A 117,478-nucleotide genomic window follows, 5' to 3' on the forward strand; every position below is an offset into this window, starting at 1 on the left:
TCTCATTTGGAAGTACTCCATTGTTCCGTAATTTCTGTCCTGCTGTTACCCTCGAGTGTCCCTGTGCTTAGCAGGCAGTGATAGTCACGACTGAGTCATGCACTCCATTGAGGTTCTGCTTTCTTGAAATTTGAGCAGGGTGCAAGGATGTCCCATGAGCGTCTACATACATCTGTTCGCCAAAGAACTGTTTCATTTCACATGTCCTCATGACATGTTGGACCAACATGGAGGGTTATACTGTAACCTGCTCCTTCTAGTACTAGCGTAGCTTTTCTGGTCCATTCAACACGATGATCTTCCTGTGCCGCGTAAGTAACAAAGTGTCTTTTGTTCGGAGATGTAAAAATTTCACCAAAGTCACTCATTTCATCGGATGTGGGTTTCATCACGTAGCATTTACAGCTACTGTTACTGCCTGCTGCAGGTAGCTGTACATGCAGTGACGCTAACCTCTGCTGTTGTGACATCTTAGTAAAGCGGAAGTGTGTCTTCTCTGGAGACCGTAATAGTTTCAGTGTGGTTGACAACTCGGCCTGTGTCTGGCGTAGCTTTGCCAAACACTGTCATGGCGATGGTTGGAGTTAATGGACTTCGCACTGCGTGGTGCATGTTTCCCTGTAATACCAACGCTTCAATTGGAGGTTCGTCCTCGTTGCTAGATAGAGTGCACGATGTCTTCCCACAGGCTGTCTCATGTGTAACAGGTCTAGTTGTGCTTATATATTACCAAAATCACAATTCACTGTACCAGGCGCCCACGTAACGTAGCTAGTCAGTTCCGCAGTTAGCTCTCGCAATAATCTAGTGTTATTTAACACTCCTAGTTACAGATAATTCACCTGGGTGCACGCCTTTTAGCCAGAATTCTGTGGCTCTCTACTGCTTGCACATGCACTATCGTGTCATTCGTCTGTCTCATATCATCAACGTCGGCCAAGGCCATTATTACCATCCTCTCTTCTGCATCTATCCACTCCCTACTGATGACCCTGTAGTTTATTCCCTTTACTCTCCAAACCAACCAACCAACCAACCAACCAACCTATCCACCCCCGTTTTTGCCATCGATGGCCAGCTGTAACTGCCCCCACAGCAATTGTAAATGGTTTCTGATTTTCGGTATGCACCACGTACTTCTCACAGCAGCCCATTCTCCTTGGTTTGTTGATGAATCTTAATGTAGGCTTGTTCAGCCTCCTAATACTATTTGCTACTACGAAGTGTTATACGACAGTTTTAGTGTCCACAAGTGATCTGTTATATCGATGTCTTCTTGCTTGGTGCATAGGATTCCATCCCCTAGTGACCACACATGCAGGGTATCCACTCATCTGAGACTTCAAGGTTGCAGCAGCACACACAGCACCACGGTATGTCTGTTGGTGATATTGCCTATGCAGGAAAACACCAGCCACACTCCTGTCTTCTCTATATCGACCTACCTCTTCGTCTGAGTGCGTATGGCAAGGCACACGCAGAGTGTGTGGGAGCGGCTCGTTCACTTTGTCGTGCCTCTATTGCTTTCCTAATCTCCTCGACCTTTTTTCGGTGCCGTCACCGATAATAGTGAGAAAGCGTCCGGCGCGCCCTGACGAGATCGATTACGCACAAGGTACACGCCTTTTCTATGTGCAGGAAACTATAACTAAACATTTACCATCGATGACAATGGTATAGACCGTGATAACAAACATAAAACTGTTTACTTTGGTGTGTATGGGCTCATCGTCACCTGTTGAGCTATATAGTATTTAGGTAACGTGGGATCACGTTGTCCGACATGTTCCTGCCACTCGAGATGCTAGATCTTTTACTTGTCGCCGTACTGCCCGTAAGATACTTCCAAAATTCTGCAATGATGTGCTGGGTTTTACTGTGGGGATGGCATCTTCTCTATACATTACCCTGTATGGTGAAAGTCCCATCTTTGTGTGGTCCTTCGAATTGAAGGCTGCTGGAACAATAGTTGTAGCGTATCGCAGTCATTATGATTACTCTTGACATAATGACTCAGTATCTACCATATCATTCAGTGAACAGATTCTGCTACGCCATTTGCTTGCAGATGTAAAGAACTTGTAATGAAATACAAAGTTGCTTTTTCAGTTGCTGCATGAAGGTAGTACTTCGATCCGTATTTAAAGTCTACGGTGTACCAGACGTTAATAACGAATTATTGACTGAGGCTTCAACTCTCTGTCTGCTTGTTGATTTGGAATAGCTATCTTTTCTATAAAATGGAAAAAATGAACTACTACCATAAACAGATAAAGATCTCCTGCTGGTATCTGCTTAGAAGTACGTAAGAAATACTATCTGATCATCTCAAACGGTTTGCTGTCAACTGGCAATCTCTTCAGTGGATAGAGTAATTTTTTAATTGAGCTCATTGTGTGCACAGTTCACAGTTCTTTACATATTGCTCCACATCCTGCTTATGTGTCTTTCAGCAATATTGATCGGCTGCATGCCACTCTCCACTACAATTTCCATTACTTGCCAATGTACGATCATGTACCTGTTTTAACACTTCATTTTGGAATTTTGCACATGCTACAAGGCGAGGTCTTCGTTTTATTTGTTTACTTAACAGTTCACTGTGCCCAATGAACTGTGGTTGGATTGCAGATAGATTATAATTCTTATCAATTTCTTGTGCCTTCTGCTAATCTGCAGACTTTCTGACGCATGATACTGGCATTTTATCCTGAGTTGTAAGGTCGATGAATCTCATTAAAAACAAATTAATTAAGTTTTACTTCCTAGCTTGTTAACCAGTTGGGCAGGACTTTGAATGTTAACAGTCGTCTCAGCACTGCATGATCTGTATGACCGTTAATTGTATTCTAACCAAATAACATCGAAAATAAGTTGAGCTATACATGAGACACAGATCACACTTCTTCATCATGGAGCAGCTCTTCTACATTGTATTTAGTTGTCGTGAGGCATTGGTGACTGGACGTTCTGTCTCGCTCACTGACTTACTGCCTGATTTCTTGTATTGCATGACAGCATAAATTATGTCTTACAATTTGAGAAAACTAGTACTAGTCCAGTTATTAATAATTTCTTCAACTGATTGAAGACATCCTTATAGTCTATTGATAAGAGGAGTTCACTCCTTTCTTCTACAAATGAGTAAGTGGCCACGCTATCTCCACAAAATTTTGCTACAAACTGGTGGTAACAATTTGCCAGAACAAAGAAAGACTGCTACTCACATTCTGTATGCGGCTTAGAAAACGCTGCATGGCTTTTGTTACCCAGAAATCCATCCAGACTCCCGTGTGACTAATTATGTGCTCCAAATACCGCACTTCCTCCTTTGTGAAGTAACATTTTTCTAACCTGAGTGTTAAGTGCAGTGCACACAACTTCTTAAACACCTCAATTAGACGTCTCCCATGTTCTTCAAAAAGTCCCTGCAGTATCCCATTTAAGTGCCACTGAAATATGACTGATGCATATTTCAGTCCAAACAGCCAACATCGGGACTGTTAATGTCCTGACGGGACTGTAATCGCGCTCTTTGGCTGATTTTTAAGTACTGCCTCAAACTGGTGTCAACCACGTCGCAGATCCATGGTTGGAAAAACAGGCGCATTGCCCCAGATTATCTTATGTTATCGTTATAACCATCTGTAGCTATATGCTTGTTAAAGTATCAGTAGCCGCGACGAAAGCAATATCCCCTAATATCTGCATTTTTCTTTGGTGCAATTACCAGTGGTACTTCCCGGGGACTGGTACGTACCTCTATTACACCATCCCACAGCCGCTGGTTAATAAGTTGCTCCACCTTTGGTTTCAGTTGATGGGGAAAGTGATACGGGTTATGATACATAGGCAGGTCATTTCCAGTTGGGATTCTGAGCTATGTCACTGGGTTCGCTAGCAAAGACCCATGAGCATTAAACAGATCCGCATATTCCGGCAGTAAATGCCCTATCGCTGTCTTCTCTCACAACAAAGCTAAACTGGAGTCTTGCTTAAGCTTAGGGTGCAAATTTACTATATCAAAAAAATCATCCAACAAGATTACTGAATTAGCGACAGTCAACCCACTTGGACAACTCCACGTCTGTGACACCGAAACTGTCTACCCCCATGAGTACTACCTACCCATTGTATGCATACAACACTCCTGCATACAAAACGTCATGCTTTAAACAATTCCTATTTTTTCTTTAATAGCTCTACACTGTCGTGACAGAAATCATGGGATACCTCGTAATATCGTGTCGGACCTTCTTTTGTCCTGCATTGTGCCACAAGCCGTTGGAAGTCTCCTGCAGAAATACCGACCCTGCTGCCTCTATAGCCATCCATAATTGTAAAGATGTCACCGATGCAGGATTTTGTGTGTGAGCTGACCTCTTGATTATACCCAATAAATGTTCCATGAGATTCATGTCAGTCGATCTCGGTGGCAAATGGTGTCAAAGTAGCAGAACATTAGCAGGACTCATTCATTCCTTGTACACGCAGCTCACACTGTCATGGAGCCATGACCAGTTTGCACAGTGCCTTGTTGACAACTTGGATCCATGGCTTTGTGGGGTCTGCGCCACACTCGAACACAACCATCAATTGTTACAAACTGAAATGGGGATTCATCTGACAGGGCCAAGGTTTTCAAGTTGTCTAGGGTCCAAGTGATATTGCTAAAAATACAGGAGAGGCAAGGCAAAGCAGGAGATATCGTGCTGTTAGCAAAGGCACACGAGTGGGTCGCGTGCTGCCACAGTCCATTAATGCCAAATTACTTAGCACTGTGTCAACGGATACGTTCGTTGTACGTCCCACATTCATTTCTGCAGTTACACTCCTGGAAATGGAAAAAAGAACACATTGACACCGGTGTGTCAGACCCACCATACTTGCTCCGGACACTGCGAGAGGGCTGTACAAGCAATGATCACACGCACGGCACAGCGGACACACCAGGAACCGCGGTGTTGGCCGTCGAATGGCGCTCGCTGCGCAGCATTTGTGCACCGCCGCCGTCAGTGTCAGCCAGTTTGCCGTGGCATACGGAGCTCCATCGCAGTCTTTAACACTGGTAGCATGCCGCGACAGCGTGGACGTGAACCGTATGTGCAGTTGACGGACTTTGAGCGAGGGCGTATAGTGGGCATGCGGGAGGCCAGGTGGACGTACCGCCGAATTGCTCAACACGTGGGGCGTGAGGTCTCCACAGTACATCGATGTTGTCGCCAGTGGTCGGCAGAAGGTGCACGTGCCCGTCGACCTGGGACCGGACCGCAGCGACGCACGGATGCACGCCAAGACCGTAGGATCCTACGCAGTGCCGTAGGGGACCGCACCGCCACTTCCCAGCAAATTAGGGACACTGTTGCTCCTGGGGTATCAGCGAGGACCATTCGCAACCGTCTCCATGAAGCTGGGGTACGGTCCCGCACACCGTTAGGCCGTCTTCCGCTCACGCCCCAACATCGTGCAGCCCGCCTCCAGTGGTGTCGCGACAGGCGTGAATGGAGGGACGAATGGAGACGTGTCGTCTTCAGCGATGAGAGTTGCTTCTGCCTTGGTGCCAATGATGGTCGTATGCGTATTTGGCGCCGTGAAGGTGAGCGCCACAATAAGGACTGCATACGACCGAGGCACACAGGGCCAACACCCGGCATCATGGTGTGGGGAGCGATCTCCTACACTGGCCGTACACCTCTGGTGATCGTCGAGGGGACACTGAATAGTGCACGGTACATCCAATCCGTCATCGAACCATCGTTCTACCATTCCTAGACCGGCAAGGGAACTTGCTGTTCCAACAGGACAATGCACGTCCGCATGTATCCCGTGCCACCCAACGTGCTCTAGAAGGTGTAAGTCAACTACCCTGGCCAGCAAGATCTCCGGATCTGTCCCCCATTGAGCATGTTTGGGACTGGATGAAGCGTCGTCTCACGCGGTCTGCACGTCCAGCACGAACGCTGGTCCAACTGAGGCGCCAGGTGGAAATGGCATGGCAAGCCGTTCCACAGGACTACATCCAGCATCTCTACGATCGTCTCCATGGGAGAATAGCAGCCTGCATTGCTGCGAAAGGTGGATATACACTGTACTAGTGCCGACATTGTGCACGCTCTGTTGCCTGTGTCTATGTGCCTGTGGTTCTGTCAGTGTGATCATGTGATGTATCTGACCCCAGGAATGTGTCAATAAAGTTTCCCCTTCCTGGGACAATGAATTCACGATGTTCTTATTTCAATTTCCAGGAGTGTATTTCACCCTGTGTTGCTTGTCTGTTAGCACTGACAAATTCATATAAACGCCAGTGTTCTTGGTCGTTAAGTGAAGATCGTCGGCCACTGTGTTGTCCGTGATGAGAGGTAATGCCTGAAATTTAGTATTCTCGGCACATTCTCGACATTAGGACATTGAATTCTCTATTTCCCAAGTGGAATATCCTATGTGTCTAGCTCCAACTACCAATCCGCATTCAAAGTCTATTAGCTCCCGTCGTGATGCCGTAATCAAGTATGAAATCTTTTTACATGAATCACCTGAGTACAAATAACAGCTCAGCTAGAGTACTGCTCTTTTATACTTCGTGTACACGATACGTCTGCCATCTGTATATGTGAATATCGTTATCCCATGACTTTTGTCATGTCAGTGTGCAGTATGCTATACATTTATGGCATATTTGTTCCCACGCTTACCAGCAGTAATTTTTCCACACCGTGATAACCATCATCATGCAGTTTGATTCTTAGCGTGCATGTACACAGTTTAAGTGCTTCCTCTTGCATCATGGATGAAAGTTATCGCTGTGTGGCACTGTTGGCCGTTTCCCCCAAGATAGAAAAAAGGTCCATTGAGTTCTATCGTGCGTTGATTAAAATCAGTTCTAAAGTAATGCTCTGGCGAAAATATTAAGTCAAAGATTGCTCAGAAACTATTGCCCGTTTGAGCCAAACTGTTCTTACAAGCCGAGAAATCCTTACACCAACCCAAAAACTCAACACCGGTTATCCGAGCGAACGCAAGAAATTTCTGCCCGCTTCACTAAAAATACATCATGTTGGGCTAAACTTCCTATTCCCCATGCGTCCAAACTTCCCAAGGACATCGGTGAAGCCACATCAATAAAAACTTGTACCTCCTCCCATCAACTAATCTCTTCAGAGCTCCCACTCTCATTTAAGAGTGGATTACTATTCCCAGACACTATTAGACACGAAGCCCACGCCTACAACAGTAGTACAAGTTTATATGCCAACTACCTTTGCAGAAGACGAAGAAATTGATGAAATGTATGATGAGATAAAATAAATTATTCAGGTAGTGAAGGGAGACGAAAATTTAATAGTCATGGGTGATTTGAATTCGAGAGTAGGAAAAGGGAGAGAAGGAAACATAGTAGGTGAATATGGATTGGGGATAATAAATGAAAGAGGAAGCCGCCTGGTAGATTTTTGCGCAGAGCATAACTTAATCATAGCTAACACTTGGTTCAAGAATCATGAAATAACGTTGCATACATGGAAGAACCCTGAAGATACTAGAAGATATCAGATAGATTATATAATGGTAAGACAGAGATTTAGGAAACAGGTTTTAAATTGTAAGACATTTCCAGGGGCAGATGTCGACTCTGACCACAATCTATTGCTTATGAACTGTAGATTAAAACTGAAGAAACTGCAAAAAGGTGGGAATTTGAGGAGATGGGACCTGGATAAACTGAAAGGACCAGAGGTTGTAGAGAGTTTCAGGACGAGCATAAAGGAACAATTGAAAAGAATGGGGGAAAGAAATACAGTAGAAGAAGAATGGATAGCTTTGAGGGATGAAGTGGTGAAGGCAGCAGAGGATCAAGTAGGTAAAAAGACGAGGGCTAGTAGAAATCCTTGGGGGACAGAAGAAACACTGAATTTACGTGATGAAAGGAGAAAATATAAAAATGCAGTAAATGAAGCAGGCAAAAAGGAATACAAACGTCTCAAAAATGAGATCGACAGGAAGTGCAAAATGGCTAATCTGGCATGATAAGAGGGCAAATGTACGGATGCAGAGGTTTACCTCACTAGGGGTAAGATAGATACTGCCTACAGGAAAATTAAAGAGACCTTTGGAGAAAAGAGAACCACTTGTATGAATATCAAGAGCTCAGATGGAAACCTAGTTCTAAGCAAAGAAGGGAAAGCAGAAAGGTGGAAGGAGTATATAGAGGGACTATAGAAGGGCGATGTTCTTGAGGACGATATTATGGAAATGTAAGAGGATGTAGATGAATGTGAAATGGGAGATATGATACTGCGTGAAGAATTTGATAGAGCACTGAAAAACCTAAGTCGAAACAAGGCCCCGGGAGTAGACAACATTCCATTAGAACTACTGACAGCCTTCGGAGAGCCAGTCCTGACAAAACTCTACCATCTGGTGAGCAAAATGTATGAGACAGGCGAAATACCCTCAGGCTTCAAGAAAAATATAATAATTCCAATCACAAAGAAAGCAGGTGTTGACAGATGTGAAAATTACCGAACTATCAGTTTAATAAGTCACAGCTGCAAAATACTAACGCATATTCTTTACAGACGAATGGAAAAACTAGTAGAATTCGACCTCGGGGAAGATCAGTTTGGATTCCGTAGAAATACTGGAACACGTGAGGCAATACTGACCCTACGACTTACCTCAGAAGCTAGATTAAGGAAGGGCAAACCAACGTTTCTAGCATTTGTAGACTTAGAGAAAGCTTTTGACAATGGTGAGTGGAGTTTGTGGCAGGGGTAAAATACAGGGAGCGAAAGGCTATTTACAATTTGTACAGAAACCAGATGGCAGTTATAAGAGTCGAGGGACATGAAAGGGAAGCAGTGGTTGAGAAGGGAGTGAGACAGGGTTGTAGCCTCTCCCCGATGTTATTCAATCTGTAAAGGAAACGAAAAGTAATGTTCGGAGTAGGCATTAAAATCCATGGAGAAGAAATAAAGACTTTGAGGTTCGCCGATGAATTTGTAATTCTGTCAGAGACAGCAAAGTACTTGGAAGAGCAGTTGAAGGGAATGGACAGTGTCTTGAAGGGAGGATGTAAGATGAACATCAACAAAAGAAAAACGAGGATAATGGAATGTAGTCGAATTAAATCGGGCGATGCTGAGGGAATTAGATCAGGAAATGAGAGACTTAAAGTAGTAAAGGAGTTCTGCTATTTCGGGGGCAAAGTAACTGATGATAGTCGAAGTAGAGAGGATATAAAATGTAGACTGGCAATGGCAAGAAAAGCTTTTCTGAAGAAGAGAAATTTGTTAACATAGAGTATAGATTTAAATGTCAGGAAGTCTTTTCTGAAAGTATTTGTATGGAGTGTAGCCATGTATGGAAGTGAAACATGGACGATAAATAGTTTGGACAAGAAGAGAATAGAAGCCTTTGAAATGTGGTGCTACAGAAGAATGCTGAAGATTTCAAGGGTAGATCACGTAACTAATGAGGAAGTATTGAATAGGATTGGGGAGAAGAGAACTTTGTGGCACAACTTGACCAGAAGAAGGGATCGGTTGGTAGGAAACGTTCTGAGGTATCATGGGATCACAAATTTAGCATTGGAGGGCAGCGTGGAGGGTAAAAATCGTAGAGGGAGACCAAGAGATGAATACACTAAACAGATTCAGAAGGATGTAAGCTGCAGTACCTATTGGGAGATGAAGAAGCTTGCACAGGATAGAGTAGCATGGAGAGCTTCATCAAACCAGTCTCAGGACTGAAGACCACAACAACAACAACACTATTCCCATCATATGATCACCTTTCGCAGTTCCTGGCACACCTATGTTTGCAATATCGTTCCGCATGCCAAAATTGCTCGTCTTTCTTACACTTCAGTGAATAATATTTCTGCGTTATGTAGCTCGTACGTCCATATCTATAACATTTAACAACTGCGGAGAAAAATTCCTTTCTTATCTTGTTGGTATTATCATTAACTGTCCAGTCATAGGTATTGACGTTTAGCTTTCTCACCCCGACCACAAACGTTTTGATGGACTCACCCTGCATTTGCGACAACTGTTCTGTATAATACTTACAGAAACTTTTTCCCTCATATCTTTGCAGCAAGGCTGGCTTTTGATTTTTAAATGTCTGTAGATTCCTCAGTTCCTTGTTATACATTGCATTAGCACCTCATAACATATGAATCTGACGATAGATAAAACCTGCTCTTCTGACCAACACTCTATCTTGGCGGCCATTAACTGGTTGTCTACGAACGTAAACATGCCCTCACCCACCTCACCCAGAAAATGAGTGAATATGGTAACTGTATTAGTGTCTTGGATGGGTACCAACAAACTGGACGAGGAGTGAGCCGTCATTTGCCGGCCGCGGTGGTCTCGCGGTTCTAGGCGCTCAGTCCGGAGCCGCGCGACTGCTACCGTCACAGGTTCGAATCCTGCCTCGGGCATGTATGTGTGTAATGTCCTTACGTTAGTTAGGTTTAAGTAGTTCTAAGTTCCAGGGGACTGATGACCACAGATGTTAAGTCTCATAGTGCTCAGAGCCATTTGAACCATTTTTTTTTCGCCTGTCAACTCATTCAGTTGCGTTCACAGCTCCCTATTGTCTACCTCTTCTCAACCTCTCGATCGGTCATTACAAAACCTGTGTCAAGGGTGAAAGCGAAATTTCGTAGGAAAGGAACAAACACTGACACTACATTTTCTGTAAGTAACTACAACTAAAGCTTACGTCTGAGTGCGAACCATGGACGTTCCCTACATTGTCTGGAGTAATGCACAGGTCTCCTATATTTGAAACAATTCATAGGGGGTGCCTGGGCAGACAGATCACTGTTAACCAACGAGATGCATTGCGTAACTTAACCACGCGAAAGCCACCATGTGTTTCCTTCTTGTGCTCTCTAAAACCACTTACGTAGCTGAGTTAGTCCCCTTTCATCACTTGAACTTTCCACGAAATTCTCAAATTCAGGCTCCACTAGTCATACTGAGGAAATGCTGCAGATCGCCCTTCCATGAAGTCGCTCTTAGGTACTGACCCTCTGGCACCAGCGTAACAGGCTATCCAGTTCTGGCTGCAGAATTGCGTGTATGAGGAGCTGTGGTATGAGCTTTCCAGAACCGAAGTGAAAGTAAAGTCAATAACGCTAACTCCCTAGGAACATTTTTTATCACTACATGCGATCCATATAGTTACTCGAAGGCGACGGGCCAGGTGCCAAACCGGAATGCTGAGACTCCACGACAGTAGCTGGAGGTGACAGCGTCCTTGCTGGTCCCGTAGTGTGTCAACTCTGCAGCGTGGCAAGGTGTTTGTTTCCTGCTGGCAATCGCTTCTGGCGAAAATCTACAGGCGCGCCGAGTTGAACTGTGGACTCTCAGAGGTCGGGTGGTGTGTCACGCATTGGCGGCAGCTAAGCAACGTCCCTCTAGTGAGTCACGTACGACGCCTGGAATCAGGACTAGCGCGCACGCACGCTCGTGTGTGTATTTGTGTGTGTGATTAGTTATTAGTTTCAATAGAGAGAGAGAGAGAGAGAGAGAGAGAGAGAGAGAATAACAGGATTAAACTTACAGAAATTAGACAAAAAAATGGAAACACCGTTAGAAAAGCATGTTTTCAATGTTGTTGCTGTTCTTGTTGTTGTCTTCAGTCCTGAGAGTGGTTTGATGCAGATCTCCATGCTACTCTATCCTGTGCAGGTTCCTTCATCTCCCAGTACGTACTGCAACCTACATCCTTCTGAATCTGCTTAGTGTATTGATCTCTTGGTCTCCCTTTACGATTTTTACCCTCCACGCTGCCCTCCAATGCTAAATTTGTGATCCCATGATACCTCAGAACGTTTCCTACCAACCGATCCCTTCTTCTGGTCAAGTTGTGCCACAAAGTTCTCTTCTCCCCAATCCTATTCAATACTTCCTCATTAGTTACGTGATCTACCCTTGAAATCTTCAGCATTCTTCTGTAGCACCACATTTCGAAAGCTTCTATTCTCTTCTTGTCCAAACTAGTTATCGTCCATGTTTCACATCCATACAAAGCTACACTCCATACAAATACTTTCAGAAACGACTTCCTGACACTTAAATCTATACTCGATGTTAACAAATTTCTCTTCTTCAGAAACGCTTTCCTTGCTATTGCCAGTCTACATTTTATATCCTCTCTACTTCGACCGTCATCAGTTATTTTGCTCCCTAAATAGCAAAACTCCCCTACTACTTTAAGTGTTAAATTTCCTAATCTAATTCCCTCAGCATCACCCGACTTAATTCGACTACATTCCATTATCCTCGTTTTGCTTTTGTTGATATTCATCTTATATCCTCCTTTCAAGACACTATCCATTCCGTTCAACTGCTCTTCCCAGTCCTTTGCTGTCTCTGACAGAATTACAATGTCATCGGCGAACCTCAAAGTTTTTATTTCTTCTCCCTGGATTTTAATACCTACTCCGAATTTTTCTTTTGTTTCCTTCACTGCTTGCTCAATATATAGATTGAATAACATCGGGGAGAGGCAACAACCCTGTCTCACTCCCTTCCCAACCACTGCTTCCCTTTCATGCCCCTCAACTCTTATAACTGCCATCTGGTTTCTGTACAAATTGTAAATAGCCTTTCGCTCCCTGTATTTTACCCCTGCCACCTTAATAATTTGAAAGAGATTATTCCAGTCACCATTGTCAAAAGCTTTCTCTAAGTCTACAAATGCTAGAAATGTAGGTTTGCCTTTCCTTAATCTATTTTTCAATACACATTCATAATCTAGCCAAACCTGCCATCTGTGCTGTTGTATTTGACAACGGACGACACCTGCGCAATGTGTTCCATACGTTTCAAGTGTCAGTCTTGGTGAGAACAGCGTTCTGTGTAATTGCGAGTGTATTATATCGGAGCTGAATTCGAACGTGGGCAAATTGTTGGGTGATACCGTAACCAATCTAGCCGATGTGTATGGTGTTCCAAGAGGCCATATGTCGAAGACTTATACAGCATACAGGGAAACTGGGAAAAAACATCCACTAACTCAGAACGCGGGTAGAAGTGTGTGTTCAACAAATGTTCACTGAAGAGGATTGTTACGGAAAATAAGAAGACAATAGCGGCAAAAGTCAGTTCAGAACTAAATATCGCAATCGCCAAAACTGTCAGCTCCAAAACATCACGGAAGGGAATTGCAGGGCGATTTTGAATTCTAAAACAACTCATAGGTGATGCAAATGCCCGTAATGGGAAAACATGATGCCGAAGCCATAGTAACTGGAGTATGGAGCAATAGAGAAAAGATGAGTCTTGTTTCGCACTGTTTGCAACGTCTGGCCGTGGTTACGTCGCAACTGTGAGACATGCCGGGGCTTTGGTGATGATTTGGGCAGCAATATCGTGGTATTACGTGGCTCCCATGCTTACCCTTCAAGATCGCATTACTGCCAAGGATTATGTGACCTTTTACGGTGATGAGGTCCATCCAATGGTACAGTGTTTGTTCCCCAGTGGTGATGCTGAATTCCAGGGCGACATGGATACTGTTCATACAGCTTCGCCTGGTCCAGGACTGGTTTTATGAATACTGGGATGAATTCTCACGTCTCCCCTGGCCGCCACATTCACCAACTCACAGTAAGACTGAGTTCTTGTGGTCTACTTTGGACTGAAGAGTGCATGATCCCTATCCATCTCGAGCATCGTTAGGTCAACTTGCAATTATTTTGCAGACAGAATGGCGTAAGATTACATGCAAAACGATACGGTACATGTATTTATCCATTCCGAGACCACTGGAAGCTGTTTTTATATCGTATTAGGCATGGTAATGTGTTGTATTTTTGGTGTTTACGTAGTTTTTTCACCTGATCCTTCTTTTGTGGACGCCACTTGTTGACAAATTTCCTGTTGGTTTCTATCTCGGGTTTTCCGGCCGAAGTTTGTTTGATGTGCTGTCGGTTTATGAAACAACGAGAACATTATAATTTCAGGATGAGAAATTATGTACAGCCTTTTGAAATAATGACGATGACAAAAAGGTGAATAAAGATATCAACAAAATTGTTAGTACTGAGAAGATTGTCACTTTCGATAATGAAAAACTACAAGTTTAAAAAATGTATAATACTTCAAAATTACGTGCTGCACGTAAAGACATGTGAGCTGAAAAATCAGATGTGTCTGTGTATAGATTGATACATTCGGTAGTTTCCTCTCAATCTTTAACTTCAGGTGAATATACTCTATGTGAATACTGCGACGACGGAAATTATAGCATTTGTTGCAAATGTTGTGAAAAATGTTATTCTCAATACTGAACTGCTAATCTCGTTTAAGTTGCGTTTTTGCCTCTTAATATTCACTGTTACCCTTAGAAGGGTTCAGAACCCGGATTAAAAATAGGGGTGGAAAAATATCAGTGGTAAGTTTCGCTGATGATGCTTCAACCCTCAGTTAATGTGAGGAAGAATTACCGGACCGGTTGAATTGAATGAATAGTCTAATTAGCACACATTTTGGATTGCGAAAGACGAAAGTTTGAAGTTAAAAAATATGCTACGCGATGAAGCATGGAGGACATCAGAAGCGAAGTAGATCTGGCAAAGAGGACATTGCCCGCTAAATACGTCTGAAGGAGCCGAACATAGATTCTAACTTGAGGAAGAAATTGCTGATAAAGTAGTTCTGGAGTAAAGTATTGAGTAGAAGTGGATATTAACTGCGGAAAAATCGGAAAAAAAGTCAATCGAAGGGATTAAGATTTGATGGTACATAAGTGTGCTGGAAATAACACAGCGGATAAGAGAAGATCATACAAAAAACAGTATAGGTTCAAGGACGTTGATTGTAAGTGCTACTCTGAAATGAAGAGGGTGTTTCAGGAAAGAACGTTCGTGCGGACCGCATTAAACCAGTGAGGAGACTAGAAAAGGGAAAGATGGACAAGTACGGATAGTATTCGGTTTCTGATGCTTCCGTACGAATTTAATGTGTATATACACTGAAGCGTGAAAGAAACTGGTGTAGGCATGGGTATTCAAATACAAATATATGTAAATAGGTAGAACAAGAAATTACGGTCGGCAACGCCAATAAAAGACAACAAGTATCTGGAGCAGTTGTTAGATCAATCTGCTACGATGGCAGATTACCAAGATTTAAGTGAGTTTGAACATGGTCTTATAGTCGGTGCACTAGCGATGGACTGCAGCATCTCCAACGTAGCGATGAAGTAGGGATTTTCCCGTACGACCATTTCACGAGTGTACAGTGAATATAAGGAATCCGGTAGAACATCAAATCTCCGACATTGCTGCGGCCGGAAAAAGATCCGGCAAGAACAGGACCAAAGACGAATGAAGAGAATGGTTCGTGACGGAAGTGCAACACTTCCGACATATTCTGCAGATTTCAATGCTAGGTCAACAAGCGTCAGCGTGCGAACCATTCAACGAAACATCATCGATCTGCGATTTCGGAGCCGTAGGCACACTGGTCTACCCTTGATGATTGCATGACACAAAGCTTTGCATCTCGCCTGGTCCCTTCAACACCGACATTGGACTGTTGATGACTGGAAACGTGTTGCCTGGTCGGACGCGTCTCGTTTCAAATTGTAGCGAGCGGATGAACGTGTACGAGTATGGAGACAACCTCATGAATCCATGGACCCTGCATGTCAGCAGGGGACTGTTCAGGCTGATGGAGGCTCTACACTAGTGTGGGGTGTGTGCAGTTGGAGTGATATGTGACCCCTGATACGTTTAGGTACGTCTCTGACAGGTGATACGTACGTAAGCGTTCTGTCTGGTTCAAATGGCTCAAATGGCACTGAGCACTATGGGACTTAACATCTGTGGTCATCAGTCCCCTAGAACTAGAACTAAGCGTTCTGTCTGGTTCAAATGGCTCAAATGGCACTGAGCACTATGGGACTTAACATCTGTGGTCATCAGTCCCCTAGAACTAGAACTACTTAAACCTAGCTAACCTAAGGACATCACACACATCCATGCCCGAGGCAAGATTCGAACCTGCGACCGTACCAGTCGCGCGGTTCCGGACTGAGCGCCTAGAACCGCGAGACCACCGCAGCCGGTAGCGTTCTGTCTGGATCGAATCATGTCCGTTGTGCATTTCGACGGTCTTGACCAATTCCAACAGGACAATGCGACACTCCATACGTCCAGAATTGCTACAATGTGGCTCCAAGAAGACTCTTCTGAGGTTGAAAACTTCCGCTGATCACCAAGCTTCCCAGAGATGAACATTATTGAGAATATCCCTGATGCCTTACAAAGTGCTATTCAGAAGAGATCTCCACCCCCACGTATTCTTACGGATTTATGGAGAGCCCTGCAGGAATCGTGGTGTCAGTTCCCTCCAGCACTTGCGAGGGCCTTATCGATATTAGGCAGATATACCAGTTTCTGTGGCTCTTCAGTGCATATCATAATAGTAATAATTTCGTGTGACTCAGTGGTCTTTCTTGTTGGGCGCCACTTCTGCGATTTGTGTCTCGCTAACCTACCCAAGTTATCCATATGGAAAATGGGATCTACAGTTTGACGTGGAATCCGAACTACGCGTTCTTTCTATCGACTACATATAGCTGAAAGGTGAACTAAAATAAAACGAAGACTGCACACGGTTTACCGCAACAACACAAAAATCGACTTCTACGTACGATAGTTAATCTATAGTTTGTGATGAGAAAGTTTATGAATATTGAAATATATGACATATCTAAGACTATCATTTGTTTGCTTTATTAACAAAGCCAAGGGACCGTAGAGTTTAGTATTTAACATAGATTTCAACTTGATACATCTAACAATTCCTGAGGAAAGGAGGTCTTAACGATCAACCAGACCAGCAGACGGAAAATGTAAGGAAAAAAATATTTTTATGTGGTATAACTACAAATTAACAATTATTGGACTTTTTCCTTTATTTATACTGTAGATCCTTGCTCTTTGCCAACTTTTGTGATACTAGGTCAACGGTAAGTACCCTATAGATTTTGATGAGTGATACAAAATTGTTAAGGCTTTCGTGGCCACTTGTTGACAAACCGCCTATTGGTTTCTGTCTCGGGTTCTTCGGCCGACGTTCATCTAACGATTTTTCTGACGTTTCGCCAGCACGAGTGGCTGGCATTGTCAAAGCTTCACCCTCCATTGTCGGTGGTGAACCGGAGCCGAGCTCGCGTTCGCAGACTGTATGTACCTGGAGCGCCAACGTCCGAGGGCTTCTCCGCGGTCATCTCCTCTTGCTACCTGCGATGGTCGTTCGCTGCAGTACGCGAAGCCAAGATCCGTTTACCTTAAGGCTTACCTCTTTCTTGTTGAAACTGTTCTCGTTGATCCTGGCGTTAATTGATCGCCCAGTCATTCCGACATACACTTTTCCGCATGTGCATGGTATACGCTATATTCCCGACATTGCAAGTGGATCCCTCATTGATCTTCCTTTTCGGTTTGAAAATCGTCTTTACGCCATGTATGCGCAATATACGACCGACTCTGTTCGTCACTCTGGGAATGTATGGCAGAAAGGCCGTATCCGACATTTCTTTTTCTGATTCCTTACTTCGCCGAGTGTTTGGCTCTGTTACACTTCTAATATAGTTTGTGGAGTACCCATTGCTCCTCAGAACACTTTCCAGGTGTTGCGTTTCTCGTCTGAGGCGCTGCGGCTCACATATTAGTCCTGCTCTACGTTGCGAGCGTATTAATCATGCCTCTTTCCTGGCTCGGTTGGTGGTTTGATAGTTTGTGGCGGTGTCGGTCTGTGTGTGTCGCTTTTCGATACATTCTGTGTCCCAGGTTTTCGCCTTCCATTGTGACCAGCACATCTACAAATGGCAGTTTCTTGTCCTTTTCTACTTCCATGGTAAATGTTATGTTGGCATGGAGGCTGTTCAAGTGTCTTAGGAAGTCACCGAGCTGTTCTTCACCATGGCTCCACACTACGAAAGTATCATCGACGTACCTGTACCACACCTTAGGTTTGCAAGTCGCCAAGTCCAGTGACTGTCTTTCGAATTGTTTCATGAAGAAGTTGGTCACCACTGGACTAAGAGGACTACCTATGGCAACGCCTTCCAGCTATTCGTAGAAATCGCCATTCCACGTGAAATAGCTCGTGGTGAGACGTTAATGGAAGAGCTTCTTGATGTCTTGTGGGAAAATGGAACCGATGTGCTCCAGAGCGTCAGTGAGTGGCACTTTCGTAAACAACGAAACAACATCAGAGCTGTCCAGGATGTCGTTTGGTGCAAGTGTCAGTTTCTTCAGCTTCTCAATGAAATGCCCTGAGTCCTTTATGTATGTGTCGGTCTTCCCCACGTGTGGCTAGAGCAGAGAGGCCAAGTGTTTTTCCAGGTTACACGTCGGTGAGCCAGCAGCGCTAACGATCGGTCTCAGTGGAACGTTGTTCTTATGGGTCTTGGGTAATCCATACACCTGAGGTGGTAGAACGTCCGTGTTGAGCACGTTTCTCTGTATGTCCGCTGGCAGACAAGAAGACTTGATCAATCGATTCGTATTCCGTGCGATACGCTGCGTCGGATCTGCGCTTAGTTTTCGGTACGTCGTCGGGTCTAATAGGTCTCGGTACTTTTGCTCATAATCTTCGGTCTTCATTACGACGGTCGCATTTCCCTTATCGGCAGGCAGTACCAACATACTCTTGTTGGCGTTGAGATTCTTAATGGCTTGTACTTCTTCTTTCTTCAGCTTGTAAGCTGGTGGTTTTGCTCGGCGCAGTATCCTGGCTGTTTCAGTGCGCATTTCCTCTGCCCTTTCACAAGGAAGAGTCCGAATGTCTGCTTCGGTGTTGGCAATTAAGTCCTCCATAGGTACAGTTCTCGGGATTATAGCGGAATTCCCTCCTTTTTGAAGAACGAAACGTCAGTAAAATCATTAGATGAACGTCGGCCGAAGAACCCGAGACAGAAGCCAATAGGCAGTTTGGTGAGTGAGTTTGCTAGTATGAAAATATGTGACATAAATGGCGTATCTTTGGATTGCACTAATATTTGGTATAAATTTCAAACTGACACCTTTAGCCTTTCTGAGAGAAAGGAGTCTTAACTGCAGAACAGACAGACAAACGTACAATAAAGTGATCCTATAATAAGGCAGGAGCAGTGTACCTTTCCTACCTACCGCTAATTTTTGTATCCAATTTTTGTATCTCTCTTAGTAGCTAATTTTATACCTTCCCACCAGTTCCCCTGTTTCGGTTATTTACAAAGCAGAGAAGTAATTTTCGATTATAAACACCACAAAGCACAATTGCAGTAAATTAAAGCGTATAGCAATAATTACTTACCAGGTACTCTAAGTCAAAACTTAAAAAACCCTAGTGACAACGTTTTTAAAACCCCTTCCACCTGCAGCCCATCATGACATCTGGAACGCCCACTAATGGGTGGTAGGGACCAGGTTGTATACAACATCTGTAAGGGTTTATTTTTTACCGATTGAGATACGGAACCCACTGAAACAAGAGAAAAAGTGTTCCATGCGTTTCGTACTAAAACTAGTAGTTGTAAGATAGTTCCTGAGAACACGTTTTTGTAGTTAGACCAGTCCTGAACACTTTTAAATATTCTGTTATAATTTTCTGTAAAGAGTGTAATTAGATAATATTCTCACTTACTCAACAAACAAAACATAATTTTTGAAACTCGAAAGTCGAGCAATACTAGGAACAACTGAGAGGAAGAAGAGGTTGTAAGAGGTTACCGACATATACAGCTGCCAGAAATATCGAATAACACCCGAATAATGACTGCACTAAGCCACGTGACTTGTACAGTTTTCACTTGGCTGTTTTTTATGTAACGCCATTCCTACATGCAATTCTAAAAGTGAGAAAAAATTCCACCTAAAACAAAAGAAATGTTAGTCAGATCACTAATTTTGCCATATATTTACTACCGTGATTTATTTCATAACAGTAAAGATAGTGGAAACTTTAGATTGCCGCTCGTGGTAGCCACGCGGTCTGAGGCACCTTGTCACGGTCCGTGCGGCTCCCCCAATCGGAGGTTCGAGTCCTCCCTCGGGTATGGGTGTGTGTGTAATGTCCAAGGCGTAAATTAATTTAAGTTACGAAACTTTCTGGCAGATTAAAACTGTGTGGCGGTCCGAGATTCGAATTCGGGACCTTTGCCTTTCGCAGACAAGTGCTCTACCAACTGAGCTACCCAAGCACGACTCACGCACCGCCCTCACAGCTTGACTTCTACGGGTATCTCGTCTCCTACCTTCCAAATTTTACAGAAGCTCCCCTGCGAACCTTGCAGGACTAGCACTCCTGAAAGACAGGATATTGCGGAGACATGGCTTAGCCACAGTCTGGGGGATGTTTCCAGAATGAGATTTTCAGTCTGCAGTGCAGTGAGCATTGATATGAAACTTCCAGGCAGACTAAAACTGTGTGCCGGACCGATACTCGAACTCGGGACCTTTGTCTTTTGCGGGCAACTGCTCCACCAACTGAGCTACCCAAGCACGACTCACGCCCCGTTATCACAGCTTTACTTCTGCCAGTATCTCGGTCCGGCACACAGTTTTAATATGCCAGGAAGTTTCATATCAGTGCACACTCCACTGCAGAGTGAAAATCTCGTTCTGGAAACATCCCCCAGGCTGTGGCTAAGCCATGTCTCCGCAGTATCCTTTCTTTCAGGAGTGCTAGTTCTGTATGGTTCGCAGGAGAGCTTCTGTAAAGTTTGGAAGGTAGGAGACGAGATACTGGCAGAAGTAAAGCTTTGATGACGTTGCCTGAGTCATGCTTGGGTAGCTCAGTTGGTAGAGCACTTGTCCGCGAAATGCAAAAGTCCCAAATTCGAGTCTCGGTCCGGCACACAATTTTAATCTTTCAGGAAGTTTCATATCAGCGCACACTCCGCTGGAGAGTGAAAATCTCATTCTAGTTTAAGTTAGATTAAGTAGAGTTTAGGTTTAGGGACCGGTGACCTAACTAGTTTGGTCTCATAAGACTTTACCACAAATTTCCTAAAAAACTTTAGACAACTCGCGTTAGCAGTGAACATTTCCGTCAAACGCGTGTACTTTCCGTTATTTGATTGTGTCAGTCGGGACACGTGCCATGGGATTTTTACACGCTCTGTTTTCATTATTTAAGTAGTCTGTTGTGTCCTCAAACCCTGTCCTAGGATATTAAATACGTACAAGATTCTATAACAACAGCTGCGACCTGAGGTTCAGGCAGGTTTGTATTACCCAAGGTAGATGCAGGACGGCAACTAGCGTAACTCTACGGCAGGACACATCCTTTAGTGTTGCTGCAGAAGCCGTCGATGTGGTGTTCTGCGTCAGTGTTTGGGGCTACTGATGCGTAGTGTAGCACAAAACGGCGTAGAAAGTATAAATGCTTCCAAGTGAGACAGTAGCAGCATTCCTTTCGCTGGCACAGTCTCCGTGAGAATCTACAGCAAAGCTATTCCAGCCTAATCCAGCAGAATCAATAACTGGGCAAAGTTTCTACGAGCAGTCAGCATGTCCTGCTGATTCCAGGATTCGAAGGTGATCGACTGGTGTGAGGTTGCTTAGTTGCCGCCAATGCGTGACACATCGCCCGATCTTTGAGGGTCCAGAGTTCAACGCGGCGCGCCTGCAGATTGGCGCCAGAGGCCATGAGCCGCAGGAAGCAGACACCCTGCCGTGCTGTCGTGAAGTCTCAGCGTTCCGTGTCGGACGTCAACCAGAACTAGAGGTACCTTGGCCGCCGCCATCGAGTTACTGAATGGATGGCATTTAGTGATAAAAAATAGTCCTAGTTATTGACTTCAATTTCAGTTCGGTAGTCAAAAACTCATACCACAGATTCCCAGACTTCAATTTCAGTTCGGTAGTCAAAAACTCATACCACAGATTCCCATACGTTCAACACAACTTTCTAATTTCACTGTCACAGTTCCTACACAACTGGCCATTAAAATTGCTACACCAAGAAGAAATGAAGATGATAAACGGGTATTCATTGGACAAATATATTATACTAGAACTGACATGTGATTACATTTTCACGCAATGTGGTTGCATAGATCCTGAGACATCAGTAGCCAGAACAACCACCTCCGGCCATAATAACGGTCTTGATACGCCTGGGCATTGAGTCAAACAGAGCTTGGATGGTGTGTACAGGTACAGCTGCCCATGCAGCTTCAACACGATACCACAGTTCATCACGAGTAGTGACTGGCGTATTGTGACGAGCCAGTTCCTCGCCTACCAATGACCAGACGTTTTCGATTGTTGAGAGATCTGGAGAATGTGCTGGCCAGGGCAGCAGTCGAACATTTTCTGTATCCAGAAAGGCCCGTACAGGACCTGCAACATGCGGTCGGGCATTATCCTGCTGAAATGTAGGTTTTCGCAGGGATCGAATGAAGGGTAGAGCCACGGGTCGTAACACATCTGAAATGTAACGTCCACTGTTCAAAGTGCCGTTAGTGCGAACAAGAGGTGACCGAGACGTGTAACCAATGGCACCCTATACCATCACGCCGGGTGATAGGCCAATATGGCGATGACGAATACACGCTTCCAATGAGCATTCACCGCGATATCGCCAAACACGGATGCTACCATCATGATGCTGTAAACAGAACCTGGATTCATCCGAAAAAATGACGTTTTGCCATTCGCGCACCAAGGTCCGTCGTTGAGTACACCATCGCAGGCGCTCCTGTCTGTGATGCAACGTCAAGGGTAGCCGCAACCATTGTCTCCGAGCTGATAGACCATTCTCCGGCAAACGTCGTCGAACTGTTCGTGCAGATGGTTGTTTTGTTGTCTTGCAAACGTCCCCCTCTGACTCAGGGATCGAGACGTGGCTGCATGATCCGTTACAGCCATGCGATAAGATGCCTGTCATTTCGATTGCTAGTGATACGAGGCCATTGGGATCCAGCACGGCGTTCAGTATTACACTCCTGAACGCACCGATTCCATAGTCTGCTAACAGTCATTGGATCTCGTCCAACGCGAGCAACAATGTCGCGATACGATAAACCGTAATCGCGATAGGCCACAATCCGACTTTTATCGAAGTCGGAAACTTGATGGTACGTATTTCTCTTCCTTACACGAGGCATCACAACAACGTTTCACCAGGCAACGAGGGTCAGCTGCTGTTTGTGGATGAGAAATCGGTTGGAAAGTTACCTCATGTCAGCAAGTTATAGGTGTCGCCACCGGCGCCAACCTTGTGTGAATGCTCTGAAAAGCTAATCATTTGCATAACATTGCATCTTCCTCTTGTCGGTTAAATTTCGCGTCTGTAGCACGTCATCTTCGTGGTGTAGCAATTTTAATGGCCAGTAGTGTATTAATTTTAAACATGGCGTTGTCTGCGGTGTGAGGGTGGCGGAAGTAGATTGTATCGCTGCTTGTGCGAGAATCCTGCCGTCTGTTAGTTAGCTAGATTCCTCGCATTGAGTACCACGATCTCATCATCTGTATTCCACTCTCTGTAATGTAATGTAAGTGAAACAGCTGTAGGAGGAGACAGCTCTCAAATGACATAGGGTAGTAGAAGTTCTAGTGCTAAAATAATTGTTTACTTCGCCTTTGAATATATCGTTAACTGTTGACGGTTGGAACATCGGCCAACGCGCTAAAACGTCGCACAAGTACGATTATAATTGTTGCAGCAAAGCTTTCTCCGTATCATATTACAAGTTTTTCATCCGTCACACACAGTTTCCTCAGCGACGACCGAACACGCAATTTCCCATACCACGAATTTAGGTACTCGCCCAAGCATTTATTCTCTCCGCGGACATACTGCTCATCCCAGATACTTACCCACGCAGCCTCCTGTCACACTGTGAAAGGTTTGTGCGGTGCTGTTGCGTTAACAACAACAAAGTCTTGCAAGCAATCGAACCTCCAGCCTTGGTCATACAAATTTGAAACCGTTTTCTTATTTTTATTGCATATCGATTTCAATGACAGATTGATCATATTCAGCGCAAGACTAAGTCCTGTCCAAAATACAACTGCCAACGCAGGTGTTAATAGTGATCAAAATGTTCAAATGTGTGTGAAATCTTATGGGACTTACCTGCCAAGGTCATCAGTCCCTACGCCTACAGACTACTCAACCTAAATTATCCTAAGGACAAACACACACACCCATGCCCGAGGGAGGACTCGAACCTCCGCCGGGAACAACCGCACAGTCCATGACTGCAGCGCCCCAGACCGCAAGGCTAAACCCGCGCGGCTGTTAATAGTGAAGATCACACCAAGTATCAGATAAGATGTGAATCGTATCTGCTAGTTGGTATTTTTGAAGTTGCATTTTGTACACGATTGTGTGAGCAAGGCATCCCTATTTCACTTAGTACGGCACTGAAGACGAGCACTCAGCAATTGAAATCAGTGTGCAGTAATAATAAAACTAACAAATTTATAACACGAATGCCCTTCTTTTTAATACTTGTTGCTTGGTCATGGTGCACGAATTTCCTAATGGAATGCAACCTTAAAAACTCCAAAGTCATATTCTGTGGTAACTGTTTGTAACGTCCCCCTCATTTATCGACCTTAATGACAGTGAAAAATTAAACCGCGTGCACCTAATGGAAATTTGGGAAAAGCAATCGTCACCGAAGTTAATTTGTCGGTAAAGAGTAAGGTAAGGGTTACATCTAAATGAAAGGAAAAATGCAAATGAAATTGGTGGAAATTAATTTTGGGAAAAGGGTAAAATTAATAAAGAAAGTAAATGTGCGGTCGTTACGTTAACAACTAATTGGCGTTAATTACATATTTGAGATTTGGGGAAAATTACGGTCGCCAGTCCTATTGAAAACTACTATAATAACTTAAAATGAAAGATTAATGCACATTTAATTAGCACTAAAGGCGTGGCAACTGAAGGTTGACACGTGTAGTGTGAAAACTGAATGTTTGTCATAAGTAATAAATTTCGCTACACTCTGACTTAATTTAGCAAAAGAATTAATAAAACCGGAAAATTGAAAGGTAATGTAGTGGTTGAAACAAATAGTGACCTTTGTTTCTGAAGCACTACGAAATTCAATAAAATAAGGTTAGCCTTGGGCTACCTCAACAATCATTTTAAAAGCTACTTGAATCTACGCAATTTAGAAATAAGGGATTTAACTTTGAACTTGAATTAAATGATTCTGAACAATTTAGTACATACGAAGCTGAGCTGCAGTCACAGATAAGATAAAATATGGTGACAATACTCGCACTCTTAATTTGTGCTTGTGTATTCTAAATATTGTAGCCAGCTATGAATACTTTAACTGAACTTTGAAATTAAAGCAGTGAAATGCAATGATATTACTTTACTTTAATCCTGGCGTTTGAATTTCAACGAGACTCAAGTTCATTCTGGAAAAGGAAGGGACCCTGCCCGGTAATGCAATTGGGACAATGAGCAACAAAGGTTCATGCTACGTCGCTGTAATTTAGTGACGAAAATTTAACAGCTGAGATCTGCCATACAGTTCTAAAACTTTACATGCTTCCGTCTTCCTTGTTGGTTGATTGAAGGTTTGAAGCCGTCGATCGAGGAGGTGGCGACAGTCACTCATTGTCGGCCATCGCTGTTGCAGAAGCTGGATATTGGCGCGCCTTCTTCTCGACACGGTCACCAGGCGAAACGGGCTCTTGATGTGCGCCAGCTAATGCTTCCCGTCCGCGACACCGTATCAGAAACTATCATGGCAAGTCGAGCGCAATTACATGCTGCCAGACCCCGAAAGCGCGGCAACTCGCGGGAGCGTCACACAACACACCTGCTCCAAAGCCCTACTCCCAACAGGCTCTGCTCTGCCCGCGCTCCACGCGGCAGAGTTAACACTACCAAAGATCCTAAACACTTTGGTTCTCCATACGACCTATCGATGTAATCGTTCGATAGCATAGTTTTCCCTAGGCAAGACCCAGCGTAAAAATACAAATAATATTTACAAAACAAAACAATTATACATATATATATATATATATATATATATATATATATATATATATATATATAAATAGTAAAACAATTACAATATATAAAGACACAGGAATGTCATACCTTCATGTAACAAAATAAGGAAAAAGCTTATAGTACAATAGATGGAAATAGGAGGATATGCATTTCCGGCGTTACATGTTTCGTGTATAACTAGACAGAAGTGCACTAAAACATGGCAACACTGTAACGTCACGCTGTGTCTGTTTCAGATCGACCGGCAACCTCCTTCTTGCCCTCGAAGCAACTGTTGTGCTGCTGCTAGCATACGCCGACACAGTGGTGAGTGCCGACGTCAGTGGCCCAACACGTAATATTGAAGCAAATGACACTCACAGCACCAATAAATGGGAAGCATCACCGAGCACTGTACCCAATACTATGACTGACAGTGATTGCATTGGCAATAACAGCAGTTCTTTTGTCGCTAAGGGTACTATAGAATTAAATACTGCTCACTACTCCCCACCACATACCACAAATTCCAACTTACAGTCGTCAGTTACTAAAGCACGTGTTGCAAAAAAGGCACGTGGAAAAGATAGTTGGAACAGTCCCAAACGATGGCGTGCCTCCGACTCAACAGTGGACGGCAAAGAGAGGGGTAAAGTCGCAGCGTTAAACAAAACAGTAAGGGCTGGTTGTGAAGGGAACACCTCCCACGGCTCCAGCCTGAAGAACCGGATGTCTCGCCCGAGGCTGCGGACGCCGTGGGAAATCATGCCACGGACAGGCAACGAACTACGAATCGTTGGCGGCCTTGCAGCCGAAATCGAGGAGTTTCCGTACATCGCATCGCTGCGCTACCGCGGGTACCACCGTTGTGGCTCCAGCATAGTGAACAGTTACTGGCTACTCACCGCGGCGCACTGCTTCCTCGATCTCAGCACATACCAAGTGACCTACGATACTGCCAACTACTTAATCGCAGCTGGTGGGCCGTATTTGACTAACAATGAGACCGGTTCCTGCAACAGCTATGAGGTACGTATGTTCGATTATGTGGGACGTTTGTCTGGTATTCTGCATTTTGTTTGGTATTCTGCATTTGCTACTGATACTGTGGGATGAATGTCGTGCTGTCAGACATGTGTGTATCTCCTTCATAGCAAGGCATCCCATTTCACTACAGAGGCAAGCAAATAAACGTTAATGTAACCACTGCACTGATGTTACAAAAGTCATGGGGTACCTCTACCTCTTAATGTCGTGTCGGACCTCCTTCTGCCCGGTAGAGTGTTGCAGCTCGATGTGCCACAGACTCAAAAAGTCGCTGGAAGTCCCTGCAGAATATTCAGCCAAAGCTCCTCTGTAGCCTTCCATAGTCGTGAAAGTGTTGCTGTGGCAGGATTTTGTTCAGGAGCTGACCTCTCGATTATGTCCCATAAATGTTCGACGTGATACATGTCGGGTCATCTGGTTGGCCAAATCATACGTCTCAATCTACATCTACATCTACGTCGATACTCCGCAAGCCACCTGACGGTGTGTGGCGGAGAGTACTTTGAGTACCTCTATCGGTTCTCCCTTCTATTCCAGTCTCGTATTGTTCGTGGAAAGAAAGGTTGTCGGTATGCCTCTGAGTGGGTTATAATGTCTCTGATTTTATCCTCATGGGCTCTTCGCGAGATATACGTAGGAGGGAGCAATATACTGCTTGACTCCTCGGTGAATGTATGTTCTCGAAACTTCAACAAAAGCCCGTACCGAGCTACTCAGATTCTCTCTTGCAGAGGTTTCCACTGGAGTTTATCTGTCATTTCCGTAACGCTTTCGCGATTACTAAATGATCCTGTAACGAAGCGTGCTGTTCTCCGTTGGATCTTCTCTATCTCTTCTATCAACCCTATCTGGTACGGATCCTACACCGGTGAGCAGTATTCAGGCAGTGGGTGAACAAGTGTACTGTAACGTACTTCCTTTGTTTTCGTACTGCATTTCCTTAGGATTCTTCCTATGAATGTCAGTCTGGCATCTGCTTTACCGGTGATTAATTTTATATGGTCATTCCATTTTAAATCACTCCTAATGCCTACTCTCAGTTATTTTATGAAATTAACTGCTTCCAGTTGATGACCTGCTATATTGTAGCTAAATGATAAAGGATGTTTCTTTGCATGCATTCGCAGCACATTACACTTTTCTACATTGAGATTCAATTGCCATTCCCTGCACCATGCATCAATTCGCTGCAGATTCTCCTGCATTATAGTACAATTTTCCATTGTTACAAACTCTCGATATACTACAGCATCATCCGCAAAAAGCCTCAGTGAACTTCCGATGTTATCCACAAGGTCACTTATGTATATTGTGAATAGCAACGGTCCTACGACACTCCCCTGCGGCACACCTGAAATCACTCTTACTTCGAGAGACTTCGCGCCATTGAGAATGACATACTGCGTTCTGTTATCTAGGAACCATTCAATCCAATACCCTCGAGTTGTCCCGCGAATAATGTGGTCCAGTGACATTGCGCATTGTCATCCACAAATATTCTGTACTTGTTTTGGGAACTAGTACACGAACATAACCATTTTCAGTCAATGAGGCTGTACGCCGCAGTCGAACCCTACCATCAGTTTTTACCAACTAGAATCGGGACTGATCGTACCAAGCCACGGTTCTCCAGTCTTCGACGCCCCAACCGGTATGGTCACGAGCCTAGGAGAGGTGCTGCAGACTATGTCGAGCTGTTGGTAAAGCCACTCTCGTCGGTCGTAGGCCCCTAGAGCCCATGAACGCCTGAAGTTCACCGCGCTATCCTAACGGATACATTCTTCCTATGTCGCATATTAATTTTCGTGGTTATTAAACGCAGTGTTGCCTGTTTGTTAGCACTGACAGTTCTTCGCAAACGCCGGTGCTCTCGCTGGTTAAGTGAAGGCCGACGATCACTGATTTGTCCGCAGTGAGAAGTCTTCCCCCTAATTTGGTACTTTCGGCCAACTCATGACACTATGGATATCGGAATAATGAATTCCCCAAAAATTTCCGAAGCTGAATGTCCCATGTGTCTAGCTCCAGCTACCACTCCGCGTTCAAACCCTGTCTGTTCCCGTCTTGCTGCCATAATCAAATCGAAAACCTTTTCTCATGAATCACCTGAATTGAAATGACGGCTCCGTCAGTGCACTGGCCTTATAAACCTTGTGTACGTGATACTACCGCCATATTTATATGTGCTCATCGCTGTTCCACAACTTGTGTCGCCACACTTTATCGTGTGTGAAATGAGCAACGCCATGAACTTACCAGAAATAAGGAAATTACTATGAAATCCAGACCATTAGCTGCTTACAGGCGTTGATAAATACCAAAGGGAACAGTGGAAATATGTGCAGCGACCGGGACTCGAACCCAGGATCTCCTACTTTCATGGCGACGCTCTATCCGACTGAGCCATGTCTGACAGAACAGATACCATCTTGATATAGATAAGGCTTACCGGCCAATGATCTTCTTCAGTGCGAATCCACACACATTGCTCGAACTCTTACGGGACTCGGCAGACTGACTCCCGCGAGGGGCACTGCACTTGTAGTGTGTGGACAGGAAGTTGGAAATGTGGGTCTCACGGGGAGCGCAGCCATGTAATCTGGAGATACCGGGTTCGAGTCCCGGTCGGGACACGCATCTTCAACTGCGCCGTTGATATTTATCAACTCCTGTAACCAGCTAATGTTCTGGATTTCATTGTAATTTCATTCTTCGAGAGCTGCAAGATCACCAATGGTATTTGTTCTTTCGAAGATGTCTGAAATAACAGATACCATCTTCATATATTCATACCAGAAATAACGTCGTTGAACCAGTGAATGTAATATTTTGGCGTAGATTGTAATAAAAAATTTGCTGTTGTGTAAGGATACCTTTACTGGGTCATCTAAGAAAATTGAAATTACAATAAAAAAAACTCAAGCTTGAGAATGTAGGAAAAATTATGGACTTGGAAACATTTATCGTAATTCGAAAAACGTATATTAATTAGTTTGTAAATGTATAAAGAATTTAAATAAATATTTATTTTTAAAGCAGCATTGGGCCTGCTTATAAATGCACTGTCTTAAACTACACCCTTGGTTTCCTAAACTGAACCGTGGTGAACATTAAGATGACGTTTGAATTCAATTTAAAAAGCTCTTACTACATTTAACATAGTCTTATTTTCTTCTGCATGGGCCCCAATCGATGACAACCATAATGAGTCCTCTCCATACACCCTGCAGTGAATCGTATTCCTCTTTTCCTCTTTCTCGGATGTTTTACAAAACCAGGATACTGTGCCAGTCATCGACAATACCTTGGCAGTGAATTCGTTGTTCGTGTTCTTTGTCTTTAGCTGTTGTATGGCGAAGAAATTAAAACTGTACAGCCTGCTGCTGTCTTTCCCCTTTCCACTTCTTTCCCTGTAGGTTCTGGACCCACTTCCTGTGCCTTTATGTAGGACTCATACTTTGTTGAGCACTGATGTTGGTGACGAGTGAGACTGTTTTCAGAACTGACTGAGAAATCTCCGTCAAACTATAGAGTTGCAGCCTAAGCTGCTGCTGCAAAATCGTTGCCATCGAAGATATTTCTGTAAACAGGTCATTTTTTTGTGTTGTTGTGGACGATTTATAGCTTTTCGGAGTTTTTTTCCTCTAAGGTCACAGTTTATTATGTATATTTTCTCGTTTTTTGTATCACTTTCACGAGAGCTTTGCGGGCAGTATTGGGTCCTTTCCTACTGTGGGTCGGTGAAGGATACTTCTTATTTGGAGAACTGTCCTGTTTATGCTGTATAGTGCTTTTTATAGTTATTGACTAAAGAATTTTAGCTTGCCTGATCTAGAGCCTCTTCTAGTTAATTAGTTAATTAGTCAGTTACATGTTCCATGGATCATTGTGCTCGATAAATCGTAATGATGTGGAAAAAGTCATTTTGCATTCACATCACAAGTTAATTTGTACATATGGTTACACCCTGAACATATCCAGGCTTTAAGTCCTACTCAGAAAATTTTACACATTATAATAATAGAAATCCTTCTGTGGCATGAACAGAGTTGTCAAGGAGAAACTCCCCGTTTCTTTTCAAATTTTACTTATCTGTCTGTCAGATGTTTTATATCACTGGGCAAGTGATCCAGAATTTTAATGCAACATTGTGCACCCCTTTTTATGCTAAGGACAACCTTAATGTGAAGTAATGAATGCAATTTTTCCTTCTGATATTGTAATTATGTACACCATTGTTCCTTCCGAACTGTTGTGCATTATTTACAACAAACGCCATGAGGGAATAAATATACTGTGAAGCGGTAGTCAGAATGCCCAACTCTTTAAACAGATGTCTACAAGATGATCGCGGGTGAGCACTACATACTATTCTTACAGCGCATTTTTGTGCAAAGGAGGCTTTCTTTCTGAAAGATGATTCCCCAGAACATTATTTCATACGACATCACTGAATGAAAGTATGTAAAATATGTCGACATACTGATTTGTCTACCCAAGATAGGCAATGATTCTAAGTGCAAATGTAGCCTGAACGAAGTTGTTTTAGGAGTTTCAAAATGTGCTTTTTCCACTTTAAATTCACATCAACATAGACATCAACAAATTTTGAAGTTTCCACTGTGTTTATTTATATTATCTCCGCGGCATGTGTTAATACCTATCGCAACAATGTATGTGGTTGCAGAATATTGCATGACTACAGTAGATTCAATGAACTATGAAAAAACCGATCTGTTAAGACAGACCTCGTCATCTGGTACTGAAATTCTAGTGGCCAACGGGCTGATCAACAGATACAGTGGCTTCATCCTAAACAAAGTCTGAGACTCAACGCTCAGCCAACAAAAATCACAGCCATTTCCACGTCCGACGGGAGCTATAGAACCATTGATGAATCTGGGTTCGGGCATAGGGTTCGGCGAAACCGACCTCCATCACTGCACCCGACGCGTCGGATACCGGGTAGTGGGGGAAGGATATAGTATAAAGGAGGTGGGATGTAGAGACGACGCTCATTGCACAGATATCACCTGAAGATGACGGCAAGCACGCTGTCGAAGTATCATGTTACTAAGATGACTGCACTCAGCTGGACACCCGAGAACAATGCAAACAGTCGATTCGCCGGTGAAGCTTAAGATCATGCACTTGGTTCCTCAACAGAGAGGAGATGTATCAGAGACTTAAGAAGCTGGATAAGCTTCCCGATAGGAAATATGTCTATTCAGCTCACTCGCCTTCTTGATAAGGTGCCTTGAAAATACCATAATCCCAATATTCGAGAGGATTGGCCATCATTCAAAAACAGTGGCTGCCCATTTGATCATAAAAAGAGTCAGTCTGGTCCTAGTAAGGGTGGTGTTGGTGTTGGTGATGGTGGTATGTATAGGGCGCTCAAAGAGGTCATCAGTGCCCATACACAACTACCTTGCAAGGGGAAGGATCCGGTACACACGTCGGCGACTGGACACAACATCTAAGGAATTATTCACACTCCACCTGGAGATGGCTTGCCTACTCTCTCCTGATTGCTGGGAATGGATTGATGCTGTCTCTTGGACTCATGAGGACTGATATCGATGCAGTGCTACTACCAAAGAAGTCTCCGAGTTCGAACGTCCGGCAGCAACAGGGTAACAGGTGCAAGAAACACTCAAACACCGCCTATTATACTTGTTGCAAATTTGGTCAGTGTTATAGAACAAGTAATTTCGACACTCTCCAACGACGATGCGGAAGAAATACCCCGGAAAACGTGTCAAACTCTCACCAGAGCCTTTCTACCAGGGGCAAACGACACGAAATCGGGGAGAGCTGCCTTTCAAGAACTACAGAATGATACTGAAATAGCCATTCTATCTGCGAACAGTGGAAATGCCACTGTAATACTTCCGCTATCAGAGTACAATCTCAAAAGACACCATCTATTTTAAGATCCAGCATACACAGAATTGCTGGGAGATCCGATCAACAGAGTGAAGAATAAGTTCATTGAGCCTCTACGCCAGTCCCGCGCGAAGTAAATCGTTAAGAAGCTTCGACTATGAGCTGCTGCACCACCAAGGCTCTACAGCTTACCAAAGGTTCCCAGATATGATGATGTTCCATCGAGTCCAATTTTGAGCAACATAGGAGCACCTTCGTACCAGCTGGCCAAAATTCTCACCTCAGTATTAAGTGCCTACGCCGGTGTCAGCACCAGTTCGGTAACTATGTACATTTCATTCAGTAGCTGCAGGAACTATGTCTTCATGATGAGGACCTATCTGTGATCTTTGATATGGTGCCCCTCTTCACCAGAGTGCCGCTTGCTGATTCGCTAATATCTTCGAATTGGTCTTCGCATCAACATTCATTCTCTTCAATGGCAAGTATTATGAACAAATGAATGTAGTCGTCATGGGTAGCCCCCTGTCACTGGTTGTGGCAAACGTTTTAATGCAGAATCTTGAAGAGAAATCTCTGGAAACAGCTGCAATGAAGCCTACATGCTATTTCAGACTTGCTTATGACACATTTGTGATGTTGCCGTATTGGAGTGAAAAACTTCAGGAATTCCTCCAACATCTGAACTCTCGGGACCCCATGGATGTGGAAGAGAATGGCGACCTCCCCTTCTGAGACATCTTAGTACGCGCGTAACGGACGCCGCTGTGGGATACAGCGCGTACAGGAAACCACTCCCACTGACTTGTATCTTCACGCTGCCAGCTGCCATCATCTTTCACAGCGTGAAGGGGTGCACAGGGACCGTGCATTATCGGACAAGGAATGGTTGGAAAGGGAGCTCAACCACCTTAAGGACATAACAAAGCGGGACGGAAACGGCGGGAGACAAATCCGACGAGTCGTCTTGCAGAAGGTACAGGCCTAACAAATACAGCACGACGAGCAGGGTGAGACAATGGCATGTCAGCAGAAGGCAAGCAAAGTATCGAATAAAATCGGAGAAATCCTGGTTCGACGCAGCATTACTTGTGTTTTCTGTCCACCTCCAAAAATGAGTGCACTGTGAAGTTCGAAGGAAGGCGACTAGCGGTTCCGTAAACCGAGTATTTACCGTATTCCGTTTAAATTCGGTAATGCATTCTTCGGGTAGAATGTGCACACAATCGATGAAAGAGTGAAAGAACACAGAAGACACACACTAAATATAAGCAACTAACAAATTCAGCAGCTGAATAACATTGGATGGCTGCAGGGGATTCAATGAAGTATGAAGAAACGGAAGTATTAAGAGTAGAGATGACCAAAACTGTACTTTTCAGAGATCGGATCAGAACTTGTCAATCACTGGAATGAACCAGGTCTTTTTCATGACTCACCACTCTCTCATAAAATAAGCAAAAGGAAGGCACATTTCCGTTTTAATCCAGGTCACTAAACCTGTATTTTTATCTCTATCTCATTTGGTCCTATTTTGAAGGGAATTACAAAGAGGAGTAATAATTTTGTGTTATGCCCCTAGTACTTTTGCTATATAAAAGTTTTAAATATAGTCTGTAGTAAAAATTACAAATGTTGCGATGAAATCCTAAATGTTTTTATCAAGTGGAAAAATTTTAAGAATGTAGACTGGTTCTTGTTATATTTTGATACTTTTATTGGAAAAAATACAGTATAAGAATTATAACATAACTGTAATTAAAGTGTATCTGCAGTCGTCATTTACACTCAGTATTACCAAATATGTACCCATAAACAAAAAATTAGTTATCATTGACATTCATAAATAAAATCCGATCCATTTCAGTCGATGAGAGTCTGTTTCTGTGTCCTGCTTTTGAAAATATTCGTTCATAAGGCACTGATGCTGCTGCGATGCATAACGTTTTTATAAAGAATTGATGCAGCTTTGGCCACAGCAATTTCCTTGTGTCCCGCCAGTTCAAGGAATCGCAGTTTCTAGGCAAATATCCCTCCGCTCTATGTTGGCCCAAGTCGACAACTGCTGCACTTCCCAGGTCGTGACTTCCGTGAAGCTGACCAATAGTTTATCAAACCCCTCCCGAGCTGAAGAAGTCTCATGCATTATGGTGGTAACTGGTTGGAAAATGAGCTGTGTTTTTTCTTGTTGATCAACCAACGCTTTCACTTCTGAAATAGCCTTTATACATCAATATTGAAATGTTTTCTCTGCTGAAAATCCTTGCCTTTTGAATGAGAGGTCCCGTAACGTCGCATATCCAATCAATTCGTTCCTGGAGAGAGCCCCGAACCACTTTGATAACCGTTTAAGGAAATTATAAATCAATGACTCTACTTATTTACGACATTCTTTAGTTTTGTCTTGAAAAGATTACAGTTGCCGTTCCATTAATCTTGGCAAGACTTTCATTTTTGAAAGTCAGACTATTTTCTCTGAGGACACCTCTTTCGTTAACTCATCGAAAACTTTCAAACTCTATGAAACCTGTTACATTACCTCCAAGTCTGCATCTTTTAAGTTTGAGGTGATCGACTTTCCACCTAAAATAGCGGTACAAGAAATTGTGGGATCTTTATTTAAAGCAAACCCTTGCAACATTTCATAGGTGGAATTCCATTTAGTTGGGACGTCTTGTTTTAGAGTCAGTCGGATTTTTTTTTAAATTTTCCTCCATTTCAGCAAGTTTCTTAAAAGCAAATGGTCTCTCCTTAAAAAAAACGTATTCTTTTGACCTCATCAACGGATTTCTGCGTGTTGCACAGTGAGGTTTAAAGAATGTGTAAATCATGGGATATGTGGAAGTTTGAGAAGTATTGGATGCATTGTCTGTTATTATGGAGGTGATTTTAAAATCGGTATTGTATTTGCAGTAATGGACATCAACCGGTTTGAGATCTTTTCTGCAGTGCGTCTATCTTCAAACTGTGAGCGCTGCAAAAGGTATGGCTGTAGTTCAGCATTGTCATCTATGAAATGTGCTGTGAAAGCAGAGAAACTTACTTTATTTATACTCGTCACGCATCAGACATAGGCAGACTGCCTTTGCATTGTCCAAATCATTTTCCATTTTGTCGAATAACTCATCATACAAACCAGGAATTAGAAAGTTTGACAACGTTTTCCGACTTGGTAAATAAAATTTAGGCGAATAGTAAATGAGAAGAAGATCAGAACTTGGTGCATAACCTGACGACATTGATGGGATGGATACAACTTGAGACTCAGTTTGCCTTTCTGAGAGGATACCTTCACCCTACATGGAAGCAGACGTCCGAGAGGACGGTTCACGTGAAATGATTTCTCGGTTTTCTGCATCGATTGATAACGATCTTGATCGGCTTCCTGACCCGCATCGATCCAAGGGTATTGTAGGACACTTCGATTTTAGACGTCGATTCAGATCTGATAATGAGCCAGAAGCCATGGAAATTATCTGCTAACAGTAGCGGCATTTTTGTTTTTCTCCTTTTTCTGGTGAAATGATACCGTACATCGCTCATACTTCTTCTCGTCGAAGGCAATGTGGTTGACATATTGTTGTGCAGCACTGAAAAGTACGCTGGAAAAATTAAAATTTTTACTGTTAACGTAGACATTTTAAATTGCAGAAGGTCAAAGTAAAAACAAATGTACAGGCAGCACATTCTATAATCAGAAATTATAGAGAAAGATGTAGACCCACAGTCGTGAAATTTGTATCATATACACTACTGGCCATTAAAATTGCTACACCAAGAAGAGATGCAGATGATAAACGGGTAATCATTTCACAAATATATTATACTAGAACTGACACGTGATTACATTTTCACGCAATTTGGGTGCATAGATCCTGATAAATCAGTAACCAGAACAGTCACCTCTGGCCATAATAACGGTCTTGATACTTGTGGGCATTGAGTCAAACAGAGCTTGGATGGTGTGTACAGGTACAGCTGCCCATGCAGCTTCTACACGATACCAGAGTTCATCAAGAGTATTGACTGGCGTATTGTGACGAGCCAGTTGCTCGGCCACCGTTGACCAGACGTTTAATTGGTGAGAGATTGAGAATGTGCTTGTCATGGCAGCAGTCGAACATTTTCTGTATCCAGAAATGCCCGTACAGGACCTGCAACACGCGGTCGTGCATTATCCTGCTGAAATGTATCGTTTCGCAGGGATCGAATGAAGGGCTCTCCACGGGTCGTAATGCATCAGAAATGTAACGTCCACTATTCAGAGGGCCGTCAGTGCGAGCAAGAGGTGACCGAGACGTGTAACCAATGGCACCCCATACCATCACCCTGGGTGATAGGCCAGTACGGCGATCACGAATACACGCTTCCAATTTGCGTTTATCGCGATGTCGCCAAACACGGATGCGACCATCATGATGCTGTAAACAGAACCTGGATTCATCCGAGGAAATGAAGTTTTGCCATTCGTGCACCCAGGTTCCTCGTTGAACACACCATCGCAAGCGCTCCTGTCTGGGAAGCAGCGTCAAGAGTAACCGCAGCTATGGTCTCCGAGCTGATAGTCCATGCTGCTGCAAACGTCGTCGAACTGTTCGTGCACATGGTTGTTGTCTTGCAAACGTTCCCATCTGTTGACTAAGGGATCGAGACGTGGCTGCACGATCCGTTACAGCCATACTTATAAGATGTCTGTCATCTCGACTGCTAGTGAATCATTCCGTATTACCCTCCTGAACCCACCGTTTCCATATTCTGCTAACAGTCATTGGATCTCGACCAACGCGAGCAGCAGTGTCGCGATACGATTAACCGCAATCGCGATAGGCTACAATCCGACCTTTACTGAATTCGCAAACGTGATGGTACGCATTTCTCTTCCTTACACGAGACATCACAACAACGTTCCACCAGGCAACGCCGGTCAACTGCTGTTTGTGTATGAGACATCGGTTGGAAACTTTCCTCATGTCAGCATGTTGTAGGTGACGCCACCGGCGCCAACCTTGTGTGAATGCTCATTTGCATATCACAGCATCTTCTTCCTGTCGGTTAAATATCGCGTTTGTAGCACGTCATATTCGTGGTGCAGCAGTTTTATTGTCCAGTAGTGTACGAAAAGGTCTGAATCAGTCAGTGCTTAAGGAACTCGCGAAGACAAGTGTGACAATGCGTGAGGTCTTTATTGCAGAGAGATAAAAATTTTGAATAATGTGATATCCGAACTTGGGGTGCGTGTGAACAAGAAATGGCAGGATAATGGTGCGGATGAATGCTGAAAGAAAAAATAACAACAGTGTAAATGAACTGTAAAGCCTGTGCTTTAGGAGCTACTAACTTGTCTAGTCATGCAGCCACTAATTCTACCAGTATCTCTGTATTCGTACTGTAGAACGCGATTGGCCACCACTTTCAACTCATTTCGACGAACTCTGCCGTATATTTCTGCATATCGACATCCATGTCTTTCTTCTAACGAACGTGGACACCTGCCTCAAGCCAAGCACGCTCTCCTGCTCCGTAAACAGAGACTCAATTGTCCTAAGACACCACAGAGGTAACAAGTAAGGAGGTGGAGTAGCGGCGTACAAACCCTTTGACTTTCTACCGCCCGTGCTACTCGCATGAAATACTAATGAAGACAAACAAGACGAATATACGTTCGTAAATATCAAATCCCTTAACAAAATTTGCCTAATCTTCGTCTTCCACAGACCTGTAGGAGGGATAGCCTGTTTCAGAACTGACCTTTTAAAATAATGCTAGTAAGACATAAATATTCGACCCCGTCGCTATGAAATTTACGTTTCTAGTTTCTTCTTTAAATGCAGCAATATTTCAGCTTGCTGCTACCCACAGTGCAGGCTATAGTCACACTCTCTCTCTCTCTCTCTCTCACACACACACACACACACACACACACACATATATATATATATATATATATATATATATATATATATATATATATATATATGCCACGAAATCCACAAGCAAAGAAATTCATGCCTGGAATCAGCTCACAACAACACGTTACGACTTATTCTCTAAAATATCCAATGGAAAAACTGTAACAGACAACATACAAAGACTGTAAGTATATCAGTGTACCTGAACTTGCAACAGAGGTGCTAGAGATAATTTGGGAGACGTTTTCTATTCCATTTCTGGACTTGAAAGACAAGCTCCACGGATTTACTACCAATCTAACTAAATTACACGATAAATGGGCTCCCTCAAAGAACGAAAACCGGAAGGGGAAACCTACACCTACACTAACGGAGGAGCTAAAACAGTTCATGAATTTGGAGTCATTGTCCATTCGACTTACAAACGACCTCCTACCCTTGAAAATATAACAGATTACAAGCAAAAAGGAAACGGAGTCAATCAATTTGAGAGAAACTATAACTAAGGCATGTCAGTATATTAATCTAAATCATGAAGACCTGATGCTCTATGAAAAAGCATATGTTATGCAGAGAAGTTGCAGGTGATCCCTTTCTGCCAATCAAGGAACTAGGTCAGTACTTGAATTTCGCGATAACAGCCATTGAACCGTAAACAAAACATAGACTTGCTGATTATTTCAAGTAGCTAAATGATGGTAGTCATGAAAAATTCGGTCTTGGTGTGACAACGCCGTCTAAAATCCTTCAGATCAGCATATACTGAACAGGATGGCGTCGAGGTCCAAATGATCAAGCTTATTGTTGACCCATTATTGCTCACAATAACTACTGTTCCCTAAACCTTGAAGCTCTTGCCCGGACAAAACAGCAGAAACACTCATTCCCATCTGATCAGAATGCTAGAGATCCGATTATTAAGAAGAGTAGCTGGGTACGTTCTTGATTATTTTATTACCCAGTGGGGAGAAGATATTTAGGAAGAACGACGAAGATCAACAATTTCAAGCGAGAGGCCATAACAGCCAAATGCCTAATACATGCAGAGAGAAGAAGAAAAGATATCATATTAAAAATATTACGATTTTTAAATAACTATGATTTCAATAAGTTTTCTAACTACATATAAAATTCTGGTGTGATATGAGAAGGGTTCTGAAGGCATTAATCTGTCCAGGTTAAATGAATAATTAAAAATTAAACATAACATAAACGTTGTCATAGGACGAATGGTCAAAATTCAGGGATGACAGGAACGATCGTTTGAAGAAAAAAACTTCATGTGGACATATGCACAGCTCTGAATTATTTCCGAGATAGAACATCTTTAGTGTACATTGTTATTTATTTTCATGTACTACAATAGTTTGACGAAGTCGAGACGAATAATCTAATATAGAACGCGTGGGCTATAAAAACTGGAAAAATACCTCAAACTGTCTTACAAAACACATACACGTTTCTGCAACTGCGCGTCGTGCAAGATTTTAATTATTTTCTCGCTCTCTGCAAGCAAACTATAAATCCAAGAGATAAAATGAGTAGGGCCTTTTTTATAAGAAATTTAATGTATTTCACGTTTTCGCTACAGGCCGCGGATTTCGAGTTATTCAATTGTAACCTACAAAACAACTTTAAGTTTGGTCTATCTCAGAAACACTTTGGTGTAGGTCATATGTCCTTATTTAGTTTTTTGCTTCAAATGATGGTTCCTGTCATATTCCTGAATATTGCCCATTCCTCCTGAGACAACCTGTATGGACGGATTATCATGTATGTTAAAATAATCTTACACTCCTGGAAATTGAAATAAGAACACCGTGAATTCATTGTCGCAGGAAGGGGAAACTTTATTGACACATTCCTGGGGTCAGATACATCACATGATCACACTGACAGAACCACAGGCACATAGAGCATGCACAATGTCGACACTAGTACAGTGTATATCCACCTTTCGCAGCAATGCAGGCTGCTATTCTCCCATGGAGACGATCGTAGAGATGCTGGATGTAGTCCTGTGGAACGGCTTGCCATGCCATTTCCACCTGGCGCCTCAGTTGGACCAGCCTTCGTGCGGGACGTGAAGACCGCGTGAGACGACGCTTCATCCAGTCCCAAACATGCTCAATGGGGGACAGATCCGGAGATCTTGCTGGCTAGGGTAGTTGACTTACACCTTCTAGAGCACGTTGGGTGGCACGGGATACATGCGGACGTGCATTGTCCTGTTGGAACAGCGAGTCCCCTTGCCGGTCTAGGAATGGTAGAACGATGGGTACCGTGCACTATTCAGTGTCCCCTCGACGATCACCAGAGGTGTACGGCCAGTGTAGGAGATCGCTCCCCACACCATGATGCCGGGTGTTGGCCCTGTGTGCCTCGGTCGTATGCAGTCCTGATTGTGACGCTCACCTGCACGGCGCCAAACACGCATACGACCATCATTGGCACCAAGGCAGAAGCGACTCTCATCGCTGAAGACGACACGTTTCCATTCGTCCCTCCATTCACGCCTGTCGCGACACTACTGGAGGCGGGCTGCACGATGTTGGGGCGTGAGCGGAAGACGGCCTAACGGTGTGCGGGTCCGTAGCCCAGCTTCATGGAGACGGTTGCGAATGGTCCTCGCCGATACCCCAGGAGCAACAGTGTCCCTAATTTGCTGGGAAGTGGCGGTGCGGTCCCCTACGGCACTGTGTAGGATCCTACGGTCTTGGCGTGCATCCGTGCGTCACTGCGGTCCGGTCCCAGGTCGACGGGCACGTGCACCTTCCGCCGACCACTGGCGACAACATCGATGTACTGCGGAGACCTCACGCCCCACGTGTTGAGCAATTCGGCGGTACGTCCACCAGGCCTCCCGCATGCCCACTATACGCCCTCGCTCAAAGTCCGTCAACTGCACATACGGTTCACGTCCACGCTGTCGCGGCATGCTACCAGTGTTAAAGACTGCGATGGAGCTCCGTATGTCACGAAAAACTGGCTGACACTGACGGCGGCGGTGCACAAATGCTGCGCAACTAGCGCCATTCGACGGCCAACACCGCGGTTCATGGTGTGTCCGCTATGCCGTGCGTGTGATCATTGCTTGTACAGCCCTCTCGCAGTGTCCGGCGCAAGTATGGTGGGTCTGACACACCGGTGTCAATGTGTTCTTTTTTCCATTTCCAGGAGTATATTTTGCACATACCGTAATTTTTTATAAGAAGCCGAACTCGGATGGAGAGGTGTTTAGTAGTCAGCAAAGCGAATTGCAAGCTGTTTCACTGTCGCAAGAGCGCAGAGAACAAAGTGACGTCTCAAGTCGCTGTGTAATGTGTTCCATGCGATCTCATCCCTGAGAGAGCTGGACAGTAGCGAGCTACCTAGCAGTCCGAATCATATGAGTGTGGGGAAATTGAGCTACACTCTGATTCGATTCCTTATAGTGGTGGGAAGCAGACAGCATGGCTTGTGGTCCAATTGGTGAGAGGTGTGGGAGCGCCGAGCTATTCGGAAGGGAGTGATGCCTGGGTCACCTTGCAATACGCTCTCACTGTGCAGTGGCTGAAGATCACAGCTTATACGGTCGCTGACAACACATTCGGAGTGTGATGCTAAGACAAAAGATAAGAAGTAACAACTCACTCAAAAGTATGTAAACGCATATTGAGCTTCTGAATGTTGAGGTTTTCTTTTCAAATGAATCTCAGTAACATGACGGGGACGGTGTTTTCTAGGTAAATGCACCGTTCTAAATCACAAATTCTTGGTTAGCCTTGGCAGCTGCGCAGTCAATGCAGCAGATTGTCATGTGAAAGGACGTGAGTTCGATTACTGGCCAGGTTGCAGATTTTCTTTTCCCACTGAGGGACTGGGTGTTCTGTTGTGCTTACTTTTGTTACGTCATAATTGGCATTACTATTGAGATGGCTGAATGGGTTCAGCCTGACAGCCAATAAATTGAAGAAAAGGAGCTTGCTTTATTTTCTGTTGCTTTCATGGATGAGAGAAGCAACATGTACTAACAATGTATGGAAATCCACATGTGCACATGGTCTATAACACATTTTTGTAGCTTGAGAAACATTTTCTTAAAGCTGTTGTGTGGAGCGCCTTTGCGGCAACATACTGAAGAATTTTCATACCGCTCATTACAGCCACTAGAGATGCATTTTGAAATCAGATGAGGTTCCATTAATTTTTTTTAATCACTCATCAGCCACTCCTTAGAAGGATCTGTTTCTTTGAATTAATTCAGGAGTGGACTGCCCATCACTAATTAAGACAGACTTGGCGTTCTGGGACTATGTTCTGTAGGAGGCTATTGGAATTCAAGTGGCCGACACGTTGATCGACATAGACAGTGGGCATATCTTAATCAAAGCTTTGGACCCAGCGATCAGCTAATAAAAATTACAACATCGGCCGAGATCTAGATACACTAAGGGACTGAGGTTCGCGCCCATCCATTGGCGATGCCATGCCCCCATCACTCCACCCGATACGTCGTGCGAGCGGGTGGTGGGGGAAGGTTTGGGAACAGATCTTAGTATAAAGGAGGCAAGCTGTGGCGAAGAAGCTCATTCTGCATGCATCACCTGAAGACGACGGCTAGGTATGCTTCTGAAATATAGTGCTATGAAGACGATTGCACCCGGCTGGACATCTATGAAAAGTGCAAACAGTGGTTTCGCCGGGAAGACTTAAGGTGACGTATGTAGCGATCGCTGATATTGTCTATGGTGGAAGAAAATATAAAATATTTAAATTTAGGGGCATCACTTCTTTATTAAATGATTAATTTCCTGAAGTACACAGCAATTTTAATTGGTCACTTTTATTTATCGATTCAGTGTGCGTTTCGAAGGAAGAGACCCTCATCTTCTACATTTCCTAAAATGATGATAGAAGAGATCGTACAAGTTTCTGGGTGTAATATGATACTGGCTTTCAGTGCTCGCAGGCTGCTTATCCGAATCATGTTTGCTTAACAGGCTTCATTTGTATGAGTTTGAGTGTATGAAATAATTTCTATGCCGTGTATTGTATATGGGGTTTTGCAGAGTATCTGTGTGCGTGTATGTGTGTGAATTCCATGACTATGATGTGCGTGTATTTCTACGGCAAACTCTTCATGTCTTCGGTGTTCTTGTTCTGCCTTTACCAGAAACGTCACTAAAAGTCATAAAGTTGCAACAACGACTGTCTCACAAGCGAGGGAATACCTCGCTGATGGTGTTTCTGACGAGAATACTTTGCATTCGGAGCACAGCCAATTTAGTCTCTGATATTAAGGCTCAAACTGTCCTCACCGTACAGATGCACTATCGTCATTCATTTGTCTTCGAATGCTTTTTTCACTGCGCAAAGCTCTGGAGACTGCGACTAAGGTCACTCTTACCGCGAGCATTCCAAGCATACTTTATGAGATCCAGATTAGAAGACTGTGATACTCACAGAAGCTGCTAAATTGTGTACTGTTGAAGGAACTCGTAAATGAGGAGATCCTTATGGAACTTAGAGTTGTCGTCTTGTACGATGAACCCACCACGTACAGCACCCATAGCTGACGGGGGAGCTCACAAGCATTAAGGGTGACATGTGAAATCGTAAGTCGACACGGAAACGACATTTACGTGTGCGTGTCGACGATTGAACAGTTTGGTCTGTAACTGTTTTTAGAGGCTGTGAGAAAAAGGATGGAAGTTTAACTACGTTACCACCTTCGGCTGCTTTACCTGTGTACAAAATCTGCCCATAGATCTCCACCTCATTTCCTCTGGTAAATTTGAACCTATTAATGTGTAAGGTGTCAGGCAAATCCAACACCTTCCATGAAAACGCTGACATGATAAGCAAATCCAGTAGTACTTCCCATAGCTCCGAATAAATCGTGACATTAAATTAACCAAAGTAATACGAGTAACGAGTGAGCAAATGGAATAGCACAGACTAACACAAGAATGCCTAAATGCATGTCATACCTTCCCACCGTGAGACAGACTCAGTTCCGAGGGGAGAAACGAGAACAGAAGCCGAGAGCAGAACCCTGTTAAGCTATAACGCCCTACGATAAGGGACGGACTGGACACCCACGTCGCCAGCTAACCACTGGGGCCACACCACCCGCAAGTTTTAGTGTGAGATTTTTTCGCGTCTCTGTTTCGTTAGGACACCCCCCCCCCCCCCCCAGCGCACGTTAAAAGATAGAGCCCTCAAGAAGAACAGTATATATCTTAGGATAACGCTAAAAGGACCACACCAGCTGCAAGTTTTAGCGTGAGACTTTTTCGCGTCTCTGTTACGTTGCAAACTTTAAAAATATTGCCCCACCACGAAAAGTATAACGTTTCTCATTGGATAGACAGAATTTTTGTAGGCGGAGCTTAAGGTTAACATTGAGACCCTGATTGGTCAGATGAAAACACAGCCAGATAGTTTTTTTTAACCAACTTCGGTAAATGGTAGTAAGGAGAAATTAGGAGAAGTTAGTTAGTTCCGAGACGGCGAGCTGAATGGCTGCTGCGCCGGCCGCCACCCCCTGAAGCTGCCTAACCAACGACAAGGTAATGAACGCGCATAAAGCTTCACTCAGAACTGCACAAGTCTCATCTGTTACACCCCCTTTTTGCGTAATACTAGTGTCGATCGTAAATTAAAGCCATTTTTTTGCCACTTGAAGTAAAAATCTGGAACGCGATGATTTTTCTGTTATATAGTTATTGAGAAGCCACATCAGCCACTGTAATTTGCGACAAGTTAGATAAGTAATTAAAGATAATTGAGGGTCACTGTAGGCCATTTTGATAGTTTTCTCTCTTGTGAAACTTAATTTAAACCTAGATTATAGATGTGATATGGCATAGGTCATCCTTCGATCCATTGTAGAACTTGGAAACCCATTCAGGGAATATTCGTTCACATTTTTGTTGAACGCAGTTGGTTTTTACCATCCTGTATTAAAACACTTCCTTTTATCAATAGTGCAATTTATAAACAATGTTTTGTGAGTAGAATAAAATTTCCAATGGTAAACGTAACTGCTTTTTCGACGTTATTTTACCAGCTAACTAAAAATAGGAAAGCCTTGAACCCCTTCCACTAAATTTAGTTAGTATTAAGATTCTTTTACAGGGAGTGTAGTGGAGCTGACGCAGAAATCATTAAGTATTTAGTTATATCATCGCTAGTCTCACTGAACTCTTCTGAATTCTACATGTCATGTGTGGTCTGGCGTCTACTTACCAGCAACAGGTCCCAGGTTCAAACTAGTCAATTCCCTAAAAAAACACGCTCAGAGCGTCGATGCGGGAAAGTGGAAGTGAGACACGATATATAACAGACACCACCATGAATGTTAGAAATGTGATGTTTAAAGCTTTCCCGGCGTACTTATAAAAAAACACGGGAGAACTGCCGGATGTCAATAACGTTCTGCCACGATATTTCGGCGCAGAGTCTTCTGGCCATCTTCAGGTGAGTAGAACTGTAGTAGCACTGGCGAGTACGCGCTGAGATCTGCTATTTAAAGCCATACTGAGGTGACATTGCGCATGCGCTACTCAGCTTGCGCGTTCATAACAACTCCTTGCGCTGCGCCTCGCGCCCTCCATGGTGAAAGCTTGGCGTATCGATAACAGATCGATTTTCATCTTTATTCAGATAACTACATCGACTACGAAGTTTCACTGAAACAGGATTCCAAGCAGAGTTAAGCCGATAACCGATAACTCGATTGATGAGAGTCTCGTTGTCAGACAATCTTATTTCCAAAGATTCATAGATAATCGAACTCCAAAAGTTTGAAGTACGGGCCAAAATCTACTTGTCGTTGTAATTCATGGAGTGGTCTGTGGAAATACAATGTTCGGCGATTGCGGACTTGGTGGGTTGGAGAAGGTGAGTATGCCGCTCGTGTTCCACAATGCGTTCCTACACAGGTCGTGTTGTTTGCCCTATATATGATTTGTCGCATTCACACGGAATCTTGCAAACACCTGATTTACGCAGGCACAGGTCGTCTTTAACGGATCCCACTAGTGATGAAGTTTTGGAAGGGAGGCGAAATATGACTCTCACATGATACTTTCTCAATATTCTGCCTATCTATGAAGGAATATTCCCAATAAATGGTAGATAAGCAGTCGACATGAAGACGTCTTCCTCCTCTTTGTTCCGTCGTTTGTAGGTCTGGATCACTCTGTTCACTTGCCTAGTTGAAAAACCATTCTTCAGAAGTACTTTTTGCAGGTGTTCCAGTTCCGCTTGAAGACTGTCGGCATCAGAGATGGTAAGGGCACAGTGGATCAAAGTTTTGAGAACGCCCGTTGTTTGTTCTGGATGGTGGTAACTAGCAGCTTGTAGATACAGGTCTGTATGAGTGGGCTTTCTGTACACCGAGTGACGAAGTGCGCCATCACTCTTACGTCGCACCAATACGTCTAAAAATGGCAAGCAACCATCTTCCTGTATCTCCATGTGTAAGTAGGCTGTTTAGGTTTTCTTAATGGTAACGCCACGTAGCGCTCTGTATGAAAAATCACTGGCTGTGCTGTGTGCAGTCTGTAGCTAGTTTGCATTGTTGTCTGCCATTGTAGTGTTGAGCAGATGGATGTGAACAGCGCGTAACGTTGCGCAGTTGGAGGTGAGCCGCCAGCAGTGATGAATGTGGGGAGAGAGATGGCGGAATTTTGAAATTTGTAAGACTGGATGTCATGAACTGCTATATACATGATGACTTTTGAACACTATTAAGGTAAATACATTGTTTGTTCTCTATCAAAATCTTTCATTTGCTAACTATGCCTATCAGTATTTAGTGCCTTCCGTAGCTTGAATCTTTTATTTAGCTTGCAGTAGTGGCGCTCGCTGTATTGCAGTAGTTCGAATGACGAAGATTTTTGTGAGGTAAGCGATTTGTGAAACGTATAGGTTAATGTTAGTCAGGGCAATTTTTTTTGTAGGTATTTTTGAAAGTCAGATTGCGTTGCGCTTAAATACTGCGTGTCAGTTTAAGCACAGTCTTGTATAATTTTTCTAAGGGGACGTTTCACATGGTAAACTTTGTTTTCATGTATGGAGTTCATGTGACGTAAAAATTCTTGGAGACGGTCCAGACCATGAGGCCACACTATAAAAGTGTCGTCAACGTATCGGCAAAATACTGTCGGTTTAAAGGTTGCAACCAGCCGGAGTGGCCGTGCGGTTCTAGGCGCTACATTTTGGAACCGAGCGACGGCTACGGTCGCAGGTTCGAATCCTGCCTCGGGCTTGGATGTGTGTGATGTCCTTAGGTTAGTTTAGTTTAATTAGTTCTACGTTCTAGGCGACTGATGACCTCAGAAGTTAAGTCGCATAGTGCTCAGAGCCATTTGAACCATTTTTGAAAAGTGGCAGTGTCGAGTGCTCCCTCCTCAAAATCTTCACCGTGGAGGGCGCGAGGCGCAGCGCACGGAGTTGTTACGAAAGGGCACGCTGAGCAGCGAATGCGCAATGTCACCTCAGTATGCCTTTAAATAGCAGAGTTCAGCGCGTACTCGGCAGCACTACTACAGTGGTAGTCATCTGAAGAGGACCAGAAGACTCTGCGCCGAAATATCGTGGCAGGAAGTTACTGACATCCGGCAGTTCTCCCGTGTTTTCATTGAACCTATTAAGTTTAACATTCCAGATGTCTTCTCTCATTTTTCCAGGTACAATGTTTCCTACTCACTCACTTACAGCAGTGTGCTGTATACAGATCACTAGTGTAGGTTGAAGTGTCGTCTATTGTGTAATATATTAAGTTAATGCTGCTTTTACAATTTCCTCTAATTAACGGCACTCTATGCAATCACAGGAGTGGCGCGCTGTGGACCTCATCACGGTACATCCAGACTTCGACGCGGAGCAGCTGTGGTCTGACCTCGGCATGGTTCGCCTCGCCAGAGCGCTACCGTTCCGAAGGCAAATTCAGCCGGCGAAAATGCCCGAAGCAGAACTGGACTTGAGCAAAGAACTTAGCGAAGGCCGACTGTGCCACGCAGCCGGGTGGGGCTCGACGCGGCCGGTGTTCAGGATGGACCCCCAGGCACAGACGTGAGTATCAGCTGTTTTTCCCCTCTGTCCCTGCCACACCCCGACCTAATCTCTCCCTCAAATGCCTTTCGCTTTTCCTCACCATCAGCATGCACAACTAGCTTGACCTCCCAAGGAGGTGCAGTTTGCTAAGGTATTGCAATGGCGAGACTCAATAGCGCCCCCCAGTTAGGCGTACGCACATACTGAGTTTGTTTTTTGCACTTTCTTCTGTCTTTGTTCCGAATTAAAAAAGAAAAACATTATAGTAAATCGTCAAATATCAAACAACACAAACGATGCCATTACAAGTACTGAGTGACGCACCGTGGAATCCCATTTGGGAGGAACGCGGTTCCAATACCCCTTCAGCCTTCCAGATTTAGGTTATCTACGATATCTCAAAATCTTTTCTGCTACCAGTCACGATTTTCTTTTGTTGACTTTTTACGCGACGCGTTTCAGGAAACGATACCCATTTTCAATTGTGGCTCCTCTTTGTACTGAGCCATTTTTATGTAATGTTTTCGGTGATTTGTTGACTTTACTGCAAAATGTAAAATAGTGCAATTTTTGGTTACCTATCAGTTTTTACATGTAGTTAGTGGAGAAATTTGGAATACGTTGTACTTACAGTTTTCCTACGGTCCATTTATGCAGAGCCTCACACATGTTAACATGACACACAGTTTACAGTGCACGGCGTACACCTAAAGTAATTTACATAAACAACCATGTTTCTACACATAGATAAATTTACAGCTCCTTTACAGAGTATGATATGCTTTTGTAAAGAGGGTATTTATCTTAACAGTATGAATCATAGGTTGGTTACATCTTTCTTGCAATGATGCTTATTTTTATGAGTTACTATTTTTGTTTAAGTATATTGCCAAAGCATTTGAAGCAATTCTGTTTCAATTTTTTTGTTTAAAATTTTGTCTTCATATTTTTTCTAATGTGTATATACTTCCATCTCTTCTAACGAATCTATTTTGTGCCCTTTATTTAGTCGGAGGAATACTTCGACATTTTGGCTGTTTTTCCAAATGGGTATCCTGTATTATGTATGTCTGTGACTATTGCTGACGTTGTATGTCTGTGTAGGCTTCAATGTCGTTGAAATTTCGGACTGTTTGTCCTAGGTAGAACATGGAGGATTGCTGGCATGATAATTTGTATATTCCAGAGCGTGACTATGGATCATAAGCAGAATTTACATTATGTATTAGTTTTTGTTATAGTTAATTTGATGTAGGAAACATAACTTTTACTTCATGATTTTTGAAAATATTTCCAGTCTTCTGTGATATATTACCAACGTATGGGATGCTAGATACAATTTGTTTTTACCTTTTTCTTCTGTGGAGAATAAAAAAAAAGTGGCTGGTAGAAGAAAAGTTATTTATAAACAAAACCATTGTTTTCACAGTTTCAGGCTTTCACGAAACCATTTACAATGGACAAAATCAGATCTCTAAATCACTTACTTAAAGAAACGTGACGATCGACTCCGCTTGCCATGTTGGTACTATTCTGTATTGAGTCTCGTCTCTATCCATGTCTTCACTGGCAGGACGTTGAAAGTCTTCCTCCTTTTGCATTAATATTAAATATTCATTTTAAGAATTTAATTACTTTATAAATAATGACAGTGCGCAAGGAGAGGTGTGCAGAAATGCCTGCTACTAGAAAATATCTCATTAACCAACGATTTGGAAGCGTTACATTGTATTCACAAAATTCTTCATTTGAAGTTGATTTACTCAATAGTAGATGTGCATGTTCCTTGCGTCTCCATTTGTTTAGTGTCAGCTCCAGAACATGGACTAGTTTTATTACAGGAGAGTCACACCTCATTTTGTGCATGTTACTATAAAGTCATGTTTGTATGAACAATACATTGCTACACGTTTCCGAACAGGTCTCGAGGAGAGAAATTGGATTATCGAATAACACTCATTGGATGCTATTTAAAAGAACATGTAGTTCTTCACATGTTCGTAACGATCAGAGTCACAAAAAAGCTATGAAGCATTTGGTTGACAAACTTTCTACTTTCTGGGCAAAATTTTATTTGCGATGTTCAAGATAAAAGGGATACACTGTATACTCCTACATACCCGCAGCCATCTCACCTTTACTTAGTACTAGCTTGCCATCTGTGTTCGTGATGGCCATATAGCTGTTTCTCTTTTCCCAAGCGTCTTCCTTATGTGGCATCCACCTTTCTTATGCTGATCCATTTTTGTGCAACTCTGTATTTCTACTCTAGACATTCCAGTTTTCAGTTTTGCAATTTCCGTCTATCTCCTTTTTTAGACACCTGTAGGCCCTTTTGCCCATTTGAGTTGCTGCAGTTTTGTGCGTTCGCCTATCGTCAGTTAAATCTAGTATATCATGTGTTACCCGATGATTTTTACTGCTCTTTGTCTTTGTGCCTATACCATCCATAAACCTACATAAACGATTTTGGAGATAATCTGAGCAGCCCTTCTAATTGTTGGAAGTTGATGCTGTAATTTACCGTCACGTAGTCATCATCTGACCAAAATGAATTGCAAAATGATTTAAACAAGATATCTGTAGCCAAAATGAGATTTTCACTCTGCAGCGGAATGTGCGCTGAAGTGAAAGCTCCTGGCAGATTAAAACTGTGTGCCGGACCGAGACTCGTGGTCTTCAGACTCGGGGTCGTGAGTCGCGCTTGGGCAGCTCAGTTAGTAGAGCACTTGTCCGCGAAAGGCAAAGGTACCCAGTTCGAGCCAGGAAGTTTCATTTCAGCGCACACTCCGCTGCAGAGTGAAAATCTCATTCTGGAAACATCCACCAGGCTGTGGTTAAGCCATGTCTCCGCAATATCCTTTCATTCAGGAGTGCTAGTTCTGCAAGGTTGGCAGAAGAGCTTCTGTAAAGTTTGGAAGGTGGGAGACGAGGTACTGGCAGAAGTAAAGCTGTGAGGACGGGGCGTGAGTCGTACTTGGGTAGCTCAGTTTCCCGCGAAAGGTAAAGGTCCCGAGTTCGAGTCGCGTTCCGGCACACAGTTTCAATCTGCCAGGAAATTTCAAGATATCTATAGGTTTTGAAACTGGCAATTGACTCTGAATAATGAAAATTGTGAAGACATCAACGCAAACACTAAAAGGAATCCGCTAAATTGCAATTACACAAATCTAAAAACTGTTAAAAATGTTTCAGATGGCTCTGAGCAGTATGGGACAACTTCTGAGGTCATCAGTCCCCTAAAACTTAGAACTACTTGAACCTAATTAACCTAAGGACATCACACTCATCCATGCCCGAGGCAGGATTCGAACCTGCGACCGTAGCGGTCGCGCGGTTCCAGACTGGAGCGCCTAGAACCGCTCGGCCACTCCGGCCGACCCTAATGACTGTAAACTCAAATACGTACTTAAACTTAAACAGAAACGATCACGTAGACAATGTCGTGAGAAAAGCAAAAGAAGGGCTGCGATTTATTGGTAGAACACTTAGAAAATATAACAGGTCTACTGAAGAGTCTGCTTACACTACGCTTGTCCGTCCTCTTGTGGAATATTGCTGTGCTGAGCGGGGCCCGCGTCGCCACGGATATGATAACACGAACTGGGCTGGCAGTCACTAAAACAAAGGTATATGTCACTGCGGCAGGACCTTCTCATGAAATTTCCATCACTAAATTTCTCTTATGAGTCAGAAAATATTTTGTTGGTACCGAACTTCATAAGGATAAATGATCATCATGATAAAATAAGAAAAATCAGAGCTCGCATGGAAATAAATAAGTATTCGTTTTTCCTACGGGCTGTTCGATAGTGGAAAGGCAGAGAAGTACCTTAAAGGCAGTTCGATGAACCCTTCTCCAGCCACTTAATTGTGAATTGCAGATGCTAATGTAGATTCACTACTGCCGTCATTATTTCATCTCTCCAAGCTACGCATTCGTCTTCTATAGTACTCTGTTCCAGTCAGTCGTTGCCTGACATCCCCTTCGAAATCCTGTATACTCCTACATCCCTGCAGCCCTCTCACCTTTACTTAGTACTAGCTTGCCATCTGTGTTCCTGATGTCCATATAGCTGCTTCTCTTTTGCCAAGTGTCTTCCTTATTAGGCATCCAGTTTTCTGATTCTTTCAGCATATATCCAGGTCCCCTATTCTGCAGTTTCTTCAACTTTACTATGCAGTAATAATCAATGAATTGTGCACGGAATCCACATCTCCTCCTGCGAACATTTTGCGGTTTGAAAATCTGGTTTTGAAATTTCCGTGTTACTATTATGTAACCTTTGTACATTCAGGTGTTTCCAGATATGTTCCACGTATACAATATCCGTTCATGGTTCTGAAACAAGGCACTAACGGTAATTAATTATTCTCCGTGAATTATTTTAGCAGACGACTACCCTTTTCATCACTTTCCACAGTCCATTTTCTCCTTCTATCATTTCTCTCTTCCTTTTCATACTTTCTAATCAAAATTAAATTTTCCTCTCCATTAAAAAATTCCATCTCATCATACATTGTTTCAATCTCACCATCGTCTGCGGGGCTAATAGTGATAGAGACTTGTACTGTTGGAATGGATATTTGCGCCGTGTCTACCTTGTCTACGATAATGCTTTCATTAGGCAGTACATAGAAGCACACACTTTCGTATTTTCTTATTCATTATTAGACTAGCTCCCGCATTACCCCTGTTTGATTTTGTTTTTGTAACCCTGTACTCTCCGGTCTTTCAGTTACGCTCTACTTGACACCCCAGTCACAAATTCGTATTTTCGTACCATATCTAGCTTCAACATATCCATTTATATTTTTAATTTCTCAGACGTGCCTTCCTGATTGAGGGATCTCACATTCTGCATAGCCTCTGCACACAGACACGCAGAACTCGAGTGTTTTCTTCTGATGACAACTTTCCTCCATAGCCCCTGTCCGGATGTCCAAGTGTGGGTCTACTTTACCTACAGTGTATCTTACCCAAGAAGATTCCATCATCTTTAAGCCATACTGGAGAGCTGCATGTCATCGCGATACAAAACGCCTGCAGTATCCCCGCAGTAAGAACGTAGCAAGACCAAATTAGCCTCTCATCAAGAATGTTCGCGGTATAATTTGTAAAAAGGCTTCTACCCTCTGCGCGGGCACCTCATCATTTCGGTTACACGTAAATATGGTTGTCTGTATCACTGAGGCATGTAAGGCACCCAACCTTGGCAGAGTCCATGGTTCATTAGGAAGTTACTACCATAAAAAAGCTTAATTAACTCTAAAACTTTAATGAAGGCTTATTTACTCGTAATTTTCTACATACAAATTCCCAATTTTCTACTGCCCTTTCAGTTCTTTTATATAATCTGATCAGAGAAATCTGAGGCATCATCCCAAGATGTAGTAAACACGAGAGCGTCTGGATGTATTCAAAGTCTCTCTACTAAAGCACATTTGCTCACCTTTATGCAAGACATTAAGATCTGTGTCTACATCAGTTTCTCATTTCATTGTTTTGGATCCCAGTGAAATAACATTTCTGTCCTCGACTGTTTGAGTGTGCTGTATCAGGATAATCTTTTAGTAGAATTTCGGGGAAATTACTACTTCCGCCTAAGGTGTGCACCGATGAGCTTGTGAGGTAAAGGGCAAGTTCTGGCGCCCTGGAAATATTATATGTTCGGAGTTGGTGCGGCCGCAAAGGACGCTCATCAAAGCCGGGTCCAGGCAGCAAACACGTGGTGCCGAACGTTAGAAGGACGAGAGGGGTAGCCCCAGCGCGTGGTCCAGCCGCGAGGCTGGGAATTCCGATGTGACGAGGACGGTGCTTTGTGTCGATGAAGGAGATGTGTATGCCGGGAGTGGAAAAGATGGCGGACTTTGTGAAACCATCATGGCAGACATTTCACAGTTCGTATAGAAATTGATAGTCGCCAGATGAATCATCATTCCTCAAAAAGAAACATGTACATAACGATTCTGATGGTGTAATCAGATTTTCAATATCTTTATTAGTTTAGTATCTGACGGTAAATTATACAAGTAACACCCAGCAACGAATTTCCAAAATATAAACCCTTCATCCGATTTTGTTGATCGCCGTGTCTTTAGTAAGCTCTTGGTATAAACCCAAATTAGTATGAATTACAGGCATTTAACTTGAATAGTACATGACGTATTGGAGGTGAAAGTGGTCGATTACTATCGATCGCGGCAGTACTCCAGTTACAGGAAAACGCGGAGGCAGCATGCTTATAAACATATTTGTTCATCTGTGTTTTTGATTGTATCCGATATATACTACTCATGAAGAAATTGGGTAAATATTTGCTGTGTTTTAGAAAGCACAGAGATATTATGCTACTGGACTCCCTTTTGTTCTATTCCTTTGATATATGTTTATTTAATTTGTTTATGTACCTAAAAATGTGTGTTAGAACGTATTTATGGTCCAGCCGCAGGAATATTTATTTAATTTCAAGTTATTTAAATGTAAATCCAGTATTTAGAAAGTGTTTCATTATGTTTATGAATGTTAATTCACTTGAAGAAATGGGGGGGGGGGGGGGGGGGGGGGGAGCGCTCCAGCCAATCACAGCGCTCGTGGGGAGACTGGATGGAAGTGAGAGAAGAGCATCGTTTCGAGGGACGACCGGGAGTTCGGGAGAGTGCGGCACAGGACACGGAGGGGCTGGACATGAAGGCGCGACGTACAGTCGGCGGAGAGACTTTTACAGTGGAGGAGTTTGTGCGTGGTTGCGGAGGACAGAAATATTTCGGAGTGCCGACCTGTGCTCTTGTGTGATTTCCGGGGCTTCTGCAGTGAAGACGTAGTGTGCGTTCAGAAGTGAATATCTCGCGAGCTATGTTGTCGTTCATAACTAATTACGTGCATTAGGAATCTATTGTTTCCCCGTTTTTCAACTTATATTTTATTTAATTGCTGGACCATCGACACCACTAAGTGTTTTACAGAAATATACCGCATTCTCAAAAGTACTTCTACTATTGAGCTCATCATTTAAAGTTCTTAAAATAGTACCTGTAGATTTTTTTTAAATTGCAATCTTTCATTTATAAAATTGTGTGTTACTTTCATAATTCACAATTTCCGAGTGATAGAAACCTTCGCCCATTCGATTCATGTGTGTATTCTTATCGTATACTGTAGTCTCAGCAGTATTTGGCCTGTAATGCGGCAACTACGTATCCCAGCCCCTAGAAAACGAAACCAGCCAAAACTTCTAGTATTTCAACTCTGAGTCGGAGGGTGCATAGTTGAGGGCCACCATTTCATTGCATTTATTGTTTTGAAAGCCCACAAGCTGGATCATGACTAAGGAAAATTGAGTAATTGAAATAGATAGACATATTGTGATGACTGTGAAAGGTCTTTCACAATTCTTATTACAGGCTTCTATGGGATGCAGAGGGACATAGTAGACAAAGTGGTTACAAGGAACCGATGCTTCGAAATGTACTGTTTAGAGCAAAATAAATATAAAGACTGGATCACTTTCAAATCGAACCTCCCGCGTTTCATTACTAACGTAGCGGAGACCATGGTCTCTGACCTATGCAATCCACGGCGTAAGCTCATGAATTGGCAATGTATAGAATGCTCGTCAATGGGGTCCCTTCTGTGTGACGAAGAGTGTCGTCCTCAATGTCGTGAGTGCGGCGCTTCCATCGAGCACCACAGTCACTCCTACCAGTTGCGAACTTGCCTGTCGCTCGGCTCTATTCTTGCTGCAGCATGAAAATGGTGTGTGACGTCATAATTATCTTGGGGATTAACGACAATATTCTCTTCTCCTTTTTTTTGCATTTCTTGAACTCGTTTTCTATCCAGACGGCACATTTTCGGACTTGAATTCCTCCCCTATCTACCGAATCAACTCTATAACCCGTTGTAACCTCTAATAGGTCTTGATGTGGTAACATATATTAGGGACGTGAAATTAAACTAAGTATTTCATAAAAAATGCTGCCTGTCACCTCTTCATTGGTGGAACCACTCACAAAAACAGTACACAGTCGCCTCTGTCTTGTGTCGACAGTAAAGTTTACCATTGTTCACTTGTCGTGACTAGTTGTTTAAGATAGAGCATTTGTTGTGTACATAGTTCCACGTAGTCAGCGCGTACACAACTTTCCCACTAGAGCACGCTCCGCTAAGCACAACAGCGTAGGCGCAGCCCTCGTCCATCTCCGCACTACGAGATGGCGCTGTCTTAGAGACTGACCAAATTCTGCTTCCGCCGATCCGCGTATTAATATGTAACGCAGCCAATGAGATTGCTGCTAACGTAGAACCTTTTCTCCTTGCAGATCACACTCACGCAGTGATACCTGAACGCTCGAGGTATTATAACGTGTGTACAGACCTGCGATTAATCAGTCTGCATTATCTGCATTTGTCTGCACCAGTCTGTACCAATCTTCTTCAGTCTGTACCAGTCTATAGTCAAGTTTCAGTCTGCGCCTAATAAGATTACCATATTCCTGTACATAGCCATGAAGATAAATGAATAGACACTTTGTCAAGTATCAGAGAGATGTGAGAATAAGATTAACGTACCAAGACCAAAGGAACTTCAGATTGTCAATTGTAAACAGTATCCAGAATCAAGTTACTTAATGTCGGTGTTTTTTAATTATTTTAATAAATGTATGTGAAAATTATTCAAGTTCTGTTTAAAGTTGGTCACCGTCAATCTGCTACTCTAGCCGTGCAAGTGGCATTTCTATCGTCTGACCTAACGGCTGAAGATAAACACGCCACGATAAGACCACAAGACATGTTACTGACACTCGCCTACTTCGTTAGAGTGGCAAGTCAAGATGGTGTGTGTACCGAAGGTCTTACAGTACGCAAACCACAGCATTACTCTTTGCATGGAACATTACCCGTTACCGAAACTGTCAGATATCTTTTTCGTGTATGGCGAGGCATGGTGTAGAATGGGACATGTATCATCCTTAGTGGAAGATATGGACACCATTGTTTGAAATTCGTTATATTCTCGATTATTAAACCACAGAGAGCTGGTCAGTACTGTCGACAGGAACTGGTTCACCCAGTCGAATATGAGATGGTGGTATTGGATCGCTTAGGAGGAGATTCGTCACCAGGTAGCTTGCCCACGAATTGCGAGCTTTGTAGGGTAATGTTAGAACAAGAAGCTGCCCCTTTCTGTAGCGCTACTATCAGCATGGCCATACTCCTGTTTGCCTTGGTGAAATTACAGTAAGGTGACCAGAATCAATTCGGTACGCCGACGACTCACACGCCCGTAGTGACGTAGTACGTTGGGATGGACTCTGGTTTCCCTAGATCACGCGTTAATGTGTTTGTATGCAAGTTGAAGCCTACAGCATTGCGCGCCTGTATACACTCCTGGAAATGGAAAAAAAAACACATTAACACCGGTGTGTCAGACCCACCATACTTGCTCCGGACACTGCGAGAGGGCTGTACAAGCAATGATCACACGCACGGCACAGCGGACACACCAGGAACCGCGGTGTTGGTCGTCTAATGGCGCTAGCTGCGCAGCATTTGTGCAACGCCGCCGTCAGTGTCAGCCAGTTTGCCATGGAATACGGAGCTCCATCGCAGTCTTTAACACTGGTAGCATGCCGCAACAGCGCGGACGTGAACCGTATGTGCAGTTGACGGACTTTGAGCGAGGGCGTATAGTGGGCATGCGGGAGGCCGTGGTGGACGTACCGCCGAATTGCTCAACACGTGGGGCGTGAGGTCTCCACAGTACATCGATGTTGTCGCCAGTGGTCGGCGGAAGGTGCACATGCCCGTCGACCTGGGACCGGACCGCAGCGACGCACGGATGCACGCCAAGACCGTAGGATCCTGCGCAGTGCCGTAGGGGACCGTACCGCCACTTCCCAGCAAATTAGGGACACTGTTGCTCCTGGGATATCGGCGAGGACCATTCGCAACCGTCTCCATGAAGCTGGGCACGGTCCCGCACACCGTTAGGCCGTCTTCCGCTCACGCCCCAACATCGTGCAGCCCACCTCCAGTGGTGTCGCGATAGGCGTGAATGGAGGGACGAATGGAGACGTGTCGTCTTCAGCGATGAGAGTCGCTTCTGCCTTGGTGCCAATGATGGTCGTATGCGTGTTTGGCGCCGTGCAGGTGAGCGCTACAATCAGGACTGCATACGACCGAAGCACACAGGGCCAACACCCGGCATCATGGTGTGGGGAGCGATCTCCTACACTGGCCGTACACCTCTGGTGATCGTCGAGGGGACACTGAATAGTGCACGGTACATCCAAACCGTCATGAAAGTAATGAGAGTAGCTATTTCTGCCACTTAAATCACATATGGTCAAATTTTTAATGTATGTAAAATTATGTTTAATGTGGCACAGTTTATGTCTTAGTAACTGACCTTTGATAATTACTCGAAATATTCAGTTTGTTGCTGTATGGCAACACATCTAAAATAATAAATATATCCAAATTAAATAAAAATTTCTACGTTCAATCTGTTGGTTGGTTGGTTGATTTGGGTAAGGGGACAAAAGAGCTGGTCATCGGTCCCATCGGATTAGGGAAGGATGCGGAAGGAAGTCGGCCAGGCACTTTCGAAGAAATCGTCCATGCATTTGCCTGAAGAGATTTAGGGAAATCACGGGAAACCTAAATCGGATGGCCGGACGCGGGTTTGAACCGTCGTTCTCCCGAATGCGACTCCAGTGTGCTAACCACTTCGCCGCCTCGCTCATTGTTCTATCTGTCACGCCCGCATCTCGTGGTCGTGCGGTAGCGTTCTCGCTTCCCACGCCCGGGTTCCCGGGTTCGATTCCCGGCGGGGACAGGATCGACGCTTTCAGATGTAACATCTGGCATTCATACTATTTAACGTAATTCTATCCCGCATCTAGTCAGTACTGCTTGGAGTTGCCTAACTCCACTTTCTGTTTAGTTGCCCAACTCGTCTCTCTCTGGAAGTTCCCTGCCGCTTCTAACGTGTCTATATACAGGGTGATTATAATTAAAGTCAACCTTTCAAAACGGTGTAGGAATAACACCACTGATCAGAATGACGTCAAATATCAACGGAATAATATCGGAGAAGGGGGAAATTGTGTGGAAAAAAAAAGTGTGAAAATTGATCAATAGATGGCGCTGTATGTGTTAGAATACGTAAATGAACACACTTGTCATGCACACGACCCACTGAATTTGGTATAAACACACCGGTTACACGGCTTGCCCTCCTTTCGCGTCTGCGACGTTCGCCATGACTGTCTCAATTCTGGATCGCGTTCCGCTTGTAATACTGTATTACAAGATTCATGACTGTGCGCACGTCGTCCTGCAGAAGTTCTGGGCACTGAAGGGTTTGAAAAAAGGCTTTGGTCCTATGACTGCCGTCAGTCTGGAGAAAATGATGCGGAAATTCGACAAGACTGGTGCTGTGACTTCTGAAATTTTCCCGGCGTATTTGTTCTTCTAATAATTTCCGGGTATGCAGCCGGATCCCGTCGACATTCTGCCACGATATTTCGGCCCAGAGACGTCCGGCCATCATCAGGTGAGTACACAACTTCTGAAGAGCCCAGGTGCAGTCGCGGTATTTATACCGATTCTCGCGCACGTGTTGACATGCGCGGCATAGCCGAGTTGTACGTGCTGCCCTCGGTGGTGAAAGTAAAAGATCATCTAGTCATTGAGTATCGAATGACGCTGTCTATTCCGCTGTGAATGTATAATTTTAATTACAGGATTCCAAGTTTTATCCAGTTGAAAGCCGTTGTCACGATTTATAAGATTATCGGCAAGACGTATTTCCACTGATTCCTTGATTACGGAATCCCAAAATCCGGAAACCGGAGCTAAAATTTTTGTTCCATTGTATTCCATTGAATGTCCCAATGAAATACAGTGCTCTGCTACTGCCGATTTTGACGGTTGCCGCAGACGGGTGTATCTTTCATGTTCTGTACACCGTTCATGGACAGTTCTTGTCGTCTGGCCAATATATGCAGAGCCACATTCACAGGGAATTTTGTAGACGCCCGCTTTCTTCAGTTGTAAATCGTCTTTAACGGATCCAACCAGGGCCCGGTTCTTTGCTGGTGGACGGAAGATAACCTTGATTTTATTCTTCTTCAGTAATCGGCCTATTTTCGACGACACATTCCCGGCGTATGGAAGAAACGCAGTTGATTTAAAGTCGTCATCAGCGTCCTCAGTGCGCTGCTTCTTGTTATGACAGTTGCGCATGGCCTTTCTTATTTGGCGTGAAGTGTAGCCATTCTGTTTAAAAACCTTCTCTATGTGTTCTAATTCTGCGTGGAGGTTTTCATCGTCCGATATTACATGCGCTCGATGTATTAAGGTACTGAGAACACCGGCTGTTTGTGCTGGGTGGTGGCAGCTTGACGCCTGGAGATACAGATCTGTGTGAGTCGGTTTCCTGTACACAGAATGTCCTAATGCCCCATCATTTTTACGGCATACTAGCACGTCTAGAAATGGTAAAGTGCCATCTTTTTCAATCTACATCGTGAATTTGATGTTCTCATGTAAAGAGTTTAAATAATGAAGAAATTTCTCCAGTTCCTGTCTGCCATGAGGCCATACAACAAAAGTATCATCTACGTACCGCCAGAAGACCGTAGGCTTTAAGACAGCAGACTCAAGTGCTTTCTCCTCAAAGTCCTCCATAAAGAGATTAGCTACCACAGGGGACAAAGGGCTCCCCATGGCGACGCCGTCTGTTTGTTCAAAGAATTCGTCATTGAATAGAAAGTACGTTGAGGAGAGTATATGTTCAAACAAGGCCGTCATTTCTGCACTGAATAAGTTACCAATAAGATGTAACGATTCCATTAAAGGCACTTTGGTAAATAGTGAGACCACATCAAAGCTGACTAATAAATCCGAGCTGCTAAGCTTAACTTCCTTCAAGCGACCGACAAAATCCTCGGAATTACGTATATGGTGGCAACACTTACCCACATACGGCTTTAGTAGTGAGGCCAGATATTTTGCTGTAGAATAGGTGGCAGCACCAATATTACTCACTATTAATCGTAGTGGGGCACCATCCTTGTGTATCTTGGGAAGACCGTAGAGTGTCAGCTAAATGATTCCACGTACCGCAGAATTGCAAAGGACCCAACAAGCCGAATATCAAGGAAAACTGCTACCCTTTTGAACGACTGTTCTCTACCTGAACAAATTATCAAGAGATTGAGACCACACAATGCAGTACCACCAAGACTCTACGGTCTTCCCAAGATACACAAGGATGGTGCCCCACTACGATTAATAGTGAGTAATATTGGTGCTGCCACCTATTCTACAGCAAAATATCTGGCCTCACTACTAAAGCCGTATGTGGGTAAGTGTTGCCACCATATACGTAATTCCGAGGATTTTGTCGGTCGCTTGAAGGAAGTTAAGCTTAGCAGCTCGGATTTATTAGTCAGCTTTGATGTGGTCTCACTATTTACCAAAGTGCCTTTAATGGAATCGTTACATCTTATTGGTAACTTATTCAGTGCAGAAATGACGGCCTTGTTTGAACATATACTCTCCTCAACGTACTTTCTATTCAATGACGAATTCTTTGAACAAACAGACGGCGTCGCCATGGGGAGCCCTTTGTCCCCTGTGGTAGCTAATCTCTTTATGGAGGACTTTGAGGAGAAAGCACTTGAGTCTGCTGTCTTAAAGCCTACGGTCTTCTGGCGGTACGTAGATGATACTTTTGTTGTATGGCCTCATGGCAGACAGGAACTGGAGAAATTTCTTCATTATTTAAACTCTTTACATGAGAACATCAAATTCACGATGTAGATTGAAAAAGATGGCACTTTACCATTTCTAGACGTGCTAGTATGCCGTAAAAATGATGGGGCATTAGGACATTCTGTGTACAGGAAACCGACTCACACAGATCTGTATCTCCAGGCGTCAAGCTGCCACCACCCAGCACAAACAGCCGGTGTTCTCAGTACCTTAATACATCGAGCGCATGTAATATCGGACGATGAAAACCTCCACGCAGAATTAGAACACATAGAGAAGGTTTTTAAACAGAATGGCTACACTTCACGCCAAATAAGAAAGGCCATGCGCAACTGTCATAACAAGAAGCAGCGCACTGAGGACGCTGATGACGACTTTAAATCAACTGCGTTTCTTCCATACGCCGGGAATGTGTCGTCGAAAATAGGCCGATTACTGAAGAAGAATAAAATCAAGGTTATCTTCCGTCCACCAGCAAAGAACCGGGCCCTGGTTGGATCCGTTAAAGACGATTTACAACTGAAGAAAGCGGGCGTCTACAAAATTCCCTGTGAATGTGGCTCTGCATATATTGGCCAGACGACAAGAACTGTCCATGAACGGTGTACAGAACATGAAAGATACACCCGTCTGCGGCAACCGTCAAAATCGGCAGTAGCAGAGCACTGTATTTCATTGGGACATTCAATGGAATACAATGGAACAAAAATTTTAGCTCCGGTTTCCGGATTTTGGGATTCCGTAATCAAGGAATCAGTGGAAATACGTCTTGCCGATAATCTTATAAATCGTGACAACGGCTTTCAACTGGATAAAACTTGGAATCCTGTAATTAAAATTATACATTCACAGCGGAATAGACAGCGTCATTCGATACTCAATGACTAGATGATCTTTTACTTTCACCACCGAGGGCAGCACGTACAACTCGGCTATGCCGCGCATGTCAACACGTGCGCGAGAATCGGTATAAATACCGCGACTGCACCTGGGCTCTTCAGAAGTTGTGTACTCACCTGATGATGGCCGGACGTCTCTGGGCCGAAATATCGTGGCAGAATGTCGACGGGATCCGGCTGCATACCCGGAAATTATTAGAAAAAAAAAAGACTGGTGCTTTTGGTGTGCAACCTGGTAGAGGGAGAAAACGAATTGATTCGACGTCAGTGGAAGACGTGGCCACAGCAGTGCAGGAGAAAACGAGTGGTGGTGTGCAAAAGCATAGTGCACGGTGAATTCCCGAACATTGAACATACCCGTGAGCACGGTGTTTAAATCCTACGAAGCATCCTTCTTTGCTATCCATTCAACATTACCCATGTGCACGAGCTGTTACCTCTAGACCTGCCAGCAAGAGAGACCTTGCTCTAGGATTTCTTGCTCGCATGGAGGTGGACAATGATTGGCCCTGGAAGATTTTCTGGGAAGACGAAGCCCACTTCCATCTGACAGGATATCTCAATACACAGAAATGTAGAATATGGGAAACGGAAAATCCACACTCAAATCAACCAGTACCACTTCGTCCTAAAAGGTTCAGTGTGTGGTGCAGGTTTGCGGCATCATTTATCATAGGGCCATGTTTTTTCGAAGGGACAGGTGCTTCTGGTCCTGGTAAGCGCTATGAGTGTCTTTTGCGCAACTGTGTCATTCCAGCTGTACAACAGCGTGGATGTGTGGATGGGATAATTTTTGTGCAAGATGGCGCACCTCCGCATATTGCAAATCCAGTTAAGCAGCTGCTCAGGTGCCATTTCGGAAATGCTAGAATTGTCATCTGCTATTCCCCTACAGCCCGGCCGTCCCGATCACCTGATCTTCATCCGTGTGACCTCTGACTGTGGGGCTGTCTGAAAGATGTTGTGTTCAGTATTTCGATTGCAAACTTAGCTGCATGGAAGGCAGGCATAGCGCAAGACATTCCGAAGGTGACCCCGGAAATACTTCGATCAACTGTGAAACATTCTGTTTCTCGTTTTCAACTCGATGCAGAAAACGGTGTACATCATATTGAACATATTTTGCGGCAGTGACAATGAAATTAATAATCAATTTTGATTTTGATTGATGGTTTTTATGCGGTGTTTGGCCTCAGGACAGTTAAAAATCGATGTGATTGATGCATTTTCTGCGGTTTTTGGCCTCAGGACAATGAAATACTGATGTGAGTGATGCATTTTATGTGGTGTTTGGCCTCAGGTAACTTAAAGACCGATTTTTACCATCCGATGTTATATGACCTTACTGGGTGGACGGGCTTACGTAATTAACACTATCACACCAAAAAAATGGCTCTGAGCACTATGGGACTTAACATCTGTGGCCATCAGTCACCTAGAACTTAGAACAACTTAAACCTAACTAACCTAAGGACGTGACGCACATCGATGCCCGAGGCAGGATTCGAACCTGCGACCGTAGCAGTCGCGCGGCTCCGGACTGAGCGCCTAGAACCGCGAGACCACCGCGGCCGGCACTATCACACCTGTACACCCATACAAACTGAGTAGTACAGTTAGTTTAACGTCAAACGTACACCTTAGACATTGTTGTATAACTAATTTGTCATTTGTATTAGACCACTATTAAATTATGATGCTTACAGCTCTATCTATTGCTACATTTTGTAACTATTTTCTTGCTTCTACCATAAGTTTTCTCCCCTTCTCCGATAGTATTCCGTTGTAATTTGACATCATTCTGACCAGTGATACACTCCTGGAAATTGAAATAAGTACACTGTGAATTCATTGTCCCAGGAAGGGGAAACTTTATTGACACATTCCTGAGGAACGGTGTCAATAACCTTGTGGAAATTTAGAAATATGAAATCAATTTGAGATCCACTGTCGATAGCAGTCATTACATAGTGTGAATAAAAAGCCAGTTGTGTTTCACGAGAACTATATTTCCTGAATCCGTGCTGACTGTGTGTCAATAGACCGTTACCTTCGAAGTAATTTTTAATGTTAGAGCACAGTACATGTTCCAAAATCCTTCTGCAAATCGACGTTAGAGATATGGGTCTGTAAGTCAGAGGATTATTTCTATTTCCTTTCTTGAGTATTGGTGTGATTTGCGCAATTTACTGTTCTTTTTGTATGGATCTTTTGACGAGCGAACGGTTGTGTATCATTGCTAAATACGGGGCTAGTGCATCAACATACTCTGAAAGGAACCTGAGTGGTGTATTGTATGGTCGGAGGACTTGCTTTTATTATGTGCTTTAAGCTGCTTCGCTGCAGTGAAGATAGCCGGCCGGGGTGGCCGTGCGGTTCTAGGCGCTACAGTCTGGAACCGCGAGGCCGCTACGGACGCAGGTTCGAATCCTGCCTTGGACATGGATGTGTGATGTCCTTAGGTTAGTTAGGTTTAAGTAGTTCTAAGTTCTAGGGGACTGATGACCTCCGAAGTTAAGTTCCATAGTGCTCAGAGCCATTTGAACCATTTTTTTTTTTTTTTGCAATGAAGATATTTAATTTTGATTAACTCAAGTTGTCAGTTGTTCTCCATTCGAATTCTGAAATATTTACTTCCTTATCTTCGATGACGCAATTTCCGAAAACTGTGTGTAGTGCCACTCTCATCCCGGAGTGAAGATATGAATTGTGTCTTGTCGCTGGTGTACTTTACATACGACCAGAATCTCTTTTGATTTTCTGTCGGATTTAGGGACAGAGTTTCATTGTGGAAGCTATTAAAAGCATCTCCCATCACTTTTCGTACACAGTACCATCCTTTAGTCATCCTATGACGGAAAAATGCTAGTACATAGAATAATAACGTAAGAGAGATTTACAAAATATTTACATTAGTACACTCCTGGAAATTTAAATAAGAACACCGTGAATTCATTGACCCAGGAAGGGGAAACTTTATTTACACATTCCTGGGGTCAGATACATCACATGATCACACTGACAGAACCACAGGCACATAGACACAGGCAACAGAGCATGCACAATGTCGGCACTAGTACAGTGTATATCCACCTTTCGCAGCAATGCAGGCTGCTATTCTCCCATGGAGACGATCGTAGAGATGCTGGATGTAGTCCTGTGGAAGCTTGCCACGCCATTTCCACCTGGAGCCTCAGTTGGACCAGCGTTCGTGCTGCACGCGCAGACCGCGTGAGATGACGCTTCATCCAGTCCCAAACATGCTCAATGGGGGACAGATCCGGAGATCTTGCTGGCCAGGGTAGTTGACTTACACCTTCTAGAGCACGTTGGGTGGCACGGGATACATGCGGACGTGCATTGTCCTGTTGGAACAGCAAGTTCCCTTGCCGGTCTAGGAATGGTAGAACGATGGGTTCGATGACGGTTTGGATTTACCGTCTACTATTCAGTGTCCCCTCGACGATCACCAGAGGTGTACGGCCAGTGTAGGAGATCGCTCCCCACACCATGATGCCGGGTGTTGGCCCTGTGTGCCTCGGTCGTACGCAGTCCTGATTGTGGCGCTCACCTGCACGGCGCCAAACACGCATACGACCATCATTGGCACCAAGGCAGAAGCGACTCTCATCGCTGAAGACGACACATCTCCATTCGTCCCTCCATTCACGACTGTCGCGATACCACTGGAGGCGGGCTGCACGATGTTGGGGCGTGAGCGGAAGACGGCCTAACGGTGTGCGGGACCGTAGCCCAGCTTCATGGAGACGGTTGCGAATGGTCCTCGCCGATACCCCAGGAGCAACAGTGTCCCTAATTTGCTGGGAAGTGGCGGTGCGGTCCCCTACGGCACTGCGCAGGATCCTACGGTCTTGGCGTGCATCCGTGCGTCGCTGCGGTCCGGTCCCAGGTCGACGGGCACGTGCACCTTCCGCCGACCACTGGCGACAACATCGATGTACTGTGGAGACCTCACGCCCCACGTGTTGAGGAATTCGGCGGTACGTCCACCCGGCCTCCGGCATGCGCACTATACGCCCTCGCTCAAAGTCCGTCAACTGCACATACGGTTCACGTCCACGCTGTCGCGGCATGCTACCAGTGTTAAAGACTGCGATGGAGCTCCGTATGCCACGGCAAACTGGCTGACACTGACGGCGGCGGTGCACAAATGCTGTGCAGCTAGCGCCATTCGACGGCCAACACCACGGTTCCTGGTGTGTCCGCTGTGCCGTGCGTGTGATCATTGCTTGTACAGCCCTCTCGCAGTGTCCGGAGCAAGTATGGTGGGTCTGACACACCGGTGTCAATGTGTTCTTTTTTCCATTTCCAGGAGTGTATTATTTCTACAGAGGTTTGAAAATTTACCTTCTGACGGCGATGGCATAGACAGCAGTCGAAAGAACGAGTATATTATTCAAAGCTTGAAAACTGAGAACATTTTACTTGCATGACAAAACTTGTAATACATTTATTTTATTTTCTCAGAAAAGTTGCTGAATTAAGCTACTTGAGTAGTATTTTTTGTTTGTGCAACCTTTACTTTTATATACTCCATATGCATGTTACAAGGATCCTTTGCATCGTACGTGATGGATGATTTATGATGTGTGATTTTCCTAATTTTTCCACAGGGAGAAATGGGTTTACTGCAGGCACGTTGGACGGGTGGTTCTGCTGAAAGTACTGCAAAAAGTAGAGCTGCCTCTCATCACAATTGAAAGGTGTATGGAGCTGTACTACGGAGAGCCCGGCTTGATGTCAGCGAACGCCAACTTGTGCACACTCTCCACCGAAGTGAAGGACGCCTGCAACGGGGACTCTGGGGGACCGCTCGTCTGCATGGACTACTTGGTAGGAGTTGGGCCTCTTCAGTATACTGTGTAGCTCTCGTTCGGAAAGGGTCTAGAGCACATAAAGGCATCTGTACACACAGCTGCAATTTGCAGGAAGACATCAGCTTCTAGACATTTTCTCTAAAAATGAGAAAAGTCTGTATCTTGTGCAGACGCTTTTTAATTCCAAGTGTAATTTCTGTGATGCTATTCTGTTCGGACTTTCTCAAGGAAGTTCATGGAGACTGAAGAAACGCGTGCGTCCTACACATCTGCGACGTTAGACTTTTTGATTATATTTCACAGTCTCGTGCTCAAAAAACCCAGCTGCGTTGCAGAGGACGTCTGAGATTTTCTCTCTTGCTCTGTCTCACCTAATGTCCTATCAGGTAATATTGGCTCTCATATCTCTATTCGAACTAGAGCTGAAAATTAGGTGGATATACTCGTCACATATGTCGTGATTGTAGTAAGTGAATGCCATCACTAACTCAGACCAAACATCCACGGTAACATAAACCCACTGTAGTTCATTTAAGTTAGTCAGGGCATGCTGTGATTACTAAACATTTGTCTGACAGGGAATCTCTGTGACAGAAATGTGACAATACAATAAGAAAAAAAACATTTGTTAAGAGTATAATACACTACTGGCCATTACAATTGCTACACCACGAAGATGACGTGCTACAGACGCGAAATTAACCCGATTGGAATAAGATGCTGTGATATGCAAATGATTAGATTTTCAGAGCATTCACACAAGGTTGGCGCCGGTGCCGACACCTACAACGCGCTGACATGAGCAAAGCTTCCAACCGATTTCTCCTACACAAAAAGCAGCTGACCGGCGTTTCCTGGTGAAACGTTGTTGCGATGCCTCGTGTAAGGAGGAGAAATGCGTGCCATCACGTTTCCGACTTTGATAAAGGTCGGATAGTAGCCTATCGCGATTGCGGTTCATCGCATCGCGACATTGCTGCTCGCGTTGGTCTAGATCCAATGAGTGTTAGCAGAATATGGAATAGGTGGGTTCAGGAGGGTAATACGGAACACTGTACTGGATCCCAACGGCCTCGTATCACTAGCAGTCGAGATGACAGACATCTTATCTGCATGGCTGTAACGGATCCTGCAGCCCCGTCTCGGTCCCTCAGTCAACAGATGGACTCGTTTGCAAGACAACAACCATCTGCACGAACAGTTCGACGACGTTTGCAGCAGCATGGACTATCGGCTCGGAGACCATGGCTGTGGTTACCCTTGACGCTGAATCACAGACAGGAGCGCTTGCGATGGTGTGTTCAACGACGAACCTGAGTGCACAAATGGCAAAACGTCATTTTTTTTCGGATGAATCCAGGTTCTGTTTAGAGCATGGCGATGGTCGCATCCGTGTTTGGTGACATCGCGGTGAACGCACATTGGAAGCTTGTATTCGTCACCGCCATACTGGCGTATTACCCGGTGTGATGGTATGGGGTGGCACTGGTTACACGTCTCGGGCACCTCTTATTCGCATTGACGGTACTTCGAGCAATGGACGTTATATTTCAGATGTGGTACGAACCGTTGCTCTACCGCCCATTAGATCCCTGCGAAACCCTACATTTCAGGATGATAATGCATGACCGCATGTTGCAGGTCCAGTACGGGCCTTTCTGGATACAGAAAATGTTCGACTGCTGCCCTGACCAGCACATTCTCCACATCTCTCACCAATTGAAATCGTCTGGTCAATGGTGGCCGAGCAACTGGCTCGTCACAATACGCCAGTCACTACTCCTGATGATCAGTGGTATCGTGTTGAAGCTGCGTGGGCAGCTGTATCTGTACACACCATCGAAGCTCTGTTTGACTGAATGCCCAGGTTTATCACGGCCGTTATTATGGCCAGAGGTGGTTTTTCTGGGTACTGATTTCTCGGGATCTATGCACCCAAATTGCGTGAAAATGTAATCACATCTTAGTTCTAGTATAATATATTTGTCCAATGAATACCCGTTTATCATCTGCATTTCTTCATGGTGTAGCAATCTTAATGGCCAGTAGTGTACAAAATTGTACTTAACTTAGGGAAGAATCTGATGGATGACACTCTATGTCTCGTAGCAAATACTATGATATCTAAAATTACTTTACTGTCTCTTGTCAGTCCACACTGAAGTGACAAAAGTCATGGGATAGTGATGTGTCAATATACACATGGGGGTAGTACTGCGTACACAAGGTATACGAAAGGGCAGTGCATTGGCAGAGCTGTCGTTCGTACTCAGGTGGTTCATCGGAAAAGATTTTCTACGTGATTATCGCACACGACGGAAATTAACATGCTTTGAGCGCGGATTGGTAGTTGGAACCGCATGCATGGGTCATTCCTCTCGGAAATAGTTGTTGTTGTTGTCTTCAGTCCTGAGACTGGTTTGATGCAGCTCTCCATGCTACTCTATCCTGTGCAAGCTGCTTCATCTCCCAGTACCTACTGCAACCTACATCCTTCTGAATCTGCTTAGTGTACTCATCTCTCGGTCTCCCTCTACGATTTTTACCCTCCACGCTGCCCTCCAATGCTAAATTTGTGATCCCTTGATGCCTCAAAACATGTCCTACCAACCGATTCCTTCTTCTGGTCAAGTTGTGCCACAGACTTCTCTTCTCCCCAATCCTATTCAATACTTCCTCATTAGTTATGCGATCTACCCATCTAATCTTCAGCATTCTTCTGTAGCACCACATTTCGAAAGCTTCTATTCTCTTCTTGTCCAAACTAGTTATCGTCCATGTTTCACTTCCATACATGACTACACTCCAAACAAATACTTTCAGAAACGACTTCCTGATACATAAATCTATATTCGATGTTAACAAATTTCTCTTCTTCAGAAATGCTTTCCTTGCCATTGCCAGTCTACATTTTATATCCTCTCTACTTCGACCATCATCAGTTATTTTACTTCCTAAATAGCAAAACTCCTTTACTACTTTAAGTGTCTCATTTCCTAATCTAATTCCCTCAGCATCACCCGATTTAATTTGACTACATTCCATTATCCTCGTTTTGCTTTTGTTAATGTTCATCTTATATCCTCCTTTCAAGACACTGTCCATTCCATTCAACTGCTCTTCCAAGTCCTTTGCCGTCTCTGACAGAATTACAATGTCATCGGCGAACCTCAAGGTTTTTACTTCGTCTCCATGAATTTTAATACCTACTCCAAATTTTTCTTTTGTTTCCTTTACTGCTTGCTCAATATACAGATTGAATAACATCGGGGAGAGGCTGCAACCCTGTCTGACTCCTTTCCCAACCACTGCTTCCCTTTCATGCCCCTCGACTCTTATTACTGCCATCTGGTTTCTGTACAAATTATAAATAGCCTTTCGCTCCCTGTATTTTACCCCAGCCACCTTTAGAATTTGAAAAAGAGTATTCCAGTCAACATTGTCAAAAGCATTCTCTAAGTCTACAAATGCTAGAAACGTAGGTTTGCCTTTCCTTAATCTTTCTTCTAAGATAAGTCGTAAGGTCAGTATTGCCTCACGTGTTCCAACATTTCGACGGAATCCAAACTGATCCTCCCCGAGGTCTGCATCTACCAGTTTTCCCATTCGTCTGTAAAGAATTCGCGTTAGTATTTTGCAGCCGTGGCTTATTAAACTGATAGTTCGGTAATTTTCACATCTGTCAGCACCTGCTTTCTTTGGGATTGGAATTATTATATTCTTCTTGAAGTCTGAGGGTATTTCGCCTGTCTCATACATCTTGCTCACCAGCTGGTAGAGTTTTGTCATGACTGGCTCTCCCAAGGCCGTCAGTAGTTCTAATGGTATGTTGTCTACTCCGGGGGCCTTGTTTCGACTCAGGTCTTTCAGTGCTCTGTCAAACTCTTCACGCAGTATCGTAACTCCCATTTCGTCTTCATCTACATCCTCTTCTATTTCCATAATATTGTCCTCAAGTACATCGCCCTTGTATAAACCTTCTATATACTCCTTCCACCTTTCTGCCTTCCCTTCTTTGCTTAGAACTGGGCTGCCATCTGAGCTCTTGATATTCATACACGTGGTTCTCTTCTCTCCAAAGGTCTCTTTAATTTTCCTGTAGGCAGTATCTATCTTACCCCTAGTGAGATAAGCTTCTACATCCTTACATTTGTCCTCTAGCCATCCCTGTTTAGCCATTTTGCACTTCCTGTCGATCTCATTTTTGAGACGTTTGTATTCCTTTTTGCCTGCTTCATTTACTGCATTTTTATATTTTCTCCTTTCATCAATTAAATTCAATATTTCTTCTGTTACCCAAGGATTTCTAGCAGCCCTCGTCTTTGTACCTACTTTATCCTCTGCTGCCTTCACTACTACATCCCTCAGAGCTACCCATTCTTCTTCTACTGTATTTCTTTCCCCTATTCCTGTCAATTGTTCCCTTATGCTCTCTCTGAAACTCTGTACAACCTCTGGTTCTTTCAGTTTATCCAGGTCCCATCTCCTTAATTTCCCACATTTTTGCAGTTTCTTCAGTTTTAATCTACAGGTCATAACCAATAGATTGTGGTCAGAGTCCACATCTGCCCCTGGAAAAGTCTTACAACTTAAAACCTGGTTCCTAAATCTCTGTCTTACCATTATATAATCTATCTGATACCTTTTAGTATCTCCAGGGTTCTTCCACGTATACAACCTTCTTTCATGATTCTTAAACCAAGTGTTAGCTATGATTAAGTTGTGCTCTGTGCAAAATTCTATTAGGCGGCTTCCTCTTTCATTTCTTAGCCCCAATCCATATTCACCTACTATGTTTCCTTCTCTCCCTTTTCCTACACTCGAATTCCAGTCACCCATTACTATTAAATTTTCGTCTCCCTTCACTATCTGAATAACTTCTTTTATTTCATCGTACATTTCTTCAATTTCTTCATCATCTGCAGAGCTAGTTGGCATATAAACTTGTACTACTGTAGTAGGTGTGGGCTTCGTATCTATCTTGGCCACAATAATGCGTTCACTATGCTGTTTGTAGTAGCTTACCCGCATTCCTATTTTCCTATTCATTATTAAACCTACTCCTGCATTACCCCTACTTGATTTTGTGTTTATAACCCTGTAGTCACCTGACCAGAAGTCTTGTTCCTCCTGCCACCGAACTTCACTAATTCCTACTATATCTAACTTTAACCTATCCATTTCCCTTTTTAAATTTTCTAACCTACTTGCCCGATTAAGGGATCTGACATTCCACGCTCCGATCCGTAGAACGCCAGTTTTCTTTCTCCTGATAACGACATCCTCCTGAGTAGTCCCCGCCCGGAGATCCGAATGGGGGACTATTTTACCTCCGGAATATTTTACCCAAGAGGATGCCATCATCATTTAATCATACAGTAAAGCTGCATGTCCTCGGGAAAAATTACGGCTGTAGTTTCCCCTTGCTTTCAGCCGTTCGCAGTACCAGCACAGCAAGGCCGTTTTGGTTAATGTTGCAAGGCCAGATCAGTCAATCATCCAGACTGTTGCCCCTGCAACTACTGAAAAGGCTGCTGCCCCTCTTCAGGAACCACACGTTTGTCTGGCCTCTCAACAGATACCCCTCCGTTGTGGTTGTACCTACGGTACGGCCATCTGTATCGCTGAGGCACGCAAGCCTCCCCACCAACGGCAAGGTCCATGGTTGATGGGGGGAGGCGGAAATAGTTAGGAAATTTAATATTCCGAGATCCAAAGAGTAAAGAGGGTGCTGAGAATGCCACATTTCAAGTCATTACGTCGCATCACGGACAACGCAGTAGCTGACGACCTTCACTTAACGAATGAGAACGGCGACGTTTGCGTGCAGTTGTCAGTGCTAACAGACAAACAACACAATGCGAAATAAGCACGGAAATGAATGTAGATACTACGACGAACGTGTCCGTTAGGATAGCGCGTCGAAATTGGGTGTTAATGACATGCGACATCAAACGACCAACGCCAGTGCCTCTGCTAACAGCACGACATCGCCAGCAGTACGGCCGTGTACCGCAAGTCTCTATGGGTCCCAAATGATTGGAAAAGAGCACGCACAGGTAGTCCCAGTCTTCAAGAAGGATCATCGAGCAGATGCGCAAAACTATAGACCTATATCTCTGACGTCGATCTGTTTTTTGCTCACGTATCATGCCGTTTTTGGAAACCCACAATCTACTCTGTAGGAATCAACATGGATTCCAGAAACAGCGATCGTGTGAGACTCAACTCGCTTTATTTGTTCATGAGACCCAGAAAATATTAGATACAGGCTTCCAGGTAGATGCTATTTTCCTTGACTTCCGGAAGGCGTTCGATACAGTTCCGGACTGTCGCCTGATAAACAAAGTAAGAGCCTACGGAATATCAGACAAGCTGTGTGGCTCGATTTATGAGTTTTTAGCAAACGGAACCCAGCATGTTGTTCTCAATGGAGAGACGTCTACAGACGTTAAAGTAACCTCTGACGTGCCACAGGGGAGTGTTTGGGACCATTGCTTTTCACAATATACGGGGTGAGTCACCTAACATTACCGCTGGATGTATTTCATAAACCACATCAAATACTGACGAATGGATTCCACAGACCGAACGTGAGGAGAGGGGCTAGTGTAATTGTTTAATACAAACCATAAAAAAATCCCCGGAAGTATGTTTTTTAACACAAACCTACGTTTTTTTAAAATGGAACCACGTTAGTTTTGTTAGCACATCTGAACATATAAACAAATACGTAATCAGTGCCGTTTGTTGCATTGTAAAATGTTAATTACATTCGGAGATATTGTGACCTAAAGTTGACGCTTGAGTACCACTCCTTCGCTGTTCGATCGTGTGTATCGGAGAGCACCGAATTACGTAGGGATCCAAAGGGAATGGTGATGGGGCTTAGGTTCAGAAGAGGCTGGAACAGCACATTACGTCCACATGCTAACACCTTTTTATTGGTCTTTTTCACTGACGCACATGTACATTACCATGAGGGGTGAGGTACACGTACACACGTGGTTTCTGTTTTCAATTACGGAATGGAATAGAGTGTGTCCCGACATGTCAGGCCAATAGATGTTCAATGTGGTGGCCATCATTTGCTGCTCACAATAGCAATCTCTGGTGTAATGAATGTCGTACACGCCGCAGTACATCTGGTGTAATGTCGCCACAGGCTGCCGCAATACGTTGTTTCATATCCTCTGGGGTTGTAGGCACATCACGGAACATATTCTCCTTTAACATACCCCACAGAAAGAAGTCCAGAGGTGTAAGATCAGGAGAACGGGCTGGCCAATTTATGCGCCCTCCACGTCCTATGAAACGCCCGTAGAACATCCTGTCAAGGGTCAGCCTAGTGTTGATTGCGGAATGTGCAAGTGCACCATCATGCTGATATCACATACGTCGACGCGTTTCCAGTGGGACATTTTCGAACAACGTTGGTAGATCATTCTGTAGAAACGCGATATATGTTGCAGCTGTTTGAGCCCCTGCAATGAAGTGAGGACCAATGAGGTGGTCGCCAATGATTCCGAAGCATGCATTTACAGTCAACGGTGGCTGTCGCTCTACTTGTCTGAGCCAGCGAGGATTGTCCACGGACCAGTAATGAATGTTCCGTAGATTCACTGTCCCGTGGTTTGTGAAACCCGCTTCATCGGTAAACAGGTAGAACTGCAACGCATTTTCTGTTAATGCCCATTGACAGAACTGCACTCGATGATTAAAGTCATCACCATGTAATTGCTGATGTAGCGACACATGAAACGGGTGAAAGCGGTGACGATGCAGTATGCGCATGACACTACTTTGACTCAGTCCACCGGCTCTCGCAATGTCCCGTGTACTAATGTGTGGGTTCATGGCAATAGCAGCTAACACACCAACTGCACCCGCTTCTCCTGTGACGGGCCTGTTACGGACCCTTTTGCATACAGTTGCATACTGTTGCATACAGTTGGCGGTAGATGTTTTGCAATGTGCGGCACGTTGGATGCTCTCTGTACGGGTACCGTTCTGCATACACCCAGCAGGCTTCAGCTGCCATAGATGAGTATCATCTCCGCCTTTTCAGAGTTCGAATACACCATGGTCACAGTTCCTACAACACTACACTATGACAGTTGTTTGGTAACACGGTGTATTACAGTTGGTCAGCGTGGGGAGACGAATGCAGAATAACGATAGCAGCAAGCGCTACATGCGGACACTGCGACAGCTAGACCAAACCACAACAGTGCACTACAGCCACACTCGTAAACACGGTCTTCATCGTAAACATGTCCCTGCAGATGCTGCTCGCCGACCGTGGCCCGTGTTTGTTACAACATGCAACTGAACGTCGGAGGTTTCAAGCGTCAAATTTAGGTTAAAATATCTCCAGACATAATTAACATTTTACAGTGAAACAAACGGCACTGATTACGTATTTGTTCAGATGTGCTAACAAACCTAACGTGGTTCCATTTAAAAAAAACGTAGGTTTGTGTTAAAAAACACACTTCAGTGCCTTTTTGTATGGTTTGTGTTAAACAATTACACTATACCCTCTCCTCACGTTCGGTCTATGGAATCGGTTCGTCAGTAGTTGATGTGGTTTACGAAATATATCCAGCCGTAACGTTAGGTGACTCACCCTGTATATAAATGACCTAGTAGATAGTGTCGGAAGTTCCATGCGGCTTTTCGCGGATGATGATGTAGTATACAGAGAAGTTGCAGCATTAGAAAATTGTAGCGAAGTGCAGGAAGATCTGCAGCGGATAGGCACTTGGTGCAGAGAGTGGCAACGGACCCTTAACATAGACAAATGTAATGTATTGCGAATACATATAAAGAAGGATCCTTTATTGTATGATTATATGATAGCGGAACAAACACTGGTGGCATTTACTTCTGTAAAATATTTGGCAGTATGCGTGCGGAACGATTTGAAGTGGAATGATTATCTAAAATTAATTGGTGGTAAGGCGGGTACCAGGTTGAGATTCATTGGGAGAATCCTTAGAAAATGTAATCCATCAACAAAGGAGGTGGCTTACAAGACACCCGTTCGACCTATACTTGAGTATTGCTCATCAGTGTGGGATCCGTACCAGATCGGGTTGACGGAGGAGACAGAGAAGATCCAAAGAAGAGCGGCGCGTTTCGTCACAGGATTATTTGGTAACCATGACAGCGTTGCGGAGATGTTTAGCAAACTCAAGTGGTAGACTCTGCAAGAGAGGAGCTCTGCATCGCGGTGTAGCTTGTTCTCTAGATTTCGAGAGGGTGTGTTTCTGGATGAGGTATCGAATATATTGTTTCTCCCTACTTATACCTCCCGAGGAGATCACGAACTTAAAATTAGACAGATTCGAGCGCTGCACGGAGGCTTTCAGACAGTCGTTCTTCCAGCGAACCATACGCGACTGTTACAGAAAAGGGAGGTTATGACAGTGGCACTTAAAGTGCCCTCCGCCACACACCGTTGGGTAGCTTGCGGACTATAAATGTAGATGTAGATGTAGATGTAGACGTAGTACCTCTCCTGGGCTCGTGACCATTTCAGTTGGACCCTAGACGACCAGAGTACCGTGGTCTTCTCAGATGGGTCCCGAATTCAGTTGCTAAGATCCGGTGGTAGGCTCTGAGTGAGTCGGAAAGCTGACGAATTTAGGGATGCAAGTCGTCAACAAGGCACTGTTCAAGCTGGTTGTGTTGGAGCCCATTTGCAGCCATTAATGGACTTAATGTTCCCAAACAACGATGGAATTTTTATGGATGATGATGCACCATGTCACTGGGTCACAATTCTTCGCGACTGGTCTGAAGAACATTCTGGACAATTCGAGCAAACGGTTTTTCCACCCACATGGCCTGGTACGAATCCCGCTGAATATTTATGGGACATAATGAAGAGATCATTTCATGCACAAAATTCTGCACCGGCAATACTGTTGCAGTTAAGGACGGCTATAGAGTCAGCATGCCAACGGCTTTGCCGCAGTAGTAACACCGGTTCGCGTCAGATCACCGAAGTTAACGCTGTCAGGCTGGGCCAGCACTTGGATGGGTGACCATCCGGTCTTCCGAGAGCTGTTGGCAAGCGGGGTGCACTCAGCCCTTGTGCGGCAAACTGAGGAGCTATTTGATTGAGAAGTGGCGGCTCCGGTGTTGTAAACTGATATACGGCCGGGAGAACGGCGTGCTGGGCACACGCATATCCGCATCCAATGACGTCTGTGGGCCGAGGATGACACGGTGGCCGGTCGGGACCGTTTGACCTTCGTGGCCTGCTCAGATGGAACTGGGCTGTTGTTTGTTAGAGTCGGCATGACTCAATAATCCTGCAGGAGACTTCCAATTATGTGTTGAGTCCATGCTACTACGAGATGCTGCACTGCACCGGCTAAATGTGGCACGGCACGATAATAGGAGGTATCCCATCACCTCAGTGTACGTTTTGATACAAACAATCACCTCTTTTGTCTAAACTGTTTTTCTGCCTGTTTCAGTCGCGTAACAGGCATTCCCTGTGTTTTCCACGTTTGGCCCTGCTGTTTGCTTGGTCGTGACGGCAGTTTTGTAACGAATAAGCCAGTATCTTATCACTGTTTTGCTCCAGCAGACAGTCTTCTCCACTTTGGTTGATTAGCGTAATCAGATTCTTCTTTAATCTATTGTCTGGGAAGAGTACCATAGTCATATCGTTAGTGAGTCTGCAAAGGTTTGTAGCTCTGATATCACTTCCTCAATCACTGGAAAACCCGGATGTTGCCAGCAGCAACAGGAACATACGAATCCAATTAATTCGTAAGTACTTCTCTCTTACTCTGTCGTTAAGTCAGAACAACAGACAGTCACTGGTTGAGACATAGGTGACAACTTATGTAGCCTACATATGCTGATAAAAATGGTTTTCGCTCCACATAACCTGATATCCATGGTATATCACAGTGTTACTCTAGGCGCTTTATGCAGTTGTTCCACGACTCCAGTTTTTGATCGAATGCCAGAAATGGCGGCGGCGGAATCATTAACTGGAGTGGTTGCTGTTGTCGGCCATCGTCCTTTTGTTCTTCATGTTGGTCTAAGCGCACCACCAAGAGCTTCTGGGTTGCTGACAGTTGTTGTACTAAGGCTAGCACAAGGGGTTCCGATTGGTTATGCCTGAAAAATATGGTCACAACAGTTTACAAAATTCACAGAAATCTTCCTGCAGATAAAAAGAATTAGCAATACCAGTATGTAATAACGATAGAGTAAGGCCAAGCAGGGTTGCTACAAAATCAAACTAGTGAATGCAAGCAATCTACTTCAAGGAAAAATACAATTTGCACAACATGGTAATTCCTTCCGTTTTTCGCCAGAGGCATTTCTTGTTACTAGGCGCGTAATGTTGGTGAGGATGATATGGGTTTTGCACTGGTCACCACTTTTCCTTTTCTTCTGGTCGTGAGCAGCCCTGCTGGTCGCTTTACCGATCGGTTTGTTAGGTGAGCGCACCGAGTGGTAGGGTTACCGCAACCAAGCCCCCGTGTAATTCTGTAAGATGTTCGTTAGCGAGTTGGTGCGGCTTCTCGATTAAGCCGACCCAAGACAAGAGACCACAGCTCCTAACATGCTCACCCGACGACTGCGCGCTCAGCACTGCACACCGCAGCACACACAGCGCCCCACACCAAAGAAGGCAGCAGACACAACTACCAGAAATGCTCTTCCAATCATAGTCTGAGACTGCAGGCGCATTGAGAGCCTTCACAATTTCGTCAGTGTGCCTTGAGACGCACGGTATCTCATGCCAGCTTATTTGTGAGCCCCTACCACCTTTTGATAAGAACTATGTCACAAAAAGTTGAGAGCTGTCATAGCCCAGAAGAAAAAAAAAACTATTGACTGATGACTGATAAGAATTGTTCAACTGATTTAGTCGTTTGTGTACTTACTGAAAAAATGTATTTTCTGATTTAGTCGTTTCAGAACTTGCTAAACAAATGTACCTTCAGTTGCAAAGGTACGGCTGTAGCTGTTCGATCGACTCTCATATTCAGCTGAAGTTCCTCAACCAGTTCCTCCCTGCTCAGACCATACCTCGCCACAAAGCTGCTGTCAGGAATTTCAAAGGGCTTCGTCTCATCCCGCAGATTATATTGCCATATCGTATGGCACCGCATTTCCTCGAGCTGCCTTGGTCGCCCTTGCCTCCTACTTAAGAGTACCGTGACCACCGTATATTCTTCCCCGATTCTCGACTGAAATGTTGCAAAATAAAATTTATGAACTCACATTCCACTCGGAGGCATCCCAATGATACCCCTAGTAAAACATAATCAATGAATTCAAAACTAATAACCACTCAATATTTCTAAAATTATATATTATCTCCACATTCAAAGCACAATAAACTGCATGAACAGCCTTACCAGAACCTCACGACCTCGTGGTACAGTAGACAAATTATAAGCAGGCGGACCGATAGTTAACAGGCGTCAGTAGCATACAGAATAGCAACATTGGTTACCACACCGAAAATGACATAACTACCGAGTCTTATCTACCGAACCGAACGGTATGGACGATATGGAATAAGGCTCAGTAGCATACATAACGGCAGTATTGGCTACCACACCGAAAATGGCGTCACTACCGAGGCTAACGTACCAGACCGAACGGTATGGACGGTACGTAATAGGACTATTTTTAAAGTACAAGATTCACGTGCAAGCTAACTTCTTAAAGTTTTCTTAGCAGGGGAAGTATTTCTTTGTAGATACGAAACTAACAATTTTTAGCTGTAGTAATTGTTGTTTGCTTTCTGTGATATTTATTATGGTGCAGAATAATGTTTTAAGTTACTGGAGAGAAAATACTTTGGCGCCAATGGAGCTACTAGACAACAGGCCTCTGTATTGTTCTGCTTTACGGCCGAGCAGCGCACGACCCAACTTCTGCCTCATTTATCGCTTCGAAAAACAGTCTTACTCGACACTTTCCCTCTCTTCCCAGAAAACGAAAACCTTATGTTCGATCAGCTGAGCGTTGGCATTCAATGTGCACTATATAACTGTTAATATTTTGCTGATTCTAGCGATATCTAATTTCTGTGTTGACCTAACGGAATATTGTTAACTTTATGCAACTATTTCGATCACTCTCCAAAAAGGATAGAAGAGCTCCATTTGCAATAATTTCGGCTCACAACAAAGGATATTACACTGAATAAACACTTCAGCTGCCTACTTTGTACTTTTATCCTCACCTCAGTAGAGAAAGGATTGTAGACTGGTATAAACTTATTGTATGACAGTCCCTCTGGGAAAGGTACTGATTTTACGAATATTTGTGGTCGCCATCTCTACAGGATTAATTTTACTTAATTCTTTCAGACGTTATTTAACTCTCACCTGAATCAATTTATGTTATTACAGTTTTCAATGTTCTGTTGGGAATCAAGATAGATAAAATCGGTTAGATTTTGAGGTAGCTCATTGCAATCACGCGTTAATGAAAACTGAAAAATTGAAGATTAAGTGATAATAATATCAAAAACTGAAGCATTAAGTGAATTAGCAATGTTACCAGGTAATCTTATAATCTTATGTCCACACAAATAAATTTAAAGTTGTATTTCCAGCTTTATGTACTTACAACAATCATACTTTGTCGTGATTCTGAAAATAGTTGGTATTATCTTTTCACACTTTAGATTTACTCAAAATTATTTAAACAATTAAAGAGAATGGATTCACGGTAGCTTAGGATAACTACTTCAACAGATAATTTTAACTAACGGTATCTGTTAAATAAGCAAATGTGACGCCAGGCTATCCTGTCTTCAACTGTCTTTTCGTTTCGTTCTGCCCTTTCCACACCTCTTCGTGCTAAGGTCATCCACACAGCCGGGAGTTTCAAACCCAAAGTGAATTTCTTATTTTCTTATTAACTTTGTTAAAAATAATATACATATTCAAATAAACTACGAATATTACAGTCGTTGTAATTCAACATTACTTGAAAATAACGTCCTTCTATAAAACTATTCTTGTAGTTACAGTCTAGTCGAAAAATCAGAATAAACTTTTGGCCCTAATTTAAGATGTTACGTTACACAGTCTTTAATTGTCACTGTAGCTGATAGTAAGCTGGCATCTTTAGGGAACCGTAGCAGGGACAACTTTTCTGCTCATGCAGATGTTCGGGCTGAATAAATATAAGCACTTAGTTACTGCGTTCAGTGCAACAGAGAGATCAATAATCCTTTCCATCCAGATCAGTCACACAACCACCTTTGAATGACCTCCGTTACTATGTCGGAATATTGAATAGCTTCTTACAAGAAGCGCAGCTGGAATAATGTATACAGTAGGAAAGATGGTAGGAAGGTTTACGTTTTATGATCGTGCCCTTTGTCACTACTTGAAGCTCCAGTGTACGCTGCCCCATTGTGTCGTTTGTAGAGTCATGTGCAGTTCACACCTGACTGTCGAGAAATATACATTTTTTCAGCGGTCTTGGCAGATGTGCTATAGTTCTAGAGTTCTCCGTACAAAATTTAAAGAGTTCTGCAGAATCTCGCGAAGAAAAGAATAGTACTTGGGAAAATTTTAATCTTGTAAAAAATTAATATCCAATAGAGTTGTGATGACAGTTCCAGCCACAGTTCTGGACAACGCCCCAACGGTCTCATCTGAAATCCTAATTCATTTCTTGCGAAGGTAATCGTTTATAATTGCAGTAATGTGCGACACACTTCACTAACATATAGCTTTTCGTTCCGAGGTTGAGCTCGCTGCCCTAGTTGTGATCGGTGCATGTGGATACAAGGCGGCACACATAGTGACGAATATCGCTATGCATCCGACTGCTGACAACCCCATCAATCTAACGGTAGATGCGATTTTTTCATCTGGTTATTGAGTTGTATTACAACAACTTTAATTTAATTTGATATTCTTTGCTACAATTAAGTACCGGATTTGAAGATATCTGTCTCTATAATGTTCATTCACTAACTCCTGCTACTTTATTGTTCGATACATGCTGGGATTTCCCAACATTTAGCAAGACATACGCTATTTTCTTCACAGAGAAGTTCAGACGCTTCATACAAATCTACCACTTTTTGTACCTCCATACGTTCAGGATGCAGCATAGCTGGACCCTGAGATAAATCATGAGTGTTAAAGCTGCGATCTTAAGTGTAGCTGTATGGATTAATAGATCTAGAACAGACGTTGCTCAAGCAGTCAAAACATCGCCTTACAAGCTGAGTATAGCAGTCATCAGCCGCTAAGACACGCTCCAAACTGACTCAAGCTGCTAATACAATTAATTTACGTCAGCTCAAAAGACACATAGTTATTGGAGCGCCAATATCAGTAGTTGTAAATCATCTTCTCGATGAGAGGGTGAATGCTGTCGTGGACCCCGCTTAGGGTGTTACAGATGAGAGAGAGAGAGAGAGAGAGAGAGAGTGAGAGGTGGCGCAATGAGACCTCAGAACTTGGAGTTGTCTCTTGTTTCACTTCCAATTGATGCCTAGTAATCTAAAATGAATGATGTTTGTGGACTTAATTAACACTTTTTAACGATTTAATTAATGAATTTAAACAACATCTGTTACAACTCAGGAATCTTACATACATTAGTTTGATCGATTTATCCGTGACGTTGTTTTGTCTTCAACAAATGTCGTGGATGAAAAGCATAGTATTCATCTGTACGTCGTCTCAAAAACACACAGGCTTATATAACGGTGTTCGAATGTTCTTAGCTGTAGGAAATGGTCATCGCGTAATACATTCCAGAAATTAATTAAGGGATAATATTTCAATATGAAAAAAGCTTCTCAGATTACATTTTCAACAATGAAATTGTTTTTAAAATAATCAGCGGCATTTCTGGGTCACTAGGAGTATAAGTTGTATTTTATTGACGAACGGAAAACGGATATCAGACTTATGAAAACGACTTTCATAGAGCCCTTGGACTATTTACGTTATACAGTATATTTGGTCGAATTCTTTTATCTGCCTCACATTCCCTCTGTTCTTTGAGTTACGGATATATATTCAAATAATCATTTTATAAGTGAGAAATGATCAGTTTAGAAGTAATTTTAAATGGACTGACGCTTTTGCCTTCTAGTTTCAAATTTAGGCTTTGAGATGGCAACTACCTTCAACTAAAAAAAGCCAAATCTAATTCCTTGTTGCCATATCACTGGGTTTATTTGGCAGATAGAGTATTTTCCTGTCCTAAAAAAAATGAGAAACAGCGTTTTTCAAGTATCAAAATGTATTGAGAAGCTGTCTTTTAGAAATACTGCGTCTTACCGTTTAGGAGAAGTTCACTATACTCCAAATCGACAATTCACAGCACCTTCAAAACTGTCACAATTGTTAACTCCGTAGCTCTGGGAATATTGACATATTTCAGAAGCAGTGAGATAACATACTGCGTTTTTAAGGTTTTAGTATTTTTCCCCTCAATGTCACTTGGTGTATAATGCAGTAATATTTTAGTACAGGATGATTAAAGCATTGACGGCTTTCCACCAATACCCACATAAATCACCTTACTCTGTGATAAATTTTTATGGACATAATTTTACTTTTTCAACTATTTCTTATCCTATTGTTTTATCATGCAGTGTCTCCGGACTGATAAGGTCTTCGAGGACATTAAAATGAACATCAGTTCCAGTTACAAAATTATATCTCTCGGTTTGCGGCGTCTTGTCACGGCCAGCACGGCTCCCCCAGTTGGAGGCTCGAGTCCTCCCTCAGGCATGGGTGTCAGTCTGTGTGTGTGTGTGTGTGTGTGTGTGTGTGTGTGTGTGTGTCTGTGTGTGTGTGTGTGTGTGTGTGTGTGTGTGTGTGTGTGTGTGTGCGTGTGCGTGTGTGCGTGTATGTGTGTCTTTGTCCTTAGTGTAAGTTAGTTTAAGTTAGATTAAGTAGTGCGTAATATTACGGACCGATGACCTCAGCAGTTTGGTCCCATAAGACCTTACCACAAGTTTCCAAATTTCCAAAGTTGCTGATATACGTCGTGAAAGAGTTCCTTGTTTCCTCTCGTTACTGGCTGCCTTGATAAAGCAGTTTTTTCGCTTTTTCTTCAATACCCTTTTTACCCAGATGGCCCGGAAGCTATTTGGAGACCAAGTTCATGTTCCCCATCAGACAGAAGTTTCTTATTTTTAATAATGCTAAAGAAGTTTCACATGACGCTTATGTCGTTGCCAGCTCTTCGAAACTTACTTTAGCAAACATAATTTGCCTTTTCTGGGTTTTTTCTTTTTCTACGCCACATTTTTTTTCGTAGATCATTCTAAAGTACAATCTTCATTTCTTCTTTGTTAGTCTGACTTTGTGCTTTGTAGTCTTTACTAGGGTAATGCCATCTACTATGTGAAAGAGTACTCGAACATACAATGCAAAAGTCTGTTCCTGATGGGTGTACTATAGACCAAAATAAGGACATCCAAAGTGGGAACTGGCAGTTAGTAAGAAGGTAGTTAGGAAGAGGAGGTACTCAGACTGTTTTACTTTGCATGGATGCAATAGTTACGACCAACTGTCAGAGTTGAGTGGAGAGGAGCGTCATGTGGCTATAGATGTAGGGAACTTGCAGCAGTCCTCAGCAATTAGGAGGCCTAGGTTAGTTGCAAAGTCTAGCAGAAAGACGGTTCTGCTGCTACGTAGTTCCCACAGTAGAGGTGTGGGTCAGCAGTAGCAGGATGTGTTGGGGAGTGAGTACCAGGTCACCAGCATTGTGAATCCTAGTACAGGGTTGGCTCAGGTGACTGAAAGCATAGGGGAATTATGTAAGAAATTTACGGAGGAGGATCAGGTAGTGATAGTGGGTGGAGCAGGGAACAGTCTCGATAGGGACGGGGAATATGATGTCAGTGGTGACTTGGTTAAGACAGCTACTCAAACTGGTGGCACTAATGAGCATTTCGTGCAACTGTTTCAGCGTCATGATCAGCCTCACCTTAATGCGGCTGTTAGGCGCTTTAATGTGGGGCTGGGGAGGGCACTGATGGCGGAGAGCATGGATCACATTTCAGTGGTGCCAGTTGGGTCTATCAGTAGATGGGGTTTCACTAGGCATGGCCTGCACCTCAATTGGTATGGGAAGGGGAGGCTGGATAAGCTTATAGGTGACAGTATAGTGGGTGGTGGTTGTAGTGGTGTCACTCACGGAAAAATTCCTGTAGTAGTTTGTGTTAGAGCTGCACCGTTTTTAGACTGAAGTCAGCTGATAGGTATACCTGCTTAAAGGAAGTCCCTCTAACTAAGGGCTCACCTTCAATGGATGTAATGTTTCCAAGTAGAGAAGGAATTAGCATATTTCATTAAAATATAAGAGGTATTAGAGATAAAGTTAGTGAACTGCTAATAGATGTTAACTCTGTAATTATTGGTATATCAGAGCACCACTTAAATAATTTGATAATTCAGAGTCTTTTGTACGCAAACCAATGTCATACTTAATTAAAAACTATGTAGGAAAGTTAAACCAACAGCAATAGAGAGTTTTTAAAACTTTTCGAGGAACAAGAATGGCAAGATGTTTATAGTGCCGATAACATAGATGATAAATACAATGCTTTCCATAACACATTTCTCATGCTCTTTCCATTAGAACAATCTAAACGGGGGTACTAGTAGTAATGGACAGCCCAGTTGGCTGACAAGGGGGGGGGGGGGGGGGAATTATATCAAAATGTTAGAAGTAGTCACAATCAAGCTGCAGTAGCCCATTACAAACAGTATTGTAAGGTGCTTAAAAACGTATTAGCAAGGTAAAAAAAGTGAGGGATGCAAATAGAATAGCTAATTCACAGGATAAAATTAAGGCCAAATGGTCAGTTGTAAAGGAAGTGTCTGGTCAGCAACACAAGGTCGATCATATGAAGTCAGTTCGCAGTAATAATATTTATGTTACTGACAAATCAGATATATGTACAATATTTAACAATCATTTGCTGAGAATTGCTGGTGAATTAAATAAAAATTTGGTTTCTACAGGAAATCATATAAATTTCTTAGCAAATGTCTTTTCTGAGATTGATGTCTGAAATACTCCTCTGCGATACAGACAAGAGGGAGATTGAGTCAATAATTAAATCACTGAAGACTAAGGACTCTCATGGTTATGATGGAGTGACTAGCGGAATATTAAAGTAGTGTGCTGCACATTTTAGCCCTGTATTTAGCCATATTTGTAATTTTTCCTTTAGGAATTGTCAGTTTTCTGAGCGATTAAAGTACTCAGTAGTAAAGCCGCTTTATAAAAAGGGAGAAAGGGATAATGTAGATAGTTTTAGACCTATTTCTATGCATCAGTGTTTTCAAAAGTTATCGAAAAGGCTGTGTATGTAAGGTTAATTGATCATTTTATATCACACGATTTGCTATCAAATGTACAGTTCGGCTTTAGAAGTCGTTTAACGACTGAAAATGCTATATTCTCTTTTCTCTGTGAGGTACTGGATGGGCTACACAAAAAGTTTCGAACGCTTGGAGTATTGTTTGATTTAACAAAGGCATTTGACTGTGTTGATCACACAATATTACTCCAGAAGTTGGACCATTACGGAATAAGGGGAGTAGCTCACAATTGGTTCACCTCTTACTTTAGCAACAGGCAGCAGAAAGTCATTATCCACAATGTTGATAACGGCTGTTATGTGGGATCTGAGTGGGGTACTGTCAAGTGTTGGGCGCCTCAGGGATCAGTACTGGGGCCACTCCTGTTCCTTATTTATATAAATGATATGCCCTCTGGTATTATGGGTAACTTTAAAATATTTCTGTTTGCTGATGACACTAGCTTGGTAGTAAAGGATGTTGTGTCCAACATTGACTGTGTTTCAAACAGTGTAGTATATGACCTCAGTTCATGGCTTGTAGAAAATAAACTAACGCTGAGTCACAGTAAGACTCAGTTTTTACAGTTTCTAACACACAATTCAACAAAACCTGGCGTTTTAATCTCACAGAACGGGCATATGATTAGTGAAACTGAACAGTTCAAATTTCTATGTGTTCAGATAGATAGTAAGCTGTCGTGGAAAGCCCACGTTCAGGATCTTGTTCAAAGATTCGAACGGTATCAAAAGTGAGTGATATTTCGACAAGTACATTAATCTACTTTGCTTATTTTCATTCACTTATGTCATATGGTATTATGTTTTGAGGTAACTCTTCCCATTCTAGAAGGATATTTCTGGCTCAGAAACGGGCGGTTCAGGCAATAAGTGGTGTGAGTTCACGAACCTCTTGTCGACCTCTGTTCACGAGTCTGGGTATTTTGACATTGGCCTCTCAATACGTATATTCCTTATTGTCGTTTCTTGTTAGTTTATTCCCAAGAATAAGCAGCTTTTACTCCGTTAATAATCGGCGGAAATAAAACCTCCATGTGGATCGGACTTCCTTAACTCTTGTGCAAAAAGGTGTGCAGTATACTGCTGCATCCATTTTCAATAAGCTGCCACTCGAATTAAAAAATCTTAGCAGTAATCCACGCGCTTTCAAATCGAAACTGAAGAGTTTCCTGGTGGGTCAGTCCTTCTATTATGTCGTGGAGTTCCTTGGAAAATGAAGCTGATTCTTATTGTTTTGCTGATAACGTTTACTTTAACTTATAGACAGACTTTTTTTCAGGTTCATGAACATTTATTTTTATGTGTTATTACTTTTATGTTGTAAGTTCATGTACTGACACGTTCCATGGCCTTGGAGATTTGCTCCTCAATTTGGTCCTGCGGAACTTGACGAGTAAATAAATAAATAAATAAAAACTATTGAGTGAACTCCATGAAAAACCTGCCATAATTAATTTATGGTATTCATTACGCAGTGGACATTTCCTAGAGCTACCTGTATGAAAAATTGTATATAATATATAGGCTTATGTCTCTTTGAGATGACGTACAGATGAATACTAAGCTTTTTATCCATGACATTGGTTGGAAGCAAAACAACGTCTCAGGTGAAAGAATCAATGTGCTTAAAGTTCTTGAGTTGCAACAGATGTTGTTTAAATAAATCAGTAAAATGTTAATTAAGTCCACAAACAACATTCATTTTAGGCTATTAAGCATCATCTGGGATTGTGTTTAGTGAACAGAGGCAACAGACATCTCCAAGTTCCGAGTCCTCAGTGCTCCATCTCGCTCATTATCTCTTTCCCTCTCTCTCTCTCTCTCTTTCTCTCTCTCTCTCTCTCTCTCTCTCTCTCTCTCTCTCTCTCTCCCTCACTCTCTCTTTCTCTCACATACACACTCTCTCCATCTCACTCTTCGCATCCAGAAATCTGGCCCAGAGTTATCTTTCTGGCACCTGTAGCACCATAAGTGGGGTTCACGACAGCATTCGCCCTCTCTTCGAGGAGACGATTTCTGACTACTGATGATTGGTGCCCCAATAAGCATATGTCTTTTCAGCTTACGAAAATTAATTAATGTATTGTGTGAGTCAGTTGTTATACTACTTCCTCTAACCGAGCAATATCCTACCCCTATCCCTGTTTTCCAACTCTGGCAATGAACAGATGGAGGTACAAAAGGTGCTTGAATTGTATTAGGCGTCTCCATTCCTCTGTGAGAAAAACAGTGTATGTCTCGCTAAATGCTGGATAGTCCCAGTATGTGTCGACCAATGAAGTAACAGGAGTTAGTGAAACCATATCATAGAGACAACTATCTTCAAATCCGGTAGTTAACTGTAGCAGAGAGTATTAAATTAAAGTTGTTGTAATACAATGCAATAAGGAGACGAAAAAATTGCAAGTACCGTTAGATTGCTGGCGTTGTCAACAGTTGGATACATAGCGACATTCGTCACGATGTGTGCCGACTTGTACCCAAGTGCAACGATCAGAACTAGCACAGCGAAGTTCAATCTCCGAATGCAAAACTATATGTTAGTGAAGTGGGTCCCACATAATCGCAATTATCAACGATTACCTTTACAAGAAGTTAATTAGGATTTCCGATAAAACCGTTGGGGTGTTATCCAAACCTGTGATCGGAACTGTCATCACAACTCTAGTGCGATTTAGTATATTTGCTGTAATGAAGACGTGTTCCTTATTGTTGCAGTTATCTCATAAACTATTAATTGTATAACAAAGTCATTAAGGTTTTCGGTAGAGCTCTTGGGAGCTATTCAGAATTTGATCATAAAATTTATTTTTCCAATTTGGCTATTAATTTTTTTTCCAAGATTAAAGTTTTCCCAGATACTATTGTTTCCTTAATGAAATTCTGCAGAAGTATTTAAATTTTGTACAGAGAACTTTAGAACTATGGCATACTTGTGAAGATCTCCGAAAAAAATGTATATTTCTCGAAAGTCGGGTGCGAACTTCATGAGACTCTTTTGTAGATATTTATGCTACTAAACTACCAGTTGCACGTTGCCTAAGCTTACAGCGGCAAGAATACTTTGGTTTTTAATACTTTGCGTGATTATAGACGGAAGTACAAATTTAAAATGCTGGCGTAATCTACTCCTTAGGTATATTCTAATGTTGACTTTTTAACGTGATGAGACGAGAGTTACAGTTAGAAATTTGTATTGATTTTATGGCACCGTTTTTGGCGACGCGCAAATACCTGGGTTATAGTTGTCCTGTATTTGAGGTGGAGGCCACTTAGCAAATTCCAGTAAACATTACACGCAATTTCAGCCCTTCAAGGAGCTTTTTGTGACTGACATCTCCTGCAATGTAATGAATGAAAAAAAAGTTTATCACTCACTACAGATTCGCTTTTCATACGGGCAAACCTCAGCATCAGGTGTGACGTTTCAGTTTATAACTTTTTTACTCTCACTCTATTCCATCAAAGTTCGCAGACAAAATCCACATAGACCACTGGTCGTACGTGGAAAATTGTATCATTGTACGACTCATCGTTTGGGTGGTGGCAGCTGGCCACAGCACTAGAGTCAGCATCCCTGCCAGTGTCTTCCAGAACCTCACTGACTCTTTTCCAGTATTTCTCGCAGCAGTCAGTGATGCCAAAGAAGGTTATTCGTGCTTTTAACAGGCGGTCATATTAACGTGGCTGGACAGTCCATTCCTGTTAAATTTTAGTCCGTACTATTGTTCAACATGCATTATGTATGTTAGAATCACGTTTAAATTTTTTTCATTCTCTTACTACGAGGGTAATCCCAAAAGTAAGGTCTCCTCTGTTTGTGTGGCAGTTGGTCACACTGTTATGAAGAGTGCTTCATGCGCTGTGTGTAAACATGCGCACGCTACCCTGAGGCGCTCAGTATTGGCTTGGCAGTCGTTGAGAATGGAGCTCACGATGGATGTTACCGCCACGTTTGAACGCAAAGGGCACTGCGCCGATTGAAATCCATCGCCAATTGACGAAAGTGTATGGTGAGTCGTGCATGGATGTCAAAAAGTAGTGCAGTGAGTTTGCAGCTGGTCGGACCGAAATTCACGAAGAGGAAAGGAGCGGAAGACCGTCAATTTCTGAGGAGACTGGGTTTAAGGTTGAACAGAGCATGCATAAAGATCGGCGGATCACTCTGGATGATTTCTGCATGTTGGTTCCTGAGATTTCCCAAAGCACCGCTCACAGAATTTTAACGGAAACACGCCAGTTCATAACTTTCTGAACAGCATGGCGGCGAGCTGGTATGACATGGGCATACAAAAAGTGCCACAGCGGCAACAAAAATGCATCTACAGAAATGATGATTATGTCGAAAAATAGCTAAATGTTTAAGCTGTAAACTGATGTAAATCATTGTAGAAATAAACAGGTCTGTGTACTTATAAAAAAATACGAGACATTATTTTGGGATTACCCTTATATCTTTTGAAACCTGACTTTTCAGGGTGCGGCTTAACGAAGTTCAAACACGTGAAAGGTCCGCACCACGGTTTTAAGTACACATCATTCGACCATTCTGACAAAGTTCATTACCATTAAAACACTATATAGACTAAGAGAATCAGTTTCTGGGATAGACAACAAATGCATTAAAAACAAACAAAGGAAACAACAGTTTGGATACCAGCAACAGTTAAAAAATGAAACAGAGCTCTTTATCAACGTATACCTCTTTATAGAGAAGCCCATAAAACTGGAAACCTCTGATGTGAAATTACGGTCAAATGTTATTATGATTTAAAATACAGACAGTATATGTTTAAACAAAGGGCAAAACTATGGAGAACCATGACGGGCGCAAATACACTCCTGGAAATTGAAATAAGAACACCGTGAATTCATTGTCCCAGGAAGGGGAAACTTTATTGACACATTCCTGGGATCAGATACATCACATGATCACACTGACAGAACCACAGGCACATAGACACAGGCAACAGAGCATGCACAATGTCGGTACTAGTACAGTGTATATCCACCTTTCGCAGCAATGCAGGCTGCTATTCTCCCATGGAGACGATCGTAGAGATGCTGGATGTAGTCCTGCGGAACGGTTTGCCATGCCATTTCCACCTGGCGCCTCAGTTGGACCAGCGTTCGTGCTGGACGTGCAGACCGCGTGAGACGACGCTTCATCCAGTCCCAAACATGCTCAATGGGGGACAGATCCGGAGATCTTGCTGCCCAGGGTAGTTGACTTACACCTTCTAGAGCACGTTGGGTGGCACGGGATACATGCGGACGTGCATTGTCCTGTTGGAACAGCAAGTTCCCTTGCCGGTCTAGGAATGGTAGAACGATGGGTTCGATGACGGTTTGGATGTACCGTGCACTATTCAGTGTCCCCTCGACGATCACCAGAAGTGTACGGCCAATGTAGGAGATCGCTCCCGACACCATGATGCCGGGTGTTGGCCCTGTGTGCCTCGGTCGTATGCAGTCTTGATTGTGGCGCTCACCTGCACGGTGCCAAACACGCATACGACCATCATTGGCACCAAGGCAGAAGCGACTCTCATCGCTGAAGACGACACGTCTCCATTCGTCCCTCCATTCACGCCTGTCGCGACACCACTGGAGGCGGGCTGCACGATGTTGGGGCGTGAGCGGAAGACGGCCTAACGGTGTGCGGGACCGTAGCCCAGCTTCATGGAGACGGTTGCGAATGGTCCTCGCCGGTACCCCAGGAGCAACAGTGTCCCTAATTTGCTGGGAAGTGGCGGTGCGGTCCCCTACGGCACTGCGTAGGATCCTACGGTCTTGGCATGCTTCCGTGCGTCGCTGCGGTCCGGTCCGGTCGACGGGCACGTGCACCATCCGCCGACCACTGGCGACAACATCGATGTACTGTGGAGACCTCACGCCCCACGTGTTGAGCAATTCGGCGGTACGTCCACCCGGTCTCCCGCATGCCCGCTATACGCCCTCGCTCAAAGTCCGTCAACTGCACATACGGTTCACGTCCACGCTGTCGCGGCATGCTACCAGTGTTAAAGACTGCGATGGAGCTCCGTATGCCACGGCAAACTGGCTGACACTGACGGCGGCGATGCACAAATGCTAGCGCCATTCGACGGCCAACACCGCGGTTCCTGGTGTGTCCGCTGTGCCGTGCATGTGATCATTGCTTGTACAGCCCTCTCGCAGTGTCCGGAGCAAGTATGGTGGGTCTGACACACCGGTGTCAATGTGTTCTTTTTTCCATTTCCAGGAGTGTAAATCAAATGCAATTTTCAATTACCTTTCACAAGAACGTTACAAACTTGCCCCACTGCGCTGACTCAACATTTAAACAAATGCGAAACTAAGTCGCAAGAGGCTGAATTCTGGAATTTAAAATATATATTCATATATGTATATATGATTTTCCTCTTACAAAATTTGACTAGTAACACCAAACACAGTAAACAGAACCCAACAGGGCGATAACGTGACTAAACAATGAATAACTAAAAGCAGTCTGTCTGCATCTAGGCACCGCGCCCACAATATACAGTGAATTGTAGCCAAACCAAGTGCGAGGTGCCAAAAGCCAGTGCTGCTACATCCCACGACATTATAAGAAAAGAGGGGTAGGACTGCCACATTAAATAAACTACTGAACCAAAAGAATGATCAATTTACAACAGTGGTAGCTTCCCACACTAATTAAAAAAGGCTTGGTTAAGTTTAAAAACATGTCACACTGTTAAAATTAGTAGCACGAAAATGGCATTGAATAACTGGGCTCTTAGGTCCTTAGTGTGAGTAAAACAGCAGTTACATGAAAGAGTTCCTACATTACTATTCTGTAAGTTAGCAAGCGGCGACCTCCACTGACTGCTTAGACCTGTAGAATGAGGAAAGCAGTTGTTACATGAAACAGTTTATAGATTAAAATTACGTAACGTAGGAAGCGGCAACCTCCTGGGCGAAGATGGTGCAGGCCGGCATGGCGTGTAGAAGCACACCTGCAAAGACACTACGGTCCAAGGGAAGGACAAGGTGGCATTCTCACACTGTCCGTGACGCTGGAACACTCCTCTGCTAGGTTGCTACAGCTGAGGAAACGTCTTATAGAACACATGCACTGTGGGTATCACAAAACGAGATTGTAGAATTGGAAAATAATTCCAGAAATACTGCCGAGCAGGGACTAATAGCTCCAAACAGGCAGCCATTTGCAGCTCAACTCTCTCCGATTTACAATGGCACTGTGAACGAGACAGGTAGGACAGTGAGACACTTACGTGGCCGGAATAGTCACGCACGCCTCTAAGAGTTTGATGTATCTTTCAGACAAGAAGTGTGTTTCCCGGAGCAAAAATCCAAACTAAGAGAACAGGCAACAAGGGACTTTAATTCCGACAGCAACGAATCAGCTGCCATGCACAGCTAGATTACCACATGGCAAATTAATCAATTACGGAAGACTTGAATGATCTCTACCACAAGAAAGTTTTTATACATACACAAACTTTCCGTAGCTCAAAGTTAGTATGCCTCGCCACAAATTAGAGCCGCGTGACCCCTTTCACACCGATGGTCTAATATGACGCTGCCGAAGCACCACCGGTCCCAACTCACTGCCCCCTAAGGCATCGCCTCACTTGCCCGATCGTGGCACCACCACCACGTCCTCTAGACGAACAGCACATTAAATAATGTGACCGCGAACTCATGGGGACAAGGCGGACAGTCTGTAAAGGGAAAGAGAGCCCTACCAGACATAAACGTTTGCCACTTATACAGGGTGTCGAAAAGTCTTTCCCAGATTACATACATTGATAACTCAGGCTAGAAGTAAGATACAAATATGAAACTGGTGTCTAATTGTTTACAGACTGTCAAAGTTTTTTTCACACATCAGTAAACACCCTTGGCAGCACGTAGCACATCTAGGCGATATTCAATTTCCGTCCACACATTGGGCGACTTCACTGGAGGAATCGATTCCACGACTGTGGTTATCCGTTGCCGCAGGGTTTCAAGATCTGGTACACCTGTTCGGTAGACCTCGTCCTTGACATAACCCTATAAATATAAGTCTGATGGGTTATGTCAGGAGAGTGAGGAGGCCAAACCGTTGGACCATCGCCCAGGAAAGGTCATATCGAGATAGGCACAGACGTCTAAACCCCAATGAGGCGGTGCACCGTCTTGCTGAAACAAGACGTCGGGGTGATACTGAAGCAGATGAGGAAGAGCATACAGTTGCAACACGTCCAGATACACTGCAGATGAGGTGGTAGTCTCAGCGAAGAAGAATGGCCCGATAATTCGATCGTGCAATAGCGCGCACCAAACATTCACCTTTGGACTGCCTCTGGTGCACTCCATGACCTCGTCAGGGGGTTGTGAACCTCAAATGCGGACATAATGGCGATTCACTACTCCACTGACAAAAAAGGTCACTTCGTCGGAAAAGGCATTTCGTCTGAGATAACCATCATCGTCCTCAATACGTGATAGCATTTCGACTGCAAAGTCATATCAACGTGTAGTGTCATTGGGCAGCAAGGCCTCAACGATTTGCACTTTGTATGCACGAAACAATAAACGTTTGTGTAAAATGTCATGGAGAGAGCTTTTTGGCATCTGTAATTCACGTGAGGCCCTGCGCACCGATGTCTTCGGACTTCGCAGAAAAGACTGCCTTACAACTTCCACCCTGTCTGCTGAGGTTCTTGATCGACCAGACCTCGGAAGGTCAGCAACTTCCTGAACTTCTCATACCAGGCTTTAATGATCTTGACATCAGGTGAATTCCTTGCAAATGTTGTCTGGAAGTGTTTCTGCACTGTGGTTGTTGATCGTGTCTGATGGTACCACAGGACACACTGTGCCTTCTGGTTGGTTAACATGGCTTCTTGGGCATTGCTCCTCATCCACTACTTATGTTGTACTGTGAACCTAAAACAGAAAAAAACTTTGGTAGTTGTAAACAATTCGATACTAGTTTCATATGTTTATGTTACTCCTATCCTGAGTTATCAATTTATGTAACCATGGAAAGTCTTTTCGGACATCCTGTACAAAAGGGCACAATAGTCGCCTTGGTGGCTGTAAATGATGTAGGCCGGGTACCATGGATACCGAACCGCTTCAGTAAGAAAGGTCGACGTGGAGACGCGACAGAATCGCAGGAAGGAGCCACTCTGTTTGGACGTACCCATGAACGCAACATGTACGAGGTACCCAAATATGTTGGTGTACCAGTGTAGACTGTCCATTGTGTCTACAATGAATAGTGTATCACTCACAACCACGCAAAACTGCGTGAGGACAGTGGTTGTGAAAAGATTCTGTCCGCGAGGGACAGAAGGCGACTGTCACGCCCTATAAACTGAAATCGATTTTAAATTCTGCAGCAGTTGTTGCTGCCAGTGAATGCCGGTCCACCTGAACCTGTTACAAGGCCCATTAGAAAGTTAACTACTTGCAGTTGATATTTGGAGTCGGGTACCTCGCAAAACGAAGGACCGATTAAACTGTATGGTGTCTGATGCAGGCGATTGTGTAGCTCAATGAACGCTGATTTTCCCTCTTTCCAAATGAAGCGTTGTACCGAGTGCTCTCATTGTCCAATAAGGTCCATTGATCGTGACCGGGACAAATATCCCACGAAATAAGCGTCAAACGAAAACACTACGAAGAACGAAACTTGTCTAGCTTGAAGGGGGAAACCAGATGGGGCTATGTTTGGCCGGCTAGATGGCGCTGCCATAGGTCAAACGGATATCAACTTCGTTTTTTTTTTTAAAACAGGAACATCCATTTATATTACATAATCGTGTAGTACGTAATGAAATATGAATATTTCGGTTGGACCACTTTTTTCGCTTTGTGATAGATGGCGCTGTAATAGTCACAAACATATGGCTCACAATTTTTGACGAACAGTTGGTAACAGGTAGGTTTTTTAAATTAAAATGCAAAACGCAGGTACGTTTGAACATTTTATTTCTGTTGTTTCAGTGTGATACATGTGCTTCTGTGAACTTATCATTTCTGAGAACGCATGCTGTTTCAGCGTGATTACCTGTAATTACCGCATTAATGCAACAAATGCTCAAAATAATGTCAGTCAACTTCAATGCATTTGGCAATTCGTGTAACGGTATTCCTCTCAACAGCTTGTAGTTCGCCTTCCATAATGTTCGCACATGCATTGACAATGCGATGACGCGTGTTGTTAGGCGTGATCGGTGGATCACGATAGCAAATATCCTTCAACTTTCCCCACAGAAAGAAATACGGGGACGTCAGATCCGGTGCACGTGGGGGCCATGCTTCAACGACCAATCCACCTGTCATGAAATATGCTATTCAATACCGCTTCAACCGCACGCAAGCTATGTGCCGTACATCCATCGTGTTGGAAGTACATCATCATTCTATCACGCATTGAAACATCTTGTAGTAACATTACTTAGGAAATCAGCATACATTGCAACATTTAGATTGCCATCGATAAAATGATGGCAAATTATCCATCCTCCCTTAATTCCGCACGATACATTAACCCGCCAAGGTCGCTAATGTTCCACTTGTCGCAGCCATCGTGGATTTTCCGTTGCCCAATAGTGCATATTATCTCGGTTTACGTTACCGCTGTTGGTGAATGACGCTTCTTCGCTAAATAGAACGCGTGCAAAAAATCTGTCATTGTCCCGTAATTTCTCTTGTGGGCAGTTGCAGAATTGTACACGACGTTCAAAGTCGTCGCCATGCAATTCCTGGTGCATAGAAATATGGTACGGATGCAATCGATGTTAATGTAGCATTCTCAACACCGACGTTTTTGAGATTCCCGATACTCGCGTAATTTGTCTGCTACTGATGTGCGGATTAGCCGCGACAGAAGCTAAAATACCTACTTGGGCATCATCATTTGTTGTAGGTCGTGGTTGACGTTTCACATGTGGCTGAACACTTCCTGTTTCCTTAAATAACGTAACTATCCGGCGAACGCTTCGTACATTTGAATGATGCCATCCAGGATAACGAGCAGCATACATAGCACACGCCCGTTGGGCATTTTGATCAAAATAGCCATACATCAACACGATGTCGACCGTTTCCACAATTGGTAAACCGTCAATTTTAACACGGATAATGTATCACGAAGCAAATACCGTCCACACTGACAGAATGTTACGTGACCCTACGTACTTATACGTTTGTGAATATTACAGCGCCATCTATCACAAAGCAAAAAAAGTGGTCCAACTAAAACATTCATATTTCATTGCGTACTACACGAATATGTTATAAAAATGGGTGTTCCTATTTTTAAAAAACGCAGTTGATGTCCGTTTGACCCATGACGGCGCCATCTAGCGGGCCAACCCTAACGCCATCTGGTTTCCCCCTTGAAGCTAGACAAGTTTCGTTCTTTGTAGTGTTTTCGTCTAACGCTTATTTCATGATATATTTTGCCCGGTCACGATCAATGGTCCACCCTGTATAACTCGCTCTGTCTTTGTGTGTGTGTGTGTGTGTGTGTGTGTGTGTGTGTGTGTGTGTGTGTGTACGTAGTCTTTTAAGGATGTACCATGACTAGCGCCCATTCAGCAGGGTACTGGCGCAAATAAATGAAGATAGTTATTTCCACATTCTCGCTAACCTCTAGTTTCCCTTCATCTTCGTTAGAAATACATTGTGGACACTTCTAGCTTTCAAGATGACAATAGCCATGTCCACAAAGATGCGCGGACGTGTTCCTTGTTTGAAAAGAGTTATGAACCCTGCTCCATGTGTAAGTAGGCTGTTTAGGTTTTCTTATTGGTAACGCCACGTAGCGCTCTGTATGAAAAATCACTGGCTGTGCTGTAACGTATTGTTGTGCTACGGAAAAGGCTGTCTCCTTGTAGCTATACCACAAAAGTTACTACTAAAACGTATTCTACTTGCCAGAAGAATTCAGAAAAACTGTGCAGATATAAAACAGATACACCGCAAAAGCAACATTTTAAATTGTCACTCAGTAGTAGCGACGTGATATAATCGTGTAGCTGTCAAACAAACCAAGTTCTAAGTCATCTGTAATCTCACATAAAACACTTTAAATCCAGAATGTGTTGTCAAGTAAACCAAAATGTTGCATTAAAATCTCGTTAGCAGTACCAGTATATGTTCTAAGTATGTAAGCCTGATAGTCGTTACGTAATCGTGTAACTAACAAGCAAGAATCTACAAACACAACACTGTGTCGTCTGCTCACTATAATAACGCATTCGTAATTTTTGTTTAAAAATGTTCCCTAGGTTCTAGACTGGATATTTAACTTCAAACATTGTTGCATGTTAACAATTTCTTAAGTCTGACAAAGCATACTAGAAATGTGAAGTGAAAAGTTTTATGGCAAAGGCAAAGTTAAAAAGCAGATTATCTTTCAATAAACGGTTTTACATGTGAAACGTTGTGTAATCCTTTACCTTTCCTCAGTACGCAGCAAATAAACTTGAACGCAATTATCATGCGGTATAAGTCGGTAAAGAATGCTAAAATTTTTCTCAAGGTTAGCGTCTATGTTATTTTTCTCTGTGCCAGCCGGCGCACGCGACTGCCTGCAGTGGGAGTCATTGTCTGTCTCTTTGTTGGCGCGCGTCGTTATGAGGATTTGGAGAACTAACTTCTATAAATTCACCTTGTCGAGAGGGCCCTGCCCTGTTTGAATCCCGCCAGTTCTGATGCAATTCAGGTCTGTCGTTACGATCATATCGTCTATCGTCATGTTGGTAGATTCCATAGTTTCTTTCTTGTCGGTCACGTAGTGGAGAATTTCTCCGTGAATCGTAATTGCGCGCTGAACTGTTTGCGCCTGAAGTTATTCTGTCTGCGTTGATAATAATTGTTCTGGTTGCCATATTGTCTGTTTCTATGATTTTTTCTGTCATATTCATTACTACGGAAATGCAATCTTTCTCTGTAATTATTATTCTGCCAACGGTTGTCATACGGGTGGTGTCTGTTTTGGTCACGATTTGCGTTGTAAGAAAAGCGTTGTCGTGTCCAGTTATTATTTCTGTCATCGAGGAATTGTGACAGATGTGACCTGTAATTGTTTTGCTCTTGTTTTCGCGTTCCGCGATTGTCAGTGTCAATTTCTAATTCTTGTAAGAGTCCCTGAAAAGGTTCAATGTCGTCTTTGCAACGTCCTGCCAAAATAATATGCCGTAAATGTTCAGGTAATTTGATTAAGCAAATGCGGATGAGTTCTGAGGGGCTGTTTGGGTTTGACAGTTACTGATTCTTGTGCAACATGTCTTCAAAATATTTCACAAGACTGGAAAATTCAGATTATTCGAAATGTTTCATCATTTTGATGCCATGTTTTACTTGGTCTTGTGTGGCTTGAGACCAATATGCTGAGAGGAAGGCATCGTAAAATTCTTCTTCACTGTGGCAGTCGTGAATGACCGATCGCATTCTTACAGCTGGTTCATTCTCTAAGTAGCCACACATAAATTCTAATCTCTGTTCTAATGACCAGTTGGGAAGAAAACAATGAGAGAATTGATGAAGCCATGCTTGTGGATGAATGTTGTTGTCAGAATTCTAAAATGTTTTGAATTTACGTGTATTAATGAACAGCTTATAGTCAAAATCATCGTGTCGGCGAGTCGCATATCGGTCATTGTTACGTCGTGTCGGCGGTTCCATCTCAAAATTCTGTGCACCTTGCCAATTTCTTTCATAATTTCCGAAATACCCTGTGTTATTATTTTGAGGCTTTTCCGTATTTCTAAGTCCCTCTTCCCGTGTTGGAGCCCGAGTGTCCTCTGAAATATGTAATTTTAGTATTACCTGCGTCAACTGATCTTGTACTTTCCGGATTTCTCTTTTGTACTGTGTATTGATTTGGTTTTGATTTTGTTTGAATTTTCTAATTTGTTCATACTCTTCTGTGTCAGTGAAGGCTACGGGTCTTGTGTCATTCAGATCATCATCTACCTTTGTAGATAAGTTAGTGAACTCATCCGAAAGTTCGGCTACTTTCTCCGATAGTGAACACATTTCCTCAGTGTGTTTTTCTGAACCAAGTTTCAGAGTGGCAATTTGTGTTGAAATCGAATCTACTGTGTCCTCTAAGTTTTCCTGAGTTCTTGCAAGTTGCGTAACAGAATCGGATGATGCAACTGAGTCCATTTTAGCTTGCAAGGTGTCGTGATTTTCACGAACAATAGTTTTCAGTTCTTTTATGGCTGGTTCGTGATTCTGTAATGCATTTTCATGCCGCGAAAAAATAGGTTGAAAATGCTCACAAATTTGTGTTTTTACGTCATTACAGATTTTTTGACATTTCGATTCAATGTTATGTAACTCAGTAGTTGAATCTTCACGTGTTTGTTCAAGTGTGGTGTCTAACTTCCGAAGATTTTTTTCCATTGTGTATAACGTATGAAGCTTTTGTTGTGTTTGTCTCTGATTTTGTTCCATTGTGTCTAACCTTTGAAGCTTTTGCTGTGTTTGTCTCTGATTTTGTTTCATTTGTTGCATTAATTGCAATAATAATGTATTAGTGTTTGGAATCTGTTGCTCTATGCTTTTCGGCAGTGCATTTGCACTGTCAACATTCACATTTTGACAAGCAGAAAATGTGTCTTGACTTATTTGAGAAAACGGTGAGGACGCAAAACCTGAATGTACAGTATTTGCAAGATTGTGTCCTGTCATTTCGGATTCCTGAGGCGAGCTGTTGCCGACCGATCGATCGATAATGCTTCCCTGTTCACTAATTGTTTCACTGTCTACACCATTATTTGCAGCCCGCTCCATTTCCCTATGCACAATTAGCAAATTACTATGTTGAACATTAGTTAATTCATTACACGGTGGCGCTAACACACAGCTTTCGTCTTCACTGTCATTTCTCAGTTTACTTTGGAGCCTAGTATTACGTTTTTCACACGCCATAATTGTCACGATATTTCACACGACAACACAGAAAAGCACAATTTGAAGAGCAAAAATAAGAGAACACATTAACATAGCTCTGAAAATAATATCTAGTTAACTGCAAGCGCAGCTGCGAAATACTTTGTGCAAATCTACATGCATGCCACAACAAAACAATCAGAAGGTTCCAGTGAGGTATCCTCGGCTAAGGTTCGACATATGAAACGTCCCCTTTGGAAAATTATAGATGACTGTGCTTAAATTGACACACAACATTTTTAGCGCAACGCAATCTGACTTTCAAAAATCCCTACTAAAGAATGGCCCTGACTAACATTAACCTATACTTTTCACAAATCACTTACCTCCCAAAAATCTTCGTTACTCGAACTACCGCAATACAGCGAGAGCCACTACTGCCAGCTAAATAAAAGATTCAAACTACGGAAGGCACTAACTACTGATAGGGATAGTTAGCAAATGAAAGATTTTAATAGAGAACAAACAATGTATTTACCTCAATAGTGTTCAAAAGTCATAATGTATATAGCACAGCACAGCACAGCCAGTGATTTTTCATACAGAGCGCTACGTGGCGTTACCAATAAGAAAACCTAAACAGCCTACTTACACATGTCAGCCTGCCTGGCAAGAACTAAACTCAGTCACATACAAAACATTGGGCCGTTTTGGAACAGTGTGTTTCACATCGAAATCAAAATCGCTTAATTTCGCAGCTGTATGTGATCTAATCAATAATGAGTGGTTTCAGCTGGGTACAGTACATCTAAACAAACTCGCAGACTCTCGTTTTCGTCGACTTGTCGCCATTGTTAATGCTAGCCGGCCGTGGTGGCCGAGCGGTTCTAGGTGCTTCAGTCCGGAACCGCGCAACTGCTTGTGTAGCAGGTTCGAATCCTGCCTCGGGCATGGATGTGTGTGGTGTCCTTAGGTTAGTTAGGTTTAAGTAGTTCTAGGGGACTGATGACCTCAGATGTTAAGTTCCTTAGTGCTCAGAGCCATTTGAACAAATTGTTACAAGGCATCAACGTCATTTCCATAGGTGGGGACTAACTTTTGCCAGGTGTAATTATTATAATTGTTGAAGTAACAGTAATATAAAAATCATTGTCTGTGAAAATTACTGCCCATATATAAAATAGAGCCTGACAGTTGTAAACTGATCACGGTAAGCTAATGTAAATGAATAGCTCATAGCTTCTACAGCGGAGAATCTTCGATTTGTTGAAATTTAAACGTCGTTGCTATTTTCCAGTCTTTGTTAAAAAATTATAATAAATGGTGAACGGTTGCAGTCAGGATGGATCCCGTCAGGTTTCAACAAGGAATACGAATCACATATGCTGTAGTGGCGTGGGGTGGAGTGTCACTACTGTGCAGGATTGGGCTGCAGCAGTAGATCGTGGCGAGGCTGCTGGCCGTCGCCACATCGTGGAAGCAACATCAGAGAGTTGGACACTTTTGGGAATCACACTACTGGACTTGCAGTGCTGCGACGCGGCGGCCCCTCCCTCAGCGAATGGCGTAGATAACCGGCAGGGCACTGCGGTGACCAGGAGGCCGGTGGTAATGTTGGCGTCCAGGAACAATGATGTCGAGAGACCACTCAAAGGGACGAGCCCTAGTTGGGCGCGGAGCTGCTGCTCGCTGTTGCCGCCAGTGCCCCAGAATACTGTCGAAATTCTTACAGGGGATGGTAGTCTCTATGGATGGAGCCCGCCCCCAGGATAGAAGCGTGTGGTGGCAGGACTCCCGAACCGGCGTAGGAAGGCCAGTAGCTGCACTGCGATGGTCGCTACCTGGTGCGACTCAGAGCAGGAGTCAGTCGCCCGTTGCTGAGGTGAACTTGAAAGCGGCTCATCACTAGAAAGGCACCGAGTCGAGGGAGGAGGACATAACTCCAGAAGATAGTCCGGCATTGGCGGAGGACCAAACTCGTAGTGGCTTCTTGCTGACCTGTTTTGCTCCGGCCACTGGCGTAGTCCTTTCGTCGTAGTAGGAGGAGTTGCCGGGCTGTGAATACGTCTGTCAGAACAGAGAGATGTTTATACTGGTTAGAGCATTATTTGTTCTGCCAATGTACCACTTCCAGCATTATTCACCCTGCAAAAGCCCCATCTTTGCGCTTCATTGTCAGTATTGCGGTGTTTGGCTTGGCTTACCTGACAATGCGTCAATAGCTCTTTTGATGCAACAGGCATGCCGACAATTGGCCCTTGCCAACTGCTTATTGCTAATCCAACTACTGTGACTGTGCTGCCATTTTTCACAGTACCGCCGAAAAAATAGTGAGGGTGCGCCAATATGAACGCTACTAACCAGTGTTGTCATTGGACCTAACACACTTTAAAAAAAGAGAAAAAAAGACGGACCATGAAGGAACAATACGAATTGGTAGATGTGATGTAGATGTACAAACAAATGATTACAATGTCAGAAAAGCTGGATCATTTATTCTAGAGAAAAGCATCACAAACTGAGAAAGCCAATAACTCACTGGTCCACTTCTGGTCCTTATGCAAGCAGTTGTTCAACTTAGGACTCAATAATAGAGTTATGGAATGTCGATCTGAGGAATATCTTGCCAAATTATGTCCAACTGGCTCATTAAATCGTCAAAATCCTGAGATGGTAGGAGAGCTCTGCCTATAGCACTCCAAACGTTCTCAACTGGGAGAGATCCGCCGACCTCGCTGGCCAAGGTGAGATTTGGCAAACACGAAGACAAGCAGTAAAAACTGTCGCCGTGTGCGAGTGGGCATTATTTTTTTGAAATGTAAGTCCATGGTAGCTTGGCATGAAAATCATCAAAAGGTGGCGCAGAATATCGTAGAAATATCCTATACTATAAGACCGTCACGTATAACAACCAAAGAGATGCTCCAATGAAATGAATGGCACCCCAGACATACACTCCTGGTTTTCAGGCCGTTGGTGCGCAACAGCCAGTCTGGTGTCCCACCGCTGTCTGTGACGTCACTCACGGAGTTTGAGAAGGTCCCATTTCTAGGAAAGCACCTACAAATTTCACACTTTTTTCCAGCGTACTACAGTAGAAAAAGAGGGCTGGTAGGACTCGCGCTCTAAGGGTTCAGTTCGTACTTAATTATGCATGTACACAATAATAATAATTTCTTGTGACTCAGTGGCCTAGGCCAAGATTTCTATTCGGCGACTTGCACGTCCATAACCTAGCCCAATTATCCAAAGTAGGAAAGGGCACCTGCAACTTAATATTTGTACCCGTTCCCGCGAAAAGGGGGTCTTAATGGAGGGACAAAAAAATGGCTAAAATAAATTTTATGTGACAGAATGGCAGGTTAACAATTTTTTCCATTACTTGTATTGTGAAATATTGCTTCTTGACATATTTTGTGAATCTAGGTCAACAGTTAGTACCCTTCAGGTTTTCATAAGCGAGGTTGCGAGTATCGAAATATCTGACGTAAATGGCTGTATCTTTTGACTACACTGACATAGTAGCTTTCCTTTTTGACATAGGCCAGGAACCGTATACCTTAGTACATGCCATAAATTTCAGCTTGATACGTCTACCCATTCCTGAGGAAAAGGGGTCTTTAACAGTCGGACAGAGAGGCAGATGAACAACAAAGTAATGCCATATGAGTTCCATTTTTACCAATTGAGGTACAGAAAGCTAATGCATGTACTAACGGGTGTCCTTTGTTCGCGGGCAAATAGTGGGCTAGTGTTATGATTACTCTACACAGCAAGGGTAGTAGGCGTCCTTGAGGGACTTGGGAACGCATGAGGGATACGTTTGCTGCTAGCATGCTTAGTTTGTGCAGGGACTTCCACAGTCAGCGCACTGCATCGGTTCCTTCCTGTTTATCGTTAATGGCTTTACAAGCAAACGGCAGAGAAAAGAGTGACTGCAGTATTTCGGCACTCTTCTGTGTAGGGTCGCACCCATCTTGATTGCAAGAAAAACCAAAACCACTACCTCAACAAAGGAAAGGCATAATTTCTCGAGAAGAGAGTGGCAACAGAAAAAAAGGTATACCGCTTTAGTCCAAGTATATCTACTTCTACGGCCATACAAGCCACACTGCAATGAATGGCGGGGGGGACATCGCATCAGTATTATCTGTTTTGCTTCCTTTTCCTTTCGGCGTATTGGGCGCGTTGGAAAATGACTGTTTTAAAGTTTCTGTACGCGCCTCGGTCATGATCCTAATAGGAGGCGAACCTTGGTGGCAGCATAGTGGTCGCACAGCCATCTTAGAATACTAATTCTCTATACTTATCCAACAGCGTTCAACAACAATTACACCGTCTTTCTTCCAAAGCACTCTCATCTAAGTTCTCCGAACATTTTTGTTACCTTTCGTACGCGTCTTACTGACCCGTTACTCGTCTCTGAATTCGTACGTCGTCTGCTGCCAAGCCTACTTGATAAGAAATCCAAACATGGGAACAATATTCCAGAACGGGTCGCACTAACGTGTTGTATGTGATTTCCTTTCAATATCGCCGAATTTTCCCACAGCTCTACCAGCAACCAGCCTAATCTTCCAATCTTCTTTGCTAATACTAATTTTATTTGATCCGTTTCATATCGCTTCTCAGTTTCACCGCTAAATACTCATGTGGTATGACATGTTCCAGATGTTCATCAGTAATCACCCCGTCACTCTCGACAGATTAAACCTGCAGTTTAGTAGGCTCACGGAAAATCGTTGCTATAAATTAGTGAGAGTTCGGTAAAGAATAAAAAGGCCCACATTCCAGCATTAATATATTGTAGTCGAAGAGACAGAGGGTTATGGTAGCATGCTCAGTACACCAGTAGAAGTGACCAAGCAAAAGCGCAATCTCCCTACATAATGTATTTTTGAGAATTCACAGTTTTCGTAATAGAAAGTTTTCAGTATCTTGCTCGACATAAGTAAGAACTAAAACTGCAGCTCTTTCTTCCACGGCGTTCATACTACCATGGAATTAATGCGTTATTTCGATTGTTACAGTGTTGTTCGTGCCGTTCTCAAGAACATTATGACATATAAAAGTAGCATTACGACACCCAGCGCGAGTGACGCCAGTAACACCAAATTTCGTACCCTTTTATATTAATTTTTGTCTCATGCTACCGATGTGTATAACATATCTATGGTCGAAGAAATCAAACACGACCGCCAATAACATAGGCAGCTTGAATGAACACACCGGCAACAAGTCACTGTTGATTTCCGAGGATATTTGGAAAATTAAGTGTTAAAGAGAGTCTCAGTTATTTCGTCTGCTTCCTCTCCAGTTGTCCAAGTGTTCAATCCTAATTGCTGCCGTAATGAGGCGATTACGGACGAGTGAGCTGTCGAAACACACTCCTGGAAATGGAAAAAAAGAACACATTGACACCGGTGTGTCAGACCCACCATACTTGCTCCGCACACTGCGAGAGGGCTGTACAAGCAATGATCACACGCACGGCACGGCGGACACACCAGGAACCGCGGTGTTGGCCGTCGAATGGCGCTAGCTGCGCAGTATTTGTGCACCGCCGCCGTCACTGTCAGCCAGTTTGCCGTGGCACACGGAGCTCCATCGCAGTCTTTAACACTGGTAGCATGCCGCGACAGCGTGGACGTGAACCGTATGTGCAGTTGACGGACTTTGAGCGAGGGCGTATAGTGGGCATGCGGGAGGCCGGGTGGACGTACCGCCGAATTGCTCAACACGTGGGGCGTGAGGTCTCCACAGTAAATCGATATTGTCGCCAGTGGTCGGCGGAAGGTGCACGTGCCCGTCGACCTGAGACCGGACCACAGCGACGCACGGATGCACGCCAAGACCGTAGGATCCTACGCAGTGCCGTAGGGGACCGCACCGCCACTTCCCAACAAATTAAGGACACTGTTGCTCCTGGGGTATCGGCGAGCACCATTCGTAACCGTCTCCATGAAGCTGGGCTACGGTCCCGCACACCGTTAGGCCGTCTTCCGCTGACGCCCCAACATCGTGCAGCCTGCCTCCAGTGGTGTCGCGACAGGCGTGAATGGAGGGACGAATGGAGACGTGTCGTTTTCAGCGATGAGAGTCGCTTCTGCCTTGGTGCCAATGATGGTCGTATGCGTGTTTGGCGCCGTGCAGGTGAGCTCCACAATCAGGACTGCATACGACCGAGGCACACAGGGCCAACACCCGGCATCATGGTGTGGGGAGCGATCTCCTACACTGGCCGTACACTTCTGGTGATCGTCGAGGGGACACTGAATAGTGCACGGTACATCCAAACCATCATGGAACCCATCGTTCTACCATTCCTAGACCGGCAAGGTAACTTGCTGTTCCAACAGGACAATGCACGTCCGCATGTATCCCGTGCCACCCAACGTGCTCTAGAAGGTGTAAGTCAACTACCCTGGCCAGCAAGATCTCCGCATCTGTCCCCCATTGAGCAGTTTGGGACTGGATGAAGCGTCGTCTCACGCGGTCTGCACGTCCAGCACGAACGCTGGTCCAACTGAGGCGCCAGGTGGAAATGGCATGGCAAGCCGTTCCACAGGACTACATCCAGCATCTCTACGATCGTCTCCATGGGAGAATAGCAGCCTGCATTGCTGCGAAAGGTGGATATACACTGTACTAGTGCCGACATTGTGCATGCTCTGTTGCCTGTGTCTATGTGCCTGTGGTGCTGTCAGTGTGATCATGTGATGTATCTGACCCCAGGAATGTGACAATGAAGTTTCCCCTTCCTGGGACAATGAATTCACGGTGTTCTTATTTCAATTTCCGGGAGTGTATTTCCCACTTTTTGATAAATGAAGTCTGTGCGGTAGAAACATGAAAATCCGTGGATGCCTTGATGAAAGAGCTGGGTATTATTTCCTTGTAATATGGGCCTTCTGTTCGCAGCTCGTGGTCTCGCTGTTGTGGTTTTCGCTTCCCGAGTACGGGGTCCCGGTTTCGATTCTCGGGGGGGGGGGGGGGGGGGATGTTTTTCGAAGGCAACGGTAAGCGACCACCATTAGGACGTTGCCTAGTACAGCGTTGTGTGTCTCCCGCGTCGTTCCCATACGCTCTGTCGAGAAGCAGGGGACTTCATTTCATTTCCATGGGTCTACAGCTTCTGTGAGTTTTTAAAGGATTTCATCTTTCTATCAGCTTTTACAATTTTGTGTTGCGATTGCAGTTTCGATATTAAGCCATTTTCAAGCATAAAAGAGCTAGGTACGATGTAATGACAATGTTTTAGGGGATGCGTAATTATCTTTCGTCTCTTGATTCTAATTTTAAAACAGCGTTTGTTATAGCGCAGAAGACAGTAAGTATATTGGTGAATATGAGCATTTAAGAAGTTATCGTGAAAACTTATTTAAGGGTCTGATAATGTACTTTTATTTATTTTCTCACTGTCAGATTTTCTATTCGAAGTGCAACACTCCATGCCAGATATACCACCGCTCGTTGCTGTTGAGTTGTGCATCCACTGCCATTTTGTAAATGCGAGATGGTAACGAATTAGAGTACAACTCGAACGGTTGCCTCAGCACTGGCGTCATATGATCGCTTTTGCAGGATGTAAACGAAGGTACGAGCATATGGAATAAGTCATAGATATGTGAGTGGCTCGAAGACTTCTTAAGTAATAGAACTCAGTGTGTGGTCCCCCATGGGGAGTGTTCATCAGAGACGAGGGTATCGTCAGGAGTGCCTCAGAGACGTGTGATACGGCCGATGTTATTCTCTATATACTAAATGGATTCGGAGGACCCGATGGGCAGCAATCTGCGGTTGTTTGCTGATGGTGCTGTGGTGTACGGTAGCGTGTCGACGTTTAGTGAATGTAGGAACATACAAGACGACTTACACAAAATTTCTAGTTGTTGTGATGAATGTCAGCTAGCCGTAATGTGGAAAGACGTAGGGTAATGCGGATGCGTAGGTAGAACAAAACTTTAGTGCTCGAATACAGTATTACTAGCGTGTGTTCGACACAGTCGTTTGAATATCTGGACGTAACGCTGAAAAGTGATATGAAATGGAACGAACATGGGAGTATTGTGATAGGGAAACTTCCTGGCAGATTAAAAATGTATGCCGGACCGAGACTCGAACAGGCCCCGATTTCGAATCTCGGTCCAGCACACAGTTTTAGTCTGCCAGGAAGTTTCATATCACCGCACACTCCGCTGCTCTCATTCCGTGGTAGGGAAGGGAAATGGATGACTTTGGTTTATTGGGAGAATTTTAGGAAGGTGTGGTTCACACGTAAAGGAGAGCGCTTTGGGGAAACTGGTGCGGCCTATTATTGAGTTATTGCTCGAGTGTTTAGGATCCGTACCAGGTCGGATTGAGGGAGGACATCGAGGCAGATCGGAGGCAAGCTACTAGATTTGCTACCAGTAAGTTCAAACGGAGATGCTTCGGGAACTCAAATGGGAGTTCCTGGAGGAAAGGCAAGTTCTTTCCGAGGAACGCTATCGAGAAAATTTAGAGATTCCGCATTTGAAGCTGACAGCCGAACGATTTTACTGTCGACAAAATATATTGCGCGTAAGGACCGCGAAGATAAGACACGACAAATTAGGATCATATGGAGGCATACAGACAGTCGTTCTCCCCTCGTTCTATTTGGGAGTGGGACAGGAGTGGGAATAACTAGTGACGGTGCACGGTACCCTCCACCACGCACCATGCGGTGGTCTGTGGAGCATCTGTGTAGATGTATACAGGGTGTTACATAACCTTAGGGCCAAACTTTCAGGAAACATTCCTCAAACACAAATAAAGAAAAGATGTTATGTGGACATGTGTCCAGAAATGCTTAATTTCCATGTTAGAGCTCATTTTAGTTTCGTCAGTATGTACTGTACTTCCTTGATTCACCGCCAGTTGGCCCGATTGAAGGAAGGTAATGTTGACTTCGGTGCTTGTGTCGAAATGCGACTCATTGCTCTATAGTACTTACATGAAGCACATAAGTACGTAGCATCAACAGGTTAGTGTTCATCACGAACGTGGTTTTGCAGTCAGTGCAATGTTTACAAATGCGGAGTTGGCAGATGCCCATTTGATGTATGGATTAGCACGGGGCAATAGCCGTGGCGCGGTACGTTTGTATCGAGAAAGATTTCCAGAACGAAGGTGTCCCGACAGGAAGACGTTCGAAGCAATTGATCGGCGTCTTAGGGAGCACGGAACATTCCAGCCTATGACTCGCGACTGGGGAAGACCTAGAACGACGAGGACACCTGCAATGGATGAGGCAATTCTTCGTGCAGTTGACGATAACTCTAATGTCAGCGTCAGAGATGTTGCTGCTGTACAAGGTAACGTTGACCACGTCACTGTTGGAACCAGTTGTTTCCGTACCATGTACAGCGTGTGCATGCACTATCAGCAGCTGATTGGCCTCCATGGGTACACTTCTGCGAATGGTTCCAACAATGTGTCAATCCTCATTTCAGTGCAAATGTTCTCCTTACGGATGGAGCTTCATTCCAACGTGATCAAGTTGTAAATTTTCACAATCAACATGTGTGGACTGACGAGAATCCGCACGCAATTGTGCAATCACGTCATCAACACTGATTTTCTGAAAATGTTTGGGCAGGCATTGTTGGTGGTGTCATGATTGGGCCCCATGTTCTTCCACCTACGCTCAATGGAGCCCGTTATCATGATTTCATACGGGATACTCTACCTGTGCTGCTAGAACATGTGCCTTTACCAGTACGACACAACATGTGGTTCATGCACGATGGAGCTCGTGCACATTTCAGTCGAAGTGTTCGAACGCTTCTCAACAACAGATTCGGTGACCGATGGGTTTGTAGAGGCGGACCAATTCCATGGCCTCCACGCTCTCCTGACCTCAACCCTCTTGACTTTCATTTATGGGGGCATTTGAAAGCTCTTGACTACGCAACCCCGGTACCAAATATAGAGACTATTCGTGCTCGCATTGTAGACGGCTGTGATACAATACGCCATTCTCCAGGGCTGCATCAGCGCATCAGGGATTCCGTGCGACGGAGTGTGGATGAGTGTATCCTCACTAACGAAGGACATTTTCAACATTCCCTGTAACAAAGTGAAGTCACGCTGGTACGTTCTGTTGCTGTGTGTTTCCATTCCATGATTAATGTGATTTGAAGAGAAGTAATAAAATGAGCTCTAACATGGAAAGTAAGCCTTTCCTGACACGTGTCCACATAACTTTCCTGAAAGTTTGGCCGTATCTTTTTGTAACACCCTGTAGAGGCATACAGACAGTCGTTTTCCCCTCGCTCTATTTGGGAGTTGGACAGGGGTGGGAAAAACTAGTGACGGTGTACGGTACCCTCCACCACGCACCATACGATGGACTGTGGAGCGTCTGTGTAGATGTAGATACAGGTTGGGAATTCGTGAAATTCAAGACTGACATAAATCAACAAATAGTACCAGTTACCGAAAGGTAGCGTGAACCACAGTAACTGTTATGACTATACACCGATACATCTAGTGCGTGATTTGTCTTTGAACGTAGGACATCTAGAGGCATGGTCCGCTGCGCAGGTTGGCGTGGTTTCGTGGGGCCGCGGCTGCGCAGGCCCGGCCCACCCGGGTGTGTACGCCCGTGTGGACACCAATCTGCAGTGGTTGCGCGAGACTATGGCCGACGTGTCGCGCAACGCCACTTCTGGCTCAGCAGGCGTCACCGCCGCCGTCTTCTGCTGGCTGCCGGCCGCAGCTCCCCACTTTGCCAGCTTCTACGAATGTCTTGTATCTGTCCTCCTGCTCTACCGATTACTCTGTATAGATTATTAAACATAAAAATGACCACCTCTTTTCAGATACTTATTCATTGTGACATTCAGCCAAGGAAGAAAATTGTGCTCTCATTCTTTATTTCATGCAACTCGCTTTACGAGAAAGATGGAGAGCAACATTTGTTTGGGAATCGGAGTGTTTAAATCATTTCTCAAGCTATTTTTGCGCCGTTGATTAGTATTGGGAATTTGAATATACAGACGAGTTGTTAATTCCATTTAACGCCTATTGTTTCGATGACCGACCCAAAAGGGCATAGCGGACCCCGGAAGTCGGACTCGGTTATAAATAAAAGTGCGATACCAACAATACTTCAGTCTGGTTGCAATCCAACACGGTTCGTAGCACTTGAAGGAGACAGTTGGGTCGGTCGTCGAAGTATTTTGCGTAAAATGGAGGTAAAAATTCGGCTGAACGCACGAAAACACAACATTAAGACGTTGTATATGTTTGCTGTGACCAACACAAAAGGAATCGCGAAAGGCTTCCGTCATCATAAGACAACTCTATGGCGTATCGTCTACATCCGTCAGTTTCAACGAATTTTTGTCGGACGACATCGACAGATATTTGAGGAACTACCGTTTCATCAAGAAGTGGTAGTTAGAAGAAATCACGTTTTTATGCTAAGAGGGTATCGTGCGGGATCAACAGTGGACGTTATGTAACATCAAGGTCTAGACTATATTACAAAGTGCATTGTAAAACTGTGAGAAAAGCAAAAATTATTCCATTGCATCGTGACAGGACGCTCACAATAAAAACCGCCTCGGTCGCGAAATTATTTAACATCAATAACGCGTTTCGCCCTTTTGGGGCATCATCAGGTTATGAAAAAGTAGCTGAATATGAAATCCAGCCGTCATAAAGTATTAGGGTGCACATCATAAGGACAATGTACCGATGCTCCGTGCGGCTCATACCACGTTTATTTTGGAAGGGTGCCAGTATTTTGTACTACTGTGACGGAGTCAGCTCGTGTGATCAAGGTCCATCTTGTACTTTATACGTTTTCAACACGGATGGATTACATATCCAGTTATTATTATGTCCATTTTCAATTTTATGTGGCTTTATGATGAATGGGTTTTATGTCCAGCTACTTTTCCACTATCCGATGATGCTCCAAAAGGGTGAAATGCGCCACTGATGTTAAATAATTCCGCAACAAACACTGTTTTATTCTGATGTAAGAAAAGTCATTAAAACATGAAAATGCTCCTCTAGCAACCAGACAGGAACTACACTCCTGGAAATGGAAAAAAGAACACATTGACACCGGTGTGTCAGACCCACCATACTTGCTCCGGACACAGCGAGAGGGCTGTACAAGCAATGATCACACGCACGGCACAGCGGACACACAAGGAACCGCGGTGTTGGCCGTCGAATGGCGCTAGCTGCGCAGCATTTGTGCACCGCCGCCGTCAGTGTCAGCCAGTTTGCCGTGGCATACGGAGCACCATCGCAGTCTTTAACACTGGTAGCATGCCGCCACAGCGTGGACGTGAACCGTATGTGCAGTTGACGGACTTTGAGCGAGGGCGGGTGGACGTACCGCGGAATTGCTCAACACGTGGGGCGTGAGGCCTCCACAGTACATCGATATTGTCGCCAGTGGTCGGCGGAGGGTGCACGTGCCCGTCGACCTGGGACCGGACCGCAGCGACGCACGGATGCACGCCAAGACCGTAGGATCCTACGCAATGCCGTAGGTAACCGCACCGCCACTTCCCAGCAAATTAGGGACACTGTTGCTCCTGGGGTATCGGAGAGGACCATTCGCAACCGTCTCCATGAAGCTGGGCTACGGTCCCGCACACCGTTAGGCCGTCTTCCGCTCACGCCCCAACATCGTGCAGCCCGCCTCCAGTGGTGTCGCGACAGGCGTGAATGGAGGGACGAATGGAGACGTGTCGTCTTCAGCGATGAGAGTCGCTTCTGCCTTGGTGCCAATGATGGTCTTATGCGTGTTTGGCGCTGTGCAGGTCAGCGCCACAATCAGGACTGCATACGACCGAGGTACACAGGGCCAACACCCGGCATCATGGTGTGGGGAGCGATCTCCTACACTGGCCGTACACCTCCAGTGATCGTCGAGGGGACACTGAATAGTGCACGGTACATCCAAACCGTCATCGAACCCATCGTTCTACCATTCCTAGACCGGCAAGGGAACTTGCTGTTCCAACAGGACAATGCACGTCCGCATGTATCCCGTGCCACCCAACGTGCTCTAGAAGGTGTAAGTCAACTACCCTGGGCAGCAAGATCTCCGGATCTGTCCCCCATTGAGCATGTTTGGGACTGGATGAAGCGTCGTCTCACGCGGTCTGCACGTCCAGCACGAACGCTGGTCCAACTGAGGCGCCAGGTGGAAATGGCATGGCAAGCCGTTCCACAGGACTACATCCAGCATCTCTACGATCGTCTCCATGGGAGAATAGCAGCCTGCATTGCTGCGAAAGGTGGCTATACACTGTACTAGTGCCGACATTGTGCATGCTCTGTTGCCTGTGTCTATGTGCCTGTGGTTCTGTCAGTGTGATCATGTGATGTATCTAACCCCAGGAATGTGTCAATAAAGTTTCCCCTTCCTGGGACAATGAATTCACGGTGTTCTTATTTCAATTTCCAGGAGTGTATTTCTTCCATATGAAATGTTGTGCACGGCTTCGTAAACAGCGGTAAAGAAACATGGGCTACTTAGTGGGGTGGATATTTTCGTCATAGGAAAGCAGGACAGGAGCAGAAATGATTAGCAAACAAATTCACACAACAAGCAGAACATTTACTTAACCTGTATTTCTTCAAACTTATGAAAAAAAAAATGGTTCCAATGGCTCTGAGCACTATGGGACCTAACTGCTATGGTCATCAGTCCCCTAGACGTAGAACTACTTAAACCTAACTAACCTAAGGACATCACACACATCCATGCCCGAGGCAGGATTCGAACCTGCGACCGTAGCAGTCGCGCGGTTCCGGACTGCGCCAAACTTATGGAGACTCATTACAATTGGTGCAGAAATAAACAGAGTCCAGATATCACAATGGCAAGAAGTAGAACTCTCTATATACTAAAGTACGAACGAAGAAGACATGGCCATCTCCAGGCGGTGACTGTATAGTGGGGAGGCTCAGAACGACAGTGGGTTGAGTCACTGCCGCTGGGCATCCCATATTGTGGCGGCAGAGGGCACTTGTAAGTATGCTGTTTAGGTTTTTATGTTGGTAACGTCACCTAGCGCTCTGTATGAAAATCACTGGCTGTGCTGTCTGCAGTCTGTAGCTGGTGGGCATTGTTGAAATAGTCGCTATTGTAGTGTTGGGCAGTTGGCTGTTAACAGCGCGTAGCGTTGCGCAGTTGGAGGTGAGCCGCCAGCAGTGGTGGATGTGGGGAGAGAGATGGCGGAGTTTTGCGAGCGGATGTCCTGGACATGTGTCCATCAAAGACAGTAAATTTGTAAGACTGGATGTCATGAACTGATATATGTATATATATATATATATATATATATATATATATATATATATATATATATATATATATATATATTATGACTTTTGAACACTATTAAGGTATATACATTATTTGTTCTCTATCAAAATCTTTCGTTTGCTAACTATGCCTATCAGTAGTTAGAATCTTTTATTTACCTGGCAGTAGTGGCTCTCGGTGTATTGCAGTGGTTCGAGTAACGAAGAGTTTTGTGAGGGAAGTGATTCATGAAAGGTATAGGTTATTGTTAGTCAGGGCCATTCTTTTGTAGGTGTTTTTGAAAGTCAGATTGCGTTGCGCTAAAAATATTGTGTGTCAGTTTAAGCACAGTCTTTTATAATTTTTCTAAGGTAACGTTTCAGACTGACAGTCCAGAGCCACTGGTGGCATGGCGCAGTAGACATGCGTCATTGGGTCCACTAGATCCCACACGATCGGTTTTGGCGTTGGACGTAAACTTGAAATCCTGTGATGAGGTACCC

The 117,478-nt window shown here is 43.9% G+C and overlaps 1 protein-coding gene across 1 annotated transcript; it reads left to right on the top strand.

The window, feature by feature from the left end:
* The first annotated feature begins 10,293 nt into the window (after window positions 1-10,293).
* On the top strand, window positions 10,294-113,491 carry LOC126336066 (tryptase gamma-like). Its single transcript, XM_049999547.1, has 5 exons — window positions 10,294-10,343; window positions 26,246-27,017; window positions 48,660-48,898; window positions 68,200-68,419; window positions 113,240-113,491. Exons 1-5 carry the CDS (start codon window positions 10,294-10,296, stop codon window positions 113,489-113,491), a joined length of 1,533 nt encoding a protein of 510 aa, XP_049855504.1.
* Window positions 113,492-117,478: the final 3,987 nt, after the last annotated feature.

Source organism: Schistocerca gregaria, chromosome 2 (genome assembly GCF_023897955.1).
Source record: "Schistocerca gregaria isolate iqSchGreg1 chromosome 2, iqSchGreg1.2, whole genome shotgun sequence".
Classification (NCBI taxonomy): Eukaryota; Metazoa; Arthropoda; class Insecta; order Orthoptera; family Acrididae; genus Schistocerca; species Schistocerca gregaria.

Excerpts from the sequence above, each read along its gene's own strand:
- LOC126336066 (XM_049999547.1), top strand. The coding sequence starts at position 10,294 with ATGGTAACTGTATTAGTGTCTTGGATGGGTACCAACAAACTGGACGAG. Across the intron at positions 27,018-48,659 it reads GTTCCTGCAACAGCTATGAG|GAGTGGCGCGCTGTGGACCT; the intron begins GTACGTATGTTC and ends ATGCAATCACAG. Across the intron at positions 48,899-68,199 it reads ATGGACCCCCAGGCACAGAC|GGAGAAATGGGTTTACTGCA; the intron begins GTGAGTATCAGC and ends ATTTTTCCACAG.